The 113,410-nt window shown below is 42.1% G+C and overlaps 2 protein-coding genes, 1 long non-coding RNA gene and 1 other non-coding gene across 6 annotated transcripts; 1 reads left to right on the forward strand and 3 right to left on the reverse strand.

Moving 5' to 3' along the window:
* Positions 1 to 18,363: 18,363 nt before the first annotated feature.
* Positions 18,364 to 69,846, reverse strand: LOC133555037 (uncharacterized). Of its 2 annotated transcripts, XR_009807260.1 has the most exons (5): positions 68,294 to 69,846; positions 26,881 to 27,001; positions 24,616 to 24,742; positions 22,048 to 22,354; positions 18,364 to 21,966 (listed from the first exon to the last, which is right to left on the reverse strand). It is a non-coding gene; the product is annotated as an uncharacterized LOC133555037 (long non-coding RNA). The 2 variants fall into 2 exon arrangements; XR_009807261.1 differs by lacking the exon at positions 22,048 to 22,354.
* hs3st1l2 (heparan sulfate (glucosamine) 3-O-sulfotransferase 1-like 2) lies at positions 34,428 to 73,981 on the forward strand. 2 transcript variants are annotated; one of them, XM_061904441.1, is made up of 4 exons: positions 46,512 to 46,748; positions 71,114 to 71,437; positions 72,570 to 73,267; positions 73,849 to 73,981. In XM_061904441.1, exons 2-3 carry the CDS (start codon positions 71,198 to 71,200, stop codon positions 73,233 to 73,235), a joined length of 906 nt encoding a protein of 301 aa, XP_061760425.1. In that variant the 5' UTR covers positions 46,512 to 46,748; positions 71,114 to 71,197; the 3' UTR covers positions 73,236 to 73,267; positions 73,849 to 73,981. The 2 variants fall into 2 exon arrangements, with proteins under 2 accessions (XP_061760432.1, XP_061760425.1); XM_061904448.1 differs by lacking the exons at positions 46,512 to 46,748; positions 73,849 to 73,981 and adding an exon at positions 34,428 to 34,565 and having other exon boundaries at positions 72,570 to 73,242.
* An 11,896-nt stretch (positions 73,982 to 85,877) lies between these two features.
* trnai-aau (transfer RNA isoleucine (anticodon AAU)) lies at positions 85,878 to 85,951 on the reverse strand. The gene has a single exon. It is a non-coding gene; the product is annotated as a tRNA-Ile (tRNA).
* A 5,645-nt stretch (positions 85,952 to 91,596) lies between these two features.
* rnmt (RNA (guanine-7-) methyltransferase) lies at positions 91,597 to 98,594 on the reverse strand. Its single transcript, XM_061904471.1, has 2 exons — positions 98,280 to 98,594; positions 91,597 to 92,981 (listed from the first exon to the last, which is right to left on the reverse strand). The coding sequence occupies exons 1-2, from the start codon at positions 98,529 to 98,531 to the stop codon at positions 92,115 to 92,117; spliced, it is 1,119 nt and encodes a 372-aa protein (XP_061760455.1). The 5' UTR covers positions 98,532 to 98,594; the 3' UTR covers positions 91,597 to 92,114.
* Between the last annotated feature and the right edge of the window lie 14,816 nt (positions 98,595 to 113,410).

The following is a 113,410-nucleotide window of genomic DNA, read 5'->3' on the forward strand; positions in this document are numbered from 1 at the left end:
TTAAAAAAAATAAAAAAAGGTTTATGGCTTTTCTGTCAAAAACGTCTTTGTTTTTTTAATAGTAAAACTGAAACATGCAGTATTTAGTAATTAGAGCCCTAAAAGATCAATAATGCAGGACACCATTGATTTTAATTCTTTAATATTTTTGAGTAATCACAGTGAAAAGATAATTAAAATACCTCTAAATATATTTGGTATCCAAAAGATGCCCCACTCATAAAGTGATACATTTTTATTGGTTTTTTTTTTTTTTTTTACTTTCTACACTTACGTTACGAGATGAACTTCAGATATATCCGTCAATTTTATGTTCAAACTAATATTTAGTTTGTTTTTATGCTCTTTTGTCAAATAAAACTTTGTTTTTATATGGCAACTACACAATATGTGCAATATGTACCACATAAAACATTTTCAAGTGAAATATTTGAACTAATTGGAGCTTTGAAAATAATTCATTATAACATAGATTTTGTCATTATTTTTTTTTAGCAATGGCAAAAAAATAAAAAATAAATAATTGATTGATTGAAACTTGTAATTAGTAGATTGCACAGTACAGTACATATTCCGTACAATTGACCACTGAATGGTAACACCCCAATTAGTTTTTTCAACTTATCCACCTTAATCAATTCATGGTAAAGATGTTTTTTACATGATAAAATAAAGACAAAAGAAGAAAAAAAACCGCCTGCCTGGCAGATTTGTGTCAACATTGCAACTTTTTCTCGAGAGATTTCACCTCATTCCATTATTTTTAATGTTCTTTTATAATTTCGCAATAGCATTTCCAGAATGTTTGGCGGGCCGGTAAACAATTAACTGTGGGCCGCAAATGGCCCCCGGGCTGCACTTTGGACATCCCTGCCATAGAGGGTCTACGTCATTAATATGTTAAAAATAAGTCAAATTATTTTTTTCATTTTTTATGTAACGCTTACAGTAAATCTCTATATCAACTTCAGGTTGATATAAAGCTAAAAAAAAAAAGATTTTATGCCTTTTCAGTCAAAGACAACTTTGTTTTTTATAGTAAAACTGAAATATGCAGTATTTCCTCCATTGCTCAAAACATTCAGAAAGCAATGTTTGATCTGAAGTAATTGGAGCCTTAAAAGATCAATAATGCAGGACACTATTGATTTAAATGTATTTGTGACGCTTTGCTGGCATCGTGGCGTGATTTGCATTCTCCCGTGGGTGCAGCGAAGATGGACACAGCGTAAAGGTAGGAATAATAATTTATTATACAATAAAACTAACTAAAAACAAAGGCACTTGCACAAAGGCACTAGACAAAAAAAACAGAAAGCGCTAGTATGTAAACTAGGGACATAAACTAAACAGGAATAGCGTGGAAGCTAACAAGTAACAAAAGTAGTCTTTACCACAATGCAGGACGAGCGGCGTCAACTGTTGCGTGGGAGCAAACAAGAGTCGAAGGACGAGTGTCAAACAAAGGTGGTCTTAAATAAAGAGATAATAACAAATCAGTTGCGCGACAACAAACAGGAGACAGGTGACACTAACGACTTACCATGACAACAGAAACAAAACAGGAAGTGCCACCAGGAACCAAAGACATCAAATATAACACAGGGTAATAACAAAACAGAACAAAACCCAGAATATGACATGTTCCAAGACGTGGACCATGACATAAGCCTCCCCTCAAGGGACAAATCCCAGATGTCTCAAAGAGTTTAGCATGAACCCCCCCACACAAAAAAGTCGAAACATGAAGGGAGGGCGGAGGGAGGACACGGTGGACGGTCGCCAGGTCGCGTGTCCCCGAATCCACCGAGGACAGGTCAGGTGGCGGCGGCGGCGTTCCATCCGCTAAAGGTCTTGGAGGGTGACCTCGTAGAGGCCACACCCGTGGCCGACTTGGAGGAGGCGCCCGGCTAGGAGGACGACCTGGGCACGGCCATATCCGTGACCGACGTGGAGGAGGACGCGCCCGACGAGGAGGGCGACCTCGTAGAGGCCACACCCATGGAGGAGGAAGCGCCCGGCGAGAAGGACGACCAGGACAAGGCCACACTCGTGGCCGACGTGGAGGTGGGCGCTTCGGCGCCGTCGTCATGGCGGGCTTGGAAGCTGCCGACGAGGAAGGTGGGGGTACTGCAGCCAAAGCAGTTTCGAGTGCAGCAGGTGAAGATGGTTCAGGTGCTGTAGCCCAAGCAGGTGGCGTTGTCGTCGCCTTGGAGACAGGTACTGGAACAGCAGGCAAAGCCAGCGCTGGAGCCTGGAGCGTCAGCCGAGGAGCAGATGCAGGCCGAGGAGCAGGTGCAGATGCCGGCCGAGGAGCAGGTGCAGATGCCGGCCGAGGAGCAGGTGCTGATGCCGGCCAAGGAGTAAGTGCTGGAGTGGAATCCAGCATTGAGTCCTGGGCTGGAGTGGGATCCAGCATTGAGTCCTGTGTTGGAGTGGGATCCAGCATTGAGTCCTGTGTTGGAGTGGGATACAGCATGAAGTCAGGTGCTGGAGTGGGATCCAGCATTTAGTCCTGTGCTGGAGTGGGATCCAGCACATGAAGTCAGGCGCTGGAGTGGGATCCAGCATTGAGTCCTGTGCTGGAGTGGAATCCAGCATTGAGTCCTGTGCTGGAGTGGGATCCAGCATTGAGTCCTGTGTTGGAGTGGGATACAGCATGAAGTCAGGTGCTGGAGTGGGATCCAGCATTTAGTCCTGTGCTGGAGTGGGATCCAGCATACAGTCCTGTGCTGGAGTAGGATCCAGCATGAAGTCAGGTGCTGGAATGGGATCCAGACCTGGACTAGGAGTATGACACGGACTCGGACTAAGACTTGGACTCAAACTATGACTATGACTGGGACTATGACTAAGACTGGGACTATAACTAAGACTAAGACTAAGACTGGGACTATGGCTAGGACAAGGACAAGGACTCGAACTGTGGCTAGGACTTGGGCTAGGACTTACTACAGCTAGCCGTGATGCCGGTGGAGGCGGCCTAGGAGGTGCTAACCGGAATACCGGTGGAGGCGGCCTAGGAGGAGCTAACCGGAATACCGGTGGAGGAGGGCGCACAGGAGGTTGCGGTCTGGCGGAAAGAAAGACCGGTGGAGGTGGTCTAATTGGAGGTAGAGGCTTGGCTGAGCGCAGATGTGCTACCTCCGTAGCACCGCTACCAGTAGTAGCCCCCCCTTCCAAAAGCGGAGGCCAGACGCTCTCTCCACGGTCCGGAATTACCTCTAGGGGTGGGTGGGGGGAGGAACAAAAAGAGGTAGACAGGGTGGGAGGAAAAGTTTTTGGGGAAGGGGACAAAGTCACAGGTGGTGGGGTTCCAGAAAATAAAGATTTATACTGTGACTGAAAGCAAATGTCCTTAAGCATGATGGCTTCATTTAAGTCCCCTGTGGATGACTGAGGGAGTGCATGCTCTAAAAAAAATTCTACATCCCCACTCTGTTCTGGGGACGTCAGAGGGCTGACGTCACGGGTGCAGTAAATAAATAAATAAATGATTGTACTTGTATAGCGCTTTTCTACCTTCAAGGTACTCAAAGCGCTTTCACACTATTTCCACATTTACCCATTCACACACACATTCACACACTGATGGAGGGAGCTGCCATGCAAGGCGCTAACCAGCACCCATCAGAAGCAAGGGTGAAGTGTCTTGCTCAAGGACACAACGGACGTAACGAGGTTGGTACTAAGTGGGGATTGAACCAGGGACCCTCTGGTTGCGCACGGCCACTCTCCCACTGCGCCACACAGTCCGTGACTACCAAGCCAGCCGGGGGAGTCAATAGAAGAATAACAAAAAGGAATACCAGACGTGTAGGGTGAGTCCTGGACGGGTTGAAAGTGGCTGTGTTCCTGAAGCCGAGATGGCGGGACTGGCGCATCACTTTCGCGAGGCGAAGCCTTACTCCGTGACTTCCGCCCTTGCTGACGCGTGAGAGCCGGGCGAGGCGGCACCGCATCGAGCCGAGAGGCGTCGGGTGAAGCCTGAAGATGTCCGGGCTCCCAGATACACTCTGGCATATGGCGAAAGTCCCCGCCTCCATCGCTTGGGCTATTTGCCCCGTAAGCACATCAAAAGCCTCTATTTCAGCTACTAGAGAACGTTTCTTTGCTTGGACTCTTCTGTGACGCTTTGCTGGCATTGTGGCGTGATTTGCGTTCTCCCGTGGGTGCAGCGAAGATGGACACAGCGTAAAGGTAGGAATAATAATTTATTATACAATAAAACAAACTAAAAACAAAGGCACTTGCACAAAGGCACTAGACAAAACAAACAGAAAGCGCTAGTATGTAAACTAGGGACAAAAACTAAACAGGAATAGCGTGGAAGCTAACAAGTAACAAATGTAGTCTTTACCACGATGCAAGACGAACGGCATTAACTGTTGAGTGGGAGCAAACAAGAGTCCAAGGACGAGTGTCAAACAAAGGTGGTCTTAAATAAGGAGATAATCACAAATCAGGTGCGAGACAACAAACTAGAGACAGGTGACACTCACGAGTTACCAGGACAACAGAAACAAAACAGGAAGTGCCACCGGGAACCAAATATGTCAAATACAACACAGGGTAATAACAAAACAGAACAAAACCCAGAATATGACATGGTCCAAGACGTGGACCATGACAGTATTATTATTTCTGAGTAATCACAGTGAAAAAAATAAATAAAATCCCACTAAATATCTTTGGGATCCAAAAGGTGCCCCACTCATACAGCGATACATTTCGATTATTATTTGTTTTATTTTCAACACTTAAGTTACGAGATCAACTTCAGATATATCTGTCGAGTTTACGTTTGAACAATTTTTTTGTTTGTCTTATGCTCTTTTGTCAAAGAAAACGCTGTTTTTATATGGCAACCACACAGTAAAAGCACATAATATTTTCCACATAAAACATTATAAAGTGAAATATTTTAAGTAATTGGAGCCTTAAATAGGTCAATAATGCATTATAAAAATAAAAAAAATTGTAACTTTTTTTTTTTTAGCATTGGCAATAAGAGCAAAATAAAGAAAAACAAACAGCCTGCATGGCAGCATTGTGTCAACATTGCAACTTTTCCCCGTTAGATTTCACCTCATTATACTTTTTCTTAGTGTTTTTTTATTTATTTTTGCAATAGCATCTTCAGAATGTGTGGCGGGCCACTAAACAATTAGCTGCGGGCCGCAAATGGCCCCTGGCCGCACTTTGGACACCCCTGCCGTACACTTTTTGACCAACAAAGAAGATTAAACATTAGGTAAATGATCAATAGTTACTTGTTTGTATGATGTATAAAATGTTCCTATGTGACCACCACTTCCCGAAGACAGCTGGCACTCCATTCGGCGACAGAAAGTTCTGTGAGTATGGCTTCCTGCGCTTTGTGCACCTTACTCATGGATAGGTTGGCTCTGCTGGAGAGCCGTGTCTGCCAGTTAGAGCAGTGTAATTTCGTAACTTTAGATGTTGCGGACACATCTGCTAGCGTTAGCTGTAGCAGGCTAACTAGCCCAGCTTGTAGCAGCCCTATGCGGCCTACAAGCTACGGTGTACCGGTTGAGACGCATAATAGATTTAGCCCTTTAGCTAGTCCTACACCCCAGTCTACCGGGCACCACACTTTAGTCATAGGGGACTCCATCACCCGAAACATAAAGCTTAGTAAACCAGCCACAATTAAGTGTATTCCAGGGGCCAGAGGACCTGACATTGAAGCTAATCTTAGGGAGCTAACTCGCAACAGGCCTAGTAACCACGAACGACAGGCTAATCGCACCACTAGTTATGCGAACATAGTTGTACACGTTGGCTCTAATAACACTAGGATGAGACAATCAGAGATTACAAAGAAACATAGCCAGGACTTGTGATCTCGCTAGAAAGATGTGCAGGCATCGAGTAAGAGAGGCAATGATGAGAGACATAGCAGATTAGTCTCGCTTAGTAAGTGGCTGGCTAGCTTCTGTAGACAACAGGGACTAACGTATATTGATAATTGGCCCTCCTTCTGGGGCAAACCTGGCTTGCTGATGAGAGACTGCCTTCACCCTAACCGGGAAGGCGCTATCATCTTGCCTAGTTACATAGATTTCTGTTTGAGTCACACTTGACTAACTGCACTAGAGCAAGCCCGGTCACAGGCAATTACAGAGCCTGCTAGTCTGGGTGAGGAGTCAGTTAAATTAGAACTAGCCAGCGCCAGGCTGGATAATCCCTGCACACATAGCAATTTTCTTAGAATAATACAAACTCACGTAATGTTTTTACTGCTTTGACTGTGCCAGAGTTGGTCATGCGTTCGACTGAGGTGGCAAATTACGATGCGTTCAGTTTATCGCAGCACCAAGCAAACAATCTGAAAATACCCGTCATATCAATTCCGAGATATGGTAGTAATTATTTTAAGTCCACTACGCATAATAAACGCAACATTATTAATATTGATACTCCGGATAATTTGATCAAAAACTCCTTGAAACAGCCCACTACCTATTATATGGGCTTTTTAAACATAAGATAGATTTCTCCCAAAACGTTATTAGTTAATGAGGTCATTAGAGACAACAATCTTAACGTCATCGGTCTCAGCAAAACCTGGCTTAAACCAGACAACTTTTTGGCGCTAAATGAGGCTTCTCCTCTTAACTATACGAATGCGCATATTGCCCGTCCCTTTAAAAGGAGTGGGGGGGGGTCGCACTAATATACAATTAAAACTTTAATCTTAGTCCTAACCTAAATAATAAATATAAATCGTTTGAGGTGCTCACTGTGAGGTCTGTCACACCGCTACCTCATTACCTGGCTGTTATCTACCGCCCCCCTAGGGCCCTATTCAGACTTTATCAGTGAATTCTCAGAGTTCGTTGCTGATGTAGTGACGCACGCCAATAATATAATTATAATGTGGGACTTTAATATCCATATGAATACCCCATCGGACCTCATATGTGGTCCTCTCCAATGTTTCTCATAGTCATCATGGTCGACGTCCCACTGGGGTGAGTTTTTCCTTGCCCTTATGTGGGCCCTACCGAGGATGTTGTGGTTTGTGCAGCCCTTTGAGGCACTTGTGATTTAGGGCAAGATAAATAAACATTGATTGATTGATTGTTAAGAAGTATGTTATCCATCTCTACATTGTACCTTTAATCCCAATTGTATTTAATCTAATCAGCAATCCCTGTTTCCACAACATATGAGCTTTATCTATGTCAAAAATACTGCAACTATATCAATTTGTCCTTTCCTAATTTGGGACTATTCTAATTTCTAATTTGCTCTACGAAATCCACTTTGATAGTTTTTTTATTATTTATTTTGACTCTAAATAATATACTATCCATCCATCCATTTTATACTGCTTGTCCCTTTTGGGGTCGCTGGAGCCTATCTCAGCTTCATTCGGGTGAAAGGCGGTTACACCCTGGAAAAGTCGAATAATTTACTAGTCTTTTATTATAAATTTTTTCCATAACTTTGCCCAAATTTGAAGTCAACGCTATAGGCCTATAATTACCTGCCTCTTCAGGGTCTTTTCCTGGTTTGTATATTGGAATTATTGCATCTTATTTCCACTCAGCTGGTAATTTTCCTATCATATAATTTCAACACCACTTCTTTGCCTATGTTACCTACGTTTTTGATCATTTGGTAACTCACCTGGTCTTTTCCTGGGGTTGTATTTTTAAACTGTTTCAATATTCATTTAATTCAAAGAAAAGGTCATACAATTTTCATATTCATATTCATACATGTTATCCAATTTTCTTTTCTCCTATTTTTAATAACGTTCCTTACTTTAGCTTAGTGCCTCTTATACAGAATCATATCCTGAAAGTTATGTGTTCTTCTTATTATTCTAAATGCTTTATTTCGTTCTTTTATTGCGTCTGTGCACGCTTTCCTTATTCTACTCCTTGGTATGCTCTGTTTGGTTGCTTCCATTATGACCTATGTAATATCTGTATTAAGTTGCTCAATATTTCGATTTATACTTTTCGTGTTGTTCTCGGCATTCCCGGGTCTAAATTGGCTGTCAAAATGTACCAACTTGTTGGAATTTGCTTTAGCCTTCTTCTATCTGGGGAAGATGCATGATTTATAATCTACAACAAACATCCAAGGAGCAGGGAAGCGAGGAAACAGCTGACCACTAAACATAGCGGCATAAACTGGTGATCACGTTGCCGCTATAACTCGTGTGTCTGCATTAGCGCTTATAACAACAATATTACAAATACTTGGTTAATATTCAAGTCACAAAATGTAAATAGAGTATTGTTGGTGCTTTTTGGATGGTTATTTATTGGGGGTTTTCAGCAGAATAGAGGACCTCCTGTTGGCCTCGCTGTAAACTGACATGTATTTACAAGTTCGAATGCATTAAAAAAAAAAAATCTGTAGTCTTGTCTTTCACAATGATTGTGAACGATAGGCAAAATTCCAAAAAAGTGCAATTCCCCTTTAATGTCTCTTTTGTGAGACAAATAGTTTGTTCCTTTGGCCAGGTTATTGTTATTTTACCACTGTGGTTTCTGTTAAAACAGTAATTTATCCTGTGCTGAAAAGTCTCCATTAGAGTATATATTATTTTGTTTATTATTAATCATTATTATTGTGTCACTGACTTTTATTTCATTTGTTTAATGTATTTTCCCCTCATTTGTACATGGTATGCAATTTAAAATAAATGTTAAAAAGCCACACAAAGGCCATGTTTCTAGCTAATGTTTATTTTAATAAACAAATCGAGCATTTTTTCTCTTTTGGTGGAAAGTTGTACATTAAGTTATATGTTTATACAATGTAGCTTTAATGCAGCAAGCTACTTCTGCCGTGTAGTTTGTAGTGTAGCTTGCACCAATTGTCTGTGGATAGCTTCCCCTGTAGCTTAGCAACATTTAATCAAGAGTAACTTGCAGCTTAGCTTACTACATTCTCCAAGTAGCTTGCCCATCACTGCGAAGAGAACACATGTGCACAGGTGTGATAAAAGTCCCAAAAATAGTAAAATGCGACAGCGATAAAAGGTTGCCATGAAAAAAAGACTAAGAGAAAAACAAAGTACAAATAGGAATGGGGAAAAACCACACATTATGTGGTTAGGATACAGCTGTTTGTAATTATACATTTGGCCAGCAGGTGGTTTCTTGTGCTAAAAAATTCTCAAACTAAAACTAATTGGTTCAAGTGGTTCAATGTTGGAAGATTGATTGACTTTTTCCTTTGACTGTCGTGACCTCCCGGGAGCCTTTCGGCCATGGAGACCAGCTGCTGGGTGTCTGCCACACCAGAGTCCGTTTGAAGAGACTGGAGGAGATGCGGATGAAGAGACAAGGTTGCGGAGCTGGCACTGAGCGCCGGTACGGAAAAGCTTCACAGGGGACGGCGTGGCGAAGTTGGTAGGGTGGCTGTGCCAGCAATCTGAGGGTTACTGGTTCAATCCCCACCTTCTACCATCCTAGTCACGTCCGTTGTGTCCTTGGGCAAGACACTTCAACCTTGATCCTGATGGGTCCTGGTTAGCGCCTTGCATGGCAGCTCCCGCCATCAGTGTGTGCATGTGTGTGTGAATGGGCGAATGTGGAAATACTGTCATAGCGCTTTGGGCTCCTTAAAAAGGGGTAGAAAGGCGCTATACAAGTACAACCCATTTACCATTTACCATTCACTGTGTCTTGGCTGAATGAGCAGGTATCGGACACCTCAGTCTCTTTGGACGTATCTTCGCTCCTTCATGCGGACTGGACACTGGCCGAGAGTTGGTGGACAGCCAAGGGTGGAGTCGGCTCTCTTGGTTGCTTTGTTGGGTCTGCTCCTGTCTCTGGCTTTGCTCCCCCTCCCCCTTCAGACAATGGCATGGAACACCACAGAGGCCACCACAGTGCATGTTTTTTTTTTTTTTTTACCTTTGTGGCGGTGTGTAGAAGTGGCTGGTTGCATCAGCTCTGCTCTTTTATTGTCTTTAATGTTTCCCTCTTACATACATGTTTATGTGTACTATGGCTATGAGGTTTTTATTTTTTTACCTTGGCCTCAGTCTGGACCCTCTCTCCAGGGGCCCAGGCTTAGTGTGTTATACTTTGTTTTGCAGTACAGTGCAGTAATTATAACTTAAAATCAACAGGATTATTGAACGCTCCTTATTCCATGTACACTTCATTCACTAACCATGTTACAAAAAAGATCAGTTAGAACAGGGGTGTCAAACGTACGGCCGAGGGCCGGATCAGGCCCAAGAACAGGTTTTATCCGGTCCGCAGGATGAGATTGTTGCTAAGTATGAAAAATAACCAGAAATTTTTGAATGAAAGAGACAGCTGGTCTAAATGTGTCCACTAGATGTCGCAATAGATATCATTTGTATCTTTGTAGATGATGCTACATACGTACAAAATAAACCACATTATGTTACTACATCAGGCGAGGAAAATTATCAAACTACATAAATAACATCCTGTAATTTGATTTCGATATAATTTTTTTAGCTAGATATATTGAAAATTAACATCAATGAGCTGACTGCGATGAGGTGGCGACTTGTCCCTTTTTTTTTTTTTTTCCCAAGATGGCGCTGCTGTAGTGGCTGCTGTAGGCAGGAGCTCTGTGCTCTTGTGTAATCCTTTTGTGTTTCCCTCTTGTTTTCATGTGGTATTATATTTTTTTGCATTTTGGTCCGGGACCCTTGGGAACTGTGTGACAAGGGGTGGCACTTTCGTGACCTCTGTGGTGCTTTTTTTGTGGACTTCTGGATCTGCCTCCCGGGAGCCTTTTGGCCATGGAGACCATCTGCTGGGTCTCTGCTACACCGGAGTCTGTTTGGAGGGACTGGAGGAGATGCGGATGAGGGGACAGGGCTGCGGAGCTAGCACTGAGCGCTGGGACGGAGAGGCTTCGCGGTGTCTCCACTGGGTGAGCAGGTGTCGGACACCTCAGTCACCTTGGACGTATCCTCGCTCATCCATGCGGACTGGACACTGGCCGAGAGTGGAGTCGGCTGTCTTGGTTGCTTTGTTGGGTCTGCTCCTGTCTCTGGCCAAGCTCCCTCCTCCCCAGCGGACAATGGCGTGGAACACCGCAGAGGCCACCACAGTGTATATGTTTATTTTACTTTTTATTCATAGCTGTATGTAGAAGTGTCTGGTTGTATCTGCTGCTTTAATGTATTTAATGTCCTCTGTGTTCTTTGATGTTTCCCTCTTAGATCAGATAGTACTTTATTACACACATGTAAGAGGGATGTGTACTATGGCTATGCGTCGTTTTTTTTAAATTTTTTTATTATTTTTCCCCTTGGCCCAGGCTAAGACCGATTTTTATTTTATTTTATTTTAATCTTTTATTCTTTTCTGCCCCCCGCCCCCCCCTTTACCTGTATGTCATCTTTTTTGTAAGGGGCGCTGGAAGCCGGCAGACCCGTCAGCGATCCTGTTCTGTCTCCCTGTAATGTTTGTCTGATCTTGAATGGGATTGTGCTGAAAATTGTAATTTTCCTGAAGGAACTCTCCTGACGGAATAAATAAAGTACTATCTAATCTAATCTAATCTAATCTACCCCGCCTTCCGCCCGACTGTAGCTGAGATAGGCACCAGCGGCCCCCCCCCCGCGCGACCCCAAAGGGAATAAGCGCTAGTTAATGGATGGATGGAGTTGACTGATGAACATTATCACATAATTTATTCAGAAAATATCAATAAGGACAAATAAAGTATAAATACTATTAACCATAAAGGGTAATTGTAAACAAAAAACAAAAGCATTATGATTTGCACAATTTCAGAATGTGCTTGTACTATTTTTAAACAACAAAAACAATCGGAAGTTGTCTTTATTTTTAAGTTATCGTGCCGTGATTTCACCAGTCCGGCCCACTTGGGAGTAGATTTTTCTTCATGTGGCCCCCGATCTAAAATTAGTTTGACACATCTGAGTTAGAATTACACGTACTCCCTTTTTTCATTGAATTGAAAATACTGAAATCCCACCTCATGGTTAATTTGCAAACAGCTAAAATTATGCACAAAGCAAACTACAATCTGCTACTTGAGAATATGCAACAATTCTTCTCAACAAAAGAAGAGAAATATAATCTTAGAGAAAAACAGAATTTAAAACATTTTCACGCACGTACGACACTCAAAAACCCCCCAAAAACTTAGATTTATGTCGCGCTTTTCTGACACTCACAGCGCTCACAGAGAAGTAAGACTCAACATTGTATTGAATTTCATTTTTATGCCGATGATTGCCAGATCTATTTTCCCATGGCACAAAACAACACAGTTCAACGTCTCATTGACTGCCTACGCGACATCAAAGCCTGGCTTTCAGCTAACTTCCTGAGTCTAAATGAAGACAAAACAGAAGTTATGTTGTTTGGTCCAAGTCGCTCTCCAACGTATCACAGCGACTGTGTCACAAACCTGGGGGTAAAGTTCGACTCAGATTTTAAATTTGAAAACAAATCAGCAGCGTCGCTTAGCTTTTATCAATTACGCCAACTAGCAAAAGTGAAACCGCTTCTGTCAGGACATGACCTCGAGAAATTAATTCACGCCTTCATCTCGAATCGTTTAGACTACTGCAATGCCCTGTATGTAGTCATTAGCCAGGCCTCCCTCGCCCGCCTGCAGCTCGTGCAAAACTCTGCTGCTCGTCTGCTAACACAGACCCGCAGACGTGAGCACATCACCCCTATATTAGCGTCCCTTCACTGGCTCCCTGTGCGTTATCGAATCAATTTTAAACTCTTTCTCTTTGTTTTTAAATGTCTGAACAACCTCGCGCCAACATATCTCTCCGACCTCCTTCAGCCTTAATGCCCCACCCGATCCCTAAGATCAGCCGATCAGCTGCTACTGACGGTCCCTGACACAAGGCTGAAGCTTAGAGGTGACAGAGCTCTCGCTGCTGCTGCTCCCAAGCTCTGGAACGACCTACCTCTGAGTGTTAGACAAGCCTCCTCTCTTCCTGTTTTTAAATCTCTCTTAAAAACATACTTTTATTCCTTGGCTTTTAACACTAAGTGATATCCATCCTGCAATAGCGCCCCATTATACACCTGCTGTGAACCTGGTTTTATGTTTTTTTGTGTTATGTTGTTTGCTCGGTCCTCGTATTATCTTTTAACCTGCCTATTGTACAGCACTTTGGCTACCCCTGTGGTAAATTTTAAATGTGCTGTATAATTAAAGTTGATTTGATTTGATTCATTCACACCTGGTGGTGGTAAGCTACACCAGTAGCCACAGCTGCCCTGAGGTAGACTGACGGAAGCGTGGCCGCCAGTTTGCGCCTACGGTCCCTCATCATTCATTCACCGGTGTGAGCGGCACCGGGGGCAAAGGGTGAAGTGTCCTGCCCAAGGACACAACGGCAGCGATTTTTTGGATGTCAATAGGTGGGAAGCGAACCTGCAACCCTCAGGTTCCTGGCCGGCCGCTCTACCCACTACGCCATGCCGCCCCACTTAAGTGTCATCTGCCGGCCTGGGTGGAGCCAGAAGAGTAGGCGGCTCATCTGCCGGCGTGGGCAAAGCCAGAGGAGCATGCTGCCTGGAAGGGCCCACCGGGGTGGACGGCGGCAACTGTGGCAGATCCACTGGAGTTAGAAGTAGCTGCACAGCTACTCATAGCCCCCATCTCAAGGGACGGCTCTAAGACATCCCCAAAGAGGCCCACAGCAATAAAGCCCATCAGCTTTATTGTCACTATGCAGGGTAACGAGATTGAGGCCATTCCACACAGTGCGATGTGTGCATGCAAGAAAACAATGTGTAAATATATAAAAATATAGAAGTGCAAAGAAAGGTGTGGAAGAGAACAGTGTACACTCAATGCCCTCTGTACAATGTACGCTCTGTGCAAATGTACGCCCTATACACTCTGTACAAATGTGACTCTATACAGTGGGTGAAATGAATATATACATGAACTTCAACATGAAAAAACAGGGTGGTTGGTGAAATGGGTTATTGCACCCAAAAGAAGAATACAAGTTGGGAAAATGTGTTAGATGTACATATAAACAGAATACAATGATTTGCAAATCCCTTTCAACCCATATTCAGTTGAATGCACTACAAAGACAACATATTTGATGTTCAAACTGATAAACATTTTTTTTGTTTTTTTTTTGCAAATAATCATTAACTTTAGAATTTGAAGGCAGCAACTTGTGACAAAGAATTTGGGAGAGGTGGCAATAAATACTGATAAAGTTGAGGAATGCTCATCAAACACTTATTTGGAACATCCCACAGGTGTGCAGGCTAATTGGGAACAGGTGGGTGCCATGATTGGGTATAAAAACAGCTTCCCAAAAAATGCTCAGTCTTTCACAAGAAAGGATAGGGCGAGGTACACCCTTCTGTCCACAACTGCGTGAGCAAATAGTCAAACAGTTTAAGAACAACGTTTCTCAAAGTGCAATTGCAAGAAATTTAGGGATTTCAACATTTACGGTCCATAATTTCATCAAAAGGTTCAGCGAATCTGGAGAAATCACTCCACGTAAGCGTCATGGCCGGAAACCAACATTGAATGACTTTGACCTTCGATCCCTCAGATGGCACTGTATCAAAAACCGACGTCAATCTCTGAAGGCTATCCCAATATGGGCTCAGGAACACTTCAGAAAACCACTGTCACTAAATACAGTTCCTCGCTACATCTGTAAGTGCAAGTTAAAGCTCTACTATGCAAAGCGAAAGCCATTTATCAACAACATCCAGAAAGTTCGCTGGCTTTTCTGGGCCCGAGATCATCTAAGATGGACTGCTGCAAAATGGAAAAGTGTTCTGTGGTCTGACGAGTCCACATTTTAAATTGTTTTTGGAAATATTCGACATCGTGTCACCCGGACCAAACGGGAAGCGAACCATCCAGACTGTTATGGACGCAAAGTTCAAAAGCCAGCATTTGTGATGGTATGGGGGTGGATTAGTGCCCAAGGCATGGGTAACATACACATCTGTGAAGGCACCATTAATGCTGAAAGGTACATACAGGTTCTGGAACAACATATGCTGCCATCTACGCGCTGTCTTTTTCATGGACGCCCCTGCTTATTTCAGCAATACAATGCCAAGCCACGTTCAGCACGTGTTACAACTGCGTAGCTTCATAAATAAGAGTGCGGGTACTTTCCTGGCCCGCCTGCAGTCCAGACCCACCTCCCATCAAAAATGTGTGGCGCATTATGAAGCGTAAAATACGACAGCGGAGACCTCGGACTGTTGGACGACTGAAGCTCTACAAAAAACAAGAATGAGAAAGAACTCCACTTTCAAAGCTTCAACAATTAGTTTCCTCAGTTCCCAAACATTTATTGAGTGTTGTTAAAAGAAAAGGTGATGTAACACAGTGGTGAACATGCCCTTTCCTAACTACTTTGTCACATGTTGCAGCCATGAAATTCTAAGTAAAACATTTTTTGCAAAAAAAAAAAAACAAGGTTTATGAGTTGGAACATCAAATATGTTGTCTTTGTAGTGCATTCAATTGAATATGGGTTGAAAAGGATTTGCAAATCATTGTGTTCCGTTTATATTTACATCTAACACAATTTCCCAACTCATATGGAAACGGGGTTTGTATAACAGTTTGCCAAATACTGTCATACAACGGTTCTCAAAATCTTTCCCCCAACTATCATCATAAAAACCAACATTAAGATACACTAACGTAGCAGGCCTAAATATTCATTAAAAATAAGACAGAGGTTTATTTAACAGGTATATTTTATATATTTGGCCGCTGTAACATTACACACATTTGATCAGTAACACTGTGTTTAGATATAGCTAAACAAAACACTACTGTAAAAGTATTTTAATCAAGTGATTATTTGGTGTCAAACTCATTTTAGCTCAGGGAAAATCTGTGCACATGTGGGCATTGAAAAACAATAAAATAAAGACAATTCAGAATATTTTCTTTGTTTTACTGTGGCCTAAAATAGAACAAACACTGTTAGGAAACCGCATGGTTGCCCTTTTGTAACCCCAATGATTTGAGAACCGGGAGAGCTGAGAGGGAAGGCAGCGGTGGCCGCGCCGGTCGGAGAGCCGGAACCGGTGGTTGAGGCGGAGGGAGAAGGTCCGAGCCTGGTGTGGGCTGGGGCCACACAAACCTGGCTTTCAAGTCCTCCATGAATTGGGCGGTCCAGAACGTCGGCTGTGCATCGCCGACAGGAGTTCTCGCGGGGTAACAACAGACAGGCTCGATGATACTGTTAGGAAACCGCATGGCTGCCGTTTTGTTACCCCAATGATGCGAGAACCAGGAGAGCTGAAAGCAGGTAAGATGACTTTAATTCTCATCAAACAAAAACATGAAGCAGTCTTGTCAACAGAAGTTCCAAACATATAATTATCATCGAGCCCTGAAGAGTGCTCGAGACAAACTATAAATTGGATACATGTTGATTGGCAGCAGGTGTGGACCAGCTGCCAATCAACGGCAGGCAGAGGTGGGTAGAGTAGCCAGAAATTGTACTCAAGTAAGAGTACAGTTACTTTAGAGATGTATTACTCAAGTAAAAGTAAGGAGTAGTCACCCAAATATTTACTTGAGTAAAAGTAAAAAGTATGTTGTGAAAAAACTACTCAAATAATGATTAACTGATGAGTAACCTGATTACAGCAACAAATAATGCACAAAAACATAAAAATAGCAATGAGCGAATTCAGAGCCAGGAATATCTCTTAAGCAACTAAAACAATAATATATATTAAATAATAGTACATTAAAAAAAAATAAAAAAAATGGCACATTGAGCCACAATAACTTAACAGCACCATAGCCTCAATAGGCATTCATTGATTTGATTGATTCATTGATTGATTGATTAAAACATGTATTAGTAGATTGTACAGTACAGTACATATTCCGTACAATTGACCACTAAATGGTAACACCCCAATAAGTTTTTCAACGTTTATCAATTACTTAGTAAATGACCAAGTCGAGGTGATCTACCTCATATATACATACACACACATATCATTTATACATATATATATATATCGCGACCCCGAAAGGGAATAAGCGGTAGAAAATGGATGGATATATATATACATACATTTATATATATATATATACATACATTTATATATACAGTATATAATTTATATTTATTTATTTTGCCGTCTTTGTTCACATCTTGAAGGTGTTTTAATGAATATACATCCATGTTTAACACATAGATTCCTATCTTTCATGAAGACAAGAATATAAGTTGGTGTATTACCTGATTCTGATGACTTGCATTGATTGGAATCAGACGTCCAGGTTTTCAAATGGGTGGGAAAAAAAGTTCCTCCTTTCCGTCTAATACCACATGAAAGTCGTTGGTTTTTGGCATCTTATTTGTCCAGCTTCCATATTCGTTTTTATGCACTTTACAAGAAATACATTGGCGGCAAACTCCGTAGTTTGCTAGCTTGTTTGTGCTGACTTTCGGAGACTCTTATTTTGTTGGCGCAGGCGCGATGGAGCGGCACTTTTATTGTGAAGACAGGAACTGTGCGATCATTCTTTAGGCTTTTGACAGGAAGTACGGTTGAAATAAAAAGTGTCTTTTTTCCTTTACACTTTTGATTGATCGATTGAAACTTGTATTAGTAGATTGCACAGTACAGTACATATTCCGTACAATTGACCACTAAATGGTAACACCCTAATAAGTTTTTTAACTTGTTTAAGTCGGGTCATGTGACCGACTGGCTCTGTTTGATTGGTCCAACGTCACCAGTGACTGCATGTGATTGGTGAAACGCAGGCATGCGTAGATGCTACTTTGAAGCTCTGTCATTAACCAAAACAAACATTAATAGATCGATTAAAAAAAAAGTAGCGAGTAACGAGTTGATTGTTGATAAATGGAACGGAGTAAAAGTAGCGTTTCTTCTCTATAAATATACTCAAGTAAAAGTAAAAGTATGTTGCATAAAAACTACTCGTAGAAGTACAATTTATCCCAAAAGTCACTCAAGTAAATGTAACGAAGTAAATGTAGCGCGTTACTACCCACCTCTGACGGCAGGTGAGGGAAAAAACAGTGCTCAGCGAAACAAACGGGAAATATAACAAAGAAAGAGCACTGACAGGAGGTGAATACAAAAACAAGGAAACAAACAGATATTAAGTGGCAGATCGTCACAAACACATTCTGAAAATATTACAATAAAAACTCAGAAATAAAAAACAGCAGCGGTAAAGTTTACATCCATGAAGGAAAGAAGAAAATGAATGAATATTTATAACTGAAAATGTGTTTTCTTTTGTTTTATTTTTTTAATGAATTAAGTTTATGACAACCTTTTTCCAGAACACAATTTATAATGTGAGAAATAACAGGATAATGCATTCATTCATCATTTGTTTTCAAAATGGTTACAAAAAAGTGGGACCCCAAAAACTCACTGTGGAACCCCATTTTTGTGACTTTTTTTAAGATTCGTAGTGCAGGGGTGTCAAACGTACGGCCCGCGAACAGGTTTTATCCGGCCCGCAAGATTAGGCTGACCATACGTCCTCTTTTCCCCAGACATGTCCTCTTTTGCGGGGGTGTCTGGGTTGTCCGGGCGTTTTTTTTTTTAAATACCTCAATTGTTCGGCATTTTGAATTAGTGTTGCGTGTATTTTCAATGTACGTCTAGGGTTAAGTTACCGAATATATATTACTCGAGTTGGTGAATTCTAGCTGTAAATATTGTAGCGGCTGGCTACGGGGTTTTAGCCAATGGCTTTGGCTGGGGGGCGGGACTTCCGGGGAAGTTAGGGAAGTGACGCTGTTGACAGGAAGTGTTGGTTTTGTTTTAAATGTTGACTCTGCATTTTTTTTTTTTACAGAAGCCTAAAATAATTGGCTCAGAAATGCTACCTTTGTTTTTGTTGTTTTAACTGATTTGTGAAATACCCTTCACCTATGGTGTATTCTCTGAGAACATCTGTGTGACAGGTTTGTGTCGTGGGGTCTTCAGGACCGAAGGATCACAGCAGGAGTTCAAGTTGACAATTCTTTTTAATCATTTTACACACAATATTTCTTCTTTTGTTTGTTCCCAAAAGGATTTTCTTTTAATTTTTAATTTTCACAACAGTTCATCTTCTTCGTTCACTCCCCAAGTCTTTTCAGTCTTAGTTCGTTCACTCACAAAGTTTTTAACTCGCTCAGTCCTCCCACAACCCTTCTGGCATCCTCAGCACCTCCTGGGGTCCTTCTGGCTTTTCAGCCCCGCCCTGCAGTCACCAACGCTGCTAAATAGAGACAGGTGATTAGATAACTCGTTCCAGCTGAGGTATCCACTCACCTGTCATCTTGCTTCCAGCCGGCTCCTGTGCATGCCATCGCCGGCAGGCGGCGCGTGACCACGCCCCGCCTCTCACAGGCCTCCACCGTCAGTTTCAGGCCGGGCACCTGTCCGGCCGCGCCGCTGGCGTGCACAAGTGATGTGCAGGCCAGCTTTCTGAGGGATCGCTTGTGCACGCCAGTTTTCCGAGACTCTGTATTTAGTTAGCGCAGGCAGCATGAAGCAAGGCTTTTATTGTGAGGATAGGAAATGTGCAGTCGGCCTTTAGAGTTTTGACGGAAGGTACGGCGCGAGAGTCTGTTGAAATAAAAAGTGTTTCTCGCCTTCCTCTCGGTCATATTTTAATAATAATGATCTTGCAGCAGCCAGCGTCATCTCACAAGACCCTCCAGTACCGTGAATGTCATTTAAGTGACGTCTTGGTGAAGATTGATGATCTCTAATTTTTAGGTCTATTTTTTTTTAAAAGCCTGGCTCGAGATCGACTGACACACCCCCCGCGGTCGACTAGTAGCTCGCGATCGACGTAATGGGCACCCCTGTGTTAGATCCACTATGGACTGGACTCTTACTATTATGTTAGATCCACTATAGACTGGACTCTCACACTATTATGTTAGATCCACTATGGACTGGACTCTCACACTATTATGTTAGATCCACTATGGACTGGACTCTCACACTATTATGTTAGATCCACTATGGACTGGACTCTCACACTATTATGTTAGATCTACTATGGACTGGACTCTTACTATTATGTTAGATCCACTATGGACTGGACTCTTACTATTATGTTAGATCCACTATGGACTGGACTCTCACTATTATGTTAGATCCACTATGGAATGGACTCACATTATTATGTTAGATCCACTATGGACTGGACTCTCACTATTATGTTAGATCCACTATGGAATGGACTCTTATTATTATGTTAGAACCACTATGGACTGGACTCTCACTATTATGTTAGATCCACTATGGACTGGACTCTCACTATTATGTTAGATCCACTATGGACTGGACTCTCACTATTATGTTAGATCCACTATGGACTGGACTCTTACTATTATGTTAGATCCACTATGGACTGGACTCTCACTATTATGTTAGATCCACTATGGAATGGACTCTCAGTATTATGTTAGATCCACTATGGACTGGACTCACACTATTATGTTAGATCCACTATGGACTGGACTCTCACTATTATGTTTGATCCACTATGGAATGGACTCTTATTATTATGTTAGATCCACTATGGACTGGACTCTCACATTATTATGTTAGATCCACTATGGACTGGACTGCTGTTATGTGCAGTTTGTACTTCCTACATTTTTTTAACTATTTGGAAAAAAAGATGTAAAAATAACTAAAAACTTGTTGAAAAATAAACAAGTGATTTAATTCTAAATAAAGATTTCTACACATAGAAATAATCATCACCACAAAGTGCCCTCTTTGGGGATTGTATTAGAGATCCATTTGGATTCATCAACTTAATTCTAAACATTTCTTCACCAAAAAATATTTATGGAACATGTCCACAAAAATGAATATTGCATTGTTGCATTTCTTCTCACAGTTTATGAACTTACATTCATGCTTTGTTGAAGTATTATTCAATAAATATTTTTATAAAGGATTTTTGAATCGTTGCTATTTTTAGAATATTAAAAAAAAAAATCTCACGTACCCCTTGGCATACCTTCAAGTACCCCCAGGGGTACGCGTACCGCCATTTGAAAACCACTGCATTAGTTTACCACAAACAAACAATATTCTAAGTGATGAAAAAGTACCATTATGAATAAAACATGACATAAAGTATATAAAAAAATTAAGAAAATATTAATATGAAAACGATCACCAGAAACAAGAATGAATTGAATACATTTTAACTTTTGGTCTGTACTGAAAGTACCAGGTTCACTACTTTGAACTTTGGACTCCAGTTCTTGTACCACATCAGCTCTGTTTACACCTTTTAAGCAAAGTATAAACTTCAGTAAACATTTAATTGTTCAACATTCCCTTTCTGCACATTCTTTCTCCACAATGCTTGTTCATCTTGATTTGTATTTGTAATAATAATAATAATAATAATAATACATTTTATTTGGTATGGCGCTTTTCTGAGCAATCAAATACGCTTTACAGGATAAAAAAACATTAAAATATCAATTAGTTTAAAGTAATAATATAAAATACAGGAAATATAAAAGCAGTACATTGTAAAATACATGATAATACAGGACAATTACAAGACAGGACACTACAAGACACAGAACACTAATCACAGGTTAAAACCAGATCTGAAGAGGTGTGTTTTGGGAAGGCTTTTGAAGGTTGGAAGGTCTGGGCAGTCACGGATTGTCTCATCTTCATTCCGATTTCTTTATGTTTGTTCTCTTCTTTTGTCCCAGGTTGTCCTTTGTCTCCAAACCAAAGTTGATCCATGGTGGTAGGTCTAATGATGCTCTCTTGTTAGAAACTGGACATGTTTTGCATGCATGTTCTCCTTTGAGTGTGTCCAAGCAGTGACAGCTGAGAGACACTGGATCTTTATACGTCTCAAAACACACACAGCACTGCTGCTGCTCTTCCAGGGTTGACATCTTTGCAGAATGATCCATCATGTCCTCTAAACACAGAGTCACACAGAGAGGTTTAGAAGACGAACTCAAGAAACTGTCTTCAGAATGTCCCTCCTTGAGAATCTCACCTGTCCAACACTTGCAGATCCTCTTTCAGTAGATCCCCAAAAAATGAACATTCAATAAGTCCGTCTTTGTATTAAAAAAATTTCTCACTTTCTGCTAAAATGTGATAATCTGTCACAGCCAGAATTTTGAATCTCCCACCAAATAGTCTGTCATTATCTTATTAGTTGCTGCATTTCCACTTTGGACGTGATTGGTTGATTCCATTCCTTGGGGGCGTTTCTCATGTTTTGTGTTCCAGCACTGGACATGATTGGTGGATTTTTCCCGCTCAAACAAAACTGACCAAAGTCCAAATTTCAGTAACGGCTGGAAGGAAATTGCAGTAGTAAATGAATGGATGGCCGGTTAGTTTCAGTTATAAGACAGTTGTCATGTGAAACTAGTCCTTCATAAGTCAATCAAGTATTTAGGAATACAAGATAACTTTCACACATTGGAGACAATAGAATAAATGTAAATAATTTCATGTGTAATACACTACATAATAAAGAAGTAGAATAAAACAAGTCTTTTATTAGTTCTGCAATGTGAACGCTTATTTTACAGCAGCAATGTACATCATGAGTTGTATTCATTTTCAGATGACAATGAGTATGGAAGTAGAATTGTCTCACATCAACAATTTGATAAAAATACATATGCATAAATTAATAAATATACGAATACAAATGTGATATAGAAATAATTAATTTGTATAAATAAACATCTATTTGTAAATATATCTTTGAGATTTGAAAATATACACAAATAACATTTATAAATATAAAAACGTGACGGACAAATAAATCAAGAATTTGTATAAATAAATGTGTATTTGTAAATATATTTTTCAGATTTGGGGATAAAGATGCTTGATTTTGTATTTGTATTGAATTTGCATATGTGGATCGCTTTTTTGCTTTTGTGTCAATGAGGCATTCCTACCACAAAGCAGATACACAAATAAATGGGACCTACACACTCCCTTGGACCTATAGTGGCCTAGTGGTTAGAGTGTCCACCCTGAGATGGGTATGTTGTGCGTTCAAACCCTGGCCAAGTCATACCTAAGACTATAAAAATGGTGGTTAAATCACCAAAAATGATTCCCGGGCGCGGCCACTACTGCTGCTCACTGCTCCTCTCAACTCACTCCCAGGGGGTGAACAAGGGGATGGGTCAAATGTAGAGGACACATTTCACCACACCTAGTGTGTGTGTGAAAATCATTGGTACTTTAACTTTAACTTAACTCAGGGGTGTCCAAACCTTTTCTTCTGAGTGCCGCACACTGAAAAATCAAAGCAAGCGGGGGCCATTTTCATATTTTTAATTTTAAAAACCAAACGACACACGGCTCCGGTAGTCGGCTCCTACAGTTCGTCAATACTACATTTCAGTTAGAAGGCTTAGTTAATAATTAAATTGTAAAAACCGCCCAGCGTGTCCCTTTCGCTCTTCGTGGGAGCAGCCCACTACCGGGTTTTATGCTTGCCGCGTTAAGTCACGTAACCGCTTGACGTAATGATGCACGCAAGGACAGCTTAAATGACGAAAATAAATAGGATATTTAATGGCGTTTTGAAAGGATATTTAAATAGAAAGGATTTTTAATGGGGTTTTGTCACCTGGGTTACCTACTTAATTCATATCATATTCGTATATTGTAGCGTCCTGGAAGAGTTAGTGCTGCAAGGGATTCTGGTTATTTGATCTGTTGTGTTTAAGTTGTGTTACGGTGCGGATGTTCTCCCGTAATGTGTTTTGTCATTCTTGTTTGGTGTGGGTTTACAGTGTGGCGCATATTTGTAACAGTGTTAAAGTTGTTTATACGGCCACCATCAGTGTGACCTGTATGGCTGTTGAACAAGTATGCCTTGAGCAACAATCGATCCATGACCTCGGTCTCTCTGTCTCTGCCCCTCCCTCACGAATGTTGCTGCGTGAGCACACCTTCACAATCTGTTCTGTTTTTAACCCCTTCTTAACCCTTTACGTACTTTGGAAATACACGCAACCCTGACTCAAAACGCCGGACATTTGAGGAATTTAAGAAACCCCGCCCGCAAAAGAAGACATCTCTGGGGAAAAGAGGACGTATGGTCAGTCTAGTAAAACCGACTCACAATTGTTCGGGTAAGAAAGCTGGAGGAGATAAACACTAAAAACCAAAGGGTGTCCGTGTGCAATCAGGACAGATTCAATCAAAGTTTACTTAAATAGCCCTAAATCATGAGTGTCTCAAAGGGCTGCACAAGCCACAATGACATCCTTGTCTCAGATCCCACAACAGGGCGAGGAAAAACTCAACCCAATGGGATGCTAATGAGAAACCTTGGAGGGGACCGCAGATGTGGGGACTGGGCGAATGGTGCAATGAACGTGGAGTGGATGTAGTTAAAAGTGAGGGAGTGTGTAACCTCCCTCACCTCAACGTCCCTTCATAAATAATGGCGAAGGGTCGGCAGAAATATGCTGTGGGAGGATTTGTAGCCCGCACGAAAAAGGCCAAGGCTGCCGGCCCGCCATCGCCGTGACAGCTCGATGCACGTCAAGCTCAGGGACGACATCAAGTCAAATCAAACTACCTTGTCTCCTCCGCTGCTCCTTCCTCTTTCCGTGACCTCTACTGTACGAGTCTCCTCGTCTCCTCGCTTCCTTTCCTTGCGCTCAGGCTCAGAGAAGCGTCATAGTGGAGCGTCTCCAAGGCCAGGGCTGCAGACATAACACACACGACACACTCCAGGGACTCAGACGGAGATGATTAACCCCGAACAACATTAGTGAGCGCGATTTATAACTAATAGTAGTTGTTCTGTTACAACTAAAAGTGGAAAACTCTTGTTGTTGAAGTGTGCTGTGCTTACTACTTGTTATTTAATTCACATTCTTAGGGACCGAATGTCCCTTTGGGACAGAGGACCCTATTGGATTTGTAGCTTTTTGTTCTTTCTTTATTATTATTTCGCACCTTTGAGCTATAATTTGATCCCCTTAACAACTTCAAAACTCACCAAATTTGACACACACTTCAGGACTGGCGAACATTGCAATTTAATCAAAAAACCTAACCCCAAAACTAAAATTTGCGCTCTAGCGCCCCCTAGGAAGTAAAACACAGACAAAACTGCCCGTAACTTCCGGTAGGAATGTCGTAGCGACATGAAACAAAAACCTCTATTTCACACCTACATTTCATATATTGACAACTTCCAGCAAAAATCAACAGGAAGTTTGCAATTCCCCCTTCAAAACAAAAGTTTTGTAAAAACACTCACCTTTGCCTCTTTGAGCTGTAATTTGACCCCCTTAACATGCTTCAAAACTCACCAAACTGGACACACACATCAGGACTGGCAACAATTGCAATCTAATCAAAAAACCTAACCCCAAAACTCAAAATTGTGCTCTAGTGCCCCCTAGGAATAAAACACAGACAAAACTGCTCCTAGGAAGAAAACAGACAAAACTGCCTGTAACTTCCAGTAGGAATGTCGGAGAGACATACAACAAAAAAACTCTATGTAGGTCTCACTTACACCTACATTTCATATATTGACAACACCCAGCAAAATTCAACAGGAAGTTTGCAATTCCCCCTTCAAAACAAAAGTTTTTTTTAAAAAAACGGTCACCTTTTTTCAAACATTATCTCTGCTTCAAACTACCACAGGAGAACCCTCCTGAATAAAAGTTGATGAAAGAGTTTTAATTACTCCTACAGTTTGGATTTATATCAGCTCTCAAAGAACCGCTGCGCTGAAAACCATTTCAAAGATGCCCGCCGTGCGCAGACACAGTGAGGGAGACGTTTTTTTTTGTTTTGTTTTTTACCGTACTGTCTGCTGCTGGTGCGCACGCACCAACATTCGTAAGGAAGGGGCTGTGAGCGTCTATACCAAGATGGCAGCCTGGTGCCGTAGCTAAGCCGGTATGCTTTAAAGTTGTCGTTTGCCTGCATATCGTAAAAACAACCGTCCAACATTGTACAACTAATTGTAAACTTATAGGTACCGACCATCAGGGCCGAGTTGCAACGAGAGAGTGTGTTGATGTTATGATATTACGCCCAGTTGGTAAGTCTATCTGTTTGCTAATAGTAGCTACTAGTTCTAACTTATATCTGTCAGTAGACATGTTATGGAAGGTAAAAACTAAAATATAATACAAAGTAATGTGTTGTTCTAACTTATATCTGGGAACCCCAGACTTCCCTCTCCTCAGCCACAACCATATACAGTGGGGCAAAAAAGTATTTAGCCAGCCACCGATTGTGCAAGTTCTCCCACTTAAAATGATGACAGAGGTCTGTAATTTTCATCACAGGTACACTTCAACTGTGAGAGACAGTATGTGAAAAAAAATCCAGGAATTCACATTGTAGGAATTTTAAAGAATTTATTTGTAAATTATGGTGGAAAATAAGTATTTGGTCACTTCAAACAAGAAGATCTCTGGCTCTCACAGACCTGTAACTGTTGTGATTTTGGACTCTTCCGTTCCTTAGTTTGAGCACTTCCTGTTTATCTGGTCTCCATGGTTTCACATTGGTTCCACCTCCCCTTGTTTTCGACGCACACCTGTTTTTCATTGATTGCTTTAGTATTTAGTCCTGCCTGCTACCTCAGTTCCTTCTGGTTGGTTTGTTTGCTACTTGCAACACGCACGTTGGTTCTTCTTTTTTGTAATCACTATTGCTAAGTCTCGCCTTAGCTTCGCGTGCGCACTGCACGTCGATTCCTGTACTTTGCTCTAGTTGCTAATTATTTGCCTAGCTCTCCGTGCGTTCGGCACGCCTTTCTTTATATTTTGTACCAGTGTTATTTTATGTTTTGTATTAAATCTCATCTTACCTGCAACTCCTGCCTGTCTTGGTCCTCTTGCATCCCTGGGGTGACAACGCGCATCCACCATGCGTCGCCATCGTGTCAGTAACTTCCTCTTTTAGAAGCTTTTCTGTCCTCCACTCGTTACCTGTATTAATGGCACTTGTTTAAACTCGTTATCTGTATAAAAGACACCTGTCCACAGCCTCAAACAGTCAGACTCCAAACTTCACTATGGCCAAGACCAAAGAGCTGTCGAAGGACACCAGGAAAATAATTGTAGACCTGCACCAGACTGGGAAGAGTGAATCTCGAATAGGCAAGCAGCTTGGTGTGAAAAAATCAACTGTGGGAGCAATTATCAGAAAATGGAAGACATACAAGACCGCTGATAATCTCCCTTGATCTGGGGCTCCACGCAAGATCTCATCCCGTGGGGTCAAAATGATCATGAGAACGGTGAGCAAAAATTACAGAACCACACGGGGGGACCTGGTAAATGACCTGCAGAGAGCTGGAACCAAGTAACAAAGGTTACCTTCAGTAACACACTACGCCGACAGGTATTCAAATCCTGCAGTGCCAGACGTGTCCCCCTGCTTAAGTCAGTGCATGTCCAGGCCTGTCTGAAGTTTGCCAGAGAGCACATGGATGATACAGCAGAGGATTGGGAGAATGTCATGTGGTACGATGAAACCAAAATATAACTTTTTGGTATAAACTCAACTCTTTGTGTTTGGAGGAAGAAGAATACTGAGTTGCATCCCAAGAACACCATAACTACTGTGAAACATGGGGGTGGAAACATCATGTTTTGGGGCTGTTTTTCTGCTAAGGGGACAGGACGATTGATCCGTGTTAAGGAAAGAATGAATGGGGCCATGTATCGTGAGATTTTGAGCCAAAACCTCCTTCCATCAGTGAGAGCTTTGAAGGGTTGACCAACTACTTATTTTCCACCAAAAATTACAAATAAATTATTTAAAATTCCTACAATGTGAATTCCTGGATTTTTTTTTTACATTCTGTCTCTCACAGTTGAAGTGTACCTATGATGAAAATTACAGACCTCTGTCATCATTTTAAGTGGGAGAACTTGCACAATCGGTGGCTGACTAAATACTTTTTTGCCCCACTGTATACTCGGTCCTGTCCATCGCTGCTTGCAGCTTTAATTACATCTGTATTTGTCGCCATCACGTGGTCAGGGCAGTTACTACATCTTTGAGAGGTGTGTACTTTGAATCCAACTTTATTTACCGGAAGTTGCATAAGCTAAGCAGAGAAATCTAGGGTGTCAGCACCTACTTTATGGTGGTTCTTTGCCAAGAAATACTGCATATATCTTTTGTTTAAGGCTGCACCGCCGGTATGTAGATTACAGCATAAACCTACTCAGTGGCCTAGTGGTTAGAGTGTCCGCCCTGAGATGGGTAGCTTGTGAGTTCAAACCCCGGCCGAGTCATATTAGATACTATAAAAAAAAAATTGGGAGCCATTACCTCCCTGCTTGGCACTCAGCATCAAGGGTTGGGATTGGGGGTTAAAACACCAAAAATGATTCCCGTACGCGGCCCCCGCTGCTGCTCACTGCTCCCCTCACCTCCAAAGGGGTGATCAAGGGGATGGGTCAAATGCAGAGGACAAATTTCACCACACCTATTGTGTGTGTGTGACAATAATTGCTACTTTAACTTTAACCTATATTATCTTTCTGCACAAACAAAGACACAGAAAAGGTGTGTCTTAGTTTGTGCTATGGCGCCATCTTTTGGACAAGTTCGCTCAGTGTTGGTGCTGCTGGGTGAATGCCCCCACGTTTTTCCTGCTGTTTAATGCTTTGAACCGGAAGTAGAAGTGCCGTTCTGTCTTCTAGCCGTCCACAGCGTTCTACTCGTATGGATTCTTCATTCATCGCTCCAAGCAACGTTGGTAGGTTTTACAATATAACCAAAATAATTCACACTTACCAAACCGTCGCATGTGTGATGTCTGTAGGAATTTTTTCGGGCTCATTTCGACGGGCTATTTTAGTGTAACGAAACTCGCATTGTTAGCATTATCTTATATGCTAGCACGTTTACGAGTGTCTGTGTTAGTATTATTTAACCTACAATCGAATTCTGTTTGTATTGTTTCAGTTTCACAAATTCCTCAGTGAATACACCAAGTTGTCACCGTAGAGTTATCGAGCCTGTTTAGCTGATTGGAGAGCTAGTTTCCGCAGCTAGTGGGTCCATGACCATCACTTCTGTTTTGTTTGATCTGATTTACCATAAATTGATTAACGTCGACCCCGACTTAAACAAGTTGAAAAACGTATTCCGGTGTTACCATTTAGTGGTCAATTGTACAGAATATGTACTGAACTGTGCAATCCACTAAGAAAAGTATCAATCAATCTATCAAAGCCCTTTTACTGCCGGGTTACAGACACTGTTTGGGAACCATTAAGATTAGTAATGAAATATTTATAATGTTTTTCTTTGTAAAAAAACTCATTGCACAATGTATACATCTGTGAATAATGTATGGAGAGAATGTTTTTTCCCTAAAATGTAGTTGGTGCAGCTTATATACCAGTGCACTCTTTTGTCTGGAAAATACTTCTATAGTATTGTTCTTTGAGAAAATAAAGTGTCCTAAAAGTGTTATAGACTGTGACCAAACATGCAAGAAGCTTCCAAAGAAAACAAACAAGCAAGTGCTTGTGGTCTTCACCATTAGAAATGACATGAAAGGAATGTTCCCCAAGCAGACGCACAACAATACAGATCTTTCCTATTGCTAATTGCTAATTATTGGTGCTTTCTCAGGTGCAAAGCCGGTGAGTCGTCCCAACTGGCCGCTCACGGCTAATTAGCTTCCTTTCACGTTTCACGGGCAGCTAATGAACGCCGCCTCTGAAGGAGTCGAAGTTGACAACTCTCGGAGCGAATATCTGGAGAGCGAACAGCTGTTTGGGCAAAAAGATGTGTCTGATGAGTGCAGATTGGATCAATCTCGGGTATTTAAACTACTTGCGCTTGTGCAAAAGTTGTAGTTCTATTGATGTTCCAGAGCGGAAGGAACCACAAACGCAAGATCCGCGAATAAAGATGCCACATTTTAAAAACTGTTGCTTTTTTTTAATGCATTGTATCAAAACACGTATTGGTATGTCAGACTTAGCCTTGTCTTGGTTTAACTCTTACTGACAGGATGCAGTGCGTCTCCCAGAACAATGTGACCTCGGACTATGTTAAGGTAACGTGTGGAGTTCCCCAGGGATCGGTTCTTGGCCCTGCACTCTTCAGCATCTACATGCTGCCGCTAGGTGACATCATACGCAAATACGGTGTTAGCTTTCAGTGTTCTGCTAATGACACCCAACTCTACATGCCCCTAAAGCTGACAAACACGCCGGACTGTAGTCAGCTGGAGGCGTGTCTTAATGAATGTCCGCTAACTTTTTGCAACTCAACGCCTAGAAAATGGAAACGCTAATAATCTGTCCTGCTAGACACCCACACCTATTTATCCCATGCATCCCTAACTCTTCTGGGCTACATTATATATCCCCACTACCACGAACCCCCCCTTCCTCCGTGCGTCGGTTGAGAGCTGGGCGGGGTTAGGGGGGGCGGGGTTTGGTGGTAGCGGGGGTGTATAATGTAGCCCGAAAGAGTTCGGGATACATGGGATTCTGGGTATTTGTTCTGTTGTGTTTATGTTGTGTTACGGTGAGGATGTTCTCCCGAAATGTGTTTGTCATTCTTGTTTGGTGTGGGTTCACAGTGTGGCGCATATTAGTAAGAGTGTTAAAGTTGTTTAAACAGGCACCCTCAGTGTGACCTGTATGGTTGTTGAAATGGTATGCCTTGCAGTCACTCACATGTGTCTGCAGAAACCACACACAACATGAGAATGGGTTGGTAAGCTGATTGTTACGGTTGTAGAGGGCGCCAAACGCATTGCCATCGTAGCACGCCCATATTAATGCTGTTTGGGTGAAAATCAGCAGACGATTGAAAGAATTTGGCAGTCTCCCGGAAGAATTGGGATGGTTAGTTAATGTGATGTTGTCAAGCGGCATTCAAATAAAACTTGCGGGCTGCGTGTCTGAGACCCCTGGTTTATACATAGCACAAAGCAAAAAAAAAACTTTGTACACTGTGGTATTTCATTTTAAATTTCACAAGAGTTTTGTGGCTCCCATTGTTTTCTTTATTTTGTGAAACGGGTCAAAATGGCTCTTTGAGTGGGAAAGGTTGCTGACCCCTGTTCTAGAGTGTTGATTCCACAGCTTCACAAAAATATTCCTGCCAAAAACAACAGTGGAGCAGTGGAAACTGATGAATTATGTTGATTAAAAATGATTTTAAAATACAGTTTATAGCCCCTGTTCTCGAGGGTTTTTTTTCGCCTTTCACTCAGACATACTGGGTCACGCAGTTCGCACAGCCTCGTAACGCCTTGAATTATTAATACTCCATGTTCACACTTGACCTGGTGCTCACACACGCTTGCCACGAGTGAATGAAAGTCCAGGACAGACCGGGCGTCCCCGACTCTCTGCATGGGTATTTCTTACGATAGTTGTCTCGCTCGCTAACCACAGTTTGATTTAAATTTTCTGCCGTTTGCACACAAACACGAGTGTGTATTTTTTGGTATCTCCACTTACAACTGTTTCCAATCATGAAGATATATGTGTCGTAACAGGGGGTCGCAGCTTGCTGCGGGGTTGTTCTCCCAGGAAGGCAGACGGACTACTCGGGACATGGCATGTAGGTAAGAACATGATTTAATCTTGACTAAAAAAGGTACAAACAAAAGGCGAGCACAAGGTGGAGGCAAAAACAACTTGGGACATGAAACATGAACTAAACAACGCAATAAACTGTGGTTTGAATAACAAAAGAACGTACTTGACATTGCACAAAACAAGCAAGACTTACTGTGGCAAGAACAGAGCATGAAACGAACACAATGACGCCAGGACGACCAACATAAAATGACAGGCTTAAATAGTGATGTGGTGATTGAATACAGGTGCGTGAGTTTAAATGAATCAGGTGCGTGAGTCGCGAGGACAGGTGAACTGATTGGTCGTCATGGTGACAAAACATGGAGTGAAAAAACAGGAACTTAAATAGTCCAAAGCTTAACAGAACATAGCCAAACAAGACATGATCAACAAGACATGAGAATCTGCAGGCTGTCACTCACATGCCAACGCAAAAGGGGGTGCTCTGACCCCTAAAAAATGGAGCCGTGTCACAGAAAAGCACAAAGAAAGGCGAAGGGGGATCATATGAGTGGACTTCTAGACTTCGAAAGGAGATAACTTGGATATTAAGTTAGCATATACTTGAATACAGATCAGTTGCATCGCGAATACCCGACTGTGGAGGGAGGTTGTGATTAGCACACTGCAGGTAGAAAGATCAGCGACCCCGTCTGGGTGGCTGGAGACAGCGCACCCTCACACGGGGGCATGGCATGGGCAGGACGGCGAGACGCAGCTGGCAGTTGATTAGATGTCGCGGGTGGTACGCGCATATCTAATCAACTGTTGTCTTTAACAGTAAACGGCCAGCGGAGGAGAGGGCGGCTGCTGTTGGTGAGACTGAAAAAGTCAAGCAGAAAAGCGTGATCCTGAGCAAAATTAAAAATTAAAACTACTGTCAAACCCAAACCACTGGCGTCCAGCGTGCATCTGTGGGAACTGTGAGTAAGAAGCTTACACCGACATATGCCAGAAAATAAAACCTATTAATTGCTGAAAATCTTACTACAGGAATATAAGATTTATTTTTTCAGTATTTTCTTTACAATAAAGAAGTGTAGTTTTAGTGGGAAAAAAATTAGTATACTTGGGAAAAAAAACATTTGCAGACAACAAAAAGTTGCACCTCATATACAGTCTTGTCTTTTCTTTAAACTGTTTTACGACCTTTTCTTTGAACTGTTTTGTAACAAAGGCAGCGGCAGTTTACCACCCCCTTCCTTTAGAAACAGCTGTTGCCATGTAACCAGGGAAAGTCAAAATAAAAGAGGAGGCGTACAATCTTTCGTCAGAGCGTGGTGGAGACTGTGCAAGAGTACAGCCAAGACGTTTTTCCTCAATTGAGCCAAATGTAATTCCGTCTCTGTTTAAATCTTTGCTTCTTTGTCTGTTTAATAGATGTCATCAGTGTTTGAACCTGACACTTATCATTATACAATGTACCGAACAAAATTGCTTCGAGGTTGGTAAGTACAACCAGAATTATTCCGTGCATTAGGTGCACCGGGATCCAAGGCGCACTGTCGGTTTTTGAGAAAAGGAAAGGATTTTATGTGCGCCTTATAGTCAGAAAAATACGGTACATTAATTATGACCGTGGACTTAAAATCCATCCATCCACCCATCCATATTCTACCGCTTGTCCCTTTTGGGGTCGAGGGGGGTGCTGGAGCCTATCTCAACTGCATTCGGGCGGAAGGCGGCGTACACCCTGGACAAGTCGCCACCTCATCACAGGGCCAACACAGATAGACAGACAGCATTCACACTCACATTCACACACTAGAGACCATTTAGTGTTGCCAATCAACTTATTCCCTGGTGCATGTCTTTGGAGGTGGGAGGGGGCTATCTCCAGCTGCATGTCTTTGGAGGTGGGAGGAACCTGGAGAACCTGGAGGGAACCCATGCCGTCACGGGGAGAACATGCAAACGGCACACAGAAAGATGCCGAGTGCAGGATTGAACCCAGGACCTTCGTATTTTCATATTTGTTGTAAAACAAGAGAATCATAGAATCACACATTTCTATTCCAAGTTCCATTATCTGTAGCTAGAACATTTCCTTAAACCAGAACCTGATCACATTTGTTAAACTCTACAAACCTTCTGCACACTACACCTGATAATTAAAATAGAATAAAAAAATGTGTAATGTTCTATATTTTCAATGGAACATTACATTCTGGTGTTTATTTGAGTCATATTGCAGTCTACACATATCTCTTGTGACTGCCAATATATTGCAGTCCACGCGTATCTCTTATGTGTGACTGCCATCATATTGCAGGCTAGACATATCTCTTATGTGTGACTGCCATAATATTGCAGTCTACACGTATCTCTTATGTGTGACTACCATCATATTGCAGGCTAGACGTATCTCTTATGTGTGACTGCCATCATATTGCAGTCTACACGTATCTCTTATGTGTGACTGCCATCATATTGCAGTCTACACGTATCTCTTATGTGTGACTGCCATCATATTGCAGTCTACATGTATATCTGATGTGTGACTGTAATCATATTGCTGTCTACACGTATCTCTTGTGTGTGACTGTCATCTCTCGCTGTCAGCTCTGTTCGTTTTTGTGTTGTTTTCGTCTATTTTCGTCTCTGTCAGCTCACTGCTTGTGTATGAACCCCTCTCCCACTGATATGATCAACTTCGACGTTGGTTTTTCGACATTCCAGTCAGCTTTTTCACCTAGCCGGATTCTTGCCTTCCTGTCCCGCCTTGTGGCTCCTCTCCCCCGCCACCTGCGGGCTGTGTGTCGAGAACCACCTGGATTACCTGCGCCATTGGACGTGCAGGCCCCCGCCAGGTTTGGTCTTGTGAACGCAAGATCTTTGACAAACAAAACGTTTATCCTGAAGGATTTCTTTACTTCCCGCGGACTTGACTTCCTCTGTGTGACGGAAACATGGCTGAGAGCCGGTGAGTCTGCCCCTCTTAATGAACTTCTGCCTCCGGAGTGTTCTTTCTTTAAATCTCCGCGGTCGTCCGGCCGAAAAGGAAGAGGATTAGCAGTGGTTTTTAAAAATGACTTTAAATGCCGTCAAATCCGCCTGCAATCCTCCTTTTCAAGCTTCGAACTGTGCATGTTTGAGCTTTGGGGGGGGGGGGGGGGGGGGGGGTTTCGGGAGAGGCGCTGAATTACGGGAGGCTCCCAGAAAATCCGGGAGGGTTGGCAAGTATGCCTTATAGTCCGAAAAATACGGCCCATTAATTATGACCGTGGACTTAAAATCATTGTTTTATTCGATGGCCTTCCTGCCCTGACATTTGGCCAAAAAAAACACCAAGAAGGATGACACCCCTAGGAAAAACACAGCAACCTCATGATAAGGCGCTTCTACTTCATGTCTGAAAAGAAGACCGCATTTCAATCAACTAAAATGTGGGATAGGGGGTCCCGATGACAAACACTCGCCACACCACAAAAAGAATATGACATCAATGCGTTAAAAACTGAGCGCAAACCGAGTGAGCGTCAGCGAAGCCAGCGAGAAAACGCCTCTGACAGGCGTGTAATGAGCCTGCGTGAGCATCTCGCACCACTTCATTGTGGCTTTATCTCCTCTCGCTCAGCTGCCGGCTGAACACAAGTAAAAAGGAGAAGGAAAAAAAAGTGAGGGTTTGGAGCAAATTACTCATGCTTATTTATTCGGAGCCTGAAGGATCAACAACAACCCCCCTGCAGGGTGTTGAGTGAGCGCCAAATTGCTTCAGAGGCACAAAATGAGAGACGGGCCATGAGAGTGTTGACCAAGATGTGGTCGGGGCCGAAGAGGAGACGGGATCAGAGCCACAACAAGGAAGAGACCGCTCGGGACCAAGAAGGTGGGGAAGATGGAGGAGCGGTGGGAAGGTCTCAGAGGAAGAGCCGGGCGACACGCACACACATCCTTGCCCCCCCAGAGAAACTCAACAGGGGGTTTGCTTTTTGTTTTTTAGCAAAGAAAACCTTCCCAGCGGCCTCCACCGATAGAAAAGAGCGTACAACTGCAGGTTTCAGCTGGTGGAAGACTTTTGTTGGATGGATGAATGATGGATGGAAGGGGGATGGAGGGGTGTACACATCCTGACATACAAACCCCGTTTCCATATGAGTTGGGAAATTGTGTTAGAAGTAAATATGAACGGAATACAATGATTTGCAAAATCCTTTTCAACCCATATTCAATTGAATGCACTACAAAGATAAGATATTTGATTATCAAACTGATAAACTTTTTTTTTTTTTTGCAAATAATAATTAACTTAGAATTTCATGGCTGTAACACGTGCCAAAGTAGTTGGGAAAGGGCATGTTCACCACTGTGTTACATCACCTTTTCTTTTAACAACACTCAATAAACGTTTGGGAACTAAGGAAACTAATTGTTGAAGCTCTGAGAGTGGAATTCTTTCCCATTCTTGTTTTATGTAGAGCTTCAGTCGTTCAACAGTCCGGAGTCTCCGCTGTCGTATTTTAAGTTTCATAATGCGCAGCACATTTTCGATGGGAGACATGTCTGGACTGCAGGCGAGCCAGGAAAGTACCCACACTCTTTTTTTACGAAGCCATGCTGTTGTAACACGTGCTGAATGTGGCTTGGCATTGTATTGTTGAAATAAGCAGGGGCGTCCATGAAAAAGACGGCGCTTAGATGGCAGCATATGTTGTTCCAAAACCTGTATGTACCTTTCAGCATTAATGGTGCCTTCACAGATGTGTAAGTAACCCATACCTTGGACACTAATGCACCCCCATACCATCACAGATGCTGGCTTTTGAACTTTGCGTGGATAACAGTCTGGATGGTTCGCTTCCCCTTTGGTCCGGATGACACGATGTCGAATATTTACAAAAACAATTTGAAATGTGGACTCATCAGGCCACAGAACACTTTTCCACTTTGTATCAGTCCATCTCAGATGATCTCGGGCCCAGAGAAACGGGCGGCGTTCCTGGATGTTGTTGATAAATGGCTTTCGTTTTGCACAGTAGAGCTTTAACTTGCATTTACAGATGTTGCGACGAACTGTATTTAGTGACAGTGGTTTTCTGAAGTGTTCCTGAGCCCATGTGGTGATATCCTTTAGAGATTGATGTCGGTTTTTGATACAGAGCCGTCTGAGGGATCGAAGGTCACGGTCATTCAATGCTTACGTGGACTGATTTCTCCAGATTTTCTGAACCTTTTGATGACATTATGGACCTTAAATGTCGAAATCCCTAAATGTCTTGCAATTGCACTTTGAGAAACGTTGTTCTTAAACTGTTTGACTATTTGCTCACGCAGTTGTGGACAAAGTGGTGACCCTCACCCCATCCCTGTTTCTGAATTACTTAGCATTTCATGGAAGCTGTTTTTATACCCAATCATGGCACCCACCTGTTCCCAGTTAGCCTGCACACCTGTGGGATGTTCCAAATAAGTGTTTGATGAGCATTCCTGAACTTTATCAATATTTATTGCCACATTTCCCAACTTCTTTGTCACGTGTTGCTGGCATCAAATTCTAAAGTTAATGATTATTTAAAAAAAAAAAAGGTTTACCAGTTTGAACATCAAATATGTTGTCTTTATAGCCTATTCAACTGAATATGGGTTGAAAATGATTTGCAAATCATTGTTTTCCCTTTATATTGACATCTAACACAATTTCCCAACTCATATGGAAACGTGGTTTGTAGATATTCATTGCAGCTTCATACTGAGGCTGCCATTCGAAATGAAGCAAATCGTTTTCCTTCTCAGGTCAACAAAGTGAAATTTAGCCCAAAATACTAAATGATCCTCAAAAGGGTTGTCACCGTACCACAAACTATTCTCCCCTCTCGCCCTCTGGCAGGAGACTACGGTCCATCCAGACCCACACCTCCCGCCGCCTGAACAGTTGATTCCCCTCGGCCATCAGTCACATAAACAATAACAAGATCAGATAGCTCAGTTACAGCTCATTTTAGTACCTATTCTGTGTTATATGTGTTTAGAGTGTCTGCCCTGGGGTCGGTAGGTTGTGAGTTCAAAGCCCGGTCGAGTCATACCAAAGACTATAAAAATGGGACCCATCATCTCCTTGCTTGGCATTCAGCTTCAAGAGTTGGAATTGGGGGTTAAATCACCAAAAAATTATTCCCGGGCGCACCCACCGCTGCTGCCCACTGCTCACCTCACCTCCCTGGGGGTGATCAAGGGTGATGGGTCAAATGCAGAGAATAATTTCACCACACCAAGTGTGTGTGTGACAATCTTTGGTACTTTAACATTAACTTTATGTTGCACGATTGCACCAAGAAAAATTCCTAGTTTGTGAACCGGTTCTCAAAAAATGGCAATAAATACTATTTGGATTCTGATTCTGAAAATGTCAGTCGTCGACACTGTTGCGTTTTGACCAGATGTTCCTCTAAGGGAATTTAAGTTGCTGGTCAATCCCAAGTTATTTTGATGACACATAAGATGGGTTTAAATGATCACCCAGAACAGAATAGGTATTTTGCAATTTATTCCAAAGCTTTGGAGAGACCAACCTAAAAACAACACATTCAAATCGCATCCCCAAGTTGATCTGAAAACATTACAGAAGTGCTGTGTTCTTCAATATGTCCCTCGCCCCCACCCTCCAGAACGAATACACATGTCTATTGTTCTCCTTAGCTGGGGACAGGATGAGATAGGAAAAACGAGTATCTCTCCTCCTCACATTCCTAAAGCCAAGGTTAACTTGCAGTGTACCATGGACATGAGATGGAGAAAAAATAGAAAGAGTACAAAAGGAAAGCACTAGCTATTTCAAATATGACTATAGAAAGAAATAACTCTTAAATATGGATATATGTAGATATCTATCTTCGTCAACGCCGATACCTAGGAATTGACACGATTCTTGCTCGATACTGCAATAAAAATAGGAAAACAAATTACGCACGTGTGTTTATTAAACTTCACTACTTTATCGGAAAAACTGTCCTTAGACATTTCAGATGCATGATAAACTACCGGCTGGTGTCTCACCTTCCCTTTATTTCGAAAATCCTCGAAAAAATTGTTGCCGAGCAGTTAAATGAACACTCAGCGTCTAACAATCTATGTGAAACCTGTCAATCCGAGATCAGGGCAAAACCCTCTACGGAGACAGCCCTCGTAAAAATGACTAATGATCTATTGCTAACGATGGATTCTGATGCGTCATCTATGTTGCTGCTCCTCGATCTTAGCGCTGCTTTCGATACCGTCGATCATAATATTTTATTAGAGCGTATCAACACACGAATTGGTATGTCAGACTTAGCCCTGTCTTGGTTTAACTCTTATCTTACTGACAGGATGCAGTGCGTCTCACATATCTTTGTGTCCTCAGACTATGTTAAGGTAACGTGTGGAGTTCCCCAGGGTTCGGTTCTTGGGCCTGCACTCTTCAGCATCTATATGCTGCCACTAGATGACATCATACGCAAATACGGCATTAGCTTTCACAGTTATGCTGATGACACCCAACTCTACATGCCCCTAAAGCTGACCAACACGCCGGATTGTAGTCAGCTGGAGGCGTGTCTTAATGAAATTAAACAATGGATGTCCGCTAACTTTTTGCAACTCAACGCCCAAAAAACGGAAATGCTGATTATCGGTCCTGCTAGACACCGACCTCTATTTAATAATACAACTTTAACATTTGACAACCAAACAATTAAACAATGCGACTCGGTAAAGAATCTGGGTATTATCTTCCACCCAACTCTCTCCTTTGAGTCACACATTCAAAGCGCTAATAAAACGGCCTTCTTTCATCTCCGTAATCTCGCTAAAATTCGCTCCATTTTGTCCACTAACGACGCTGAGATCATTATCCATGCGTTTGTTACGTCTCGTCTCGACTACTGTAACGTATTATTTTCCGGTCTCCCCATGTCTAGCATTAAAAGACTACAGTTGGTACAAAATGCGGCTGCTAGACTTTTGACAAGAACTGGCTTCCTGTGCACTTAAGATGTGACTTTAAGGTTTTACTATTTAGGTATAAAATACTACACGGCCTAGCTCCAGCCTATCTTGCTGATTGTATTGTACCATATGTCTCGGCAGGAAATCTGCGTTCAAAGGACCCCGGTTATTAGTGATTCCCAGAGCCCAAAAAAAGTCTGCGGGCTATCGAGCGTTTTCTGTTCAGGCTCCAGTACTCTGGAATGCCCTTCCGGTAACAGTTTGAGATACTACCTCAGTAGAAGCTTATAAGTCTCATCTTAAAACTAATTAGTATACTCTAGCCTTTAAATAGACCTCCTTTTTAGACCAGTTGATCTGCCGTTTCTTTTCTTTTTCTCCTATGTTCCCCCCTCCCTTGTGGAGGGGGTCCGGTCCGGTGGCCATGGATGAAGTACTGGCTCTCCAAAATCAGAACCCAGGATCATGTTGGATCAGCTCGACATCCATTGCTTTCGGTCCCCTGGGGGGGACTCCAAGGTTTCTCATAGTCATCATGGTGGACGTCCCACTGGGGTGAGTTTTTCCTTGCCCTTATGTGGGCCCAACCGAGGATATCGTTGTGGTTTGTGCAGCCCTTTGAGGCACTTCTGATTTAGGGCTATATAAATAAACATTGATTGATTGATTGATTGAGATGAAAGAGACATACTTGATATTGCCAAAAGTATTTGGCCAGCCATCCAAATGATGAGAAGCAGGTGTCCTAATCACTTGGTGTATCAAATCAAGCACTTTAGGCATGGGTACTGTTTTTACAAACATTTGTGAAAATGCCACCTGTGCAACAGATCCAGAGATGAAATGTCCTCGGTCCTAAATATTCCAAAGTCGACTGTCGGTTTTATTATAAGAAAATGGAAGAGTTTGGGAACAACAGCAACTCAGCCACCAAGTGGTAGGCCACATAAACTGACAAAGAGGGGTCAGCGGAGGAACAAATGTTAATTGCTGTTGCGTGAAAAAATTACGATATCCCATGTATTTGAGTTTGTTCAAGGCTAGTTTATTCAATTGTTATCCAGGCAAACTCAACTAAACCAACATCTCTTAGGGCTCTATTCACTTTTACGAAAAAAGCCAATCGTAAAAACCTCCTTAAAAATCTGGGTTCAGTGTCAGCGCTATTTTGGCTTGCAGACTATAATTTAGTCTTGGACCCATCACTGCTAATCGCGCTTTCTCTCCCTCTCTTGTCAATCCATGTCCATAGTGCACAATAAGAGCAAGAAAGCTAAAAAAGTACACAACATTTCTGCATGGCGGGGGTGAATGTTCACATGTTTAAGGGGGCGTGGTGAGGAGAGGTTCATTTGCTTCTAACAACCCCGCTTCCCAAAATGAACGAAAAAATGGCTTGTAAACAGGTCTGTAAAATTATATCTATGGACATTTTTATTTCGAAAAAAACACCATTACATGTGTGCCGTGTGATACAGTCTGGTGTACCTATTTGGGTTAAAGATATTTTTTGCCAACCAGTAATAATAATCTGCAAATTATGTGTCGTTGTTGAGTGTTGGTGCTGTCTAGAGCTCGGCAGCGTAGCCGTGTAATACTCTTCCATATCAGTAGGTGGCAGCCGGTAGTTAATTGCTTTGTAGATGTTGGGAACAGGTTGTGTGAGACGACAAGGGTTTGTCAGTCGTATCTAATGCTTATACTAAAAATAAACAAAAGGCGAGTGCCCCTAAAAAAATGCATTGAAGCTTAGGGAAGGTTATGCAGAATGAAACTAAAACCTAACTGGCTACAAAGTAAACAAAAACAGAATGCTGGACGACAGCAAAGACTTATTGTGGAGCAAATACAAAGTACATCCGAACATGACATGACAATAAACAATGTCCCCACAAAGAAGGATAAAAACAACTGAAATATTCTAAAAAACAGCAAAAAAAGTGAAAATAAGTCAGGGTGTGATGTGACAGGTGGTGACAGTACACCTACTTAGAGACAAGACCTATAGTGATGCATGCTTGCTTATGCTTTAAAGTCATATCCAACTATTGCCACAACAAATTTTTATTGTCAACTGAGTTTCATTTTTTAATGATTTCTGCTGGTGGTGTGCCTCTGGATTTTTTCAATGAAAAAAATGTGCCTCTGCTCAAAAAAAGTTTGAAAAACACTGATGTAGACCACAATGAAGTGTTTTAAATGTACAAACCCCGTTTCCATATGAATTGGGAAATTGTGTTAGATGTAAATACAAACGGAATACAATGATTTGCAAATCCTTTTCAACCCATATTCAGTTGAATGCACTACAAAGACAAGATATTTGATGTTCAATCTCATAAACTTTATTTTTTTTGCAAATAAGAATTAACTTAGAATTTCATGGCTGCAACACGTGCCAAAGTAGTTGGGAAAGGGCCTGTTCACCACTGTGCTATATCACATTTTCTTTTAAAAACATTCAATAAACGTTTGGGAACTAAGGAAACTAATTGTTGAAGCTTTAAAAAGTGGAATTATTTACCATTCTTACTTGATGTACAGCTTAAGTTGTTCAACAGTCCGGGGTCTTGTTGTCATATTTTACGCTTCATAATGCGCCACACATTTTCAATGGGAGACATGTCTGGACTGCAGGCGGGCCAGGAAAGTACTTGCACTCTTTTACTACAAAACCACGCTGTTGTAACACGTGGCTTGGCATTGTTTTGCTGAAATAAGCAAGGGCGTCCATGATAACGTTGCTTGGATGACAACATATGTTCTTCCAAAACCTGTATGGACCATTTAGTATTAATGGTGCCTTCACAGATGTGTAAGTTACCCATGCCTTGGGCACTAATACACCCCCATTCCATCACAGATGCTGGCTTTTGAACTTTGCGCCTATAACAATCCGGATGGTTATTTTCCTCTTTGTTCCAGAAGAGACCACGTCCACTGTTTCCAAATATAATTTGAAATGTGGACTCGTCAGACCACAGAACACTTTTCCACTTTGCATCAGTCCATCTTAAATGAGCTCGGGCCCAGCAAAGCTGGCAGCGTTTCTGGATGTTGTTGATAAATGGCTTTCGCTTTGCATAGTAGAGTTTTAACTTGCACTTACAGATGTAGCGACCAACTGTAGTTACTGACCGGGGTTTTATGAAGTGTCCCTGAGCCCATGTGGTGATATCCTTTACACACTGATGTCGGTTTTTGGTGCAGTACCGCCTGAGGGATCAAAAGTCCGTAATATCATCGCTTACGTGCAGTGATTTCTCCAGATTCTCTGAACCTTTTGATGATTTAACAGACCGTAGATGGTAAAATCCCTAAATTCCTTGCAATAGCTCGTTGATAACTGTTGTTCTAAAACTGTTCGACAATTTGCTTACAAAGTGGTGACCCTCACCCCATCCTTGTTTGTGAATTACTTAGCATTTCATGGAAGCTGCTTTTATACCCAATCATGGCACCCACCTGTTCCCAATTAGCCTGCACACCTGTGGGATGTTCCAAATAAGTGTTTGATGAGCATTCCTTCACTTTATCCGTATTTATTGCCACCTTTCCCAACTTCTTTGTCACGTGTTGCTGGCATCAAATTCTAAAGTTAATGATTAGTTGCAAAAAAAAAAATGTTTTTTAGTTTGAACATCAAATATGTTGTCTTTGTAGCATACTCAACTGAATATTTGTTGAAAACGATTTGCAAATTATTATACTCCGTTTATATTTACATCTAACACAATTTCCCAACTCCTAAGGAAACAGGGTTTGTAGAAAAAAACAAGATACAGCCCCTTTGAAACATCTAATTTTGCTAGTCATATTAAAGATAAAGAGTCAGCCCTTTGCGACCCCACCCAAACACATCCCCCCCCATCCTTTCAGAGGAACTCTCTAATGTCACATTAGCAGGCTGAACGCTAAATACTGATTAGCATGATGTACTTCATAAAATAGACAAATAATAAATATATAGATGGAACACTGAATTCAGTCTTTGTGTCTCCTAAAGTTCCCTAAAACCAAAATAGGAGTCAGGTATCGTCACATCACCACACTGTCAGACATCATTTCTGGACCACCACAAAAGTCAAAGCTTTTGTACAAACCCCGTTTCCATATGAGTTAAGAAATTGTGTTAGAAGTAAATATAAACGGAATACAATGGTTTGCAATTAATTTTCAACCCATATTTAGTTGAATATGCTACGACAACATATTTTATGTTCAAACTGATAAACATTTTTTTTTTTTGCAAATAATCTGTAATGACTGATTGGCATAGTAATGCCGGGTTTGTCCCTCCGTGGATGCGTCGACAAGAACACAGCAATGGTAAGTTTAAATGATTTATTAAACTTAACAAAAGCAGGCTCAGAACAAAAATAGGGACCCAGGATAGCTCAATGGTCAACACTAGAGGCTTCACGGTGGAAGAGGGGTTAGTGCATCTGCCTCACAATACGAAGTTCCTGCAGTCCTGGGTTCAAATCCAGGCTCGGGATCCATCTGTGTGGAGTTTGCATGTTCTCCCTGTGAATGCGTGGGTTCCCTCCGGGTACTCCGGCTTCCTCCCACTTACAAAGACATGCACCTGGGGATAGGTTGATTGGCAACACTAAAATTGGCCCTAGTGTGTGAATTTGAGTGTGAATGTTGTCTGTCTATCTGTGTTGGCCCTGCGATGAGGTGGCGACTTGTCCAGGGTGTACCCTGCCTTCCGCCCGATTGTAGCTGAGATAGGCACCAGCGCCCCCCGCGACCCCGAAAGGGAATAAGCGGTAGAAAATGGATGGATGGAGAACAAAAATACTGGAGCTGACAGACAAAAATAAACCAAGGGCGCTAGCATAAAAGCTAGGAATAGAAAACAGAAAAACTAAAACTGGCACAAAGGCACACAAAAAGGAAAAACAATTCATCAGCGTGAGAGCTGGAATAAAACAGAGGCTTAGCGTGAAAAGCTAGCGAGAAAATACATACGTGAAGTCAGTCGATACTGTTGCTCATAGGCAAATTATGAACTCAGACTGAACAAAGAAAAGAGGAAGGTTTATATAAGGAGTAAGTTTTTCCACCTACATCTTTTTTATATATAGTTTTCTATGTGTAGAAAACAAGGAGCAGGTGAAATCAATGTGTAACCAAGCTGACTGACTAAACAGGAAGTAAGCTGGTCTGACGGAGAATGAGACAATGGAACAATAAACAATATGTGAAGATCCGAGTAACGGATCGCAACATAATCATTAACTTTAGAATTTGATGACAGCAACACGTGACAAAGAAGTTGAGAAAGGTGGCAATAAATACTGATAAAGTTGAGGAATTTTCATCAAACACTTATTTGGAACATCCCACAGGTGTGCAGGCTAATTAAGAACAGGTGGGTGCCATGATTGCGTATAAAAATAGCTTCCCAAAAAATGCTCAGTCTTTCACAAGAAAGGAGGGGGCGAGTTACACCCCTTTGTCCACAACTGCGTGAGCAAATAGTCAAACAGTTTAAGAACCAAGTTTCTCAAAGTGCAATTGCAAGAAATTTAGGGATTTCAACATCTACGCTCCATAATATCATCAAAAGGTTCAGAGAATCTGGAGAAATCACTCCACATGAGCGGCATGGCCGGAAACCAACATTGAATGACTGTGACCTTCGATCCCTCAGATGGCACTGTATCATAAACCGACATCAATCTCTGAAGGATATCACCACATGGGCTCAGGAACACTTCAGAAAACCACTGTCACTAAATATAGTTGGTCGCTACATCTGTAAATGCAAGTTAAAGCTCTACTATGCAAAGCAAAAGCCATTTATCAACAACATCCAGAAACGCCGCCGGCTTCTTTGGGCCCGAGATCATCTAAGATGGACTGATGCAAAGTGTAAAAGTGTTCTGTGGTCTGACGAGTCCACATTTCAAATTGTTTTTGGAAATATTCGACATGGGGAAACAAAGCATCCAGACTGTTATTGACACAAAGTTCAATAGCCAGCATCTGTGATGGAATGTGGTTGCAACAGTTCCCAAGGCATGGGTAACTTACACATCTGTGAAGGCACCATTAATGCTGAAAGGTACATACAGGTTTTGGTGCCATCTATGCTGCCATCTATGCGCCGTCTTTTTCATGGATGCCCCTGTTTATTTCAGCAAAACAACACCAAGCCACATTCAGCACGTGTTTCAACAGCGTGGCTTCGTAAAAAAAGAGTGCGGGTACTTTCCTGGCCCGCCTGCAGTCCAGACCTGTCCCCCATCGAAAATGTGTGGCGCATTATGAAGCGTAAAATACGATAGCCGAGACCCCGGTCTGTTGAACGACTGAAGCTCTACATAAAACAAGAACGGGAAAGAATTCCACTTTCAAAGCTTCAACAATTAGTTTCCTCAGTTCCCAAACGTTTATGGAGTGTTGTTAAAAGAAAAGGTGATGTAACACAGTGGTGAACATGGCCTTTCCCAACTACTTTGGCATGTGTTGCAGCCATGAAATTCTAAGTTAATTTATTTGCCAAAAAAAATAAAGTTTGTGAGTTTGAACATCAAATATCTTGTCTTTGTAGTGCATTCAACTGAATATGTGTTGAAAATGATTTGCAAATCATTGTATCCCGTTTATATTTACATCTAACACAATTTCCCAACTCAAATGGAAATGGGGTTTGTAGATTAAAAACCATAAAAAAAGAAAGAAGAATAAATAAAACTAAAAAAAGCTTGTCTGCCCTGTGATATGAGGACAATAAAGAAAGGAAATGCCGAGGCGTCAAATTGTTTTTGCCTTTGTGTGTTGTTTTCTTCCGGCGCTCTCTGACTTATTTATGATTTAATGACTCGTGGAGGAGGAGGGAGGTTAGGAACTGGAAATCATCTTCAGGGGGGGTGGGTCAATCCTGATGCGACGGAAATGAAAGACAAGAGGTAGAAAGGAAGAAATAGTGTGTGTGTGTGTGTGTGTGTGTGTGTTGGGGTCCCTAAGGCTTGTGTGTATACTTCACAGACATATTCCCTCCCGCTTAGTCAGTCAGCGACGCACGCTCAGCAAGTCGGCAGCACAAAACTGTAGCTCTCTCTCTCTCACACACTTACACGCACACTTACACCCACACACACACACACACACACACACACACTTACACACACTTCCTCCGGTGACGGCAGGCAGACACCCAAAGAGTCAGGTAAGACCTCTTCTTGCCTTCAAACTTGTGTTTTCATATGGCGCGCTGCTTCTAATTTACTGGTTCTGTTGTGTTGCTTTTTCCACAAAGTGTGTCACCACAAGAAACACACAGAAAAGGAACACATACGTTGTAAATATGTTCCCTTCAAATATCTTTTTTAGGAAACGCCTCGGTTTTCCGCAGCGTCAGTGTCTACAATAGAGATGCAAGGGTTTGAGCATTTCATATTACAATTATTGTGACCAAAATGATCACAATTATATTTACTATCACGCTAAAAAGAGGCTCCAGAAACCCCCGCGACCCCAAAAGGGACAAGCGGTAGGAAATGGATGGATGGATGGATAAGAATGTGCTGAAATTGTACATAGACACTTCAATAAGACCAATACACACCTTATACCGTATTTTTCCGAGTATAAGTTGCTCCGGAGTATAAGTCGCACTTGCCGAAAATGCATAATAAAGAAGGAAAAAAAAAAAAACATATATAAGTCGCACTGGAGTATAAGTCGCATTTTTTGGGAAAATGTATTTGATAAAACCCAACACCAAGAATAGACATTTGTAGGCAATTAAAATTTAAAGCTGCAAGCAGCGATGGACGGGACCGCTTTGGCTGTTGCCCCCGCGACCCAAGCCCAGATAAGCGGTAGAAGATGGATGGATGGATTATTACACAGAGAAAAAGTTGTATACACATGTGTTATACATCAGTCTCATAGTAATAACAGTTGTAAAGTGGCTTGGGCATTTTATAAGGATGCCTTGGTGCCGCTATTTTGAGACTCTAATGCATGGTGAATGTAATGCAGTTGTTGTATTGAAGTGGGAATAACAAACTTCCTGTTGATTTTAGTTGGGGGCGGTCAGTGTATGAAATATAAGTCTCAGTGAGACCTATAAATGATAAATGGGTTGTACTTGTATAGCGCTTTTCTACCTTCAAGGTACTCACTGCGCTTTGACACTACTTCCACATTTACCCATTCACACATACATTTACACACTGATGGAGGGAGCTGCCATGCAAGGCGCTAACCAGCACCCATCAGGAGCAAGGGTGAAGTGTCTTGCTCAGGACACAACGGATGTGACGAGGTTGGTACTAGGTTGGGATTGAACCACGGACCCTCGGGTAGCACACATCCACTCCTTCACTGCGCCACGCCGTCCCCATATTGAGGTTTTTGTTTGATGAGTGTATGACAGTCCTACAGTGAGTTAGAAACAGTTTTGTCTGAGCAGGAAGCAGCCATTTTGTGACAGAGGTAGCACAACAGCAGCAGCGCAATGGGGCGGCATAGCTCGGTTGGTAGAGTGGCCGTGTCAGCAACTTGAGGGTTGCAGGTTCGATTCCCGCTTGTGCCATCCTAGTTATTGCCGTTGTGTCCTTGGGCAAGACACTTTACCCACCTGCTCCCAGTGCCACCCACACTGGTTTAAATGTAACTTAGATATTGGGTGTCACTATGTAAAGCGCTTTGAGTCACTTGAGAAAAGCGCTATATAAATATAATTCACTTCACTTCACTTCACTTCTTTGCAGGCTCATAAAATCCAAACCGGGGTAGTAATTCAAACTCTTTCATCAACTTTTAATCAGAGGGGTTCAATCTCTCTTCTGTGTTCATTTGAAGCCAAAACGACAAACGGCCTCAGAGGAGATAATGTTTGAAAAAAAAAGCGTCATTTTTTAGCCAACTTTTGTATTGAAGTTGGAATAGCAAACTTCCTGTTGATTTTAGCCGGGGGATGTCAGTGGATGAAATATAGGTCTAACTGAAACCTACACAGTGGTTTTCGTTTCATGTTTCTACGACATTACTGCTGGAAGTTACAGAGAGTTTTGTCTGTGTTTTCTTCCTAGGGGCCGCTAGATTGCAATTTTGAGTTTCAGGGTTTGGTTTTTTGATGAGATCGCAATTTTCGCCAATCCTGATGTGTGTGTCAAATTTGGTGAGTTTTGAAGCATGTTAAGGGGGTCAAATTACAGCTCAAAGAGGCGGTGGTATAACAATAAAAAATAATAATAATAATATTAAAACCTTAGAAATTCAATAGGGTCCTCTGTCCCAAAGGGACATCGGTCCCTAATAAATAAAGAATAGTGAACAACAGGCTGAATAAGTGTACGTTATATGAGGCATAAATAACCAACTGAGAAGGTGCCTGCTATGTTAACGTAACATATTATGGTAATAGTCATTCAAATAACTATAACATATAGAACATGTTACACCTTTACCAAACAATCTGTCACTCCTAATCGCTAAATCCCATGAAATCTTATATGTCTAGTCCGGGGGTCGGCAACCCGCGGCTCTGGAGCCGCATGCGGCTCTTTAGTGCCGCCCTAGTGGCTCTCTGGAGCTTTTTCAAAAATGTATGAAAAATTCAAATAAGGCAACAAGAGAAGTATCCTACACTTCTCTTTTGTAAAGTAAATCTGAACAGCCGATATAGGCATCTACATCAACTATATGATATGCCTGAGAAGCTGGACAGGACAAAAAACAAAAACAACAAAAAAATGTATGAAAAATGGAAAAAAATGAGAGGAAAAAAAAATACATTTTTTTGTTTGAATATATTTTCTGTAAGAGGACAAACATGACACAAACCTCCCTAATTGTTATTAAAGCACACTGTTTATATTAAACATGCGTAACTGATTCGAGTATTTGGCGAGTGCCGTTTTGTCCTACTAATTTTGACGGTCCTTGAACTCACCGTAGTTTGTTTACATCGGGGGTGTCCAAACTTTTTCCACAGAGGGCCGCACACGGAAAAATTTAAGCATGCAGGGGCCATTTTGATATTTTTCATTTTCAAACCATAACAAAATATATGGCTTTTTTATTTTAATCCTTAGGGCTCCTGGGGAGCATAGAGGGTCTCACTCACTAAATTTTTTAAAAATAAGTCAAATTATTATTATTATTTTTTATTTAATGCTGACAGTAAAGCTCTATATCAACTTGAGGTTGATATAAAGTAAAACAAATAAGGTTTTATGCATTTTCTGTCAAAGACAACTTTGTTTTTTATAGTTAAACTGAAACATGCAGTATTTAGATGGATAGATATTACTTTATTGATTCCTTCAGGAGAGTTCCTTTATTTAGCAATTAAAGCCCTCATAGATCAATAATGCAGGACACCATTGATTTTAAATATTTAATATTTTTGAGTAATCACAGTGAAAAGTTAAATAAAATCCTACTAAATATATTTGAGATCCGAAATATTCCCCACTCATAAAGTGGTACATTTTTATTTGTTTTTTTTTTACTTTTAACACTTAAATTTCAAGATCAACTTCCGATATATCTGTCGATTTTAAGTTTGAACTATTATTTTGTTTGTTTTATGCTCTTTTGTCAAAACTTTGTTTTTATATGGCAACCACACAACACATGCAATATTTTTTCCACATAAAACATTTCAAAGTGATAATTTTTAAGTAATAATTCATTATAACATAGATTGATTGATTAATTGATACTTTTATTAGTAGATTGCACAGTACAGTACATATTCAGTACAATTGACCACTAAATGGTAAAATCTGAATAAGTTTTTCAAATTATCAATTCATGGTAAGATTTTTTTGTCCTTTTTTTTTTTGGAGCAATGGAAAAAAAAAAGAAAATAAAGACAAAAGGAACAACAACAAAAAATTGCCTGCATGGCAGCTTTGTGTCAACATTGCCACTTTTTCTTATTATATTTCACCTCATGCCACTTTTTTGAAAGGTTTTCTTTGATTTTTGCAATACTATCAATTTTGCAATTTTTGCAGAATGTGTGGCGGGCCGGTCAACGATTAGCTGTGGGCCGCAAATGGCCCCCGTGCCGCACTTTGGACACCCCTGGTTTACATGTACAACTTTCTAAGATGTGTTTTATGCCACTTCTTTTTCTGTCTCATTTTGTCCACCAAAATTTGAATGTGCATGAATGCACAAAGGTGAGTTTTGTTGATGTTATTGACTTGTGTGGAGTGCTAATCAATCGATGCTAACATGCTATTTAGGCTAGCTATATGTACATATTGCATCATTATGCCTCATTTGTAGCTATATTTGAGCTCATTTAGTTTCCTTTAAGTCCTCTTAATTCAATTTATATCTCACGACACACTATCTGTATGTAATATGGCTTTTAGATTTTTAAAGCCGCTTCAGACACATTTTATTTTTTATTTTTGGTCCAATATGGCTTTTTCAACATTTTGGGTTGCCGACCCCTGGTCTAGTCTTTTACATGAATGAGCTAAATAATATTATTTGATATTTTACGGTAATGTGTTAATAATTTCACACATAAGTCGCTCCTGAGTATGAGTCGCAGCCCCGGCCAAACTATGAAAAAACTGTGACTTATAGTCCAAAAAATACGTTACACAATGTAAGAAACATTTGATATTGTTCTGACTTCTTCAGTCATATTGTTTTTGAGCGCATGCAGTAGGAAGGGGAATCACATGGCCCCATTTGGCACGGTTTTACCCGACACGTGAAACGTGACGAATCGGGGCTGCACTAATCGCTTTACCAGAAGACGGTGTTGAATATCTTAATTTATCTTAACGTCTTGTTTTGTGGCTTTTGCAACTTTGACCACAGCGTCAGTTGCTACGGAGAGAGACGCTTTCCATCATTTTCAGCAGATTGCATTGCAAAATGATGACCCCGCCCGCCCCGGAATTGGGGCCAAATGAATGCCTTTACCGTAGATCAGAGGTGTCCAAAGTCGCCAATTGTGGCCCGCGGCTAATTTTCTGTTTTTCTTTAAAACTGTCAATGCTCAAAAAATAATAATGAATCAAAATCAATGTAGACTTACTGACCTATTGAAGGCTCAAATTACTTCACATCAAATATTGTACTTCAAAATATCTTAAATGTTGCAAATTTGCGGTTTTCTATAAAAAAAACTGAGTTTTCTACAACAAAAAGGGCATAAAAAAAATTAGTCTCAAGCTATGGTACTCTGGCTTTGTTTAGTGTTGCCAAATAATTAATTAAATATTCAAACACAGTGTCACTGTTCAAACTGTGTGTAATAATAAATATACTTGCTAAATAAAACGACGGACTTGTTTTTAAGGAATTGTTAGGCCTACTATGCTATTGTGTTTTAATGTTGCTGGTTATGGTTGGTACTAGGTAGAGCCAAGCGAGGCCCTCTTTGAGCCCCAAGAATGTTTAACTAGCTGTCTTGGTTGACAAGACTCTGCAACATTACGTGGGCATTGGGGGCGGTACCTCTGGATTGGCAAACCGGGGTGGTGGTCCCTCTCTTTAAGAAGGAGGACCGGAGGGTGTGTTCTAACTATTGTGGAATCACACTCCTCAGCCTTCCCGGTAAGGTTTATTCAGGTGTACTGGAGAGGAGGCTACGCCGGATAGTCCAACCTCGGATTCAGGAGGAACAGTGTGGTTTTTGTGCTGGTCGTGGAACTTTGGACTAGCTCTATACTCTCGGCAGGGTTCTTGAGGGTGCATGGGAGTTTGCCCAACCAGTCTACATGTGCTTTGTGGACTTGGAGAAGGCATTCGACCGTGTCCCTCGGCAAGTCCTGTGGGGAGTGCTCAGAGAGTATGGGGTATCCGACTGTCTTATTGTGGCAGTCCGCTCCCTGTATGATCAGTGTCAGAGCTTGGTCCGCATTGCCGGCAGTAAGTCGGACCCGTTTCCAGTGAGGGTTGGACTCCGCCAAGGCTGCCCTTTGTCACCCATTCTGTTCATAACTTTTATGGACAGAATTTGTAGGCACAGCCAAGGCGTTGAGGGGATCCGGTTTGGTGGCCACGGGATTAGGTCTCTGCTTTTTGCAGATGATGTAGTCCTGATGGCTTCATCTGGCCGGGATCTTCAGCTCTCACTGGATCGGTTCGCAGCCGAGTGTGAAGCGGCCGGAATGAGAATCAGCACCTCCAAGTCCGAGTCCATGGTTCTCGCCCGGAAAAGGGTGGAGTGCCATCTCCGGGTTGGGGAGGAGACCCTGCCCCAAGTGGAGGAGTTCAAGTACCTAGGAGTCTTGTTCACGAGTGGGGGAAGAGTGGATCGTGAGATCGACAGGCGGATCGGTGCGGCGTCTTGAGTAATGTGGACACTGTATCGATCTGTTGTGGTGAAGAAGGAGCTGAGCCGGAAGGCGAAGCTCTCAATTTACCGGTCGATCTACGTTCCCATCCTCGCTTATGGTCATGAGTTTTGGGATATGACCAAAAGGACAAGATCACGTGTACAAGCTGCCGCAATGAGTTTCCTCCGCCGGGTGGCGGGTCTCTCCCTTAGAGATAGGGTGAGACCGGACGGAGTTCAGCGTAAAGCCGCTGCTCCTCCACATGGAGAGGAGCCAGATGAGGTGGTTCGGACATCTGGTCAGGATGCCACCTGAACGGTTCCCTTAGGAAAGACCCAGGACATGTTGGGAAGACTGGGCTTCTCTGCTTAGGCTGCTGCCCCCGATGCCCAATCTCGGAAAAGCGGAAGAAGCTTCAGTGCTTAATGATATACTTTGTCACCTATAACTCAATGTTCTATTTTTAAATATAAATCAAATCTGTTGATTGAATTTGTTTCTAAATAAAATAATGTATTGAAATGGCCACGCCATACTTGACGTTTCAGTTTAGACACCCTTGATCAAAAATATTAAAAGCTTTCAAAATAAAAATTAAAAATAAACTTCAAATATAAACAATGCTTAATTAGTTTGTTCAGTAAAAAATAAATTAATGAAAACTTATGAATGATTAATTTGAAAAAACACAACAACAATAATAAATACTCTTAAATATGTAACTCAAAATTCTTGTTTTTGTACAGGCAGAATTGTTGACACAAGGTTATGCAGTTAAAAATCATATTAATATTATTATTATTATTATTAATTTTATTCTTACATGGGGAAAAAACAACAGTAAAATTTAAGAAAAAGAGCAAAAAAGGTATGTAATGAGAAAAAGCTGACATTTTAAAACTAATAATTAATAATAATATACTTGGTCACCCATAACACAATGATTTGTCCTTAAATGTAAATATCATCTGTTTATGAAACTTGTTTTTGAATTAAAAAAAACACCCCATACTTGACTTTTCAGTTCAGATACACTTAATCTAAAATATTACAAGCTTTCAAAAAAAATAATAATAATGTACCTAAAATACAAACGTTTAACCATTTAGTTAACTACAAAATTGAATAATGCTAACTTATGAATTATTAATAATAAACACAGTGAAATATGTAACTCAACATTATTATTTCTGCACAGGCATACTTTTTACACACAGGTTATGCACTTAATCATATTATTATTAGTATTGTTATTCTATTCTTAAAAAAAACAACAGTAAAATGTAAGAAAAAAATTGATATGTAGTGAGAAAAAGCTGCCATTTTAAACAGATAATTAATAACACAACATTTTGTCCTTCACTATATATATATATATATATATATATATATATATATATATATATATATATATATATATATATATATAATATCTCTTTATAGAATTAGTTTTTAAGTAAAAAAAAGTATCAAAAAGGCCACCCCACACTTGACTTTTCAGTTTAGGTACCCTTGACGAATATTAAAAGCTTTCAAAATAAAAATGAAATAAACTTCAAATATAAATAATGCCTAATTAGTTTGTTCAGTAAAAAATAAAATGAAAACTTATGAATTAATTTAAAAATCACAACAACAATAATAAATACTGTTAAATAAGTAACTCAAAATTATTATTTTTGTACAGGCAGAATTTTTGACACAAGGTTATGCAGTTAAACAATCATAATATTATTATTATTATTTAATTTTATTCTTACATGGGAAAAAACAACAACAGTAAAATGTAAGAAAAAAAGAGCAAAATAGGTATGTAATGATAAAAAGCTGAAATTTTAAACTAATAATAATAATATACTTGGTCACCTATAACACAGTGTTTTGTCTTTAAATATAAATATAATCTGTTTATAGAACTTGTTTTTAAATTAAAAAAGCCACCCCACGCTTGACTTTTTAGTTCAGATACACTTAATCCAAAATGTTAAAAGCTTTCAAGATAAAAATGTACCTAAAATACAAACATTTAACTAGTTAGTTAAGCACAAAATTTAATAATGCTAACTTATGAATTATTAATAATAAACACTGTTAAATATGTAACTCAACATTATTATTTCTGTACAGGCATACTTTTTGACACACAGGTTATGCAGTTAAACAATCATATTATTATTAGTATCGTTATTCTATGCTTACAAAAAACAACAGTAAAATGTAAGAAAAAAAATTGATATGTAGTGAGAAAAAGCTGCCATTTTTAAACAGATAATTAACAATAATATACACTAATAACACAACATTTTGTCCTTCACTATATATAATATCTGTTAGTAGAATTTGTTTTTAAGTCAAAAAGTATCAAAATGGCCACCCCACACTTGACTTTTCAGTTTAGACACCCTTGACGAATATTAAAAGCTTCCAAAATAAAAATGAAATATCGTTAAAATATAAACAGCGTTTAGTTAAGTAAAAAATAAAGTAATGCTAACTTTAAACACTGTCAAATATGTAACTCAACATTAATATTTTTGTACATGCAGAATTTTAGACACAAAACGTTATGCAGTTAAACAATCATTATTATGTTTGTTTTTTTATTCTATTCAGACGTGGGGAAAAACAATAGTAAAATGCAAGGAAAAAGAGCAAAAAAAACCAGTACGTAATGAGACAAAGCTGAAATTTTAAAACTGATAATCAATAATAGCACATGTAGTCACTTATAATACAAAGCTGACACAATATGTGAAGAGAAGTGAATAATATTAATATAGCGCTTTTTTTCTAGTGACTCAAAGCACTATATAGTATATACTGTAGCAGGGGTCACCAACCTTTTTGAAACCAAGAGCTACTTCTTGGGTACTGATTAATCCGAAGGGCTACCAGTTTGATACACACTTAAACAAATTGCCAGAAATAGCCAATTTGCTCAATTTACCTTTATTAAATACATCTATATATATATATATATAAAAAATGGGTATTTCTGTCCGTCATTCTGTCGTACATTTTTTTTCCTTCTACGGAAGGTTTTTTGTAGAGAATAAATGATAAAAAAAAAAAACACTTAATTGAACGGTTTAAAAGAGGAGAAAACAGGAAAAAAATGGAAATTAAATTTTAAAACATAGTTTTTCTTCAATTTTAACTCTTTACATTTTAAAATTCAACCAAAAAAAAGAAGAGAAAACCTACCTAATTCGAATCTTTTTGAAAAAAATTTTTAAAAAGAATTTATGGAACATCATTAGTAATTTTTCCTGATTAGGATTAATCTTAGAATTCTAATGACATGTTTTAAATAGGTTAAAATCCAATCTGCACTTTGTTAGACTATATAACAAATTGGACCAAGCTATATTTCTTACAAAGACAAATCATTATTTCTTCTAGATTTTCCAGAACGAAAAATGTAAAAGAAATTCAAAAGACTTTGAAATAAGATTAAAATTTGATTCTACAGATTTTCTAGATTTTCCAGAATATTTTTTTTTTAATTTTAATCATAATAAATTTGAAGAAATATTTCACAAATATTGTTCTTTGAAAAAACATAGGCTAAAATTAAGAATTAAATTAAAATGTATTTATTATTCTTTACAATAAAAAAAAAATTACTTGAACATTGATTTAAATTGTCAGGAAAGAAGAGGAAGGAATTTAAAAGGTAAAAAGGTATATGTGTTTAAAAATCCTAAAATCATTTTTAAGGTTGTATTTTTTCTCCCCAAAAAATTTTCTGAAAGTTATAAGAAGCAAAGTAAAAAAATAAATGAATTTATTTAAACAAGTGAAAACCAAGTCTTTAAAATATTTTCTTGGATTTTCAAATTCTATTTGAGTTTTGTTTCTCGTAGAATTAAAAATGTCGAGCAAAGCGAGACACTAGTTTGCTAGTAAATAAATACAATTTAAAAAAGAGAGGAAGCTCACTGGTAAGTGCTGCTATTTGAGCTATTTTTAGAACAGGCCAGCGGGCGACTCATCTGGTCCTCACGGGTGACCTGGTGCCCACGGGCACCGCGTTGGTGACCCCTGGTATATAGTATACTATATAGATAGTGAAACCCAATATCTAATTTTTATTTTTAAAGCAGTGTGGTTGGCACTGGGAGCAGGTGGGTCAAGTGTCTTGCCCAAGGATACAACGGCAGTGACTAGAATGGCGGAAGCGGGGATCGAACCTGCAACCCTCAAGTTGCTGGCACGGCCGCTCTACCAACAGAGCTAAATCTGTATTTTGCATTTTTTTCAACCAAAAAATATCAATATGGCTCCTCCATTATTGACTTTTCAGTATGTGGCCCTCGGTGGAAAAGTTTGTATCACGTAAAGTTTGAAAAAAGAAATCGATATTTTGATTTGAGGATCGATATTAGAGCGCAAAGATCTGGAATCGGCAGTATCGATCTTTCAGTCGTCGCCGTCCTTTGGGTGTGCTGCCCAGGTGACGAGGTCCAGACACACCTGATGGAGGATGGGCAACGCAATCGCCGGCTGACACCATTTGCTGAGCTGGCTCTTCGTCTGCATGTGTTTAACCCAGAAAAACAGCCCGAGTTTTGACCCCGATAATATTTGGGCGCGCTGGTCCGTGATGATATTGACCAGACACAACACACCCGCCCCCATCTGTCAGCTGGCCCTGGTTCCAGGCGCAGCAACCCAACCACCCCCCCCACCCACCCCCCCACCCCACACACACACACACAGGAGTTACACTCAGCACGCGACAGGGAATCTGGGAAAAAAAAAAAACAGCAATCAAAGATGGGAGTCTGGCGCCCTGGCCGTTGTGCTTCCTGTCGCCACGGGAAGACACACGCGTGCCCGTGGGCTAAAATGCGCCGCAAGAGAATGAAGGCGACGCTCCAGTTTTTGCGTCTTTTTCACACCCGTAGTTTGGGTTTTGATACGGTTGACCCAGATCTTGGCAGGGTGCACGCTCTGGTTGCTAGGACAAAGAGGTGGTGGTGGTTGGGGGTGGGGGGGTTAGCGATGGGAGGGGCTTTTATTTTAGGGGTGTAGGGGGTATCATGTTAGCTAGCTTCTGCTCCTGAAGCGTCACACACAAAAAGGGGAAAATGTGTCAAAAAATGCTTTTACTTCTCCGACACGTACACCATATCCGGCGCTGTTATAAGTACGATTGACTCAGAATTTCATGGCTGCAACACGTGCCAAAGTAGTTGGGAAAGGGCATGTTCACCACTGTGTTACATCACCTTTTCTTTAAACAACACTCAATAAACGTTTGGGAACTGAGGAAACTAATTGTTGAAGCTTTGAAAGTGGAATTCTTTCCCATTCTTGTTTTATGTAGAGCTTCAGTCGTTCAACAGTCCGGGGTTTCCGCTGTCGTATTTTACGCTTCATAATGCACCACACATTTTCGGTGGGAGACAGGTCTGGACTACAGGCGGGCCAGGAAAGTACCCGCACTCTTTTTTTACGAAGCCAGGTTGTTGTAACACGTGCTGAATGTGGCTTGGCATTGTCTTGTTGAAATAAGCAGGGGCGTCCATGAAAAAGACGCCGCTTGGATGGCATGTTGTTATGTTGTTCCAAAAGCTGTATGTACCTTTCAGCATTAATGGTGCCTTCACAGATGTGTAAGTTACCCATGCCTTCGGCACTAATGCACCCCCATACCATCACAGATGCTGGCTTTTGAACTTTGCGTAGATAACAGTCTGGATGGTTCGCTTCCCCTTTGGTCCGGATGACACGATGTCGAACATTTCCAAAAACAATTTTAAATGTGGACTCGTCAGACCACAGAACACTTTTCCACTTTGCATTGGTCCATCTTAGATGATCTCGGGCCAAGAGAAACCGGCGGCGTTTCTGGATGTTGTTGATAAATGGCTTTCGCTTTGCATAGTATAGCTTTCACTTGCACTTACAGATGTAGCGACAAACTGTATTTAGTGACAGTGGTTTTCTGAAGTGTTCCTGAGCCCATGTGGTGATATCCTTTAGAGATTGATGTCGGTTTTAGATACAGGGATGGAAGGTCACGGTCATTCTATGTTGGTTTCCGGCCATGCCGCTTATGTGGAGTGATTTCTCCAGATTCTTTGAAACTTTGGATGATATTATGGAGTGTAGATGTTGAAATCCCTAAATTTCTTGCAATTGCACTTTGAGAAACGTTGTTCTTAAATTGTTTGACTATTTGCTCACGCAGTTGTGGACAAAGTGGTGACCCTCACCCCATCCCTGTTTCTGAATTACTTAGCATTTCATGGAAGCTGTTTTTATACCCAATCATGGCACCCACCTGTTCCCAATTAGCCTGCACACCTGTGGGATGTTCCAAATAAGTGTTTGATGAGCATTCCTGAACTTTATCAGTATTTATTGCCGCCTTTCCCAACTTCTTTGTCAAATGTTGCTGGCATCAAATTCTAAAGTTAATGATTATTTGCAAAAAAAATGTTTATCAGTTTGAACATCAAATATGTTGTCTTTGTAGCATATTCAACTGAATATGGGTTGAAAATGATTTGCAAATCATTTTATTCCGTTTATATTTACATCTAACACAATTTCCCAACTCATATGAAATAGGGTTTGTTATCTTCAATGTTCTCTACTAAATCTTTTCAGCAAAAATATGGCAATGTGGCAAAATGATCAAATATGTCACATAGAATGGACCTGCTATCCCCTTTTGAATAAGAAAATCTCATTTCAGTCACCTTTTCGCCTCCAAACATATTGCTGGGTATTGTGGCCAAACTGCACAATTTTTGTTTCATCTGACATCACATGGCCAAAAATAAGACCTTCCAGAGGAAAGTTCTGTGGTCAGATGAAACAAACAAATGAGCTGTTTGGCCACAACACCCAGCAATATGTTTGGAGGAGAAAAGGTGAGGCCTTTAATCCCAAGAACACCAGCTCTACCGTCAAGCATGGTGGATGTAGTATTCTGCTCTGGGCCCGTTTTGCTGCCAATGGAACTGCTGCTTTACAGAGAGAGTAAATGGGACAATGAATAAAGAGGATTACCTCCAAATTTTTCAGGACAAGCTAAAATCATCAGCCCGCAGGTTGGGTCTTGGGCGCAGTTGGGTGTTCCAACAGGACAATGACACCAAACACACGTCAAACCTGGTGAAGGAATGGCTAAATCAAGCTAGAATGACGTTTTTTTTTTGAATGGCCTGACTTAAACGTGTGGACAATGCTGAAGAAACAAGTCCATGTCAGAAAACCAACACATTTAGGTGAACTGCACCAATTTTGTGGTCAAAAATGTAAGCAAAAGCTTGTGGATGGCTACCAAAAGCGCCTTGTTGCAGTGAAATTCCCCAAGGGACATGTAAGCAAATATGAACATTGCTGTATGTATACTTTTGACCCAGCACATTTGTTCACATTTTCAGTAGACCCGTAATCAATTCATAAAGGAACCAAACTTCATGAATGTGTTTTGTGACCAACAAGTATGTGCTCCAATAACTAAAAAACACCCCGTTGCCATATGAGTTGGGAAATTGTGTTAGATGTAAATATAAACATAAAAAAATGATTTGCAAATCATTTTCAACCCATGTTCAATTGAATATGCTACAAAGACAACATATTAAATGTTCAAACTGATAAACATTTTTTTTTTGCAAATAATCATTAACTTTAGAATTTGATGCCAGCAACACATGACAAAGAAGTTGGGATAGGTGGCAATAAATACGGATAAAGTTGAGGAATGCTCATCAAACACTTATTTGGAACATGCCACAGGTGTTCAGGCTAATTGGGAACAGGTGGGTGCCATGATTGGGTATAAAAACAGCTTCCATGAAATGCTAAGTAATTCACAAACAAGGATGGGGTAAGGGTCACCACTTTGTAAGCAATTTGTCGAACAGTTTTAAAACAACATTTATCAACAAGCTATTGCAAAGAATTTAGGGATTTTACCATCTATGGGCCGTAAAATCATCAAAAGGTTCAGAGAATCTGGAGAAATCACTGCACGTAAGCGATTATATTACGGACTTTTGATCCCTTAGGCCAGGGGTCGGGAACCTTTTTGGCACAGAGAGTAATGAAAGCCAAATACTTTCAAATGTATTTCCTTGAGAGCCATATCATATTTTTTATAAATAAATAAATGGATTGTACTTGTATAGCGCTTTTCTACCTTCAAGGTACTCAAAGCGCTTTGACACTACTTCCACATTTACCCATTCACACACACATTCACACACTGATGGAGGGAGCTGCCATGCAAGGCGCCAACCAGCACCCATCAGGAGCAAGGGTGAAGTGTCTTGTTCAGGACACAACGGACGTGACGAGGTTGGTACTAGGTGGGAATTGAACAAGGGACGCTCGGGTTGCGCACAGCCACTCTCCCCACTGCGCCACGCCGTCCCTGAATACTGAATACGACCAAATATGTGCATTTTTTAAGTAAGACCAACATTTTTAGAGTATAATAAGTCTCTAATTATTTTGAATAACATTGTTATTTCTTGAACAGGTGCGGTAGAAAATGGATGGATGGATTAAAATGCATGAGAATGTTTTATATTTTGAACGTTATTTCTAAAGGGGAACATTATCACCAAACCTATGCAAGCGTCAATATATACCTTGATGTTGCAGAAAAAAGACCATGTATTTTTTATTTCCGAACTCTAAATGGGTGAATTTTGGCAAATTAAACGCCTTTCTGTTTATTGGTCTTTTGACGTCACCGAGGTAACACACCCGCCATTTTCATTTTCACATTACAAACACCGGGTCTCAGCTCTGTTATTTTCCGTTTTTTCGACTATTTTTTGGAACCTTGGAGACATCGTGCCTCGTCGGTGTGTTGTCGGAGGGTGTAACAACACTAACAGGGAGGGATTCAAGTTGCACCACTGGAAAGAAATCTGCCGCCAGACCCCCATTGAATGTACCAGAGTGTCCGCACATTTTACCGGCGATGCTAAGACAGACATGGCACAGAGATGTATGGATGACCTGCAGATGCATTTGCAACGATTAAGTCAACGAAATCACAACGCTGAGTTTTGTTGATGTTGTTGACTTATGTGCTAATCAGACATATTTGGTCACAGCATGACTGCCAGCTAATCGATGCTAACATGCTACGCTAATCGATGCTAACATGCTATTTACGCTAGCTGTATGTACATTTGAAACTAGATACCCACATTTAATGCAAAACAAACACTTACCAATCGACGGATTTAAGTTACTCCAGTGTCACAAGATGCGAAAGTCCTGATCGTTTGGTCCGCACATTTTACCAGCGATGCTAATAAGGCAGCCATGCTATGGGCCACTTTATTAGGTACACCCACGCTATGGCCGAATAGCGTCAATAGCTATTCGCTCAATGGCTTCAGTTTCTTCTTCAATTTCATTTTTGCTATCTGCCTCCATACTCCGACCATCTGTTTCAATACATGCGTAATCCGTTGAATCGCTTAAGCCGCTGAAATCCGAGTCTGAATCCGAGCTAATGTCGCAATATCTTGCTGCGGTAACCGCCATGTTGTTTGTATTGGCAGCCTTGTATGACGTCACAGGGAAATGGATAGTGGTTTTGAAGACAGCGAAAATAAGGCACTTTAAAGCTTTATTTAGGGATATTCCGGGACCGGTAAAATTTTGAAAAAAACTTCAAAAAATACAACAAGCCACTGGGAACTGATTTTTATTGTTTTTAACCCCTTTGAAATTGTGATAATGTTCCCCTTTAACATTGTGATTACCAGCGGAATTATTCATTACTAATCGTGTTAAGCAATGTCAGCTAACACTTATCTGAGAGCCAGATGCAGTCATCAAAAGAGCCACATCTGGCTCAAGAGCAATAGGTTCCCTACCCCTGCCTTAGGCAGTACTGCATCAAAAACCGACATCAGTGTGTAAAGGATATCACCACATGGGCTCAGGAACATTTCATAAAACCACTGTCAGTAACTACAGTTGGTCGCTACATCTATAAGTGCAAGTTAAAACTCTACTATGCAAAGCCAAACCCATTTATCAACAATATCCTGAAACGCCGCTGGCTTCGCTGGGCCCGAGCTCACCTAAGGTGGACTGATGCAAAGTGGAAAGGTGTTCTGTGGTCTGACGAGTCCACATTTGAAATTATATTTGGAAACAGAGGACGTGGTGTCCTCCGGAACAAAGAGGAAAAAACCCATTCGGATTGTTATAGGCGCAAAGTTCAAAAGCCAGCATGTAGATGGTATGGGGGTGTATTAGTGCCCAATGCATGGGTAACTTACACATCTGTGAAGGCACCATTAATGCTGAATGGTCCAAACAGGTTTTGGAGCAACATATGTTGTCATCCAAGCATGGACGCCCCTGCTTATTTCAGCAAGACAAGTGTTTAGCCAGCGTGGCTTCGTAGTAAAAAAGTGCGGGTACTTTCCTGGCCCGCCTGCAATCCAAACCTGTCTCCCATGGAAAATGTGTGGCGCAATATGAAGCGTAAAATACGACAGCAGAGATGTTGAACGACTGAAGCTCTACATAAAACAAGAATGGGAAAGAATTCCACTTTCAAAGCTTCAAAAATTAGTTTCCTCAGTTCCCAAACGTTTATTGAGTGTTGTTAAAAGAAAAGGTGATGTAACACAGTGGTGAACATGCCCTTTCCCAACTACTTTGTCACGTGTTGCAGTAATGAAATTGTAAGTTAATTATTATTTGCAAAAAAAATAAAGTTTATGAGTTTGAACATCAAATATCTTGTCTTTGTAGTGCATTCAACTGAATATGGGTTGAAAAGGATTTACAAATCATTGTATTCCGTTTATATTTACATGTAACACAATTTCCCAACTTATATGGAAACGGAGTTTGTACATCACAAAAATAATTACAGTTGTAGAAATGACTGGAAACTCAAGACAGCCATGACATTATTTTCTTTACAAGTGTACGTAAGTAAACCTTTGACCACGACTGTATATTCTAGGGCGAATGGTCAGTGTCAAAATGCAGGGTATACATGTGAACAAGTGTAAGTGACAAGAAGCTACAAACTGTGCCCAAAAACAACAACACCATCAATGACGCCAGCGTCACCAAGCTGAGACGGCACGGAGGGGTCGGAGGCTCCCTGAAGACGCAATTAGCTCCCGGCCGCTGGAACCAGATGAGGTTTCCCGCTCAGCTGAGCCGCGGTGGCACTAATTAATAACAACTGGTCTGCCTCGGCGCGACAACGACACCAACAGCAACAGGAAGTGCGGACGGACTGAAAACCATTCGTCACACCGGCTCCCCCTCAGGCGGTTCGTGGAAGGACAACTGAAGCGTGTGTTGCTTTGCTCAAGGGCAGATTGTTGTCTCGGGAGACAAAAAAAAAGGATGTTTCCACCTCATGAATGTCAGCAAACAAATGAAAGTGTTGTCTGGGGAAAGTTGACAGCTGGTGAGACGACGCACTGCTGAGTCACATGGCTGAAGGTCAGTTGACTCGCTAAATGTGCCTGTTGGCGCTTGTTTGGCTTTCCACGCTGGTAAACATGATTCAAAAAGTAGGACGACGGGGGGTGGGAGGAGAACACCTCAAAACGTTTGAGTACAAATCTGAAATACTCCTCAATCTTGCCAGATCCGCGCTCATCGATGGATGTATAGTGTACATTTTTTTTCCTTTCTTGCAAGACTTATTCCAAAAGTAAGGGGCGTAAAAGACAAGTCGTCACATTATTTTATTTGGCCCGCGAAAGCCTGGAAATAATGTGTTAATACAATGCTTACCGTATTTCCTTGAATTGCCACCGGGACGCTAATTAATTTAAAACCTCTTCTCACTCCGGCATTTACCAAAGGCATGCGGTAAAGGCAAGCATGCGCTAATTATTTTAAAACCTCTTCTCATTCCGGCGCTTACCAAAGGCATGCGGTAAATTTAGGCCTGCGCTTATAAATTTGAGTGTGACGTAAGGATACCATCATGAAAAGCACATTTAATAAAAAAACGTTATGGTCTTACCTTTACTTATAAATGAAGTCCATGCGCAGCTCCTTCTGATCAAAAGCATCGATAACTTGTTTATAGAAGTCTCCCTTATCTTTCTTCAGTTTTAAAAGTATCTCTGTCTCGATAGAGAACTTCCTTTATAACCTCCTGCTTCGATTGAAAGTCCAGTTTAGAAAACTGTTTCATTTTAGATATTTAATCCTCCATGTTAAAAGTGCAAGCAAGAGGAAAAAATAAACAATCGCTGCTCACTCTTGCTGCTTGTTGTCACTTCTTCTGCAGCCGAGTAGTCGCAAGAAGGATCACTAGGCCCCTCTACCACCAGGAGGAAGGAGTCATTTAACGACTCATATTTGACACACGCAGCTACGGTATATTAATAAAACATAGCTGCTTACTGTTCTTTTTAGCATATTCAATAGCTTGGACCTTAAATCCTACTGAATAGCTCTTTATCTTCTTCCCTTTATGCGATTTCAAATCATCAAAATCAGCCTCCTCCATTTTGAAAATGATGACAGGTGAAGTGTCATTCCTGACGTGACGAGTTTGACCCCGCGGAAATCTTAGGCACGTGCTAATTATTTTGCGAAACGAGTTTGACCCGGCGGAAATTCTAGACATGCGCTAATAAAAATAAATATTTTGCGAAACGAGTTTGACCCGGCGTTAATCCTGAGCCGGCGGTAATGCTAGGCATGCGCTAATTATTTTGCGAAACGAGTTTGACCCGGCAGTAATTCTAGGCAGGCGCATACTATGTATTCGGCGGCAATTCAAGGAAATACGGTAATCTTTTCTTACGAAATATATTTATTTCCCTTTTGACATTAAAAATCATGCACTGCATGCAATTGCACATCTTTTAAAATTCCATCCATTTTCTACCGCTTATTCCCTTTTGGAGTCGCGGGGGGCGCTGGCGCCTATCTCAGCTATAATCGGGCGGAAGGCGGTGTACACCCTGGACAAGTCACCACCTCATCGCAGGGCCAACACAGATAGACAGACAACATTCACACTCACATTCACACACTAGGGCCAATTTTAGTGTTGCCAATCAACCTATCCCCAGGTGCATGTCTTTGGAAGTGGGAGGAAGCCGGAGTATCCGGAGGGAACCCACGCATTCATGGAGAGAACATGCAAACTCAACACAGGAAGATCCCGAGCCTGGGATTGAACCCAGGACTGCAGGACCTTCGTATTGATGATCAAAAAACAAATATTATATTATCATGTATTCCAAATAAATGTTAAAATAAAGACAAACACTGTACTGTTTCACTAAAGGTAGAAAAGCCCTATACAAGTATAACCCGTTTACCATTTTACTGTCATGATGGGGGGGGGGGTCGCAGATTGCTGCGAGGACTGTTCTCCCGGGATGCAATCGGACTATACTGGACACTGCTTGTAGGTAGGAACATTATTTAAATATTCAAACTCAAAGTACTACAAAAAGCGCTGAAGGCGAAGGCACAGCTTAATGCAGGAAACAAAAGCTAAGACTTAGCATAAACTAAGGCCATGAAACATGGAACTAAAAACATGAATAAAAACCCACTAAACTGTGTCTTGAAACAAAGAGCAAGAACTACGGACACGAAACAAAAAGACTTACTGGACACGGCATGAATCAAACAGCGTGATCTATGGCAAGAAAAGTCAAAACAGGGCAATTTCGCAGGCCTACTAACTGGCAAAACAAACTTAAATAATAGTCTCTGATTAGAGCAGGTGCGTGATCCAAACACATGACACAGGTGAAACTAATCAGTCGTCATCGAAACTATAACAAACAAAGGAGCGCAAATGTTACACATATAGAAAGATGGGCCAACTTTCTTTGTGCGACACATTTATTTTTCAAGATCAAACTGCAAAACAATTAACACAGCGTTACAACCAGAGCTTGATGCATCTGCTTTTTTCATATCACATACTGACAGACTTCTTCTGCAAAATACAATGTCTGGAGTTGAACAATTTTCAAGTACCTCTGAGGATATATGTCGTGAACTTACTCTTAAAGTAAAGCTAACTGTATTTAGGGACCGAATGTCCCTTTGGGACAGAGGACCCTATTGTATTTCTAAGGTTTTATTCTTATTATACCGCCGCCTCTTTGAGCTGTAATTTGAGCCCCTTAACATACTTCAAAACTCACCAATTTTAACACACAAATCAGGACTGGCAAAAATTGCAATCTAATCAAAAAACCAAAACCCAAAACTAGGAAAAAACAAGGGCAAAACTGCTTGTAACTTCCGTTACAAATGTCGTGGAGACATGAAACAAAAACCTCTATGTAGGTCTGACTTAGACCCAGATTTCATACAGTGACCTCCTTCAGCAAAAATTAACAGGAAGTTGGCAAAAACCCCTTCAAAACAAAAGTTTCCTAAAAAATTGCATTTTTGCCTCTTTGAGCTGTAATTTGACCCCCTTAAAATGCTTCAAAACTCACCAAACTCGACACACACATCAGGACTGGTAAAAATTGCGATCTAATAAAAAATACCAAACCCCAAAACTCAAAATTGCGCTCTAGCACCCCCTAAGAATAAAACACTGACAAAACTGCTCTTGGGAAGAAAACACAGACAAAACTGCTTGTAACTTCCGGTAGGAATGTCGGAGAGACATGAAACAAAACCTCTATGTAGGTCTCAGTTAGACCTATATTTCATTAATTGACATCCTTCAGCAAAGATCAACAGGAAGTTTGCATTTACCCCTTCAAATCAAAAGTTTTGTAAAAACCTGTCACCTTTTTTCAAACGTTATCTCCTCTGAGAGCGTTTGTTGTGTCAGCTTAAAACTCGCACAAGAAAGAGATTGAACCCCTCTGATCAAAATTTGCGCAAAGAGTTTTTCTAACTGCTCCGGTTTTGATTTTACGAGCCTTCAAAGAACCACTGCGCTGATGCTAATGCCATCTCAAGATGGCCGCTTAAAAGCAGGAAGCACCAGCGTGACCACACAATGCAGCGAAGGTAGGTACTGTGCGGGTAAAGATTTGTTGACTGGGTGAAAGAAGGAGGCACCAGTTTGACACTAGGATACAGAGAAGGTAGGTAATGTGCAGGTAAAGATATGTTGTCTGGGTGATGGCAGGAAGCACCAGCATGTATGGGTGAAAGAAAGAAGCACCAGTGTGACCCCAGGATGCAGGGAAGATAGGTAATGTGCAGGTAAAGATATGTTGAATGGGTAAAGGCAGGAAACACCAGCAAAAGTCGGTCCCATCCATCGCTGCTTGCAGCTTTAATTTTCTTTGTCACCGTGGTCACTGTCTTACGAACGTCCGCCATCTTAGAAAATAACCCTGAATGTGACTTGTTTTTAACGCATAACATTAACAAAACAAACCTTAGTTCAACATTGCTTACTCTAAAAAGTACAGAATAAATTATACTACTGTTTGTATGTGTTATATGCAAAGCAGCTTACCTGAAAAACAATTAACACAGCGTTACAACAGGAGCTTGATGCATCTGCTTTTTTCTTATCACATACTGACAGACTTCTTCTACAGTGTTAGCTACTGGGACCAATGGCACCAAGCGCCCTCTGCTGGTAAAACTAAATATCGCATGCTGCATAGAAATACATAGAAAACCTTGCTATCACAAAAAAATAAGTCTATATAGTATTTAAATCGAGTTTTCTGACCTTAAAGAGTTTTTAATGGGGGGCAACTATTTTAATCCAAATAAATCACTAAGTGCCACACAAACAGGAACTAATGGAGTCCAAAAACTAACAAAAAAATAACAAAACATAATTAGGAAACCACAGAACATGACATTTACTTAAGTATGTGCTTGAATAATGATTTCAAAACAATGTATCAAATTGTAGACTACAAAATTTACAATAGATTTTACAGTTAAATTCCGCCAAATTTTTTACCTCGAAAATCAACTTTGGTCCTGTGTTTTTAGAGATGTCCGATAATGGCTTTTTTGCCGATATCCGACTTGTCCAAATCTTAATTACCGATTCCGATATCAACCGATACCGATATATACAGTGGTGGAATAAACACATTATTATGCCTAATTTTTTGTGATGAATTAAACAATGCAACAAGGTTTTCCAAAATAAATCAACTCAAGTTATGGATAATAAATGCCAACAAGGCACTGTCATATTTATTATTGAAGTCACAAAGTGCATTATTTTTTTTAACATGCCTGAAAACAGCAGCTTGGAATTTGGGACATGCTCTTCCTGGGAGAGCATGAGGAGGTTGAGGTGGGCGGGGTTGGGGGGGTGTATATTGCAGCGTCCTGGAAGAGTTAGTGCTGCAAGGGTTTCTGGGTATTTGTTCTGTGGTTTTTATGAATAGAATAGAATAGAATGGACTTTATTGTCGTTATATTCTTTGTCATTATATTTGCATATAACGAGATTAAAGACTCCAACCTAAGGTGCGGTAGTGGGAACAAATATGGGGTGAAATAAATAAAACAAGAGGTAACAAAGGAAAATACTAACAATTGAAATAAACGGACTACTATCTAATAAAAATAATAAACAATCCTGTACAATATACGAAACAATATAGAAATACAAAATACTGTACAATATACAGAACAAGACAAGAGTACCAAAGTAATAAATAACAATCAGTGCCGTGTTACGATGCGGATGTTCTACCGAAATGTTTTTGTCATTCTTGTTTGGTATGGGTTCACAGTGTGGCACATATTTGTAACAGTGTTAAAGTTGTTTATACGGCCACGCTCACTGTGACCTGTATGGCTGTTGACCAAGTATGCGTTGCATTCACTTGTGTAGGTGAAAAGCCGTAGATATTATGTGATTGGGCCGGCACGCAAAGGCAGTGCTATAAAAAAACACCCCAAATGTTGCATATTACCTGTCTTGTCATCCTCGTCCGGACAAAAGGATGACACGGCAGTACCTCTGGATCAAAAGAGCCGTCGGAGAAGCTTTACTCAACCAAAAGCAGAAGGATGACACGACCGGAAAAACACTTCAGCAGCTTATGTAAAAAAATATGTTGTTGATTTACTATATATATATATAGTGTGTATGTATGTATGTATATATATATATATATATATATATATATATATATATATATATATATATATATATGGACTGTATATGTATATATATATATATATATATATATATATATATATATATATATATATATATATATATATATACACACACACACACACATGTATATTCATATATTACTCATTGTTAAATCAATCAATCATTATATAGCCCTTAATCACAAGTGTCTCAAAGGGCTGCACAAGCCACAACGACATCCTCGGCTCAGATCCCACATCAGGGCAAGGAAAAACTCAACCCAGTGGGATGACAATGAGAAACCTTGGAGAGGACCGCAGATCTAACATAATAGTGAAAGTCCAGTCCATAGTGGATCTAATATAATAGTGTAAGAGTCCAGTCCATAGTGGATCTAACATAATAGTGTGAGAGTCCAGTCCATAGTGGATCTAACATAATAGTGTGAGAGTCCAGTCCATAGTGGATCTAACATAATAGTGTGAGAGTCCAGTCCATAGTGGATCTATCATAATAGTGAGAGTCCAGTCCATAGTGGATCTAACATAATAGTGTGAGAGTCCAGTCCATAGTGGATCTAACATAATAGTGAGAGTCCATTCCATAGTGGGGCCAGCAGGAAACCATCCTGAGCGTAGACTGTCAGCAGCGCAGAGATGTTCCCAACCGATGCACAGGCGAGCGGTCCACCCCGGGTCCGGGCTCTGGACAGCCAGCACTTCATCCATGGCCACCGGGCCTGTGTCCCCCCCCCCCCTCCACAAGGGAGAGGGGGGCAGAGCAGAAAAGAAAAGAAACGGCAGATCAACTGGTCTAAAAGGGGGGTCTATTTAAAGGCTAGAGTATACAAACAAGTTTTAAGATGAGACTTAAATGCTTCTACTGAGGTAACATCTCCAACTGTTACTGCTAGAACATTCCAGAGTACTGGAGCCCCAATAGAAAACGCTCTATAGCCCGCAGACTTTTTTTGGGCTCTGGGATTCACTCATAAACCGGAGTTGTTTGAAGGCAGATATCTTGCCGGGACATATGGTACAATACAATCAGCAAGATAGGATGGAGCTAGACCGTGTAGTAGTTTATACCTAAGTAGTAAAAGGTGGCGCTCTGAGGGCAACCATAACTGCGATGTGGCCCTCAATGAGAACGAGTTTGACACCCCTGACCTCAGAGAATGTGTGATCTTTGTCACAGGTGACATCAGTGAAGACCCCAGAAGACGTCTGGAAGGTCCATGAGTGTTTGGACATAACCCCTGCTGTGTGCGTGTGTGTCACCATGCTGTGGACGCTGCTACTGGCGCTGCTGGCGCTCCTGCTGCTGCACACCCAGCTGTCTGTTTGCTTCAAAGAACTCCGCAGCAGGGGTCCCGGGCTCTCCGTCGACTCGCCGTCGTCCCACAACGCCAGCGACCAGCGGCTGCCGGGTGCCATTATCATCGGCGTGCGTAAAGGTGGCACCAGAGCCCTGCTGGAGATGCTCAACCTGCACCCGGATGTGGAGGTGGCAAAGGCGGAGGTAGGGCATCATTAATTAACCTTTAAATAAGCCAGGCGTCTACAAACTTTTACAGAACAAAAGAAGTCACAGTCTTTCTGGGATTGAACAAAATACACAACAAGTAAACGCTTCTAGGTATCAAATATCTCCTTTGTTGAGCTAACTCCACAATAGCTAATGATAAAGTTAATGTACAAACCCCGTTTCCATATGAGTTGGGAAATTGTGTTGGATGTAAATATAAACGGAATACAATGATTAGCACTGCGACTTCTCTAGGGTGTACTCCGCCTTCCGCCCGATTGTAGCTGAGATAGGCACCAGCGCCCCCCGCTGCCCCAAAGGGAATAAGCGGTAGAAAAGGGATGGATGGACAATGATTTGCAAATCCTTTTCAACCCATATTAAATTGAATGCACTACAAAGACAAGATATTTGATGTTCAAACTCAAAAACTTTATTTTTTTTTAGCAAATAATAATAGAATTTCATGGCTGCAGCACGTGCCAAAGTAGTTGGGAAAGGGCATGTTCACCACTCTGTTACATCACCTTTTCTTTTAACAACATTCAATAAACTTTTTGATGATTATACGGACCGTAGATGGTAAAATGCCTAAATTCCTTGCAATAGCTCGTTGACAAATGTTCTAAAACTGTTCGACAATTTGCCTGCATAGTGGTGACCCTCACCCTATCCTTGTTTGTGAATTACTTAGCATTCAATGGAAGGTGCTTTTATACCCAATCATGGCACCCACCTGTTCCCAATTAGCCGGCACACCTGTGGGATGTTCCAAATAAATGTTTGATGAGCATTCCTCAACTTTATCAGTATTTATTGCTACCATTCCCAACTTCTTTGTCAAGTGTTGCTGGCATCAAATTCTGAAGGCAATGATTATTTGCAAAAAAAAAAAAGTTTATCAGTTTAAACATCAAATATGTTGTCTTTGTAGCATATTCCACTGAATATGGCTTGAAAATGATTTTCAAATCATTGTATTTCGTTTATATTTACATCTAACACAATTTCCCAACTCATAAGGAAACGGGGTTTGTAATTTATCTGTTAAATAATATATTGTGATTATTGCAGGAGGCTACATTATATATCGTGATATTGATTTTCACTGTATGTATCCTGACAGGTGCACTACTTTAACGTGGAGGAGCACTACCGCCGAGGCCTGGCTTGGTATCGAACCCAGATGCCTTTTACCCTGCATGGTCAGCTGACCGTGGAGAAGACCCCCGGCTATTTTGCGGCCCCACAAGTCCCCGCCCGGGTCCGGGCCATGAACCCTGCCGTCCGCTTGCTGCTCATCGTCCGTGACCCGGCCCAGAGGCTGGTTTCCGACTACACCCAAGTCCTCCACAACCGCCTGACGCGCCACAAGCCCTACCAGCCTTTGGAGGAGCTCCTGCTCCACGAGGGCGCCATCGACCCGGGCTACAGAGCGCTGCAGAGGAGCCTGTACCACGAGCACCTGGCCCGCTGGCTGGAGGTCTTCCCCCGGGAGCAGATCCACGTGGTGGACGGCGACGCGCTTATCCGAGACCCCTTCCCCGAGCTGAGGAAAGCCGAGAGGTTTCTGGAGCTGCCGCCGAGGATAACTCCAGACAACTTCTACTACAACACCACCAAGGGCTTCTACTGCCTCCTGTCAGCAGGACACGACAAGTGCCTGGACCAGTCCAAAGGGCGACCGCACGCGCCCCTGAGCACCCACACCTTCCGGAAGCTCTGCCGCTACTTCAGGAAGCCCAACAAGATGTTCTTCGGCATGGTCGGGAGATCCTTTTCCTGGTGCTGACACATTTAAGGGCCACCCACCATAGCGCTCAGGTACAAAATGGCCGACGGGGGGGGGCCACACCAAACTTGTAGGACCGTGCTGCCGCCTCCAACCGAGCCATTTTCCACTAGCACTTCTTTCATAGCGGGTTTCAAACCATCATCCCGTTTCATTCATGTAGATGAAATGTTGCACTGTGAACTCTTCAAACATTTTTCGTACCCAACTTGAAAGTTTTTCTGATTACTTATTTTGTTACGATAGGGCACAGGTGTCAAACTCAAGGCCCGGGGCCCAAATCTGGCCAGCCACCTCATTTAAAGTGGCCCGTAACATAATTCTAATTGGGTCCGCCACATCATTTTATTGTTGACCAGAACTTCATTTTAACATTGCCTGTAGCACGCCACATAATTCTAAAGTGGCCCATCACATCATTAAATGTGGCCTTTCATGTCATTTTAAAGTGGCACGCCACATCATTTTATGTGATCCGCCAAATCATTTATGTGTCCAGCCACATTTTTTAATGTGGCTGTCACCACCTGCTGCCACCTAGTGGTTTGTATTCAGTTTCCTTTGTTGGTGCAGTTGACCTTGTGACCTCACTCCAGTTCTCTTTCCACTGCAGTTCCCGTCTCTCTCGTGGGTGGAGCGGCGAGACGTGCACAGCTGTTTCTAATTTTGATTGAGGATATTTAACCTGCAATTTGGCAGCTGGATGGCACTTGGCGATTCAACCCTGTGGCTTCACTCCGAGATCTCTCCTGCGTTCTGCTACGCTTGTTCCTGACTGCTCCTGGTGCCATCCAGCCTGTGTCTTAGTTTGTAGTTGCACGTCTTGCAAACTCCAGCCCAAGTTTTAGTTTAGATTGGATAACTTTTGTTGTTTTTGCCACGAAGCCCTTTTTGAGTTTACCTTCTTGCTTCGTCGTCCTTAGTTATCTCCTTTTTGGAGCACCCTTAGTTGTAAGTACATTCTACTGAGTAAAGACTGTTTTACTCACCTTTCGTGTGTCTGCATCCTTGGGTTCCTCGCCACACTTGTAATACCAAACCGTGACAGAATCGCCAAGTCAAGATGGAACCCGCAGACGAAGATCCAGTTCGACGGGCCCTCAGGGCTCATGGTCAGCAGATAAGTCAACATGATCAAAGTCTGGCCGAACTGACAGCAATGGTGCGGGAGATGCACACCCGCATGCTTGTCCCTCATCCGCTACAAAACCCGGAGGTAGTTCAACCGGCAGCAGCAAACCTCGGTTCCCCCGAAGTCTCGACACCGAGTTTTTGTGCCCGGGAACCCAGCATACCACACCCATCTAGGTATGAAGGGGACTTTGGTAAATGCAGACTCTTTTTGTACCAGTGCTCTTTAGTATTTGCACAGCAGCCTCACTCATATTCAGCTGATCCCGCCCGAGTGGCATATATACTCAGCCTACTGGCCGGAAGAGCAGCACGCTGGGCTATGGAGGTATGTGAGAGCAAACCAGAACTTCGCTCTAGTCTAACCCTGTTCTCTGCTGAGCTGTGCAGTGTGTTTGACCATCCTGTGAGGGAACGAGAGGCAGGCAGCCGCCTCCTCGCGCTTCGACAGGGGACTTCCTCCGTAGCCGACCACTCTATCTCCTTCCGAATCCTGGCAGCAGAGAGCGGCTGGGAGGAGAGAGCATTGCGGGGAATTTTCCTGGCTAGTCTCAGCCCCCGCATCCAAGACGAGCTGGCGGCCCGTGACGAGACCCAGACCCTTGAAGAGCTCATCTCGCTTTCCATCCGCTTGGACAACCGTCTACGAGAACGTCAAGCCCAAAAGGAGAGGGATCCTACGTCCACCAGGTGGCAGTCACCGACCAGCCCTCTACTACCTCAGTCCAAACCTCAGGGGGGATCGCTTCCGCCTCCTGTTTACAGTTCCCCGGAGGAGGGGCCAGAGGGCGCAATACCCATGCAGTTGGGTGGCAACCGCCTGTCATCAGAGGAGAGAAGTCGAAGGATAAAACTGAGGCTATGCTTGTATTGCGGAGCTGCGGACCACTTCCGCATTCACTGCCCTGCGCGCCCTATCAAAGACCGTCCTGCTTCCACCAGAGATCTTCCGCTGCCAAGATTACCATCTTCGCCGCCTGCCCCGGCAGCTACGTCTGCACCTCCTCAGCAGATGGGAAGACTCAAAGTAGAAGGTACTCTGTTTTGGGTGGGGGGATCATGCCCTATCAAGGCACTTATTGACTCAGGGGCAGATGAGAACATTATTGACTGTGATCTTGTTAAGTCATTAAAAATTCCTGCTGTGGGTATCGAACGTGTAAAGACGGTTAGCTCACTTGACGGGCGTCACCTGGCTAATATTACGCATCAAACACTCGACACATCTCTCCTTATTTCGGGAAACCACCGTGAGAAGGTTAGTTTTTTTATTATGCCGTCTCGCTCGGCTCCTGTAGTTCTTGGTCTTCCTTGGTTGCAACGTCACAGTCCGAGCATAGATTGGACTACACTCAAGATTATGAACTGGAGTATATTTTGTCATAGTCACTGTCTGCGTTCCGCTGCGTCTCCTATTAAGCCAGTCATTCCGTCCAGTCCGCAACCCCCTGATTTATCACTAATCCCTGAGGAGTATCATTCACTTAGGGAGGTGTTTTGTAAAGACCGGGCGACAGCCCTACCTCCCCACCGCCCATATGATTGTGCCATTGACCTCCTTCCAGGGTCTACGCTACCTTCGTCAAGGTTGTTCAATATTTCACGTCCCGAACAGCTTGCTATGGAGGAATATATCTCCTCGTCACTTGCTGCCGGACACATTCGTCCTTCTTCCGCTCCCGTAGCGGCGGGGTTCTTTTTTGTCAAAAAGAAGGATGGAGGGCTGCGACCATGTATTGACTATCGAGCGCTAAATAAGATTACTATTAAGAACAAATACCCTCTTCCACTGCTAGAATCTTCTTTCACACCTCTGCATGGGGCGGTAGTTTTTACCAAGCTGGACCTACGCAACGCGTATCACCTTGTGCGCATTCGTCAGGGCGACGAATGGAAGACTGCTTTTAACACCCCATTAGGCCTCTTTGAATATTGCGTCATGCCGTTTGGGCTCACTAATGCTCCCGGTGTTTTTCAGTGTTTGATCAACGACGTTCTCCGCGACATGATAGGTCGATTTGTAGTAGTTTATTTAGATGACATACTTATCTTTTCACGCTCCATCGAAACACACCGCCAACATGTTCATCTGGTTTTGCTGAGACTGTTAGAGAACCGATTGTATGTTAAGCCCCAAAAGTGCACGTTTCATTCTCCCACTGTCATTTTTGGGGCTGATTGTAGAAAAGGGGCAGGTTAAACCAGACCCAGCTAAGGTCCAAGCAGTGGTAGACTGGCCAATTCCGACTTCCAGAAAACTGTTGCAACAGTTCCTCGGGTTCGCTAACTTTTACAGACGTTTTATTAGGAATTTTAGTAAGATTGCGCAGCCGCTTAATAGACTAACTTCCTCCAAGGTTTCTTTTGAGTGGTCCTCTGAGGCGGATCAAGCCTTTCGGCACCTTAAATCCCTTTTCACCTCTGCTCCTGTATTAGTTCACTGTAATCTTGATCTCCAATTTTTTGTTGAGGTAGATGCTTCTGACACCGGTGTAGGGGCTGTTTTGTCCCAGCGTTCCACTGTCGATCAGAGGCTGCACCCCTGCGCTTTCTTCTCCAAACGCCTGTCACCAGCGGAAAGGAACTATGACATTGGGAACCGAGAGCTGCTGGCAGTCATCCTGGCTCTTCAAGAATGGAGGCACTGGCTGGAGGGGGCCAAACATTCTGTCGTCATATACACTGATCATCGTAACCTAGCCTACCTTCGCTCTGCTCAACGCCTCAATCCCCGCCAGGCCCGTTGGTCACTATTCCTCACAAGGTTTGATTATTGCATCACTTTTCGCCCAGGGTCACACAACGTTAAACCTGATGCCTTGTCGAGGATGTTCTCTCCCTCTACAGAAGACACCCCCCCAGAGACCATCATTCCCCAGTCCCGGATCATTGGTGCAGTACAGTGGAAAATTGAGAAGCGGGTGTCGGAGGCTACCAGGGACTCTCCTACTCCGGCTGGTTGCCCCCCTGGTCGCCTTTTTGTACCAAAGACTCTCCGTCCAGAAGTCTTGTCTTGGGCTCACTCCTCCAAGATCGCCTGCCACCCTGGGGCCAAACGCACTGAGTTCCTACTGACTCAGCGATTTTGGTGGCCAACCGTTCAAAAGGACACTAGGAGATTTGTGGCCGCATGCCAGGTCTGCGCCAGGAGCAAACCATCCCATATGGCTCCGGCGGGGTTGCTGCAGCCCCTTCCCATTCCCTCTCGTCCATGGTCGCACATTGCTCTGGACTTCGTCACAGGTCTACCCATCTCCAGGGGGTTTTCTGTTATCCTCACCATTGTTGATAGGTTTTCTAAGTTTACACATTTTATCCCCCTTCGTAGACTTCCCTCCTCCCTGGAAACGGCAAAATTGCTGGTCACCCACGTGGTTCGTCTTCACGGAATCCCAATGGATGTGGTATCTGACAGAGGACCTCAGTTTTCTTCGGCTACATGGAGAGCATTCTGCAACCTGTTGGGGGCGACCGTCAGTATGTCATCAGGATACCACCCGCAATCTAATGGACAATCCGAAAGAGCCAACCAGGACTTAGGAGCGGCCTTGAGATGTGTCTGTCACCAACATCCAGCATTGTGGTCCACCTATCTCCCTTGGGTGGAGTATGCCCGTAACACCCTCATTTGTTCATCTACTGGCCGGTCTCCTTTTCATGTTGTGCATGGTTTTCAACCTCCTATATTTCCCTCTCAGGAGGTTGAGTCCGCAGTTCCTTCCGTGAATGCCTTCCTGCGCCGGGCACACCGTGTTTGGCGTGATACCCGTGCCGCCTTGTCTCAAACTGCCAGACGAAACCAGACCGTGGCTAATCGTCACCGAAGACCAGCCCCTGACTACAAACCCGGCCAAAAGGTTTGGCTCTCATCCAGAGACGTTACGCTGCCAGGGGAGTCAAGGAAACTGGCACCCAGATTCATAGGACCATATGAGGTGGAACGGATGATCACCCCTGTCACAGCTCGACTCAAGGTACTTAAGTCGTTCAAGTCATACCATGTCTCCCGCCTGAAGCCCGTTGAGTCAAGCGACCTTAGTCCCCCTTCAGTGTCCCCCCCAGCTCCTCTGCAGGTGAAGGGTCATCCGGCCTACATTGTCAACACCATTCTGGACGCCAGGAGGCGAGGCAAGGGGGTGCAGTTTCTGATCGACTGGAAGGGTTACTCGCCAGAGGATCGCTCGTGGATATCTCGTTCTCTTATACTTGATAAATCCTTAATCACTGATTTTTATCGTAGATTTCCTGAGAAGCCAGGTGGCGTCCGTTGATTAAGGGGGGGGATACTGTCACCACCTGCTGCCACCTAGTGGTTTGTATTCAGTTTCCTTTGTTGGTGCAGTTGACCTTGTGACCTCACTCCAGTTCTCTTTCCACTGCAGTTCCCGTCTCTCTCGTGGGTGGAGCTGCGAGACGTGCACAGCTGTTTCTAATTTTGATTGAGGATATTTAACCTGCAATTTGGCAGCTGGATGGCACTTGGCAATTCAACCCTGTGGCTTCACTCCGAGATCTCTCCTGCGTTCTGCTACGCTTGTTCCTGACTGCTCCTGGTGCCATCCAGCCTGTGTCTTAGTTTGTAGTTGCACGTCTTGCAAACTCCAGCCCAAGTTTTAGTTTAGATTGGATAACTTTTGTTGTTTTTGCCACGAAGCCCTTTTTGAGTTTACCTTCTTGCTTCGTCGTCCTTAGTTATCTCCTTTTTGGAGCAACCTTAGTTGTAAGTACATTCTACTGAGTAAAGACTGTTTTACTCACCTTTCGTGTGTCTGCATCCTTGGGTTCCTCGCCACACTTGTAATACCAAACCGTGACAGTGGCCCACCACTTTTTCTTAATTTGGCCCGTGCCATAAAATTCTAATGTGGCCCATCAAAGCGCTTTGAGTACCTTGAAGGTAGAAAAGCGCTATACAAGTACAACCCATTTATTTATCACATAATTTTAACGTGGCCGTCCATGTCATTCCATTATTTTACGTGGTCCACCACCACGTCAAAGAAAAATGAAATAAAAATGTTTTTTTTCATTTTCATTCTGGATACATTAGCACAGGTATAGCAAAAGAAGATGTTTACCTTTCAATGACTTTATATGGTCAACCATATAATTTTATGGTGGCCCGCCACATTAGATTATTGTGGATTGCCACATCATTTTAATCTGGCTCGCTGTGTCATTTTATGTCATCTGCCACACTGTTGTATATAATCCCCAGCTTCATTTAGTGGCCGGGCACTTCTTTTTAGTGTGACCAGCCACATTTTTCAACGTGGCCAGCCAAATCAATTTATGTGGCCCACTATGTCATTTAAGTGTCCTGCGAAAGGCTGGAAATTAAAAAGAAAGTACTTTCTGGCTAAATGTGTATTTGTTCTTTCAATTATGACACTTGAATATTATCTGATGTTGCAAACAGTATCTTTGGTTATCAAAAATCAACACTTAAAGGCCTACTGAAATGAGATTTTCTTATTTAAACGGGGATAGCAGGTCCATTCTATGTGTCATACTTGATTATTTCGCGATATTGCCATATTTTTGCTGAAAGGATTTAGATAACATCGACAAAGTTCGCAACTTTTAGTCGCTAATAAAAAAGCCTTGCCTGTACGGGAAGTAGCAGACGATGTGCGCGTGACGTCACGGGTTGTGGAGCTCCTTACATCTGAACATGGTTTACAATCATGGCCACCAGCAGCAAGAGCGATTCGGACCGAGAAAGCAACAATTTCCCCAATAATTTGAGCGAGGATGAAAGATTTGTGGATGAGGATAGTGAGAGTGAAGGACTAGAAGAAAAAAAAAAGACAGGGCAGTGGGAGCGAATCAGATGTTATTAGACACATTTACTAGGATAATTCTGGAAAATCCCTTATCTGCTTATAGTATAAGTAGTGTTGTAGTGAGACTATACTAAAAATTTTAATTTCCCCTAGGGGATTAATAAAGTATGTCTGATTTTGATTCTGATACCTGAAAGTCGGAAGGGTGTGGCCACGGGTGTGGTGACCGCCAGTGTTTCTGAGGGAAGCCAAGCAGCTGCCTCTTTGATAGGTGCACTAGGAACGACGCAAGCTCCGCTCATGTCTACGTTAAGAGCCGACTTATTACCACCATTTTCTCACCAAAACCTGCCGGTTGACATGTAGTCGGGAACTATGTTCGCTTGACCGCTCTGTTCCATAGTAAAGTTTCACCTTCGGGAATGTAAACAAGGAAACACCGGCTGTGTTTGTGTTGCTAAAGGCAGCCGCAATACACCGCTTCCCACCTAAATCGTTCTTCTTTGACGTCTCCATTATTAATTGAACAAATTGCAAAAAATTCAGCAACACAGATGTCCAGAATACTGTGGAATTATGCGAATAAAGCAGACTACTTATAGCTGGGATCGGGCTGGAAAAAAATGTCCGCTACAATCCGAGACGTCACGCGCACGCGTCATCATATGCGTCATCATACCGCGACGTTTTCAACAAGATACTTTGTGCAAATTTAAAATTGCAATTTAGTAAACTAAACCGGCCGTATTGGCATGTGTTGCAATGTTAATATTTCATCATTGATATATAAACTATCAGACTGTGTGGTCGGTAGTAGTGGGTTTCAGTAGGCCTTTAAATATCTGATTATCATCTCGTTTACAATTTCAAAGCAAGCAATCCAACAATGTTTAACAAATATAATTAAAAATGGTGTAACAAAGTTATTATACTTGTATATTCATATATGATCACCGTTACATGTGGCCCTCTGAGGGCAGCCACCATTGTGATGCGGCCCTCAATAAAACTGAGTTTGACACCCACACATTAGGCTGACTTATGGATGTCCTGCAAAAATGCCATTTCTTTTTTAGACGCACCTCTTCTGTTTTTTTTTTCAGGACTAATGTCATATGATTTGTGTGTCTTTTTGCAATCCATCAAAATAAAAGTCTCAATTGATACAACACAATTAGTGTCTACTTTTGTGTCAAAATAAAATACAAATGTGGCCTTTATAAAGATATTCTTCAAAAAATATATTTGTTTCTGTGTCCTCAAAGCGAGAATCTGTGATCGCTCTCAGATGCTTTAAAGTTCAGGCTTTGCTACACGTCTTAGTATGAAGCTGTGTTGTACATTTGAACCCAGAAATTGTGGATTTCCTTACTTGGTGACATCATGCAAGTATGCAAACTGCTTCATTGTTAGCATGCTAACACTAGGACCTGATTATGCTAATGATAGCATGCTAATCATTTTTTAAACTAGTTTTGCATTGGTTTTGATTAATTGAGACTTTTATTCATAGATTGCACAGTACAGTACATATTCCGTACAATTGACCACTGTGGAGAGGGGCGCGTCCTACGCGTTCCCTGCGGGCGGGGCATGCGCAGGAGCCGGCCACGAAGCAGTAATCAGGTGAGCAGATACCTCAACTGGGACGAGTTATCTAATCACTTGATCCTTTATCAGCAGGGCTGGAGATCATGAGAGAAAAACGACAGGAGGGAGAGACTGACGGACGGACGGGGGAGTGGAAGGAAGAGACAATGGTGTATAATCAGAGTGAGCTGAAAAGCCAAAAAGAGTGGTGAACAACGTGACTGTGTTGTATAAAGTCAGAAACATTAAAAAGAAAGTGTAACCACTGAACAAAGTGGGTTGTGTCCGTGACAAAGTGGAGGTTTTTCAACTTGTTTAAGTCGGGGTCCACGCTAATCAATTCATGGTCTTTAAAGCAACTGCCCAAAAGGCAGTAAGTTCCCGACCCAGAAACTATGCCAAATTCAAGATTTCGGAGGGAATGTTCTAGTTTATGTTCGTATTGTTTCATTTTGGACAAAGGCAGTACTTATCAATGGTTTTGTTACGCGCCCCCTAATAAGAAGGAAACTTTTGGCGCACCCCCCTCCCCCCAACCCCCACCCCATTGTCCACTGCGATTATGAATACCATATTTCCTTGAATTGCCGCCAAAACAAGAACTAATGTACTACACACAGGAAAACACCAACAAAACAGGAAAATAAGAGCGCAAAACAAGAACTAAAGTACTACACACAGGAAAACACCAACAAAACAGGAAAATAAGAGCGCAATATAAGAACTAAAAGCACTACACACAGGAAAACACCAACAAACTCAAAATAAAGCATGAAGACCTGGTGGAGTTTCATTTAACGTTTTCTGCTGGTAGTGTGCCTCCGTATTTTTAATGAAAAAGATGTGCCTTGCCTCAAAAAAGGTTGAAAAACACTGGGCTAGGAGACCCTGAGAGTAACAAGCTGTAGAAAATAGATTAGAAAGGACACATTTTAAAAAAAACTGGATTTGACGCGGGCGGGCCGTATTTGTTGTCTTTATTTTTTAGTTTTACCCCATGATTTTTGTCAAGTGTTGTGCTTTTTTAGATGTGCTTATCCCACACTTGAAAGGATGTACCAATGCTGAATATGGCTTCTGGATTTCACTCAAAAGACCAGACCGTCATTTTTTTTCCCTTTTATTTTCCTTTAGTTTTCAACAATTTCTTCAAACAATGAAACAGCTTCTTTTGTCTTTTAAGCAGCCTTTAGCAGCCTTTGGTAGCTTTCAGGAGCTTTTAGAGTCCTTGGTAGCTTTTGGCAGTCTTAGTTTTTCGGTGAAAAACCTTTAAGGACAAAACACCACAAGATTAACATGCTGTACAAAATCAATCAATTATTCATCCCATAATTTACAATTATTAATTAGGGTATCGAACTTTTAACCATTAAACAAGTGCGAGAAAATGTACTAATATTTTCCCTTTAAGTTAAAACAGATTTTAAATCAATTGTCAACATAAATGCACCAAGATACATAAAAAAATACGTTTAAAGGGGAACATTATAACAATTTCTGAAGGGTTGAAACCAATAAAAATCAGTTCCCAGTGGTTTATTTTATTTTTCAAAGTTTTTATAAAAATTTTACCCATCACGCAATACCCCGAAAAACGGCTTCAAAGTGCCTGATTTTCACCATCGTTATATCCACCCGTCAATTATCCTGTGACGTCACAGCGTGAAACCACCAGAAACAAACATGGCGGATAGCACAGAAAGGTATAGCACAGTAACTCGGATTCAGACTCGGATTTCAGCGGCGTAAGCGATTCACCAGATTACGCATGTATTGAAACGGATGGTTGGAGTGTGAAGGCAGGTAGCGAAAACGAAATTGAAGAAGAAACTGAAGCTATCGCTTTGAACCGTATACAAGCAAATTAGACGAAAACAACACGACAGACAGCGGCACGGGAGGAAGCGAGGACGAAAAAAATATAATAAAAAATAAAAGCCATATTACATACAGATAGTGTGTCATGAGATATAAATTGAATTAAGAGGACTTAAAGGAAACTAGAATACCTCAAATATAGCTACATATGAGGCATAATGATGCAATATGTACATACAGCTAGCCTAAATAGCATGTTAGCATCGATTAGCTTGCAGTCATGCCGTGACCAAATATGTCTGATTAGCACTCCACATAAGTCAATAACATCAACAAAACTCACCTTTGTGCATTCATGCGCAACGTTATAAGTTTGGTGGACAAAGTCAGACAGAAAAAGAAGTCGCATGAATCACGTCTTAGCCAAGACATCCAGGGGGTTTACCTCGCTCGTCTGCGGGAACAGACTACCGTCATCCCTTGCCGTGCTCCGTCCTCCCTGAATAGCTCACGCACTCCGGCAGATTCAGTGGTGGTCTATTTTCCAATATTGCAGATTTCTTTGACTTTATTGTTGGAAATGCATCTGCTTTGAATGTCGCAGGATATCCACACATTCTTGCCCTCTCTGTCGCAGCATAGCTGTCGTCAGTAAAGTGTGCGGATCAAACGAGGGACTTTCGCATCTTTTGGCCAATGGTGCAACTTGAATTTGTCCCTGATCGTGTTGTTACACCCTCCGACAACACACCGACGAGGCATGATGTCGCCAAGGTACGGGAAAACAGTCGGGAAAACAGAAAATAACAGAGCTGATTTGACTTGGTGCGTGTAACGAGATTGAGAAAATGGCGGCTCGCTTCACGTTGTGACGTCACGGGTGAAAGGTCATCGCTCCGACAGGCTATCAACTGAAAGGCGTTTTAATCGGCAAATTCACCCTTTTAGACTTCGGAAATCGGTAAAAAAAACATATGGTCTTTTTTCTGCAACATCAAGGTATATATTGACGCTTACATAGGTCTGGTGATAATGTTCCCCTTTAAACCCAAAAACACAATAAATAAATGTAGAAGAAAACCCAATATGCTAATACATAAATACCATACCAATTAACCACGTATTTTATATACAGGTACATATTTAATATACATATCCAACATAGATGTATTATTCATTTACCAGTGAAACACCCAAATAAATACTGTTTACGGCTAGAAAAATGACCCGTTTCCTATGCCCTCACTAACTGCCAATGATCCAGCACAGTTCAATCCACCCATCCATCCATTTCCCACCACTTATTCCCTTTGGGGTCGCGGGGGGCGTTGGTGCCTATCTCAGCTACAACCCTTGAAATTGAGCCACTTCACCCTCATGATGAAGCAAACTCTTCCAACATTTATCAGAACAAGTAAAGAATATGCATTAACATTTCCTTACCAAACAAATCAAATCAAATCAACTTTATTTATAAAGCACATTAAAAATTTACCACAGGGGTAGCCAAAGTGCTGTACAATAGGCAGGTTAAAAGATAATACGAGGACCGAGCAAACAACACAACACAAACAGAACATGATAAAAAATAAATAAATAAAACATAAAAACATAAAAACAGGTGTATAATGGGGCGCCATTGCAGGATTGATATCATTTAGTGTTAAAAGCCAAGGAATAAAAGTATGTTTTTAAGAGAGATTTAAAAACAGGAAGAGAGGAGGCTTGTCTAACACTCAGAGGTAGGTCGTTCCAGAGCTTGGGAGCAGCAGCAGCGAAAGCTCTGTCACCTCTAAGCTTCAGCCTTGTGTCAGGGACCGTCAGTAGCAGCTGATCGGCTGATCTTAGGGATCGGGTGGGGCAGTAAGGCTGAAGGAGGTCGGAGAGATATGTTGGCGCGAGGTTGTTTAGACATTTAAAAGCAAATAGAAGGAGTTTAAAATTGATTCGATAACGCACAGGGAGCCAGTGAAGGGACGCTAATATATGTATAAAGTGTGTATGGGACGGCTTGCGAAATAATTGCCCCTGTGGATTTGCTGATATTGTTAGCTAAAAAAAAAACTGTATCATACCAAAGTTACTGTGATATATATTGTTTTAGGCTATTAAATATGGACAAACAGCAGGATGAAACAAATAAAATCAGTAGTTTTAATTTTGGTGAGTTAAGCTTTTAAAAATAGTGGACAGTATCTCTCTCGCCACACACGTTGGTTTGACAATGACGGGCACTTATTTGGATTGACATCGGGCCGTACTTTGGACACCCCTGGTTTATATCAATAGAGAGAATACTTTACCGACTCAAAATAGTTGGCCCGTACGGGGATCGAACCCGCGACCTTGGCGTTATTAGCACCACGCTCTAACCAACTGAGCTAACCGGCCACGTTACGTCAAGGCCTACATTCCTTTATCTATATCAGAGCAAGCTGATTCCGCACCATAGACGCCTGCTTTTTACAATACCCCTCGAGTCTCTCAACACTGTAGTTGTTTGTCAACTCGATTCGGTCGAACGCTCATCTTTAGATCTTGGAGAACAAGAACTTTGTACCTGGGAAAGTTTTTTGAAGAGGTCACTTGAAGATGTTGGTGAATGAGACGGGCTTCCTCTAGTGGACGAGTGTCCAAAGTGCGGCCCGCAGCTAATTGTTTACCGGCCCGCCACAAATTCTGGAAATGCTATTGCAAAAATAAAGAAGAACATTAAAAATATTGGAATGAGGTGAAATCTATCGAGAAAAAGTTGCAATGTTGACACAAAGCTGCCATGAAGGCTGTTTTTTTTCTTTTTGTCTTTATTTTACCATGTAAAAAACATCTTTACCATGAATTGATTAACGTGTTCAATTGTACGGAATATGTACTGTACTGTGCAATCTACAAATAAAAGTTTCAATCAATCAGTTATGTATTTTTTGTTTCTTTGCCATTCCAAAAAAATCCATGTTATAATGAATGATTTTCAGAGCTCCAATTAGTTAAAACATTTCACTTTAAATGTTTTATGTGGTAAATATTGCACATATTGTGTGGTAGCCATATAAAAATAAAGTTACACCCATCCATTTTCTACCGCTTATTCCCTTTTGGGGTCGCGGGGGGCGCTGGCGCCTATCTCAGCTACAATTGGGCGGAAGGCGGAGTACACCCTGGACAAGTCGCCACCTCATCGCAGGGCCAACACAGATAGACAGACAACATTCACACTCACTTTCAGACACTAGGGACCATTTTTTAGTGTTGCCAATCAACCTATCCCCAGGTGCATGTCTTTGGAGGTGGGAGGAAGCCGGAGTACCCGGAGGGAACCCACGCATTCACGGAGAGAACATGCAAACTCCACACAGAAAGATCCCGAGCCTGGATTTGAACCCAACACTGCAGGACCTTCGTATTGTGAGGCAGACGCACTAACCCCTCTCCCACCGTGAAGCCCTCAAAACAAAACAAAACAAAAGGGATGGCGTGGCGCAGTGGGGAGAGTGGCCGTGCGCAAACCAAGGGTCGCTGGTTCAATCCCCACCTAGTACCAACCTTGTCACGTCCGTTGTGTCCTGAGCAAGACACTTCACCCTTGCTCCTGATGGGTGCTGGTTAGCACCTTGCATGGCAGCTCCCTCCATCAGTGTGTGAATGTGTTTGTAAATGTGGAAGTAGTGTCAAAGTGCTTTGAGTACCTTGAAGGTAGAAAAGCGCTATACAAGTACAACCCATTTATTTATTTATTTAAAACAATAGTTTAAACGTAAAATTGACAGATACATCTGAAGTTCATCTCGTAACGTAAGTATTGAAAGTAAAAAAAATAAATACAAATGTATCACTTTATGAGTGGGGCATAAACCGCGGGTTGACATGACGAAAAAATAGATTTTAATTAGATTCGGGCGAGTGGCGGTTGAACCATCCGGAAATATTTGTTATAAATGGTTCTGGGATCGGTATCCTTTGCCATTCCAAGAGCCATTTAAGACCCATGTCATAAAGTGAACAAGGCAATAGGAGATGCTATTATTCTCTTGAATGACTGCCGGCAGTCACCCAGATAATAAGTATTAGGGTGTGCTATGAAGCCATTGGCCTTGTTGCCTTTCACAAGATGTATGATCTGCTTGTCAGTCCAGCATCACGTTGTGCGTGGCATCCATGGCAACACGCACCGACTGCAAGGCATACTGGGTGACACAGAGTACACTAATGGTTGTGATATAAACAATTTTAACACTCTTAGTAATATGCGCTACGCTGTGAAGCCACACCAAACAAGATTGACAAACACATTTCGGGAGGACATCCTCCCAGTAACACAACATAAACGCAACACAAATACCCAGAATCCTTTGTATGCATGACTCTTCCTGACTATTTTATACCCCCCTAGCAGAGCAAACCCCCCCCCCCTTCCCGGTGCGTCGTAAGGTGGGCGGGGTTGGGGGCGAGGGGGTGTAAAATATATTCAGGGCTTGTCACGGATACAAAGGATTCTGGGTATTTTTTGTAGTGCGTTTATGTTGTGTTACTGTGAGGATGTTCTCCTGAAATGTGTTTGTCAATCTTGTATTGTGTGGCTTCACAGCATGGCGCATATTAGTAAGTGTTAAAAATGTTTATATCACAACCATCAGTGTACTCTGTATCACCCAGTATGCCTTTCAATCTTGTACGTGTATTTCTGGAAGCTGCACACAACATGTTGCCGGCCCAATAATCGGTTCGTACATGTTGTTGAAGGTGTCAAAGGCAATGGCTTCACAGCACGCCCATATTCTTGTCATCAGGTTGAAGGCTATTGGGTAGTTGCGAAAACTTTGTCGGCTCCAATTGTCTTAATTTCTCTGTGAAACAGGTTTAAGTAGCTCTGTGAGTGATAAAAGCGACCGACCTCTGATATGTTTCAGCGCGCGGGTGGCGGGCGGGTACGGTTCTGATTAAATGTTGGTTTGGGTGGACGGCGGGTGGATGACGACATTGGTGATGCGGTTGTGGATGATATAATTGCCTATCCGCGCATCTCTAGTGGGGCACCTTTTGGATACATAATATATTTAGTGGTATTTTAATTATTTTTTCACTGTGATTACTCAAAAATATTAAATAATTAAAATCAATGGTGCCTTGCATTATTGATCTATTAGGGCTCTAATTACTAAATACTGCATATTTCAGTTTTACTATGAAAAACAAAGTTGTTTTTGACAGAAATGCCATAAAACCTTTTTTTTTTTTTTTTTAATCAAAAGTTGATATAGAGATTTACTGTGGGCGTTAAATAACAAATACAAATTTGACTTATTTTTAACATTTTAATAACTGAGACCCTTCATGGACCCCTAAAGGTAAAATACATTTTAAAAGTCCAGATATTTTGTTATGGTTTGAAAATGATAAATATCAAAATGGCCCCAGCAAGCTTTAATTTTTCAATGTGTGGCCCTCAGTGGAAAAAGTTTGAACACCCCTGTGTGTGTGTATGTGTGTGTGTGTGTGTGTATATATATATATATATATATCCATCCATCCATCCATTTTCTATCGCTTATTCCCTTGTGGGGTTGCGGGGGGCGCTGGCGCCTATCTCAGCTATATATATATATATATATATATATATATATATATATATATGAATAGTGGCTTTGCGCAGACATGACCACTTTACCGCAGTACCGAGCGAGCAAGTAAAGAGGAATTATTTTGTCACAAAATGTTGTGTCAAAAAATTACATAATTATTGTAGTTAATGTGTATTTTAACAATGTATTTGTTATTTGTAACAGATTCAATGTCAGCATACCGTAATGTCCTGTACACCGTGCCTGTATTTTTCACAGTGAATTCCACACTTTACCGTAAATTGTGCAGATTATTTTTTACACTTTAGGTTTGGCTTATTTTGCAATATGGACTTAATTTTGCTCAACATACTGTATGTGACAATAGGGAATGAGGAGAAAATGTGAGTACCTACTTGATATTATTACACCGCTGTCTTTTATTCTTGTCTGTTTATAACTGTAATATAATTGTAATGATACTGAACAATTTGAAGTATCAGCATTATATATAGTATAGTATATATTATATAAAAATATAATATAATAATATATCAGTATATATATTCATCCATCTTCTTCCGCTTATCCGAGTTCGGGTCGCGGCGGCAGCAGCCTAAGCAGGGAAGTACGGACTTTCCTCTCCCCAGCCACTTGACCCAGCTCCTCCCGGGGGATCCAGAGGCGTTCCCAGGCCAGCCGGGAGACATAGTCTTCCCAACCTGTCCTGGGTCTTCCCCGTGGCCTCCTACCAGTCGGACATGCCCTAAACACCTAGCTAAGGAGGCGTTCAGGTGGCATTTGCAGCATCGCCCGTTGTATTGTATATATATATGATAAAAATATATATATCAGTATATATAAAATACTGTATGTATATAATATGTAAATATTACATGTTATATTTAAAAAACAAAAACAAATGTATATTATATGTTTATGTTTTTCGAGTTTCCCCTCATGGAAGGGCAATACAAAAATAGTAGATGCAGTTATATTTACATTTTTTACGTTTTCCCTGACAACAGAATACGTGCATAACATAAAAATGCAAACTTATAGCAAATACGATACAACGGGGGTCGGCAACCCGCGGCTCTGGAGCCGCATGCGGCTCTTTAGCGCCGCCCTAGTAGCTCTTTTAAGCTTTTTCAAAAATGTATGAAAAATGGAAAAAGATGAAGGGAAAAAATATATTTTTTTGTTTTAATATGGTTTCTGTAGGAGGACAAACATGACACAAATCTCCCTAATTGTTTTAAAGCACACTGTTTGTATTAAACATGTTTCATTGATTCGAATATTTGGCGAGTGCCATTTTGTCCTACTAATTTTGGCGGTCTTTGAACTCACCGTAGTTTGTTTACATCAGGGGTCGGTAACCCAACATGTTGAAAGAGCCATATTGGACCAAAAATACGAAAACAAATCTGTCTGGAGCCGCAAAACAAATTTAAAAGCCATATTACATACAGATAGTGTCATTAGATATACATTTAATTAAGAGGACATAAAGGAAACTAAATGAGCTCAAATATAGCTACAAATGAGGCATAGCTAGCCTAAATAGCATGTTAGCATCGATTAGCTTACAGTCATGCAGTGACCAAATATGTCTGATTTGCACACTCCACATAAGTCAATAACATCAACAAAACTCAACTTTATGCATTCACAACTTTAAAAGTTTGGTGGACAAAATGAGACAGAAAAAGAAGTGGCATAAAACAGGTCCTAGAAAGTCGGAGACAGTTGTACATGTAAACAAACCACGGTGAGTTCAAAGACCGCCAAAATTAGTAGGACAAAACAGCACTCGCCAAGTTTTCGAATCAGTGAAGCATGTTTAATACAAACAGTGTGCTTCATAACAATTAGGGAGGTTTGTGTCATGTTTGTCCTCCCACAGAAACCATATTAAAACAAAAAATATATATTTTTTCCCTTCATCTTTTTTCATAAATTTTTGAAAAAGCTTAAGAGAGCCACTAGGGCGGCGCTAAAGAGCCGCATGCAGCTCCAGAGCCGCGGGTTGCCGACCCCCGGTTTACATGTACAACTTTCTAGGACGTGTTTTATGCCACTTCTTTTTCTGTCTCATTTTGTCCACCAAACTTTTAATGTTGTCCCTGAATGCACAAAGGTGAGTTTTGTTGATGTTATTGAGTTGTGTGGAGTGCTAATCAGGCATATTTGGTCACTGCATGACTGCAAGCTAATCGATGCTAACATGCTATTTAGGCTAGCTATATGTACATATTGCATCATTATGCCTCATTTGTAGCTATATTTGAGCTCATTTTGTTTCCTTTAAGTCCTCTTAATTCAATTTATATCTCATGACACTATCTGTATGTAATATGGCTTTTAAATTTGTTTTGCAGCTCCAGACAGATTTGTTTTCGTAGTTTTGGTCCAATACGGCTCTTTCAACATTTTGGGTTGCCGACCCCTGGGATACACAAACCGCAAAAAAAATAACAAAAAATGTTTTTTATTTTAGATACACCAGCACAAGCAAAACAAGTTTTAACTTGTGATGACATCACACTTCATAATAATATTACTAAGGTAAACAAAACTTTTAATAACCACTACCTCCCATAGTCGCCTGATGCAAAACAGAAACATGGGTTATGGCTGTAGGCAACCTCCTGGTGTCAGCATCTCCTCACAATGAACTTGTCAGCACTGTTAATACATCAATGCTACAACACTGCACAAAAGGACCGTGTGACTCATTCTTCTATTGTGCTTCAGATAACTATTCATTATAAAAATAAAAATAATAATTTTACTTCAATTTCTGAAAATAAGATGGTTCCATGATGGACGTTCTTCTTTTGAGCAAAAATGTCTCAGGAGGTATCTGAGCAGCAGTGTGAGGACTTTGATGAGGAAGATGTGGTCTCGGATGTTTTGGAACTATAAAGCTCGGGCCGACGCTGCAGTGCATTCTGGGAGTTGTAGTGCCCGAGCGTCCGTGTTTGTCAACATCAGGATATCTTCTGGAAGACAAAGAGCATGTAGATACTGGCCGCTTCCCACTCGGACTTGCTCAGCGTTCCCAGCCGGGTTCGGGATCCCGCTTTGTCGCAGTGCTCCCGCGCGTGGCCGTACTCGTCTTCGCCGTCGCGCGCCGGCCCGCGTCCGTCCTCGCCGGAGTAGGCCTCCAGCGAGGACATATTCATCATGAGGCTGCGGTGCTGGCTGAGCTTGATCTTCTCCTGGAAGAACTCGGAGAACCTGTGCTTTGACACCAGGCGCATGCCGTAGCGCCGGGCCATGCGCTCCAGCAGGGGGAAGTAGACCAAGAACTCGGGGACGTTGACCACCCCTTCTAGGCTGAAGTGGTACTCGCAGCCGAAGAGCGGGTACTCCCCTCGGGACCGGAAGGACACCCGGAAGAGCTTGTTGCCAAAGGAGAGCGACTCGGACGCCTCCAGGCGCTTGACCAGCTCGTAGGCGTCCGGCGTGGTGCCGATGAAGAAGCCCCCGGGTTTGAGGCTCTCGCAGGCGTTCCTCAGCATCAAATCCGCCTTGGTCTCGCTCTCGAAGGAATAATGGTAGACAAACTGGCAGCTGCATATGTCAAACTTCAGATTGGGTTGGTCAAACTTTTCGGACAGGACCTCCTTGGTGCAGTCGGCGGTGAGGAACTGAGCGCTGAAGACCCTCTCGCCCGCACGGCTCTTCCTCCTCATGTCCTCGTAGCGACTCTGGCATTGCTCCACGGACACGCCGGCGATGTCCACGCACACCAGGTGATCGATGCCGCCTTTGCGCCACTTGAGCAGGTCCCCACCTTTGCCGCAGCCCAGGTCTAACACGGACACGCGGCGGCGGTGGTCCTCCCCGCGCACCTGATTGATTGAAACTTTTATTAGTAGATTGCAAAGGAAGAGAATACATAATATGAAACAGTACAGTACATATTCCGTACAATTGACCACTAAATGGTTGAAAAATTCTTGGTACCGTATTTCCTTGAATTGCCGCCGGGTATATAGTATGCGCCTGCCAAACTCGTTTCACCAAATAATTAGCATATGCCTAGAATTTCCGCTGGGTCAAACTTGCAACGTCACGAGTGACACTTCCCCTGTCATCATTTTCAAAATGGAGGAGGCTGATATCAATCATTTCAAATCTCATAAAGGGAAGAAGATTAAGAGCTATTCAGTAGGATTCAAGGTCCAAGCTATTGAATATGCTAAAAAGAACAGTAAGCAGCTATGTTTTATTAATATACTGTAGCTGCAGTGTGTCAAATATGAGTCATTAAATGACTCCCGCCTCCTGGTGGTAGAGGGCGCTAGTGATCCTTCTTGCCACTACTCGGCTGCAGAAAAAGTGACAACAAGCAGCAAGAGTGAGCAGCGATCGTTTATTTTTTCCTCTCGCTTGTATTTTTAACATGGAGGATTACATATTTAAAATAAAACAGTTTTCCAAATTGGACTTCCAATCAAAGCAGGAGGTAATAAAGGAAGATCTCCATCGAGACAGAGAGACTTTTAAAACTGAAGAAAGATAAGGAAGACTTCTATAAACAAGTTATTGATGCTTTTGATCAAAAGGAGCTGCACATGGACTTCATTTATAAGTAAAGGTAAGACCATAATAATGTTTTTTTTATTAAATGCGCTTTTCATGATGGTATCCTTACATCACATTTAAATTTATGAGCGCAGGCCTAAATTTACCGCATGCCTTTGGTAAGCGCAGGAGTGAGAAGAGGTTTTAAATTAATTAGCGCCTTGGCGGCAATTCAAGGAAATACGGTAATTAAAAAGTTGACCTCCTTGTTGAAAAGGTGACTCACTAAAATATCTTTCTTGAACCAATTATTGAGGAAAATAGATTTCCTTTTGTAAAATGGAAATTTTGTAAAATTTGCAATCTACTGGGACGGCGTGGCGCAGTGGGGAGAGTGGCCGTGCGCAACCCGAGCGTCCCTGGTTCAATTCCCACCTAGTACCAACCTCGTCACGTCCGTTGTGTCCTGAGCAAGACACTTCACCCTTGCTCCTGATGGGTGCTGGTTGGCGCCTTGCATGGCAGCTCCCTCCATCAGTGTGTGAATGTGTGTGTGAATGGGTGAATGTGGAAGTAGTGTCAAAGCGCTTTGAGTACCTTGAAGGTAGAAAAGCGCTATACAAGTACAACCCATTTATCATTTATCATTTAAAATGTCTTTATTGTTCCAAATGAAATATTTCATAGGTGAGAAATTGTGCTTGTATATAAGAAAGCATGTCAGAAGGACTTGTTTGTGGAAGTTCAAAAGAGCAACAGGAATCCAATTGATCAATCAATCAATGTTTACTCATATAGCCCTAAATCACAAGTGTCTCAAAGGGCTGCACAAACCACAACATCCTCGGCTCAGATCCCACATCAGGGCAAGGAAAAACTCAACCCAATGGGCCAATGAGAAACCTTGGAAAGAACCGCAGATGTGGGGACCCCCACCCCTGGCAACAGGTGCAATGGACATCGAGTGAATCTAACATAATAGTGTGAGAGTCCAGTCCATAGTGGATCTAACATAATAGTGTGAGATTCCAGTCCATAGTGGATCTAACATAATAGTGTTAGAGTTTAGTCCATAGTGGATCTAAAATAATAGTGTGAGAGTCCAGTCCATAGTGGATCTAACAGAATAGTGTGAGAGTCCAGTCCATAGTGGATCTAACATAATAGTGAGATTCCAGTCCATAGTGGATCTAACAAAAGTGAGAGTCCATTCCATAGTGGATCTAACATAATAGTGAGAGTCCAGTCCATAGTGGATCTAACATAATAGTGTGAGAGTCCAGTCCATAGTAGATCTAACAGAATAGTGTGAGAGTCCAGTCCATAGTGGATCTAACATAATAGTGTGAGAGTCCAGTCCATAGTGGATCTAACATAATAGTGTGAGATTCCAGTCCATAGTGGATCTAACATAATAGTGTGAGAGTCCAGTCCATAGTGGATCTAAAATAATAGTGTGAGAGTCCAGTTCATCGTGGATCTAACATAATAGTGAGAGTCCAGTCCATAGTGGATCTAACGTAATAGTGAGAGTCCAGTCCATAGTGGATCTAACATAATAGTGAGAGTCCAGTCCATAGTGGATCTAACATAATAGTGTGAGAGTCCAGTCCATAGTGGATCTAACAGAATAGTGTGAGAGTCCAGTCCATAGTGGATCTAACATAATAGTGTGAGAGTCCAGTCCATAGTGGATCTAACATAATAGTGTGAGATTCCAGTCCATAGTGGATCTAACATAATAGTGTGAGAGTCCAGTCCATAGTGGATCTAAAATAATAGTGTGAGAGTCCAGTTCATCGTGGATCTAACATAATAGTGAGAGTCCAGTCCATAGTGGATCTAACGTAATAGTGAGAGTCCAGTCCATAGTGGATCTAACATAATAGTGAGAGTCCAGTCCATAGTGGATCCAACATAATAGTGAGAGTCCAGTCCATAGTGGATCTAACATAATAGTGAGAGTCCAGTCCATAGTGGATCTAACATAATAGTGAGAGCCCAGTCCATAGTGGATCCAAAATAATAGTGACAGTCCAGTCCATAGTGGATCTAACATAATAGTGAGAGTCCAGTCCATAGTGGATCTAACATAATAGTGAGAGTCCAGTCCATAGTGGATCCAACATAATAGTGAGAGTCCAGTCCATAGTGGATCTAACATAATAGTGAGAGTCCAGTCCCTAGTGGGGCCAGCAGGAGACCATCCATCAATGTTGTAGTTACACAATAGCAAAAATGTTAGGCCTCCAAGGTTAGAAAATTACATGATGAGAAATGAAGTTCCAAATTGAGGCAGGGTCTTTCAAATAGTGTCTTATCCAATTCATCTTGAAGGTGTAGTTTAGTGTAGTGAAATCCAGAGAGTTTAGACCACCCTGATTGTAATTGTACGTTAGAACAGATATCCTAATATAACAAATTTAGTCTTTCCAAATAAAGTAATTTTGTCAATACATGTAAAGAAATACGCCCGGAAAAGGGTGGAGTGCCATCTCCAGGTTGGGGAGGAGACCCTGCCCCAAGTGGACGTGTTCAAATGGAAGAGTGGATCGTGAGATTGACAGGCGGATCGGTGCGGCGTCTTCAGTAATGCGGACGCTGTATCAATCTGTTGTGGTGAAGAAGGAGCTGAGCCAGATGGCAAAGCTCTCAATTTACCGCTCGATACACGTTCCCATCCTCACCTATGGTCATGAGCTTTGGGTTATCACCGAAAGGACAAGATCACGGGTACAAGCGGCCCAAATGAGTTTCCAGGTCTCTCCCTTAGAGATAGGGTGAGAAGCTCCGTCATCCGGGAGGAGCTCAGAGTAAAGCCACTGCTCCTCAACATGGAGAGGAGCCAGATGATGTGGTTCGGGGATCTAATCAGGATCCCACCCGAACGCCTCCCTAGGGAGGTGTTTAGGGCACGTCCGACCGGTAGGAGGCCACGGGGAAGACCCAAGACACGTTGGGAAGACTATGTCTCCCGGCTGGCCTGGGAACGCCTCGGGATCCCCCGGGAGGAGCTGGACGAAGAGGCTGGGGAGAGGGAAGTCTGGGCTTTTCTGCTTAGGCTGCTGCCCCTGCGACCCGACCTCGGATAAGCGGAAAAAGATGGATGGATGTAAAGAAATAGCCGCATACGTAAGCCTGGAGATACATTTTGCTTTGAAAAGCAAAGTTGTACCATTTTAAGGATAAATCTCTCTGTAGACATTGGTTCCATCTTTTTTGTTTTTTTCTCCAATTGGAGTAAAGTTGAAGGCCGATCTAGAACTCGGATGTTTAGTGATAAGCATTCTTAGGTCATTAATGCTATCCTTAAAGGCCTACTGAAACCCACTACTACCGACCACGCAGTCTTGACAGTTTTTACATCAATGATGAAATCCTAACATTGCAACACATGCCAATACGGCCGGTTTAGTTTACTAAATTGCAATTTTAAATTTCCCGCGAAGTGTCTGTCCTGTTGAAAACATCTCGGAATGATGACGCTTATGTTGACACGTGCTTGTGACGTTATTCGTTGGAGCAGATATTTTACCCCAGCACCACTCACGGCTAAAAGTCGTCCGATTTAATCGCATAATTACCCAGTATTTTGGACATCTGTGTTGCTGAATCTTTTGCAATTTGTTCAATTAATGATGGAGACTATAAAGAAGAATGCTGTTGGTGGAAAGCGGTGGATTGCAGCTGCCTTGAGCAACACAAACACAGCCGGTGTTTTGTTGTTTGTTGTGAAGCTTTAATATGGAACAGAGCGGTCAAGCAAACATGTTTCTCTACCACATGTCAACCGGCAGGTTTCGGTGAGAAAATTGTGGTAATATGTCGGCTCCTACCGGAGACATGAGCGTAGCTTGCGTCCTCCTGTAGCTGTGACTTTCTTGGCTCCTCCATGGCTTCCACCCGAGACACTGACGGTCACCACACCCCTCCGTCTTTCAGGTATGACTTTACAATCTCACTAAAACACTAGTAACACAATAAGCAGATAAGGGATTTCCCAGAATGATCCTAGTAAATGTGTCTAATAACATCTGAAGCGCTCCCACTGCCCTTGCCTTTTTTTTCTAGTGCTTCACTCTAACTTTCCTCATCCACTAATCTTTCATCCTCGCTCAAATTAATGGGGAAATGGTCGCTTTCTCAGTCCGAATCGCTCTTGCTGTTGGTGGCTATGATTATAATAAATGTTCAGATGTGAGGAGCTCCACAACCCGTGACGTCACGCGCACATCGTCTGCTACTTCCGGTAGAGACAAGGCTTTTTTATTAGAGACCAAAAGTTGCGAAATTTATCGTCAATGTTCACTACTAAATCCTTTCAGCAAAAATATGGCAATATCACGAAATTATCAAGTATGACACATAGCATGGACCTGCTATCCCCGTTTAAATAAGAACATCTCATTTCAGTAGGCCTTGAAGTGGTTTGACATATTGAAAGGAGCATAAATTCACCTTCTCCAGGATGACGAAACCCTTCACCCAAGTGTTGAAGTGGGTGAAGAGGATCGTCATCGGGGAGACCCTGGAGAAAGTGAATTCCAGGTTCTCCCCGATGACGTAGGTCATTAATGCTATCCTTAGTGGAGTTTGCCATATAGAAAGGAGTATGAGTTCACCTTTTCCAGGGTCTCCCCGATGCTGACACTCTTCACCCAGTTGTTGAAGTTCCTCATGTAGAAGATGCGACTCTGGCTGCGCGCGGCCAGGCCGACCTCCTGCAGCTGGTTATAGTGGTTGGCTACGTTTGTGTTGTGGTCCACTTCCACTTTGTTCGTCTTCGACGGGCGCTCGTCTTCGTCTTCATCGTGCTTTCTCCGTAAGTTATCTCTTTCCGTCGCAAAAGCCTCTTTATCTTTGGTGGCGTCCATGTTTGGATGTTTATTGTTACACGATGAGCATGCGCATTATTCACTTCTGGGTTTTGATAGAACATGCGCATTAGTCACTTCCGGGTCAAAAATATGTTTTTTTTTTTGTTTTTTTTTTACATTAGAAGCAATGAAAAAAAACGATAAAACCACCGAAATTTACCCCGTCGATTTGGAATGTGTAATTTATCACACATTTTTTAATCAGTATTGTCCAAACGTTTACAGTGCCTATCGCTGCTCAATTTAGTGATCTGTTTGTGCATGCGCAGAATATTGTTTGTTTTCTTTTAGTTTAATTCGAACATGAGCACACTTACAGCATAATACATCACACAATTTCATATAATTTCTCTTCACATCATGTCTGAAAATGAGTAGGAAAAAGCAGCGCTTATTTAATTCTACCCCTTTCCCACTTCAGAGCGTTTACAAATATATACATTCATTTACTGACCTTCTTATAGTAAAATGACATCCGTGAATGAGTAATACAACCGTTTTTTGATATGTAATTAATTAAGTCATTATTAACATACTGAGATGAAGAATATCTTATTTTCAATAAGGTTGAAAGTATTTTTCATAATTATTTTTCTTTGTACTTTGTAAGCACAATTCCACATACTGATATGCTAAAGGTTCTAAGTGTTCTATGTGCATACAAATGTTTTAAATTAGATTGTCCTCTAAGTTTATATTTCTCCTCTTTAGTTGAGAATAATTATTGTACATTCTTTGATAGCAGGTTATAGTTTTCTTTGTGCATCATTAGGGACCGAATGTCCCTTTGGGACAGAGGACCCTATTGTTTTTCTAAGGTTTTATTATTATTATACCACCGCCTCTTTGAGCTGTAATTTGACCCCCTTAACATGCTTCAAAACTCACCAAATATATCACACACATCAGGACTGGCGAAAATTGCGATCTAATCAAAAAACCAAAACCCAAAACTCAAATATGCGCTCTAGCTTGTAACTTCTGTTAGGAATGTCCTAGAGACATGAAACAAAAACCTCTATGTAGGTCTGATTTTGACCTAGATTTCATACATTAACCTCCTTCAGCAAAAAGTCAACAGAAAGTTGGCAAAAAAAAAACCTTCAAAACAAAAGTCTCCTTAAAAAATTACATTTTTGCCTCTTTGAGCTGTAATTTGACCCCCTTAAAATGCTTCAAAACTCACCAAACTGGACATACACATCAGGACTGGCGACAATTGCGATCTAATAAAAACAAACCCAAAAACTCAAAATTGCGCTTTAGCGCCCCCTAGAAATAAAACAGACAAAACTGCTCCTAGGAAGAAAACACAGACAAAACTGCTTGTAACTTCCGGTAGGCATGTCGTAGAGACATGAAACAAAAACCTCTATGTAGGTCTCACTTTGACCTACATTTCATTCATTGACATCCTTCAGCAAAAAACAAGAAGTTGGCAATCACCCCTTCAAAACAAAAGTTTTGTAAAAAAACTGTCACCTTTTTTCAAACATTATCTCCTCTGAGCGCGTTTGTTGTGTCGGCTTCAGATTCGCACAGGAAAGAGATTGAACCCTTCTGATTAAAAGTTGCGCAAAGAGTTTTTCTAACTGCTCCGGTTTTGATTTTACGAGCCTTCAAAGAACAGCTGTGCTTATGCTGCTGCGCCGCTGCTGTCTCAAGATGGCCGCTTAAAAGCAGGAAGCACCAGCGTGACCACACAATGCAGAGAAGGTAGGTACTGTGCGGCTAAAGATATGTTGACTGGGTGAAAGAAGGAGGCATCAGTTTGACACCAGGATACAGAGAATGTAGGTAATGTGCAGGTAAAGATATGTTGTCTGGGTGAATGCAGGAAGCACCACAGTGTATGGGTGAAAGAAAAAAGCACCAGTGTGACCCCAGGATGCAGGGAAGGTAGGCAATGTGCGGGTAAAGATATGTTGAATGGGTAAAGGCAGGAAACACCAGCAAAAGTCGGTGCCGTCCATCGCTGCTTGCAGTTTTAATTTTTGTTGTATTTATTGAACACATATATCCACAATGTACATACAAGGCACTGTCAACATATTTGTGGACGACTGTTGCTTCCGGGTTCACCGGACCACCAGGGACAGACATGACAGGCTTCGTTCGATTTTGACAAGGCTTTATTTTACAATAAATATCCTTTCTGCTTTCCAGCATTTGTCTCTTTTCACGTCCTGCTTTTTCAGCAACTCTCTGTCAGTCTCTTTCCCTCGCCGCCTCCCGACTGCGGCCTTTTACAGAGCGACAGGTGATTAGACAAACACTTTCAGCTGTGTCATCCAATCACCTGTCGCCAACCTCGAGGCCGGCCCTGCCACACCCCGCTTCCCCGCAGGCGCACAGGCCACGCCCATCACATACTTCCACCGCCCGACTCAGGCCGGGACGCCGTCCTGCCGCACCAACCCCCCCCCCCCTCCTGGAAGAGAGCGGGACAGGAAGTCGGCCACAGCCATCTGTTCACCCGGTCTGTGGATCACTCTGAAGTTGTAGGGTTGCAAAGCCAGATACCAACGGGTGATCCGCGCGTTGGCATCTTTCATGCGGTGGAGCCACTGGAGGGGTTTGTGGTCCGAGCAGAGGCCCCAGGAGATAGTATCGGAGGGCCCCGACCGCCCACCTGATGGCGAGGCACTCCCTCTCTACTGTGCTGTACCTGGCCTCCCTTTCAGACAGCTTACGGCTGATGTAGAGGATGGGATGGTCGACGCCCTCCACCTGCTGGGACAAAACAGCTCCCAGTCCTCTGCGTCAGCCTGCAGACAAAACGAGAGGGAAAAATCAGGCATGTGTAGAACCGGCTCCTCGCAGAGGGCCTTCTTAACCCTCTCAAACGCCTGCTGGCACCGCTCTGTCCACTGGACCAGATTTGGGGCACCCTTTCGGGTGAGGTCAGTTATTGGGCTGGTCAGGTCTGCAAACCGGGGGATAAACCTCCGGTAGTACCCCGCCAGACCCAAAAACTGCCTCACCTCTTTTTTCGTCTTGGGGTTTGGGCAGGCCGCAATTGCCGCTGTTTTATCTACCTGCGGCCGCACCTGCCCTCCTCCCAAGTGGTACCCCAAATACTGTACTTCCCTCCGGCCAACTGCACACTTCGCCGGGTTGGCGGTGAGCCCCGCCTGCCTCAGGGACTCGAGCACTGCCCCCACCCGCTGCATGTGTTGTTCCCAGCCGCTACTCTGGATGATGACATCATCCAGGTAGGCGGCCGCGTATGCAGCGTGGGGTCGCAGCACCCGGTCCATGAGGCGCTGGAACGTGGCAGGCGCACCGAACAAGCCAAACGGAAGTGTGACAAATTGGTACAAACCTTCCGGAGTGGAAAAGGCCGTTTTTTCCTTGGACTCTGGTGACAAGGGAATCTTCCAGTAGCCCTTGGTCAAATCCAGTGTCGTGAAAAAACGAGCAGTGCCCAGTCGATCCAGGAGCTCGTCGACCCGAGGCATGGGGTATGCGTCAAATCGTGATACTTCATTCACCTTGCGGTAATCCACACAGAACCGCACAGACCCATCTTTCTTCCCTACAAGAACTATGGGGCTACACCACGCACTGTGGGATTCTTCTATTACCCCCAATTCCAGCATGGATTTTAATTCCTCCCGAACTATTTTTCGTTTGTGTTCGGGGAGCCTGTATGGCCGAGAACGCATCGTTACCCCCGGGCTGGTCTCGATATGATGCTGGACGAGATTCGTGCGGCCGGGCCGAGGGGAGAACACGTCAGAGAAGCGCCGCTGCAGTTTAGCAACATCCGCTTTCTGCGCTAACGTGAGCCGGTTATCACAGGGGAGAGGAGAGGGAGGGACAGAGCGCGGGATCTCTGGTCCCAACTCCTCCTCCTCTCTCACTACTGTTACCATGGAGACAGGCTCCGCCTCCCTCCATGCCTTCAACAGGTTAAGATGGTAGATTTGCATGTCTCCGCCCCGGTCCGAGCGTCGAACCTCGTAATCCACATCCCCCACTTGCCGTGTGACCTCAAAGGGTCCTTGCCACTTTGCAAGTAATTTTGAGCTGGATGTTGGGAGTAATACAAGAACTTTTTCTCCCGGTGAAAATTTTCTTAGCTTGGTCCCCTTGTTATACGTGCGCTGTTGTCGTTCCTGGGCACGGAGCAAATTCTCACGTGACAAGTGCGCCACCGTGTGGAGTTTTGCTCGCATATCCATAACGTACTGCACTTCATTTTTACTGGAGCTTGGACCTTCCAACTTTCTTTAATTACGTCCAACACTCCGCGTGGTTTTCTGCCGTATAACAGCTCGAAAGGCGTAAAGCCAATGGAGGATTGGGGTACCTCCCGCATCGCAAACATGAGGGGATCCAGCCATTTATCCCAATCTGGTTTGTCCTTGTGCGTAAACTTACGGATCATGGTTTTTAGCGTTTTGTTTAGCCGCTCCACCAGCCCATCCGTTTGTGGATGATACACGGTGGTGCGGATTGCTTTAATTCCCAATAATCCGTACAGTTCCTTTATCGTGCGTGACATAAAGAACGTGCCTTGGTCCGTCAAAATCTCTTTCGGGATTCCGACGCGGGAAATGACCGTGAAGAGTGCTTGCGCCACATTCTTGGCAGAGATGGAGCGCAGCGGCACTGCTTCGGGATACCGCGTTGCGTAGTCCACCAGAACTAACACAAAGCGATACCCCCGTGAGCTCGGGTGAAATGTTCCGATGAGGTCCATCCCAATTCTGTCGAATGGGACCTCCATGAGCGGCAATGGGCGCAAAGAGGCCTTCGGGGTGGCCGCTGGGTTCACCAGCTGGCAGTCCGGACAGGCAGCACACCAGCGGCGCACGTCTGGCCGGATGCCCGGATGCCCGGCCAATAGAACCGGACCATGACCCGATTTAGTGTTTTATCATACCCCAAATGTCCAGCCAGAAGATTAATATGCGCCGCCTGGAAAACAATTTCCCGGCGGCGTTTCGGCACCAACAACTGGGTGATTTCTTCTCCTGTTTGAGTGTCACGGGTCACTCGGTATAATCTATCTCTCATAATGGAGAAGTGAGGGAATACCCGCGCTGTTCCCGGGCGCATCGGCTGACCGTCTATATAATCTACTTGGTCCCAGGCCGCGCGCAAAGTTTCGTCTCGAGACTGCTCGAGGGGAAAATCCTCCGTAGGACGCCAATAGGGGCCCGGGGAGGCTTCCCGCGAAGCATCCGCCGGTTCCCGCTCGGCAGTTTCAGATGGCCCCGCCTCGCCACTGAGAACTGTGCGAATACTCCCTTTTCCTACGGTCCGTGAACGCACCCCTACGCATTGTGTCAGTAAACGCCTAAACCCCGGCCAATTTGTGCCCAAAATTGCGGGGTGCGAGAGGTGCGTACTTACAGCTACCATATACTTTTGGCCCTCGTACCAAATTTCTACTGGCACCATCGGGTATTCGTGCACATCCCCATGAACACACCTGATTTTTAGCCGTGTTGCATGCCTCAAAGCCTCGGGTCGAACCAGGTTCTGGTGGATCATGGTCTGCCCGCAGCCCGAATCCACCATCGCCTGATATGTACTCTCTTATATCATTACCTTGATACCGTAAGTCTCACCCGGGTCGGAGGAGGGCACTGAAGGGCCGGCCACCGCGGCCACGCGCCCCACCTCCACCTGCTGAGGTCCCTGACACGCGCGACCAGGCCGCCCACGCCTGCCCAAGCGTTTGAGGGACCGTCTGCGCGGGAGATGTTCTGGGGACAGCAGTCTGGACCTGCGGGGAAAGAACAGACGGGGAGTCATGCCGGTTAAGGCGGGAAATGTGCAGCGCTCTCTCATCTCGTGCGCTCCGAACGTGCGCCATTGGTGCGGGTTGCGTCTCGCGGTGGACAGCCAGGTGATCCTCAGCGAGGGTCACCGCAGCTGCCAGGTCACGTGGCCGGTGGAACCGGACCCAGTCGGCCGTCTTCGTGGGGATCGCTTCCAATAGCTGCTCCCGGATGATCTGATCCAGCAGTCGGCCCTCTCCTGGCTGCAGTCAGCGCGTCGCTGCCTCTTGGAGCCGCTGGGAAAAGGCGAATGGCCGGTCCTCCTTCCACAGACGCATGGACCGGAACCGGCGTCGATGTTCTTCAGCGGTGCCTCCCGTCTGGTCCAGCACCGCCCTCCTCAGGTCAGTGAAGCGCACCCTGGATGCCGCTGGCAGGCTGAGCGCCGCATGCTGCGCCTCCCCTGTCAGGAGCGGCAAGAGCCGCACACCCCACTCTTCCTCTGGCCACGCGCATGCTATGGCCGTGGCCGAAAAAATGTCCAGAAAGGCATGGGGGTCCTCTTCATCCCCCATGCGGTGCATGGCGACGGCCGTTGGCCCTGGCCGTGCCCTGCCCATCTGGTCCGCCAATGCCCACAGAACTCGGCACTGTTGGCGGCTGCTCGCTGCCACTTCGGCGAGCACACTCGCTAAATTTGTCAGGTGGTCATCTTCCCCTGCCTCTGGTGATCCTGCCAGATTGGGCGCCAAATTGTGGACGACTGTTGCTTCCGGGTTCACCGGACCACCAGGGACAGACATGACAGGCTTCGTTCGATTTTGACAAGGCTTTATTTTACAATAAATATCCTTTCTGCTTTCCAGCAATTGTCTTTTTTCATATGTCCTTCTGCTTTTCAGCAATTCTCGGTCAGTCTCTCTCCCTCGCCGCCTCCCGACTGCGGCCTTTTACAGAGCGACAGGTGATTAGACAAACACTTTCAGCTGTGTCATCCAATCACCTGTCGCCAACCTCGAGGCCGGCCCTGCCACACCCCGCTTCCCAGCAGGCGCACAGGCCACGCCCATCACAATATTCAATCAAGGTTGAGCAAATTATGACTTTAACACAACATGTCAAGGAAAGAAAGTAAAAAGCAAATAAATATAGAGTATTAAAAATGATCATTGTAGCTGCTGATGGAAGCACATTGTAGATCAGAGGTGTCCAAACTTTTTCCACTGAGGGCCACGGACTGAAAAATCAAAGTATGCGGGGGCCATTTTGATATTTTTGTTTTTTAAAAGCAATACAATATTTTTTGGGGGGGTTTTTTTACCTTCATAGCTTTCCTCAAGTTTGGTCCCCGGTCTCCGAAAGGGTCTCAGTCATAAAAATGTTAAAAATAAGTAATAATTTTTTTATTTATTTTTTTTTTTTAACGCTTGAATCTCGATATCAACCTCAGGTTTGTCTGTCATTATAAAAAAAAATGTAAATTTAGTTTTTTCATGTTTATGGCCATCCATCCATCCATCCATCATCTTCCGCTTATCCGAGGTCGGGTCGCGGGGGCAGCAGCCTAAGTAGGGAAGCCCAGACTTCCCTATCTCCAGCCACTTCGTCTAGCTCTTCCCGGGGAATCCCGAGGCGTTCCCAGGCCAGCCGGGAGACATAGTCTTCCCAACGTGTCCTGGGTCTTCCCCGTGGCCTCCTACCAGCTGGACGTGCCCTAAACACATCCCTAGGGAGGCGTTCAGGTGGCATCCTGACCAGATGCCCGAACCACCTCATCTGGCTCCCCTTGATGTGGAGGAGCAGCGGCTTTACATTGAGCTCCTCCCGGATGGCAGAGCTTCTCACCCTATCTCTAAGGGAGAGCCCCGCCACCCGGCGGAGAAAACTCATTTCGGCCGCTTGTACCCGTGATCTTATCCTTTCGGTCATGACCCAAAGCTCATGACCATAGGTGAGGATGGGAACGTTGATCGACCGGTAAATTGACTTCCGGCTCAGCTCCTTCTTCACCACAACGGATCGATACAACGTCCGCATTACTGAAGACGACGCACCGATCCGCCTGTCGATCTCACGATCCACTCTTCCCCCACTCGTGAACAAGACTCCTAGGTACTTGAACTCCTCCACTTGGGGGAGGGTCTCCTCCCCAACCCGGAGATGGCACTCCACCCTTTTCCGGGCGAGAACCATGGACTCGGACTTGGAGGTGCTGATTCTCATTCCGGTCGCTTCACACTCAGCTGCGAACCGATCCAGTGAGAGCTGAAGATCCCGGCCAGATGAAGCCATCAGGACTACATCATCTGCAAAAAGCAGAGACCTAATCCCGTGGCCACCAAACCGTATCCCCTCAACGCCTTGGCTGCGCCTAGAAATTCTGTCCATAAAAGTTATGAACAGAATCGGTGACAAAGGACAGCCTTGGCGGAGTCCAACCCTCACTGGAAACGTGTCCGACTTACTGCCAGCAATGCGGACCAAGCTCTGACACTGATCATACAGGGAGCGGACTGCCACAATAAGACAGTCCGGTACCCCATACTCTCTGAGCACTCCCCACAGGACTTCCCGAGGGACACGGTCGAATGCCTTCTCCAAGTCCACAAAGCACATGTAGACTGGTTGGGCAAACTCCCATGCACCCTCAAAAACCCTGCCGAGAGTATAGAGCTGGTCCACAGTTCCACGACCAGGACGAAAACCACACTGTTCCTCCTGAATCCAAGGTTCGACTATCCGGCGAAGCCTCCTCTCGAGTACACCTGAATAAACCTTACCGGGAAGGCTGAGGAGTGTGATCCCACGATAGTTGGAACACACCCTCCGGTCCCCCTTCTTAAAGAGAGGGACCACCACCCCGGTCTGCCAATCCAGAGGTACCGCCCCCGATGTCCATGCGATGCTGCAGAGTCTTGTCAACCAAGACAGCCCCACAGCATCCAGAGCCTTAAGGAACTCCGGGCGGATCTCATCCACCCCCGGGGCCTTGCCGCCGAGGAACTTTTTAACTACCTCAGCGACCTCAGCCCCAGAAATAGGAGAGTCCACCACAGTTTCCCCAGGCACCGCTTCCTCAAAGGAAGACGTGTTGGTGGGATTGATTAGGTCTTCAAAGTATTCCCTCCACCGATCCACAACATCCGCAGTCGAAGTCAGCAGAACACCATCCGCACCGGTGTTGATAGTGCACTGTTTCCCCTTCCTGAGGCGGCGTATGGTGGTCCAGAATCGCTTCGAAGCCGTCCGGAAGTCGTTTTCCATGGCTTCCCCGAACTCTTCCTATGTCCGAGTTTTTGCCTCCGCGACCGCTAAAGCTGCACACCGCTTGGCCCGTCGGTACCCGTCCACTGCCTCCGGAGTCCTATGAGCCAAAAGAACCCGATAGGACTCCTTCTTCAGCTTGACGGCATCCCTCACTGCTGGTGTCCACCAACGGGTTCTGGGATTACCGCCACGACAGGCACCAACAACTTTGCGGCCACAGCTCCAATCAGCCGCCTCGACAATAGAGGTTCGGAACATGGTCCACTCGGACTCAATGTCCCGCACCTCCCTCGTGACATGTTCAAAGTTCTCCCGGAGGTGTGAATTGAAACTCTCTCTGACAGGAGACTCTGCCAGACGTTCCCAGCAGACCCTCACAATGCGTTTGGGCCTGCCAGGTCTGTCCGGCATCCTCCCCCACCATCGCAGCCAACTCACCATCAGGTGGTGATCGGTAGAAAGCTCCGCCCCTCTCTTCACCCGAGTGTCCAAAACATAAGGCCGCAAATCCGATGACACAACTACAAAGTCGATCATGAAACTGCGGCCTAGGGTGTCCTGGTGCCAAGTGCACATATGGACACCCTTATGTTTGAACATGGTGTTTGTTATGTACAATCCGTGACGAGCACAAAAGTCCAATAACAAAACACCACTCGGGTTTAGATCCGGGCGACCATTCTTCCCAATCACGCCTCTCCAAGTTTCACTGTCGTTGCCAACATGAGCGTTGAACTCCCCCAGTAGGACAAGGGAATCACCCGGGGGAGCACTTTCCAGTACTCCCTCGAGTGTACCCAAAAAGGGTGGGTATTCTGAACTGCTGTTTGGTGCGTAAGCACAAACAACAGTCAGGACCCGTCCCCCCACCCGAAGGCGAAGGGAAGCTACCCTCTCGTCCACTGGGTTGAACTCAAACGTGCAGGCTTTGAGCCGGGGGGCAACGAGAATTGCCACCCCAGCCCGTCGCCTCTCACTGCCGGCAACGCCAGAGTGGAAGAGGGTCCAGTCCCTCTCGAGAGAACTGGTTCCAGAGCCCTTGCTGTGCGTCGAGGTGAGTCCGACTATATCCAGCCGGAATTTCTCTACCTCGCGGACTAGCTCAGGCTCCTTCCCCCCAGTGAGGTGACGTTCCACGTCCCAAGAGCTAGCTTCTGTAGCCGAGGATGTCAAAACCCTTATTTATATGGCAAACACACAAACTATGCAACATTTTCCCCCAAAACATTTCAAAGTGGAATATTTGACGTGAAGTAACTTGAACCCTAAATAGGTCAATAATTCATAACAATAAAAAAAGAATAAGTTTTGAAAATAAGCCAAATGTATATTTATATTTTTTTTACTTTTAACGCTTAAGTCTGTAGATCTCTTGATTATGAGATTTTATAATTTTTCATACTTTTTTGTTTGTTTGATGCCCTTTTTGTGAAAGAAAACTTTGTTTCACACAAAATATGCAATATTATCCCCCCAAAATATTTGAAAGTGAAATTGTTCCAGTGAAGTAATTGGAGCCTTCAGCAGGTCAGTAACAGTCCGCATGGCAGCTTTGTGTTATTAGTGTCAACACTGCAACTTTTTCTTGTTACATGTCACTGTTCACTCTTTTGTTACACTCTTTTATGTTTAAAATTTTTATTATAGTATTTTTTAGAATGGGCCGGGGGCCATTAACAAATTAGCTGGGGGCCACAAATGGCTCTCGGGCCGCACTTTGGACACACCTGTTGTAGAGAGATGTTATATAATTTCATAGTTGGTTAGAATAAAACAATACAATGTATAAATATAAGTTCATATTTACATATAGTGTGATTACAAATTTAATTCCCTTGGTAATTTCATGCAAGTATATGTTAACTTTATTTTTGTTACAAAACTCATGTATATTGGAGAGGAACATAGTTTTGTTCCGGTTTGGTCACATTGTTGGGGGGGACAATTAATGTGTGACGGAATAAGGGAAGCAGCGTGAGACAGCAAACATTGGATGGAAGATTTTCATGGAAAACTAACTTTATTCCCTCGGAGTTTGTCAGGCCAATAAGGTATGATTCTTTCTGTTAATGTATGTCAAATCAATGTGTTTTCTTTTATTTCATGACAGACTAATTCTAAGTTCTGTTTTTCTTATTTATTAGTTCTGACGGCATTATATTTGGCCTCGTTGTTAAGGAGAAGAAGGCGCGGCTGAAATAAATAAAACCAACAGCTTGAGCCTTGATTAAGACCTCGGAGGGAGTAACACTCATAAATAATAAACAATATGATAACATACAAAATTCAAAAAGCTCATTTAAATCAGTTTAAATGTGTTCAATAAAGATATCCATTTTAGGGCTGTTGTTCTTTTAATCATTTTCCAAGATTTAATTGATCATTTGTCGTCGTCGCATTAGTCGCTTCCGGGTCAAAAATATGAATTTCCTACGTTAGAAGCGATGAAAAAAAAACACGATAAAACCACCAAGATATACTCCATCGAAGCGGTAGAAAAAAATTGATTTGGAATGTGTAACATAACACTTTTTTTTTTAATCAGGATTGTCCAAACGTTTTCAGTGCCGAGCACTGCTCGATTTAGTGAGCTGCCCGGTCCATTTGCGCATGCGTCAGAATAAAAAACAAAAACAACAAAAAAAACATATATGTATATATATATATATATATATATATATATATATATATATATATATATATATATATATATATATATATATATATATATATATATATATATATATATATATATATATATATATATGCGTGCGTGTGTATACAAGTCAAGGCATTTTCAACATATTTAATCAACGTTGAGCAAATTATGACTTTAACAAAACATGTCAAGGATAGAAAGTAAAAAGCAAATACAAATAAAGTATTCAAAATAATAACAATAAACAATATGATAACATACAAAATTCAAAAAAGCTCATTTAAATCACTTTAAATGAGTTCAATAAAGATAACCCTTTAAGGGCTGTTGTTCTTTTAATCATTTCCCAAGATTTAATTGATAATTTGTCTTCATTGTGCTTCTTCTTTAAGTTTGATATTTCCGTAGCAAAAGCTTCTTTCTCTTTGGTGGCGTCCATGTTTAGATGTTTATTTTTATTTATTAAATTTTATTTAATTGTATTTATTTATTCTTTGTTTTATTTTCTAAACCTTTATTTATAAATTGCAACATTTACATGTCAATGTAAACATAACAAAACTTGTGTCAAGGAAAGACAATAAAAAACAAATACCGTATTAAAAATGATAATAAACAATATGATAAGATACAAAAGTCAAAAAGGCTAATTTAAATCACTTTACATTTGTTTAATAAAGATATGTCAATTTAAGGGCTTTTGTTCTTTTAGTTATTTTCCAAGATTTAATTGATAATTTGTCTTCGTCTTCATCGTGCTTCTTCTTTAAGTTAGATATTTCCATAGAAAAGCTTCTTTCTCTTTAGTGGCTTCCATGTTTAGATGTTTATGTTTTTTTATTTGAATTTTTTGAATTTTATATACTTTTATTTGTAAATTGCAACATTTACATGTCAATGTAAAGATAACAAAACAGGTCAAAGAAAGAAAATAAAAAGCAAATACAAATAGAGTATTGAAAATAATAAACAATATGATAACATAACAAATTCAAAAACACAATTTTAAATCACTTTAAATTTGTCCAATAAAGATATCAATTTAAGGGCTTCTGTTCTTTTAATAATTTTCCAAGATTTAATTGATAATTTGTCATTGTCTTCATCGTGCTTCTTCTTTAAGTTAGATATTTCCGTAGCAAAAGCTTCTTTCTCTTTGGTGGCGTCCATGTTTAGATTTTTTATTTTTATTTTATTTTATTTATTTTATAAACCTTTATCTATAAATTGAAACATTTACATGTTAATCTAAACATAACAAAACATGTCAAGGTAAGGAAATAAAAAGAAAATATAAATACAGTATTACAAATAATAAACAATATAGCATACAAAGATCAAAAAAGGTAATTTAAATCACTTTAAATGTGTTCAATAAAGATACCAATTTAAGGGCTTTTGTTCTTTTAATCATTTTCCAAGATTTAGTTGATAATTTGTCATTGTCTTCATCGTGCTTCTTCTTTAAGTTAGATATTTCCGTAGAAAAAGCTTCTTGTTTTTGGGTGGCGTCCATGTTTAGATGTTTATTTTTTATTTATGTATTTATTTTTTTGAATTTTATAAACCTTTATTTATAAATTGCAACATTTACATGTCAATGTAAACATAACAAAACATGTCAAGGAAAGACAATAAAAAACAAATACAGTATTAAAAATAATAATAATAAACAATATGATAAGATACAAAAGTCAAAAAGGCTAATTTAAATCACTTTACATTTGTTTAATAAAGATATCATTTTAAGGGCTTTTGTTCTTTGAATCATTTTCCAAGATTTAATTGATAATTTTTATTCGTCTTCATCGTGCTTCGTCTTTAAATTAGATATTTCCGTAGCAAAAGCTTCTTTCTCTTTGGTGGCGTCCATGTTTAGATGTTTGTTTTTATTTATTCATTTATTTTTTTAATTTTACAAACTTTTATTTATAAATTGCATTTACATATCAATGTAAACATAACAAAACATGTCAAGGAAAGAAAATAAAAACAAATACAGTATTAATAATAAACAATATGATAAAATACTAAATTCAAAAAGACCAAAAAAAAGGCTAATTTAAATCACTTTAATTTGTTTTCAATAAAGATATCAATTTAAGGGCTTTTGTACTTTTAATAATTTTCCTAGATTTAATTGATCATTTAAAACCATTTAACATAATTCATAACATTTGTTTTTTTATTTTTTAGAGCAATTAAAAGAAATCCCACTAAAATGCTAGGGGTCCAAAATGGCCCCACTCATAAAGGTGTCAAATAATGAGTCATATATTATTTCATGGGACAAGCGGTAGAAAATGCATGGATGGACTATCAATGCCTAAATTTCACTTCAAATCCATACATCAATTATAGGTTTTTATTATGTAATGGGGGTTTTTTGGGTTTATTTGTTTGCCCCCTCTGAGCTCTGACTGCAGCTGGGACTGCTGCGCAAGGCTCCTGTTTATGAAATCTAGAAGAAATAATGATTTGTCTTTGTTAGAAATATAGATTGGTCCAATTTGTTATGTGTTCTAACAAAATGCAGATTGGACTTTAACTTATTTAAAACATGTCATCAAAATTCTAAAATTAATCTTAATCAGGAAAAATTACTAATGATGTTCCATAAATTATTTTTTAAATTTTTTTCAAAAAGATTCGAATGAGCTAGTTTTACTCTTCTTTTTTTGGTTGAATTTTTAATTTTAAAGTGTCGGAGTTGAAGATAAGCTATGTTTCAAAATTAAATTTTCATTTGTTCTTGTTTTCTTCTATTTTAAACCGTTAAATTAAGTGTTTTTTTCATCATTTATTCTCTACAAAAAACCTTCCGTAAAAGAAAAAAAATGTACGACAGAATGACAGACAGAAATACCCATTTATATACATATATATATATATATATATATATATATATATATATATATATATATATATGTATGTACATATGTATGTATGTACATATATATATGTATGTATGTATGTACATATATATATATGTACATATATATATATATATATATATATATATATATATATATACATATATGTATGTACACATATACATATATATATATATATATGTATGTACACATATATATATATATATATACATATATATATATATATATATATGTATGTACACATATATATATATATATATATATATATATATAGACATATATGTATGTACACATATACATATATATGTATATGTATGTATG

The sequence above is a fragment of the Nerophis ophidion genome, linkage group LG01 (assembly GCF_033978795.1).
Source record: "Nerophis ophidion isolate RoL-2023_Sa linkage group LG01, RoL_Noph_v1.0, whole genome shotgun sequence".
NCBI lineage: Eukaryota > Metazoa > Chordata > Actinopteri > Syngnathiformes > Syngnathidae > Nerophis > Nerophis ophidion.

Excerpts from the sequence above, each read along its gene's own strand:
- hs3st1l2 (XM_061904448.1), top strand. The coding sequence starts at position 71,198 with ATGCTGTGGACGCTGCTACTGGCGCTGCTGGCGCTCCTGCTGCTGCAC. Across the intron at positions 71,438-72,569 it reads TGGAGGTGGCAAAGGCGGAG|GTGCACTACTTTAACGTGGA; the intron begins GTAGGGCATCAT and ends GTATCCTGACAG.
- rnmt (XM_061904471.1), bottom strand. The coding sequence starts at position 98,531 with ATGGACGCCACCAAAGATAAAGAGGCTTTTGCGACGGAAAGAGATAAC. Across the intron at positions 92,982-98,279 it reads TCGGGGAGACCCTGGAAAAG|GTGCGCGGGGAGGACCACCG; the intron begins GTGAACTCATAC and ends TCAATCAATCAG.